At 34.2% G+C, this 144,179-nt stretch overlaps 1 protein-coding gene across 11 annotated transcripts; it reads right to left on the bottom strand.

Annotated features, from left to right (window-relative positions):
- Positions 1-26,361: 26,361 nt before the first annotated feature.
- Positions 26,362-140,376, bottom strand: LOC131943563 (uncharacterized). Of its 11 annotated transcripts, XM_059303745.1 has the most exons (10): positions 140,327-140,370; positions 132,117-132,172; positions 129,938-130,044; positions 129,564-129,678; positions 92,595-92,629; positions 28,899-28,926; positions 28,469-28,534; positions 28,132-28,308; positions 27,789-27,854; positions 26,362-27,625 (listed from the first exon to the last, which is right to left on the bottom strand). In XM_059303745.1, the coding sequence occupies exons 7-10, from the start codon at positions 28,497-28,499 to the stop codon at positions 26,715-26,717; spliced, it is 1,185 nt and encodes a 394-aa protein (XP_059159728.1). In that variant the 5' UTR covers positions 28,500-28,534; positions 28,899-28,926; positions 92,595-92,629; positions 129,564-129,678; positions 129,938-130,044; positions 132,117-132,172; positions 140,327-140,370; the 3' UTR covers positions 26,362-26,714. The 11 variants fall into 11 exon arrangements, with proteins under 11 accessions (XP_059159728.1, XP_059159730.1, XP_059159729.1 ...); XM_059303747.1 differs by lacking the exons at positions 92,595-92,629; positions 129,564-129,678; positions 129,938-130,044; positions 132,117-132,172; positions 140,327-140,370 and adding exons at positions 29,145-29,233; positions 93,505-93,597; positions 97,689-97,749 and having other exon boundaries at positions 28,899-28,957; XM_059303746.1 differs by lacking the exons at positions 92,595-92,629; positions 129,564-129,678; positions 129,938-130,044; positions 132,117-132,172; positions 140,327-140,370 and adding exons at positions 29,145-29,233; positions 93,505-93,619; positions 97,689-97,747 and having other exon boundaries at positions 28,899-28,957.
- Positions 140,377-144,179: the final 3,803 nt, after the last annotated feature.

Here is a 144,179-nt window from a genome sequence, read left to right as displayed (position 1 = left end):
CGACCCAGGGCCTATGTGCGTAGCTTAAGATTCATACGCGGCTTCTATACCGCTAATTTTGCAAAATTATAAACGTAAATTCTAGATACAGCTCGGTCGTAGATCTAAAATATAGATAATTCTATCTAGATATAGATAATAATGAGTTTCTATATACTAAACTGTTTTAGACCTTTATTATTTTAAATAAATCTTTGTTTGGAATATGCTAATTTTAAAATGCTCGAACCAGGGCCTATTAGCGTAGCTAATGATTAGATCTAGATTCTAGATCTAGCAAGAGTTACCCAAAAACTACACTTAAGACTTAAGTAAACGAGTCGTAGAATCTAGATGTAGATAATTCTATCTAGATCTAGATAATTTCAAACCTTCATTTTATATAATTACTAGACTTAGATCTAGATCTATTCGCTTAAATCAAGTTACATAAGGAGACTCAAAGTATTAAAGTATAGTATAAAAATGCATCTGTGACGAATGAGTTAAATAACTAAGTTGTTAGTGTTATCGGCTTGCATGCAGATGGCACGGGTTCTAGACCAATACGCTAATGATAATTGTTTTTTTTTTCAATTTTTATTTTATTTTTTAGATGTGAATGATAAAGTTGCCTATCTGAACTTGGCGGGATACATGGCAGGTGAAGTAGAGTTCATCTGTTTCTTTGTCCTAAGCATATGAAGGGATAGTGATGTCAGAGACATGCTCGGCTGGAATCGTTTTTTTTTAAACGATAAAAACATGTTGTCTCAGACTTGGCGGGACACTGTGCAGTATATGAAGGGATAGTCCGAAATCGGCGTTTTCGGTGCTTTTAAAAGATAAAAAACATCTTTTTGAATGTGGGGTCTGTTTTTTTTTTACGATAAGTGACACTGCAGTAGCTTAGCGAGGGGGGGACATATGTCCCTGGGCGCCGACCTTAGGGGGCGCCAAAATGGGTTGGAAAAATAAATTGAAAGGTTGAGGGGGTGCAAATCGAAATTTTGAGTGGGGGCGGGGGTGCAAATCGAAATCTTGGGGAGGGGGGGTGGTGCACATCGAAAGTTTGAGGGGGGTGCATATCGAAATCTTGCCGGGGAGGGGCGGGGGGGGGGGGGGGGGAGGGGTTGAAATCGAAAAGTGTCCCCGGGCGCCGAAAAGGGTCGCTACGCCTCTGAGTGACAGACGTGATGTCATTTATGGATGACCCAACCCCCATCAAACCCACAGTTATCTAACTAGATAACGGGTAATCTAGTTTTTACTACAATTAAAACAAATATTTTAGTTGATTTCAGCTTTGTACAGCGTTTAATCCAATAAAGTACTTGTTCTAAAGTTGTGTGGATTTAATCCATGTAATCAGCATTTTAGTATCAATGTTTTCATTTTAAAATCTATTCATGTAATGTTGTTTTAATTCGCAAAAGTCGTACTATAAATTGTGAAATTGATTACAATGTTTATTTTATTTTTAAAAGAAATAAAGTTTCTAAATTATTTTAGAATTATTTTTAATACATGTAGTTTATTTTAGCAAACTATCTATTTCTAAAAACATTTAAAGTACAATTAATGCATACTTAATTTCATTTACGTGTTTAACGTTTTAAACGTGTTACTAGAGCCTTGAAAATTCAAGTCGAAAAATAAAAATAAAATATATTAAATTAGGTAAACAGCACACACATACAATTTAGATAAAGTTGTATCTACCTAATAACTTGAAGGCTAATGAAGAAGTAAGATACTAAATAGGAATAAATATATACTTGTAGAAAAGTGGAATATTTTGGGAATGCAAAAAATATTTGTATCCGGGAATTTGAATACGTTTTTCGATATCTTACGGATTTTTTTTAAACTTTAAAAAATGTTTAAGTACAATAAAAATAGCTATGGGCTTTTGTTTGTCTAGTTAAGACCTAAAGTGTTTACATTATAATATTATATAGCATTTTTCTCCCAATTCACTTGTTTAATACCTATTTTGTTTTTAAAAATCCGGACAAGATACCTATCTGTGTTAGAATTAAGTGAGGATTTTATTTTAAGAATGAGGATATCGATTACGTAAAATAGTATGGTATAATCACTGTTATAACTGCTGTGTTCTCTATGTGTACCACAGCTATGCAGTGAGAGGGTACAACTACCTGATCCAATACCATCTTTCCAAATCACTACCATTTGATTATGTTTAGCTATGCTACAGTATATCTTGAGACACGACGACATCAACGCTTACGAAGGATTTGACAGAATGACATCGGATACTAACTCTATTTATTGCACAATAAGAAATGGACATCGAACAGCTTGGACAAACGATACTACAACTAGACAACCTAACTCTAACATCACACAGACAAGACTAACTTCAATCTTCTTCCCCGGCAACAACGGAACTCCCACTAAAACGTCACTTTCTTGCGTACAGCGTCACACACTCACTCGTTCAATATACGGCCGCACCATCAATCATGCGCACCGATCTCCCAAGTCAAACATGCATCATAACAATCACAATTGCTGCAATAAAATGATGTTAATTAAAAAAAACGCGGTATGGATCATGTTGAAACATTACTGTATTATTATATCGGCTGCAAAAAAAAATATTTCAAGAATAAGAATATCGATCACGTTACAGCATTCGTTATAATCACATAGGCTGAAATAAACGAAGTGTCGCTACTGCCTAGGTTTAGGTAAATAACGCAATAAAACGTGTGTGTGATATAAGTGTCGCTGTGGTATTAATGTGGCTGCAATATCAGTGAAATGGTAACTTGAACATCACTGAAATGACGGATAAATGGTTGTTTTAATATGGACAAACTGTTATTACGGGTAAACAGCGCCTTTAAAATAAAACTAAAAGCTTTTAGAAACTGTTTCCAACATCACCTCTCCGATGGCTCAACGTGTTTAAAAGATCAAATTTGTGTTAAATAACTGTCATATCTGTGGTGATATAATCACAATCATTGACGATGTCAACATTGAAGTCATAGGTAAGGTAAGGGTTAAGTATAGTTTAGATCTAGGGAAATAATATTCTTTTTTCGGAACAAATATTGAGAATTTTCACAGAATTAGTGAAATGAGTAAGTCAAGAAGTATATATCCACATTACCTGGACGTAATAGTGAGGAAGATCATTTCGACGACCTATATTATTAAATAGTGAGATCAATCATCTTGACGACATGTAATATTAAATTAGAAAATAGGGACGACCGCCCAGGTATAAGGGTCGTCGCAGGGCGCTCTTAGTAGCTATCAATTACACTAGTTTAGGGGCGCTGGGTTCGTCACCTGGTTCGGTTAAGTGTAGCTGCCCACATTTTCCCTTTCATAGGTTTCTCTATTTAAACTAATGTATACACCTTAGTGCTCATCATAGAGACAGAATCAACGAGGTCATATAACCGCCAGTTTACCGACTGACTCGCCTGATTTGGTTAAGTTATACAATGTCGTGTCCCACCGTGTTTGTAAGGCAGCACATTCTCCGACATAGTGCTCTAGTGAAATTCTGATTAATATTTTGTTACTACTTTCAATTTCGGCAAGAATATTTCACACCATCACACGCAAAATGTTATTGTCATGCGAATGTAGGCTACTTGTTCTTTACTTTCGTGAAGTTAATCCACGTAATCAGCATTTAAGTATAAATAATTTTCATTAAAAACAATTTTTCCCCAAAATACGGTGTTAATATTAAACCGACGCAATGTTAATTGTAAATAGTGTTACGATATTTATTACAAATGAAAATCAAAACTTTTACATTATTTTACAATTATTTTAATACATTATGTATTATTTTTGTAAACTATACATTTCTTAAAACATTTTCACTACATTAAAGAAACAATTTATGTTATTTATTCAATTCTGACGTTATTCAATTATCGAGAGACTTGAAAATTCAAGTCGAATAAAATATTTAAAAATATCTCTGGGATTGTATAAAATGTGTGGATCTTTATATACTCTATCCCTGTTTCCACTCACAATGTGAGATTGTAAATATGAGAATAACGCTGATGTAAAACAGCAGAGTATTATTATATGTACAGAAAGTACAAGTAGAGATAAGGTACTTATCAGAATGTCACCACTTATTTAAACCAGAATACGTAAATCAAATAAATATGACCATTTTCTACTAGTTATTTATTCATTTATTCAATTACTGTAACAATAGTAGGCACGAAGGCCTATTTCACATTGGCCGTTTTAATATAAACAAATGTCAACCAATCCAGCTCTATATGTCTTGAATTCTAGTTTTAGGGGCGAGGGTTGACCATACTGCCGCTTGAATTTAATAATGATGTAGATCATATTTGTACCAACATCACGAAATCAATGTGATTTAATTGTCACTGTTTTATTAACGTTGCTGCTAATTTTTTTAACCTTTTATAGCCTATGTAATTATACCGTGATATTTTTCACTTAATTTTAAGATTATTATATATGCAGATGTCAAAAATACTCATCTTAGATTCAATTTCAATATTAACTTAAATAATAAGAAAACAATAGGTAAATGAAGTAAATATGACCCTAGTCTACTAGATCATTGGATGATAGCTAAATGTAAATAAAAGCACTCAAATGACAAGAAGTTAACCAACGCTTGGTATCTGAAGTGTCGCGGAAGTAGCCTAAAGTAAATCAAAGTTGGTAATCATATCGGCTAAGCGGCTCCACTCTCTGTTTTGTTAGGAGTTTTCTCACCTAGTTAGGTTGCTATTCCAAGTTTACAAGCCTCATCTACCCTTGGGAGTTGGGGGGGGGGGGGTATCGTACTCATATGTGTAAATGTAAATAAATCCGGCGCTATATCTTAGATCCCAGTTTAAATATCGAGGGTAGACCGAACCACCGCATGAACGAAAGAGAAAGGTAGATCATTTTGATAACCTAAGCGCAATGGTGAGGTATAGCATCTCGACGACATGAACGTAATAGTGAGGTAGATAATGTCGACGCCCAGAGTGTAATAGTAAGGTAGATCATCTGAACGAAAAAAATGTAATAGAGAGGTAGACCATTTTGACTACCAGAATATAATAATGAGGTAGCTCATCTCTACGACAGCTAAGGTATAAGTTCGTCAATGGGTGCACTAATGAGCCTTCGCTTACTGCCGCATGGTTGCCGGGTCCGTCCCCTGCTTCGGATAAGTCATCACATGTAGTGTCCCGCCGTGTCCATGATGTAGTGTGCTCTTAAAACAAATGTATAAGCCTTAGTGCTCGTTAGAGAGCACGGGATGCTCCAGGTCATATAACCGCTATAGTTACAACTGAGGCGCCTGATTTGGTTATCGAATGTAGTGTCCCACCGTGTCTCTAATGCATGACAGTCTCTGACACGAACGTAGCTACTTACCATAGAGCTCATGTGAAATTCCGAGTGAATATTTTGTTACTACTTTACATTTCAGCAAGAATAGTTCACACCATCAGACGCAAAATTTTCATTCTAGTGCGAATGTGCTTGTTCTTAACTTTTGTGAAGTTAATCCACGTAACCATCATTTAAGTAACAATGTTTAAATTAAAAATATTTTTCATCCCAAACTATTGTGCGATTATGAAAACGACGTACTGTAAATGGAAAATTTAATAATAATATTTATTATATATTAAAAATAAATATATTATACTATTATATAATTATTTGAATACATTATTAAAAAATGTTCTATTAAGGAAAACAATAAATTGCTAAAAACATTTTTACTACATTAATAGAAAATTGTATTTGGTTTCCGTTACATTCCTATATTCAATTATCTAGAGACTTGAAAATTCAAGTCGAATAAAATATATCAAAATATCATCAAGTAAACAGCTTAAAAATACAATTTAGAAAATGTTATATTTATCTAGCGTAAAACTTAATGTAGAAGTAAGATTCATAACAAATGCCAAATTACACGTGTACATAAGTGAAATCTCGGGTATTCTTTAAAATGTATGTGTATCTTTATATACTCTATCCCCGCTTTCCCCTCACAATGTGAAATCTATATATAATTCTCTTCTGGGAGACGATAAAAAACAAGCTGTAAGCGCGCTCCCTACCACCCCACCCCTACATGGTTTGGTGAGCTGTGGTTCACGCTAAATGTTTACAAGCAGAGCCGGGTTTAGTGATGACTATTAGAGGCAGATAATTTAGTTTGAAACGATTTTAAACGTAGGAGGGGGGGGGGGGGTAACAAAATGGAGTTTACTTTAACGGAGTGGGGGGGGGGGAAGGGGGGGGGGTTATTGTCCTTAACGAGCTACCTATAGTGTTTTAAAGAAATATTTTCAGTTGCAGCGTTGGTACTGTCGAATTCACAAATTATGAATTACTGAAAAGTAGAAAAAACAGCAACTAAATAGCGGCGTATGATATGCCGCGGGTCGGCTCGTTGTAAATAAGAGAACTACGTTGGTGTAGAACAGAGCACAATATTTTAAAATATAGTGATATCACAAATATAGATGAGATAGTCATCCGATATTCACCACTTATTTAAAACTGAATAGGTAAATGAAATAAAAATATGATCATTTTCTACTAGATCATTGGATGATAACTCAATGGAAATCCTAAAGCCTAAACACAGGATATAATCTGTACAACTTGGAATCAGAAGTGTCGCAGGGTATGCCAAAAAGATACCTGTGTTGTTAATTATGTCATCATATCGATAATTTGTTGCAGTCCCCAGCTCACAAGCATCATCTACCCGGTGCAGGGGGGGGGGGGGTTGAATTGAGATGTGTAAATGTCAACAAATCCAGCTCTATACGTCTTGGATTCGAGTTTTTGGTGCGAGGGTTGACCATACTGCCGCTTGAATATAATAGTGAGGTAGATCACAGTGACAACAAAGTGTAGTAGTGTGGTACATCATCCCAATTACCCTAATGTAGTAGTGAGGTAGACTATCTCGACGACATGAAAAAATAATGAGGTAGAACATCTCGACGTCTTGAAACCTAATGAAAAAGTAAGTCACAGGTGCCAAATTATACGAATATATTAAATCTCGGGAATTGTTTAAAATATGTGCATCTTTAGATGCTATACCCTGCTTTTCCCATCAAAATGTGAGATTGTAAATAAAAGAAGAACGTTGTTGTAGAATAAAAGACTAATATTATAATATATACTGATATCACAAATATAGAAGAAATACTCATTCGAGATGCACTTTTTTTTTTAAATGAAATAAATATGACCATTTTGTATTAGATCATGGAGTTATAGTTCAATGAAAAAAAAAACAAGCACCCAAGAGTTGGGATATTAACTACAAATTAAAAACATTTCCCTTCATTTTGTATTAATACGAAAAAGACTTGCTATAAATTGTAAAATTTATTACGATGTTTATTATGTTTTAGAAAAATGAAGCTTCTAAATTATTTATGAATTTTTTATACCTGTGATTTATTTGAGCAAACTTGCAGAGGAGTAGCGACCCTTCCCGGCACCCGGGGACAAACTTTCAATTTGGCGCCCCCTTGGGAGCAAATTTTCAATTTGCACCTCCACCCCCCTCAAACTTTCGATGTGCCCCTCCCCTCAACTATTTTTAATGCAAAAATGCAGCTAAAATAACATTTTAATTTGTTTGTACAACAATTTTGGCGCCCCCTAAGGTCGGCGCCCGGGGACATATGTACCCCTGTCCCCCACTCGCTACGCCTCTGGCAAACTATATGTTTCTTAAAATATTTACAGTACAATTAATGCATACTTCACGCCATTTACGTAACGAATGTTTTAAACATGGCAATTATCTAGATACTTGAAAATTCAAGTCAAGAAAAAAAAACTTATATATATATATATACTAGCCGTCCCGGCCAGGCCCTGCTCTGGCTTCTGTGAAAAACCTTTCTGTTAAAGACCATTACCTGTGTGTTTAGTAATCATCATAAACCCGGCATTGCCCACCCAAACCACAACCAACCAAAACCAAAACAACAAAACGCAAACATAACGCTAACACAATTACAAATACAAACGAAAACAAAAACCTAACAACAAACCCAACCACAACCACAAACACCAATACAAACACAAAGAAAAAACAAACAAAAAAGCAAACGAAAACAAAAACCTAACAACAAACCCAACCACAAACACCAATACCAACAAAAAAAAAAACAACGAAAAAGCAAACGAAAACAAACCAAATTCAAACGCAAAACCAACCAAAAACACAAATACAAACCCACAAAAAAATACACAAACAAAAACGAAAAAAGAAAGAACAAAAACGAACCAAATCAAAACGCAACCACTAACGCAAACCCACCTAAACACAAAGAAAACACTAACGCGAACATAAACGCCCGGGGCGGAATCACCTGTTTTAGCTTAATGAACGACTATAGTACCCCAACTTATTCATAGTCTTTTGCACTCACTTAAACGAACGCGCATGTTTCAATTTGATGAACAATTTTAATACTCCAAGCTTATCCGTAAAATACCTACAACATTTGCACTTGATCAATCCCCGCTAATTATGTAATTATTTTTTTTTCCCAACACCAAAACAAAGTAATTAAAAAGTAAATTATTTTCGACTAATGCAATGGTTTTATAAAGGGAAGTAATTTTGTTTTCCTAATTTATCAAAGGGAAGTAAGTGCTATAGGACTAAATAAAGACATAATTAGAATTTTTGTAAAAGATGATATTTTTTTTAAACTTGTGTTTAATGAACATGCCGACAATTATTACTGTAATTTGAAAAATGAAAATGATTTCCCAACACTTTCAATGGTAATTTTTTAGCTCATAAATTTAGACAAATGCGCACGATAATTTTCTAACACTTAAATTCGTACAATTCCAACGACATACAAATGCATTACATACAGAACTGAGCTTTATATATTAGATATATATAAATATATATATATATATATATATATATATATATATATATATATATATATATATATATATATATATATATAAATATATAAATGCAGCTAATATACAGTTTAATATACAGGCCTACTAGTAGAAAGGTGGAATATTTTTGGATCGAATAAAATGTATATATCTTAAACAATTTAACCAGGCAATTTTCATACGTTGCGTCAATATTTTAAGTATTTTACTTAAACTTTATAAAATGTTTAAATACAATCAAAAGAAATATAGGTTAATGCCTGTCTATTTAAGACCTAGGGTTTTTACATTATAATATTATGAAGAATTTTTCTCCCAATTATCTTGTATGGTACATAATTTTTTTTTAAAAAAAAAAGGTCCAAAATAGCAATAAGTGTTAAAATTTGGTGATGATTTTACTTCAAGAATTAGGGTTGCGATCACGTTGATACATTACTGTAATATATTGGGATTTGTGAGGTCAGGGGAACTCACTCTTCTTGTATTAGTTATATTTATAATGTTGTTATTGAGTGATGTCCCTTGTATTTATCTATTGTTACTTCCTGTTCCGGTCTCCATCATGTTAGCGAAGGCCCAATAAAATCTATATACAAACAGCATGGCTTCTCGTCAGTGTGTTATAATAGAACCACTCCAATCTACCTCAATTGGCGACGAGGATAAATGATCCACTAGAAAGAGCACCTAATTACTCAAAAAGAGGTTTGCTAGAGCATATTGGCTAAGTATTTCTAGAATAATGGCGCGGTATGGCCAAATAAAAGAATTTGATTCGAATGATGAAATCATTCATGATTATCTAGATAGGTTAAGCTTTTACATTGAAGCTAACGACGTGACGATAGAAGCCAAAAAGAGAGCTGTTTTGTTAACAGTCATAGGGCCTCAACAATTTAGGCTACTAAAGGACTTATGCGCACCAGCTAGTCTAACTACCAAGAGCTTTAACGAGCTGAGCAAATTGCTAACAGACCACCATGCGCCCGCACCACCCAAGTTCCTGTGTAGAGCTAGATTTGACGGTAGGACTCGTCAACCAAACGAGTCAATATCAGAATATGTTGCTGCTTTACGTCATTTAAGTAGATTCTGTGAATTTGGAGAAACGCTGTCTGACAGACTATGTGAAAAGTTTGTGACAGGTGTAAACAGCCCTGATGTTCAAAGAAAGTTGCTGCTCGAGTCAGATCTAACATTAGAAAAAGCAATACAACTTGCAACTTCATTCCAGCAGTCATCAGATGCGGCGAAATCTCTTACGCCTTCAGAGATCCATGCAGTAAACAGCAGGTTAGTCAATAAACATCAACCCCATCAGAGCATTCCAACTTATGCTAAACAGCCTGCTCGTTCAAATCCTAGATCTAAATCTAGTAATAATTATCAAAAATGTCATCGATGCAAAGGTCCCCATGCATCTCATCAATGCAAGTTCAAGTCTGCAACTTGTTATAAGTGCAGTAAGCAAGGTCACATTGCCAAGGCCTGCTTTGCAAAGTCTTCGTCTGTTGCTAAATCTAGGCAGTCAAGACAGTACCGCAACCAAAGGCAGCACTATGTTAACTCTCACCAAGACTACCTAACCCAACCAATGAACCACTCTACCTGTGAAAATGCTCAAACTGATTCGCAGCCGGATTTCAACCTGTTCTCTGTGAAATCAATAAGTCATGCTCCCATCAATGTACTAGTTTATATCAACGGTAAGAGCATCAGCTTCCAACTTGACACTGGAGCATCTCTAACAGTCATCACAAAGAAGGACTTTGACGCTGTCACAGGAGGATCAGTGCCTCTACAACCATGTCACAAGTGTCTAACAACATACACTGGTGACAATGTTCCGGTAATAGGAGAGTGTATGGTTCATGTAAGTTATAATGGTCAAAGTGTTAAACTTCCTCTTCTTGTGGTTGAAGGAAATGGACCACCATTACTAGGTAGGAACTGGTTAGTTGATCTTAAGTTAAATTGGGAGAGTATATGTTCATTGAACAATGCAAGAGAATCTAGTCTTACTTCAATAGATAAAGTTATATCTGAAAATAAATGTGTTTTTGGTAATCCTGGATTACTAAATGATAGAACAGTGAAGATAAGCATTAAAGACACAAATCCAAGATACTGCAAAGCTAGAGTTCCACCTTATGCAGTGAGGAATAAAATTGAAAATGAGCTAAGTAGATTGGAATCTAATGGCATCATAAAGAAGGTAGACTATTCCGATTGGGCAACGCCCATTGTGCCAGTGTTAAAGAAGGATGGTTCTGTAAGAATTTGTGGAGACTATAAAGCTACACTGAATAAGCAAATAGAGCTAAATAGGTACCCTATTCCTAATATTGAGGAAATTTCTTTGAATTTGGCAGGAGGAGACAAATTTACTGAATTAGACTTTAGTCATGCTTACACTCAACTAGAACTGCATCCAGATTCAAAAGTCTATACGACAATAAACACACATAAAGGACTCTACCAATATGAAAGACTATGTTTTGGTATATCATCCAGCCCTGGAATTTTCCAAGCTGTCATGGACAGTATTTTTAAGGATATTCCAAATGTTTGTGTTTACTTTGACAATGTGTACATAACTGGTAAGAATGACACTGAACATCTTAAAACACTTGATAAAGTATTGAAAATAGTTGGTGAAAAAGGTTTAAAGATAAACAAAGATAAATGTCAATTCATGCTGACAGAAATTAGTTTTCTTGGTTATATATTAAGCAAGCAAGGTATCAGACCTCAACCTGAGAAAACAAAAACCATTAAAGAAGCACCCAAACCTGAAAATACCCAACAACTAAGAGCTTTTTTGGGCTTGATAAATTACTATGCAAAGTTCATAGGGAATCTGTCTGGTAAACTATCACCACTGTACAAGCTGCTACAGAAAAATGCAACTTGGCACTGGGGTAAACAACAAGACGCTGCTTTTAATACAGCAAAAGAAGCTTTGTCTTCTGACACCTTACTAACTCACTATGACCCAGGGAAAAGACTTATATTAACATGTGATGCTTCACCAGATGGTGTAGGAGCAGTCTTGTCCCACGTGGATGAAAAGGGTGACAGACCCATTGCTTTTGCCAGTAGATCTTTGAACCAGGCTGAGAAAAATTATTCTCAGTTAGATAGGGAAGGCTTAGGCATCATTTTTGGTGTTAAGAAATTTCATAAGTTTCTGTTTGGTAAAGAATTCACCATCTTTACAGATCATAAACCATTGCTAGGTTTATTTGGGGAAAACAAACCACTGCCAGAGCATGCCTCACCAAGAATTCAAAGATGGGCTATCACACTAGCCGCATACAATTATGAATTGAGATACAAACTTGGATCTGAGAATAGTGCAGATAGTCTTAGTAGATTACCTTTAAAAAACCAAAGCCTTAGTTATGTACCAGAAGATGTATTTGTTCTGTTCACTATCATGGATAACTCCAATATAAATGTGAATGATATTAAAAGAGAAAGACAAAAAGATGAGTGCTTAATAAAAGTTTATGAGTACTGTAAGAATGGTTGGCCTGAAGAGTCTGTGAATGATGACTTAAGGCCATGTAAAATAAGAAAAATGGAGTTAAGTCTAAAAGATGGAGAAGATGCAATCCATTATTAGTCAGAGTTGCCTAAACAAAGTATTTGTAACTTAATACATGATTATGGTGATATGGCAATTTCAAATGCTTTTAAAGAGAATACATTAGTAAGAAGGAATGTGATCATCAAACAACTTTACTAACATCATTAGCACTTACAGAAACTAAAAGGGTAACATCAAAAGAAGAAAAAAGATTTTTGCCATTTAATACACCCACTTCAAATACTGGATCACAGTTGCAAATTGATATGGTCCAGGATATTACCTTTAAACAGTATTTTTTGGTTACCAGGAAAGCACTATCAGATTACCTGAGAAAATTGATCAATCAAAAAAATCTATGTCAGTCAAGGATCTGAATAACAGCATAATACTTCCAGATGCCAATTCAAAAATAGTTCCATTAAATCATGACAAAACATGCATTGAAAGAGAATTTGGTGTTAATGAGAATGTGTATCTGAGAAATTATGGGAGAAAGGAAAAATGGATACCAGGTCAAATTGTTCAATGTACAGGACCTGTGTCTTATAAAGTAAAAACAAATGATGGACTTATTGTCCGTAGACATGCAGACCAGTTAAAAATAACTTGTGCAGATAATAAGTGTGAATCTGTCAATCCCACCAAATCTGAACAGTTCACACCAACTCAGTTTGTTCCACAACCAAGTTCTGTTGATATGAGTGAACCAAGTTGTCTAGAGTCAGAAAATGTAAATTCTGGAGTTAATGATTTAAATCCTAGACCTCCTGAGATAGAGAATCCATATGGTCAGAATCTTGAGTCACCAAATCAAAAGCCACTGAGAAGGTCAAGCAGGACAATCAAAGTCCCAAATAAGTTAGACCTATGATTTTAAAGGTCAAAAGGACTTTGACATCATTGTTTTGTATCTTAATTATGTTGTAACATATTGTGCATTGTTTGTAAGGGTGTAATCTACCATAATGTTCATGTTGCAATATATTGGTGATTTTAAGATACTGTCAATTGTTCTATTGAGAGATGTGTTGTGTTTACTAAGGGTAAAGGGATGTAATATATTGGGATTTGTGAGGTCAGGGGAACTCACTCTTCTTGTATTAGTTATATTTATAATGTTGTTATTGAGTGATGTCCCTTGTATTTATCTATTGTTACTTCCTGTTCCGGTCTCCATCATGTTAGCGAAGGCCCAATAAAATCTATATACAAACAGCATGGCTTCTCGTCAGTGTGTTATAATAGAACCACTCCAATCTACCTTAATTACAATATAATCCCATAGAACGCCGTAAAAGAAGTTCCGATGCTGTCTATGTCTAGCTAGTAAACGGCATCAATCGTGTGTTAAATACAATTATTGTCACTGTGGTATTAACGTAGCTGCTATAGTGGTTTAATGGTAGCTTGAACATCGATAAAAAAACAGACACGTATTGGTTTTAATATAGGCTGTTATTGCGGGTAAACAGTGGTTAAAAAACGTGTTTCCATTATCACCGCTGTAACGGCTTACCGTGTTTAAAAGATCAAATTTGTGTTTAATAGCTGTCATATCGGTTCTGATATAAAACCAATCTTAGAGAAAGGCAAGTCCAATGTCCTAGCTAAGGTAAGGGTTAATGATAGTCTAAGATAATAATAATGACCTTTTTTAAGAATAAATATTGAAAATTTGAACTTTATTAGTGATAATCTCAACGTACCTAATGTAATAGTGAGGTAGTTCATCTGGACGTAATAGTGAGGAAGGTTATCTCAACGACCTGTATTAATGTTGAGATTAAACCTCTCGACGACACGAATGTAAATGTGCGGTAGAACATTTGGATTTGGACGACCATCCAGGTAGCAGGGTCGTCGCTCTCACTAGTCATCAGTTACACTACCGCCGGGTTCGTCCCCTGGTTCGGTTTAGTGTAGTGGTCCACCGTTTCCCTTATATAGGTTTCTCTTTAAAACTAATGGGATGGAGTGGTCTAGCGGTAGAGAGCTGGACTGCTAACCCGTAAATCTCGAGTACGAATCAAGGTTAAAGTCAGTAAACCGTCCCTGAGTCCCCCCAACTCTGATGGGTATCTAACTCACGTTAGGGAAAGTAAAGGCGGCTGGGTATAGTGCTGACCATACTATCTATTTATATGCCGAGGTCACAGAAACAAGTGAACTCTACTTCACTTGGACCATAGACCATAAGGTTTGAAAGGTAAACTTTACTTTACTTTACTTAAAACTAATGTATACACCTTTGTGCTTAAAAGGGAGGCGGTACGCTCCAGGTCATATAACCGTCCGGGTACCGATTGACGCGCCTGATTCCGTAATCGAATGTATTGTCCCACCGTGTCCTTAAAGCATGGATGTTTCTGACACGAACGTAGCTACCATAGTGCTCACGAGAAATACCGAGTGTATATTTTTTACTACTTTACATTTCATTAAAAATATTTCACACCATCACACGCAAAATTTTATTGTCGTGCGAATGTACTTATTCTTAACTTTCGTTAAGTTAAACCCAGTAATCAGCATTTAAGTAACAATGTTTTAAATTAAAGACATTTTTTTCGAAATACTGTGTTAATATTACAATGATGTACTTTTAATTGTAAATAGTTTTACGATATTTATAATATATATGAAAATTAAAACTTATAAATTATTTTACAATTTATTTTAATAAATTTTTTATAGAAGAAAACTATACTTTTCTTAAAATATTCTCTCTACATTAATTGTAAACATTTCTAAAACAGTGATCATCGTTTTGGTTTGATTGAATCATCTAGAGCAGGGGTCTCCAAACTACGGCCCGCAACTACGGCCCGCGGGCCGGCCGGCCCCGCGATGTCCTCTCATCCGGCCCGCGGAGATCCTTTTGTGCACGTTTGTTGCTGATGGCTGAGGAACCTTGCCCAGAAAAATCAAAGACATGCCTGGAAGAAACTGGCCCCGAACTGAAATTTGATAGTTAATGCGGCCCTCGGACTGAAAAGTTTGGAGACCCCTGATCTAGAGACTTCAAAATTCAAGTCGAATAAGATGTTTAAAAAAAAAAAAAAAAAAAAGAATAAAATGTAAAAAAATACATTAGGTAAACAGCTTACAAATACAATTTAGATACAGTTTTATTTAACTTCTATCTTAAAACCTAATGAAGAAGAAAAATATAGAACAAGGGCTAAAAGATACGTGTGGGTAAGTGAAATCTCGTGTATGTGTATCTTTAGATACTCTATCCCAGCTTCCCCCTTACAATGTCCAGACTTGGAGGGATGAAACAGAAAAAAAACCTCTCACTATGCCCAGCCGCCTTTACTTTCCCTAACGTGCAGAGGCGTAGCTAGGGGGGGGGGGGCGGGGGGGGGGGGGGGCGGCCGCCCCGGGCGCCGACCCTAGGGGGGCGCCAAAAGGGGTGGAAAAAATTTTTAAAGCTGGTTTTATGCTGCAGTTTTGAATTATAAACAGTTTAAGTTAAGCAATGTAATGGCTAAGAGCCTTTACATACTGATTTAACTGTTTTCTACCTTGATTATTAACTGTAAAACATAATCTTAAGAAGCAGTGAGCGGCAAAACCGCTTTCCAGCTTTTCCTAGATTGTGTGTTGGCGGGGGGGGGGGGGGGGGGGCGCTTTTTTCGAGACTAAAATCGGAAGAATTTACACTAGATTGGTGGATCAATCAGCGTTACCACTTATCAAAACAATCAATTGTATTAAAATGTATTGTACGATTGTTTAACCGCAAAATACGTTAGTGACTTATCAAGATGTTGCAGGGGGGGGGCGCTTTTAGGCTTACTAAAATTGCAAAACTACACTGGATTTTGAGTAAACAACCTTTAGCACTTCTTTAAGAAACTAACTGTGCTAAAGTGCATTGTACGATTGTGTAACATTTTTAAAAAAGTTAGAAAGTTGGTTACATTAAAACCCGCTCTACAAACTGTGTCCAATATGGTTGGGAGATGTGCATGGGGGAGGGGGGGGGGCTCTTTTTTCGCGAACAAAAATCGCAAAGTATTTGTACTGAATTGGTAAGTAGATAAATCTTTTCACACTTAGAAAAGAAACCATTGTATTAAGGCGCCATGTACAATTTCACTAGCCAGTGTTATTAAGTAATGACGCGACGATCAGAAAAATAGCATACGTTCAGAGCGGGTGGGCAGAAGACGATATTCTTGCCGAAATTTTAAGAGCTAAAAACATAAGTATATTGTACAGAGTAGATCATTTTTATTGCTTGTTTCATTACAAGTCCTAATACTGCAATTTTCATATAGTTAAGGCCACTAGACCTACTAAACGATGTAAGCAACACGACAACAGGTGATGCTTTGTCACTTTGTTCAACCTGATAATTTAAAACTATAATACACTATTATTGAAATTGTTCTAAAGACACATCCAAACGTAGACCAAATAAGCTTGCATCTTATACAAACTACACTCTAAAGCTGTGGTTCTTAACCTTTTGGAGGTACCGAACCCTACCAGTTTCATATGCGCCTTCACTGAATTCTTCTTAATCAGTATTTCTTCCAGACTTTTTTCTCCGGGGGGGCACTTGAAATTTTCGGGGGGGGGGGGGGGGGGGGTAGACTTTCTTCGGCGGGGGGGGGGGGGGGGCGGACACTGTTAAAAGTATATATTTTCTATATAGATTATATAAATTTCATTTCGTTCGGGGGGGGGGGGCGGTAAAAAATTTTCGTCTGGAAGAAACTCTGTGCTTAATAGTTTTAACGTCCACATTTACAAAATCTTATCGTGAATCATATGAGTCGGGTGTGTGTCTTGACATCCGCCGAAGCTCTGAGACTTACATATATATATATATATATATATATATATATATATATATATATATATATATATATATATATATATATATATATATATATATATATATATATATATATATATATATATATATATATATATATATATATATAAAGGGGGGGGGGCGCCAAATTGGAAGTTCGCCCCGGCGCCGGGAAGGGTCGCTACGCCTCTGCTAACGTGAGTTAGGTACCCATCAGGGTTGGGTGTACTCATGGACGGTCTACAGACTTGAACCTGGATTCGAACTCGAGACTTACGGGTTAGCTGTCCAGCTCTCTACCGCTAGACCACTCGAATGATGAAATTTCATATGTAAGTTTTATATCAAAATCGTAGATTCGTATTAACTTTTGAGCGATTTCCGATTACTAAATATAAATTATTGTCAGCTTGTTTTCTTGTAACTATAGAAATACAAACTGCATTGTATTTAATTGTTAAATTCGTGGTTTATGTACATCAAATAATTTAAATAGTAAACCAGCATAGTGTTACATACAGAAAAAATCATACTTTATCCGCCACAATAAAGTTCCCTTTTCGAACCTGACGGTCCATGGGGCAAGTGAAGTAGAGTTGAACTAAGAACCGACAAAAGGGGTAGTGTGGTCAGCACTATACCTAGCCGCCTTTACTTTCCCTAAAGTGAGTTGTGTGCCCATCAAAACTGTGTAGATGTCTGAAGATTTGAACCCAGTGTGTTCTAACGTCCAACCAAGCCATGCAGCAGATCTGACAGAAAATGCCGAGGTTACCAAATTATTACCAAATTATTCGTGAAATTATTCGTGAAATGTATTTATAAAGTTGCTATCAATTTATGCAAGTCGCTTTATAATTAGTACCTTTGCTAAAGTTAAGTAACTATCAAGGGTTTGTAGTAACACTAACTTGTAACATAAGCAAGTAACAGAGGTAACTAACATAGGCAAGTAACATAAGCAAGTAATATAGGCAACTAACATGGGCTAGTAACATAAACAAGTGACATAGGAAAATAACACGGGCAAGTAAAATAGGAAAGAAACATAGGAAAGTATCATAGGCATGTAACATAGGCAAGTAACATAGGCAAGTATCATAGGCAAATAATATAGAAAAGTAACATAGGCAGGTTATATAGGCATGTATCATGGGCAAGTAATATATGCAAGTAACATAGGCAAGTAGCATGCGCAAGTAACATATTGGAAATTAACATACGCAAGTAACATAGGCACATGAGCAAGTAATTCCTATATTACTTGCAAAAACTTTTGTGCAATGTTACCTGCCTATATTACTTGCAAAATGTTACTTGCCTATGCTACTTGCCTATAGTACTTGCAAAACGTTACATGCCTATATTACTTGCAAAATGTTACTTGCAAAATGTTACTGGCCTATATTACTTGCAAAATGTTACTTGCCTTTATTACTTGCAAAATGTTACTGGCCTATATTACTTGCAAAATGTTACTTGCCTTTATTACTTGCAAAATGTTACTTGCATATATTACTTGAAAAATGTTAAAAAAAATGTTATTTGCCTATACTACTTGCCTATGTTACTTGCCTATGTTACCTGTTACTTTCTACTGTTACTTGCCAATGTTACCTGTTACTTTCTACTGTTACTTTTACTACTATAACAGTTAAATGTCCATAAGCCACCACTCTGAATGCTACTAAATTGAGCAGGTTAATGATTACGTAGCCAGTTGAATACACTGATAGACACTTGATACATTAGTCGAATAAGTTGGTAGCCTCAACATAGATAGACACTTGATACATTTGTTGAATAAGTTGGTAGCCTCAACATTGATAGACACTTGATACATTTGTCGAATAAGTTGGTAGCCTCAACATTGACAGACAATACATTTGTCGAACAAGTTGGTAGACTCAACATTGATAGACACTTTTTGTCGGATAATTTGGTAGCCTCAACATTGATAGACACTTGATACATTTGTTCAATAAGTTGGTAGCCTCAACATTGATAGACACTTGATACATTTGTCGAATAAGTTGGTAGCCTCAACATTGATAGACACTTGATACATTTGTCGGATAAGTTGGTAGCCTCAACTTTTTCTTTCAGATCGGGTCCACAGCGTGGTTGTACTGTAGACCACACAGGGTTCAAATCTGTAGACGTCGAACAGTTTACTGACCATTGATAGGTTAGGCTACCTGACTCATGTTACGTAAGGAGCCTTGATATATTGTTTACACGGTATCCTTTCAAATGCCGAGATCAGAGAAACAGCCAAACTCTACGTTGTCTGCACTGTGCACCACTGGAGTCTAACGTGAAACAACATAAGTACAAATGGCGTATGCGGATTTTTGCTTTCTGTCAACAGTACCGAATCTACCATTATCTTGTGAATAGTTTTTCATTTTACAAATTAATATAGGAAAATCAAATATAGAATCTTACCAAACTTTTTTTCTTAATTTTCTTACTAATGATGTTGAAAATCTGTGCTAATTATACTTAATACTACAACTGTAAAAATAGTATTCGTTATTGATGTATTGTTATCCTTAATCCTGCAAATTAATGCACCCATGAAATAAAGACTAATATAACAAGGCATCCACAGGCAAGTCTGTGGTGATGTCGTTGAGCAAATATGTAATAATAAACAACACGCGATGATCTGGGTTAGCAAATATGTAATAATAAACAACACGTGATTAAGACTCAAATCTCCACTCTGTATCAGTGTTAAACTTTAGTGTTTACATAATTGGTATGGTTGCTAAACCGGTGTATAAACCTCATTGGTATAACGGTTAAACAGTAATGTTGACATAGTCGAAATGAGGCTAAACCGGTGTCTTCACCTCACAAGTATAATTGTAAAACTGTAAAATTTACATAGTCGGTATGACGGCTAAACCGGTGTTTGCATCACGGTTAAACTGTAGTGTTTACATCACGGTTAAACTGTAGTGTAGACATAATCGACGGCTAAACCAGTGTCTTCACCTCACTGGTATGATGGTTAAGCTGTAGTGTTTACATCACGGTTAAACTGTAGTGTAGACATAATTGACGGCTAAACCTGTGTCTTCACCTCACTGGTATGATGGTTAAGCTGTAGTGTTTACATCACGGTTAAACTGTAGTGTAGACATAATCGACAGCTAAACCTGTGTCTTCACCTCACTGGTATAACGGTTATACTGTAATGTTTACATTACGGTAAACTGTAGTGTTGAGATGATCAGTGGTACGACGGCTAAACCTGTGTCTTCACATCACTAGTATAACGGTTATACTGTAGTGTTTACATCACGGTTAAACGATTGATTAAACACTTGCGAATAATAGGATGACGTGTACTGTCAATAAAGCGCTAGACTCCAAATACATGTTTCGTGTTTAAATCCAGGTTGAATACAATAGAACACTCTTGGGCCCACACACCTCTGATGTGTACATAACACACTTAACGGAAGGTATAGGCGGCTGGACATCGAGCTGACCACTCATCTGCCCAGGTCACAGAATTAGGTGAAGTCTACTCGGAACGTTAGGTTCGAAAAGGGAACTTCACTATGGCGGATAAAGTATGATTCTCAATGTAATACACTATCCTAGTTTACTTTTTACACGATTCGATATAAGTAAACACATTGCAGTTCGTGTTTCTATAGTAACGAAATAACAAGCTGACAGTAATTTATATTTAGTAGTAAGATGTCTTCTAATTGTGAACTAAATAATTTTGTTATTTCAATTCTCTAGATGCTTGAATTTTCAAGTCCAAAACAAATATAAGTAAAGTTATTTGTAGATAGAAGCATCTTGAAATTTAGTTTTTTTTTCCTCAGACACAACATTGCAGAAAAAAGAAAACAATGAAAATATACATTTTGAACAGTCGCATCTAAGTGTTGAAAAAAAAGAAGTTTTTTTTCAAATACTGCTTGCTGTTTATTATTTGTTTAAGTATTTAGCATAGACTGTCAAAACAGAATTTCAATTTGCTTTAAGATCAAGCATGCAGTAGAAGTGTGGTTTTATTAAAACAACTTCAGAAAATACATGGACCTAATAAATTATTTGTCTAAAAAAGATGGTTGTTTTCTAGGGACCTTTTGGTTAGCGGCTGTGTCCATGATCGTATTAAATTATGTGTTTACTATAGATGATTGTTTTCTAGTTACCTTTAGGTTAGCGGCTGTGTACTAAGTTCTGAAAATCCGTAAGTACCACTCGAGTTTTAAGACTGGGCTTATGGCTTATCAACAGGTGGTGTTAATGAGTGAGTGGTGAGGAGTGGGGTGAATGTAGTTTGTACTTGGTACCCTGTTTCTTTCGTCCCTGTTTCATTCGTCCCAGTTTCTTTCGTCCCTGTTTCTTTCGTCCCTGTTTCTTTCGTCCCTGTTTCTTTCGTCCCTGTTTCTTTCGTCCCTGTTTCTTTCGTCCCTGTTTCTTTCGTCCCTGTTTCTTTCGTCCCTGTTTCTTTCGTCCCTGTTTCTTTCGTCCCTGTTTCTTTCGTCCCTGTTTCTTTCGTCCCTGTTTCTTTCGTCCCTGTTTCTTTCGTCCCTGTTTCTTTCGTCCCTGTTTCTTTCGTCCCTGTTTCTTTCGTCCCTGTTTCTTTCGTCCCTGTTTCTTTCGTCCCTGTTTCTTTCGTCCCTGTTTCTTTCGTCCCTGTTCCCTCCTCGTGCTGTGAGTTGTGACAGTCAGGTTTATTTATGCCTGGTTTCTGTAAGGGTGTATACGGTGTGGGAAAACGTGTGTGATTAGGTCTGTACTTGTAGTTAGTCAATGTATTGTAGTTTTTTCATAGATTGTGTATTTTGTGTTTAGAATAGACAGTGTTAGGGTAGATACTGTAGATATTAATAAACCATTTTTAGTTTTCTCTACACTTTATTTTATTCAGTCTTGTTTTGTAACCCGCTTATGGTTGTTTGTCTTACATGTTGCGTTACGCATCAGATCACCACTAAGGCGTGTCCGTGAGTTAACAATAACAGAACCAACAAACGTGTTTAAAGGAGTTAACTCTTAAAGCTCTCTTCTCGATAAGAGCGTATCTAGATTTTTCAAACAAACTATAGACTAGTGGTTTACTGAAGCTTTAGAGAGCTTTAGAAAATACATGGTCCTATTAAGTTTATCTTATTCTTTTATTACTGTGTAAGTTTGAATTAAATTAACGAATCAGATAATTGTAAGATTTACTTGTTGGTTAGTGGTTGTGTCTTTAATCACGATAACAATCAGAAAACTACGTTGCTATGACAGTTTTACTGGGGTTTTAACATATCTTCCTTCATACACATATACCATTCATTTGGACACATGAAATATTAAAAATGTATTTAAATAAACCGGGAGTGAACTCCCCTAAACTTTCTCGAATATTCTTATATAAAAAAACAGTGGATGGGAACTCGGGATATGGACATGAATTTTAATCCATTTTAAATATTTAAACTTTTTAAAATAGAATAAAATTTCGTAGAAAAAATAATTGCACACCAGTGAACGCCAAATAAAATGTGCATAATAGTGCAGAATATTATTAGTTATTATAAATTTACATTCGTTTTTGAGAAATCGGAAATAGTGTAAATTAGTACTTTCGGTCAACGGAAATTACTAAAAATTTAAAAGAAGGTAGAGAATTAGATCTTATACTTACATGTGAAATTTCATTTATCTATCTAAAATAGTACTCAAGTTAAAGGTTTTTAAAAATTCAGAGTAGAAAAAGTACCATTTCCGTTTATCGGAAATCACTCAAAAAATGATACGAATCTACGATTTTGATAAAATACTTTTATATGAAATTTCATTAACCTTATTATTTTATTGTATAAAAATTGAAAATATTGAAAATATTGAAAAACTAACGTATTATTTTTTTTAAGTTTTCAGAATTCCACTAACTGAAGTATTTAATACCATTGAATATACACTAATTTAGTATTGTTGTAAATTGACCACACGTGATATTAAAATAATAACAAACCAGAATAATAATAATGATCATAATTTAGGTTAAACGATTAAGTCTTTGGTGTTGGCTAATTCTCTTCATTTAATGGAGCTCAACCTATATATAGCAGAAATGTACTGTTGTAATCACCCAATAATATACCCCTCCAAAGTTTCCCGATACCAGTTTTACTTTGTTAACATTTAAGAGGCTTTGTAAGTCGATTGCTGGTACTAGATTGGGAGCTGTTCGAATAGTGAGGTGCATAGGGGTTGGGCCTCTGCCCCCAGAAGTTCTAGGACGGAACAAAATGGAATTTGTATAGAAAACATACTTTTATCGGTGCCCATCCCTCCCCATGAAATTTAAGTCCCCTACCTGAAAATTTCAAGTACGCCCACAGAAAAAAAAACATTTATTTATATTTAATTATATTACAATATTTCGATGAATAATAACAATATTTGTGATTATGTGTGTATAATTAGATGTAACAGTAACAGCTTTACTTATTTCCAAGTGTTATTCACTTTGATAGTTGCTAGATTGAAAGAAAACTAGACGTTTGAACATAATGTCTGCATTTTAAACCATGGTATGCCTAACCCAATTGAACATTATCAGTATTTTTAGCTGTCCTAAACAATGTAGTTATTGGTCTAAAAATACAATCTCAGTATACACCTTCATTTTTGCGAGATTAGCCATATTTCATGATAATTGATTTTGTTGCTAGTGTCCCATTTATGGGACGTTTTAAAAAAAAAAGTCAATATTTCAAAAGTATTGATTTTAAAAAAAAACAAATCTATAGTCATTCCTGCATTCAGTGACCAAAAGCTAAACCATATCAAAAAATTATAAAAATGTGAGACCTTGGGATAATTTTGTTTAAAGTTAATCATATTAAGCATTGTATTGATTTCGATCTAATATTTTAACAGTAGCGAGAAAAAACGTGTTTTAAGTGTATCAAAAAACGGTGAACATAGGACTAGTTTACAAAAAATAATATCCCCTCTAAACCCTAAAGATCCATTGGACAGATCAAGTAGAAATCGTGTTTCTTGAACTCGTCATATGAAGGAATGGTATAGTCAGCACTAAGTCCAGTCAGCTGTCCATTCCCCAACTTAAGTCAGGTTAGGATCAGAGCTGGGTGGATTCAACAACTGGCAGTAAAGAACTTAAAAGATTCTGCAGCTTATTCAAACAGGCGCATTTTGGTACCTACCAATTTGGAATTTGATGTAGATAGTTGCAGCATTTGACAGCTGTGATAAACAAGTAGAATAAAGACGATCTACCAATGTTGCGATCGTATCCCTTCGTCCATGGAAATCTACTTCATCTGCCCCATCTACAACGGTAAACCATTTTTGTACTTATCTAATTATCAATTGATTTCGCTCAATTTTTTTTTGTTGAACAAATATAAAGTAATCGCCAACCTCACAGAAACTTGGAAGTGATGGAGGGAGTAATACAGGAATATTATTTAAACTCAATAGAGGATTCACGCAGATATTGGCGCAAAAAATGCATATATTTTATACGAAAATATAGATTTTACTACTCAAATGTGTTAATGGCATTTTCTTAAAATTTCAATCTCTCTTAAGTTAAAGGAAGGAGGCTAGTCGATAAATATCTCTTTATGAATGTGAAGTAAAGTAATATATAAATAAATAAGATAGACGCATGAAGTACAGAAATTGTGATGAAAAGGTTAAAATCAATGAAAGTGGCAAGCTACTATGTAAACATTCGCTTATTTTTCATTGTTACTTCCCTTTGACCATAAAATAATTTCATCGATATTAAAGATTGCAAAATCAGCCTTGTTTATTAAACGTTTTCATTTTAGACTACACTACAGATAATGATTGAGCTATTATTTTCTAAAGTTAATACAACAATCCAACAGAAGAAAAAAAAAACAACTAAAGAAACCTCTTGATTTATTTAAATGCGTAAATTGTAAGGATGGGTAGATGAAGTATAGTTCATATTTCTTGACGCCTAAAGCTCTACACATAGTGCAGATCAGCCGCCTTCAGATGAATTCTATTGACTTGCACCTAGATTCTAACTCGATACTTTCGGGTTAGCAGCGTAGCGCTCCACCGCTTAGGCCACGCCGTCCCATGATTTAGTTGCGTGTTATTTCGAAAATGTATCGATATTCGAGCGCAAGTTGGTTTAATGTAGTAGTTCTGTTAAACGTAGTGTTACATATTTTGTTTTAATGGAACAACAACTTCAATGTAAAGCTTACTTTCATATTAAACGGTCATTTGGGCCGTTAAAGTAGAGTACGCCTATTATTGTGTTTACCCGACACAACAAACAGAATTTTTTATTTCACCAAACATATCCTGGTACACACCTAGGATCTGTGGACAGTTGCGTCACCCGGTGCGATCCGCACCCCCTTCCCCGCCCTCGCTACGCCTCTGTCTGTGGAATAAGGAAGTGACTCTACCTGGGATCTTAACACATTCTTTTGGAAGTAAATATGCGTGCTCTATCACTTGACCAATTAATCCCGTTCAGTTTTCAAAAGCCCTGCTTTACTATTTTCAGATTTTCTTTAAAAATTGATTTAAAACGTTTCACTGACCCACTTGTAGTTTAATGTATCGACCGTTACTAAAGTAGCTTACAACAATTTTCACAATCTGTTTAAAAACGTCTAGTAAATTAGAATAAAGGCGATGTTTACACAAGTCTCAGTCTCAGCAACAATTCTGATCTGTTTAAAATACTATTGAAGGCGCTTAACGAAATATCTAACGATGCTATGTGATGTTTCAGATAGACTTGTTTGAAGTTATTTAAGTTAGTCTTTAGGAATATAGTTTACAAGCTATTCTTATATGCGTATTTTACCTAAACAAGTCGACTTTGTTGTAAAGTTTAAATACAACCCATGACTGTCTGCCACAAATATCTACCTCACAAAATGCGACGTTTGACAACAACTCAATCATTACAACATCAACAGACAGCAAAGAAAAATTTAAAAAATTTAAATTATCGTTTAATGTCGTTTAGTGTGAACATTTTATAAACAAAGACAAACAATATGAGCATGACATTTAATAAGTAGGTAATAGCCTAACAATTTGCCGACAAAAAAAGCATAAAATTAACACCATTTGAAACACACAAAAATTAACATTTATTATGTTACATGCAAATTAATTAGATTAAACGGTTTAAAACAATCAAAACATTTGCATTAAACATATACATGTGTCAAAATGTTCATTATACATGCAAGTCTTAACACAAGAGTTTAGAGACGGCAAAGATTCCGCCATTTTGTTTGTTTACATTGTGTAGACAAGGGGAGAGAACTAAGAGTTACATCAGTCAAACCACTCCCCACCATAATTTCCTTCAGAGTTTGATCCACTGTGGGGATGGTGATAAAACAACCCGACATGTCCCAGCATGTAGACATGTGCTCCACTGGAGCCAGGACATGTACATGTTGTGTACCAGTACCTGGTCCAGCCATCCCTCTCATGTCGGTGTGTCCATTGTCCTACAGAGACCTGTTTAGGACAGCCATGAGGATGTGACACTATAACGGTCAGCTTGTCCACATCATCAAATCTCCAGTATTTGTCATCTACTTCCCCACATAGAACATCAAAGCGCCGCCTCATCGTGTCCAGTTCATCAACCAAATTTAAGTCACATGTCACATAAATCAACTCACGCCAGTCTCTCTCAATGTTTGGCACACCCACCACCTCCCAGCCATCAAGATTGACCCCAGGACTTTTATTGTCATCAAAACCTACAACACACCTGGTCTGTCTCGCCTCACTGTCATCAAACACCACGTGTGTGGCTGTCACCACACGAACCATCCCCCACACTTTGCTAGGTGTAGCAGAGACTTGACACTTGGCACAACGACAAGTTTTTCTATCACTCTCTGTGTACTTGTCCAAACGCCACACCCTCCCCGTCCCTAACCTCATCACGTGACTTCCTCTGTCATTATAACATGGATATGGAACTTGAGTGCCTGGGTAAAACTCTGGTCTCTCTAGACTGGTGAATTTAGTCTTTACCTGGACAGTTAGGGCTGCCAATGTTTTGATTGTCTCAGACATGAGGTCGTCGTCATGGTAACGTGAGGGGAGACAAATTGCGTTGAAATCTTTGAGAGGTATAAAACCTTTGTGTCCTGGATTCTTCTTACAGTCAGCAACATGTTTGTGTAGATCAGCTTCTCCTCCATAGCACATCTCAGCTTCATGATTTCCTGAAGAAACAAACAACAAATTATTACTCTAGCAAAGAGAATGTTAGATGTAATGTAAAAAAAAATGTTTTAATAATTCATACAATAGTCATCTAGATGTTTAAACTAGGGCATATATATATTATCTTACATTGTATGTACCCTTTGTTTTAGTGTATCTTACCTGGACAAAGCACACCTGGTTGGTCATTCATTTTATTCTTATTTTGGCTTTCACAGCAAGCCAGATCTGAAAACAGTGTATGAGAATGATAAGTTTCCATAAATAATAATACGTAATGATCTGGTTATAGATGCATTTAAAAAAGAGGGTTATTTAAAATGAAGATACATACAATTGCTGACTAAAAAACAGTATGTAATACAGAATAAACTTCTATACATACATTACTCAATAAATCAACGTGTTAACTGTATTGCTATATAAGCATGAACATATAAATCTACATTTTAAAATTATATTACCTGCCCATTTTATAGTGATTTAACAGGACATATTTTCTTACCTGTAGGCCTACCAGGTGATTTAATCAGGTCGTCGTCATGGTAACGTAAGGGGAGACACATTTTGTTGAAATCCTTAAGAGGTATAAAAGGTTCATGACTTGGATTCTTCTTACATTCTGCAACATCTTTGTGTAGATCAGCTTCTCCTCCATAGCACATCTGACCTTCATGGTTTCCTAAAGGAATAAATACTTTATGTCTCTAGAAAAGAAAATGCTACATATAATACTAAACTTCCCTTTATTTAAATAAACTTTACTAGTCATCTAGATGTTATACTAGCGCTGATATTATATTGTTTACATTATAATTGCCTTTTGCCTTAGTAAATCTTACCTGGATAAAATACACCTGATTCGTCAGTCATTATATGCTTACTCTGAATTTCACAGCTTGCCAGAACTGAAATAATGTAGACATTAAATGTCTAACACATAATGACATACATGCCAATTATATAATAGAAAATAATGTAAATTTTACAGATAGCCTATATTTCCACATTTTGATTTTCTACTGTCTTTAAGATTTAATTGCGCTTTGGTTAATATGTTGTTAATATTTCTTTAAAGCAGTCAATGTTAAAAGTGGCCTATGTACCTACTGTTAATGTTTTTAAATAAAGATGATTATTATTATTACTTTTATGTTAACAGTAGACAAATGTTTTAACTGTATAGTTAGATAAGCAATAACAGATGTTTTCAGAATATTAAAATAAATTACCTGATCATTTTTAAGTGAATTTTAAGTAAATTTTTCTTACCTGAACTGGGTGACTCCTGTTTTCTTTTGGCTTTCTGTAGGAATTGTCCCTGGCCAATGCTGTTATAATATTAAATAAGTAACATTGTATACCAGTAATAATCTTAAAAATTATATAAACATCTTAAGATTCTCATTAATTCTAAAAAAAAAAGTTATAGGCTACTATAGCTTTTTGAAAACAAATAAAAGTGTACGTTTCTAAATTGTTTAACACTTACAATGTGAAGACTCTTAAATGATTTACCTTGAACCTTGAATACACTACACACCTTACTGTTCTCAAATAAATGTTGTTAGAATAAACTGATAGCTATCAGACCTTGTAATCATGCTCTGTAAAATACAATAAAGTTTAACATAATATTTTTTATAATACATTTATATAACATGATGATAATACAAACAACTTTTTACATTATTATTAAGTGTGAGGTGATTAAAAAAATCACAAGAGTTGCTAATTTTTGTTATAACATTTTTATTATCAAACTCGCTCTGTAGGCCTACTTGCGGTTGTTTAATTTAAAATTTAAAATATAACACGAAAAATAAGCTTAAATTAAAATAAATTGAATTATGTTTAATATTTATCAACATTTTTATCAAAATTCAAAGAATTAAATATTGCTTACAATATTTACACCGTTTAACCACTATCATGTTGTCCTTAAATACAACCTATTTTCTTGCTTGGAAGGAATGGCATTTGAACACACAGCAGCCGTCAAAACTTCAACACCTGAAAGCATACAATTAAGGTTACATAAATACAGGAACCATTTCAACTTTAAATGTAATATAAAGTAAATAAAGTTATGTAATTATCTTAAGATTGTGTTAAGAAATGTAACACCTTTTACTTATGCAAGTAGTTATTCATTATTTATCAATGAATGAAAGATATTTAGAAACAAACTGAGCACTAGGCTGCTAACCAAAAAGTTTCGATTTGAAATACGTGTCGAAGTCAAAAGAAGTAAAACTAGGAATAGTCACTCTCTTATAGAAGACATATTTTGATTAATCTAGATTGGAAATTAGATTAGTTATACTGTTTAAAGTTTAGTCTTTCAATGTGTTAATTTTAGATATTAGTAAGCCAAGCTAACAAGAGTAGAGCACTATGAATAGATGTAGATCTAAATCTAGTCTAGAGAATTTATTAACGTAGACGTAGTTGTCTCTAATATCTAGACTTAAGCCATAGACTCAAGTTTTGATTAAGTGGTAGATCTAGTATAAAAAGAAATTTGTGTAAAATCACACTATAGCGTCCTTTATTATTCTGGAATTGTACAGCAGTAAAAAAAACAGTATAACCATGGTGTAGTTTGCCAAGCCGTCCCGGAAACCACAGAAAATACTGTAAACCATCATTTATTTGCTGCCATATTATTTTTAATACATAAAGTATAAAAATGTGCACGGATTGATTTTAGTTGCATTTTAAATACTATTTTGCTAATTATTTTGTATTTCTAGTTATTTTAAGTGTATATGCTAATTTTTGCTGCTACTGAACATTGTTCTAGTTCTTCTTACTACTTTTAACTTTAGTAAATCTAATCGTCTTAATTTACTAGATCTAGATCTAGTATGTTGCAAATCTTCTGCAAATTCTTTTTTCTGTTTCTTAAAAAAAGGCATTAATTACTACACTCGACTTTATTAATAACGAGAAAAATGGCCCGTTGAGGAAGGGTACAACGGGCGCTAGGCTGATAGTGCTGTCTCTTTTCTCTAAACTAAAACCAACTCACCCCCCCACACACACACCACACCCACCCCCCACACACCCCCCCACCCCCCACACACACCACCCCCCCCACACACCGCCCCCCCACCCCCACACACCTGATAGTGCTGTCTCTTTTCTCTAAACTAAAACCAACCCACCCACCCCCACACACCCCCGCCCCCGAAAATTTCAAGTACCCCACCCCTCTCCGTGGAGGAAAAAGTCTAAACTAAAACCACCCCACCCCACCCCACACACAAACCACCCCACCCCACCCCACACACACACCACCCCCCCCCACACACACCACACCCCCCCCCCACACACACACACCCCCCCTCCCCCCCACCCCCCCCCCCCCCCAAAAAAAAATTTCTACCGTCCCATTCAACGAAATATAATTATATACCAGTGTCCGCTCCCCTCCCCGAAAATTCTACCCCCGCCACCGAAAATTTCAAGTACCCCCACCCCTCTCAAGGGAGGAAAAAGTCTGAAAGAAACACTGGTGTCGCGCTTAGCCACTACCCGAAGAATTGCATTAAAGAAATTGCAAGAAAACCACTTTTTAGATTAGACACATTAATTAGGCGGTAATTTTATTATAGAGTATCGATGAAGAAATTTCTTTTGAGTTGGGGAGGGGGGGGGGGCTCAGACGTTCTTACGCGGGGGGTGGAGCTTCGCCCCTACACGAAGAACTGTATGCAAGAAACTCTTCACGCAAACCATTTAGATTAGACAACATTTCCTTTTTATTCAATGTTAGCGCGAAAATCAATGACGTCATATAACTGTGAGCACTCTCTGGGTTTAAGATTATTTTCTACTCTATGCTAAATGTGTCGACGTCATACTTCGTTTTTCGAATTACTATGCATGTTTTTAAATTGCTTGTCTTTTCTCTAGAGCGTTCTTGTCAGACAGATAGATAGATAGATAGATAGATAGATAGATAGATAGATAGATAGATAGACAGACAGCGAAACTATTATTATAGATATTTAGATTTACTAATTGTTACTAATTTTCTGTCAATTAAACTTTAAATTTAGTTAGGCCTAAAACATTAATTTAATGCACATGACTATCTTTATTTCAACGGTCAAATAAACTATGGTTTACGGAAACGAATGTTTACGAAACTCAACAAAAATCATCGGATAATTTACGACGCTAGATCTATATTGTGATTTTACCAAAGTTTTGTTTGTAGAGTAGAGAGAGATAACAATAATTATAATAGCATCATTACTCTATGTTAGTTAGTTGCACGAACCAAGAAAATATGACGTCACAGTCTCAAAACCTTTCGTTTACAAAGAAAATAATTCCGCATAGCGCATCAAACGGCTTTAAAATAGATATCACGTGATTCCTTAACCCGTTTTAACTTTAGTCTTAACGAACTGATGCGGCCGCTTACGGCAGATTAATTTTTTGTTCAAGACCCCTTTTCTATATGTCAAAACAAAAGCAACTTAAAAAGGTTAGTTTTCAAAAAGTGTATTAAAATATTTTAACACTCGGACTAACTCTGTATTTATTCGGATTATTTTAATAATCCATTTTTCTGCTTAAGTCTATTTTTTGTAATATTTTACGCTTTAGCCGACTACGAACTTCGTCTCACAAAGCAATCCTCCGAGTGACACTATTTAAACGGTATCGATACTTTTTAAACCCCTTTCCGCGCCGATTGATTCATTGTAAAATATAACAAGGTAATTAAAAAGTCTAGTGACAATTTTAGCGCAATTTCCTTATGTTATCTAAAAATAGCTCTGTCGTAGCGTAAATCAAGAGCAGGGTTAGTAAAACCATTGGTTAGCTATTAAAACGTTTTTTATTAAAAATTTTTCAGTATTTTACATGTTTTATTTACAATAGAGTTACATGACTAAAAACCATTGCGCGCCTAGCTACCGAACGTGATGGCGCAGCCATTGAACGTGATGGCGCAGCTATTGAACGTGATGACGCGTGTGGTGTGGTTGGATAAACATGCCTACTAATTCGGTCCAAATTTTAATTAATTCAAAAACAAATGTGTGACCGAACGAAAGGATATTTTTGAAAACTTTCTTCGGCAATATTGTTCAAAAATATGGCAGGAATAGATTGGTAAATGTTTTAAGTCGCTAAGTGGTCTGGTTGCCGAGATATGGGCAAAAAAAAATGCATTTTTTCGAGGTTTTTTGGCTTTTCCGGGAAATCCATGAAAGAAACCCGTAATTTTTATGGCCTATGTTCATCCTCGTAACTTGCTTAACATAATTGCTTTTGGAACTAGTCATCGATATTGCTTCGTTGAGGAGGAGATACGACTTAAAGCTGCGGACACACATCCACCAATCCATTCATACATCCAGAAATGACGGGTTAATAAACGCAATTCTCGAGAATGGAAATTGCGCTAATAAATTTTATGACATTGACGCTTTAAATAAAAAGAATACTTACACAAATTGGAGTTTAAATGTTACTAACGTAATTATCTTGTGTTAAATGTTAATACAAGATACATTTATACAAATATGTAATGTTTTGAAGACCCGCTCTAGTTTTAACTCTTTCTTCTTCTTCTTCGTTCTTAATTATTAGTGTTGAAGGGGATCGAGATTTATCTGCCAGTGGGTTTGAACTCGAGACTTTGTTCGAATTTATCAACCATGAGCTTTTTGCCGACTCGACCACGCCTCCAACACAATTAAGCGTTACGTGTCAACTGGTTATGCGCCATTGAGGCCATTGACTCCGATTTCAGCCTGCTTTTATTTTTGGATTTGCTTCCATAGCCTTTGTCCAACCAAGAACAAACTACAAGGCAGCAGTTGTTTGATTTTGGAGTTGTCTCTCCTAGAAGAGTGGCTGTCCCCAGCTAACGAGCCTCATCTGCCCGAGTAGTTTTAACTAATTCGCTGTAATCATGATCGAACTGGGAATCGAGCTATTAATATAAAATAGCCTACTGTAAAAAGATACACACTTGAACTAAACATGGATTTAGTGTAATATATTTATCTATTTCATTAAATGCACAAGTAGACTTCTTTTTGTTAATTATTAACAATGTAGAAAATATTGAAAATGGTCTCACAAACTAGACCAATACTAGTAATATCGATACCGCTTAAACTAAGGTTTTCTGGTAAAACCTTAGTTTAGCGTCGGTTATTATTCCGGAATCGTATAGCAGTAAAAAACAGTAAAACAATGCCAAAGTCTGTCACACACTTCCGGAATTCACCGGAAGTACTGTAAACCATACTTTATTTGGCGTCATCTTTTATATTTATACAGAATGTTTAAAATTTGGATAGATTTATTTTTGTAATCATTTTTACATTTTGTAATCATTTTTACTATTTTCGTAATCTAGATTTTTTTTTACTTGGCCTAGCAGCTAGATATCTAGCTAGATCTAGATCTAATTAATTAATGGTCGCAAATCCGCGGCAATAAGCCAAAAATATTAAATTATTACATTTGACGTCATTATTTATATTTATATTAATATATGTTTTTTTTTTAATTTTTAGATCTACTAATTTAAATCTACTATTATATTTATTCTTGTTTCCTTTTGTCGATTAAACTTAACAAATTAAAACATTAATTTACTACAATCGACTTTCAATTTATTTATATTTTAATGGTCAAATAAACCATGGTTTACCGTAACTCTAGTTACCGAAACTCAACAAACATTACCCGATAATTTCCGACACTAAACTAAGGTTTTACCGAAAATCTATTTAATAATTAATTTGTTAGTGCTAAGAACTCCGAGACGGCCTAACCGGTTTGCTAATGAAATGACGTGAAATGATCGTCTTCTGTAAAACCAGTTTTACTTTTTGAAGTATCGATACCATAATTTAGCAGTTAACTTGCCATTTAGGCCTTAAGTTACCTACACATAAGCTATTTTACGGGGATTTAAAAAAAAAAAAAGCTTTAAAATCTGCATATTAAAAAAACAGCATCTTTCTTTAAATTTCAACATTCTGTAGAGCTATAATGAGTATCTCGATATTAGTAGAACGTTTAATTATTTTGATTATGTCTGTATATGGTTCACATTGACCTACATAAATGCTAGATCTAAATAGTCCCATTTTCTGCGACTTTCAACCAAATTATATTTTACATACTGAAGAAAAACTTATCAATAGAATCAATGAGTTTATGTAGGGCTCACTCGTTGTAGATCAGTTGGCAACATTACGTCATAATTAATAAGTGATTATATTTTAATGCGTTCGAAAACGTTTAATATGTAGACCTTATTCATTTTTTCTTGGTAAATTCAATTTGATTATTTCCGTTAGTTTTTAAAAATTTATGTCTAGGGAGAAATAGTGTATTTTAACCAATGTTAGAATTATTTAACAATAACTTCATATCGACTTTACTTTGATTTACAGTTTTTTACTACTTGTATATATATATATATATATATATATATATATATATATATATATATATATATATATATATATATATATATATATATATATATATATATATATATATATATATATATATATATATATATATATATATATATATATATATATATATATATATATATATATATATATATATATATATAATTTCAATTTATCAATTTGAATATGACCTATTTATTTTGAAATTAAGAGGTACTTTTTTTAATCGAATCAATTAAATTAATAAATCTAGATAGAGATATAACAATTACATACATTCAGCATCACTTTGTGAGGGTCTATGTTGATATAAAATGGCGATCCGCCACACAATGCTATTATTAGTACCACGTAAGTTCGGTAGTCTGCGGTTTTTCCCGAACTTACATATTAAGTCTAAATTCTAAATCGTTTGATTAATAACATCTCATATTGACTGTGCCCGAATACGTCACATATGTATTTATTTTTTCTTTCCATATTCAAAATTTTAGTTTATTTTTTTTCTTCATTTTAAAATGTGAGTGTCTAGGGAACAACATAAACACAAGTGGTATTTTTAGAACAAGTAAAAGTCCCGTAATGTGATATTTTCCCGATTGACCAGCCTATACTGTTTCCTTTTAACGAGGCGCTTGGGGATGGGGGTGGGGCGAGAGAGGGGAGGGAAAGACACATAAAGAAAACTTAATTTCGATATAGATTAATTAAAAAAAAAACATTTTTGGCCACGTATTTTGAGCCATTTTTAGGAAGTAATATATAAAATCTGATGTTTTTTTACAGAGATTAAAAAAAAACTTTAAAAAAAAAATAAAATTATCAATGTTATAATTATCAATGTAGGTTTTCAGATAGGTCGAAGCTTATTGATATGGATATGAGTTTAACTTGCTTTTTCTTAGTCAATTTTAAGTGTGTAAGTTTGACTCATTATTTCTATTGGAAAAATCATACCTCTTTTTATTTTTTATATCTTTTACATTTTTAAAATATTTTGCATGCATCTAACACGTAAAAACCATATTATGATAAAATATATCTCGATGTTATTGTTTCTAATGAATAACAAAACGGTGCTTTAAAAAATTGAGTTAGAAATTTCTTCTTTCCTGCAATAACTACACAAAATGTTAATCCACCCCATATTAACTACGTTACATTCATTTCCTAGAAAAATTCACAAACGAGTTACATTGTTCCAGAGTCACAGAAAACAGTAAAAATAACTACCCACTCCCCACCCACCTCTTTAACACAGCTGTTTAGTTTACTATGGGCAAATGTTCAACTAATAAATCAAATTACTATTTACAACCCATTTATTTAGTGATGGACAAGTTATGTATGATTTAAATAATTAAAAACAAATTAAACTTCAGTCTATTTAATTGAATACGGCTTATTTATTTTCAAGTCAGCAGTAATTTACAATCGCATCCACTACATTAATAAAACTAGGTAGAGAAATAATAAGTACATACCTTCAGCCACAGTTTGAATAGGGCTGTGTTGAACGAGAATGGCGTTTCCACATAAAGAGTTGTTTTTAGTAACACGTAAAGTCCGGGTTTTTGGGTTTTTCCCGATCTTATTTAATATGTCTTGGACATTGCCGTTTGGCTAGTACCTTATGAACATTCGCACATTTAGGAAACAACAAACAATATAACTAAAATCAGTTATTAAAAAATATATACAGTTTTAAAGTAATTTTTAAGATTATATTTATGATTTAGGTTAAATCTCCATTCTTAATTTGTATTATTATTAAAACATAATAATAAAAATCCGTGGCTTGAAAACAAAATTGACTTTTCTTTACAAACCAACACTTTTATATTATGTAATGTCAATAAAATCGATAAATTAGCTTTAACTGCAATTATTATTGAAATTATATTGTCATTTTATGTTATTGTACACATGTATTTATTGATTATAAATATCCACCTACACATCTCTCCCTCAAAATATTTGTCGGTGTGTTTATTTGTGTGTCTTATATGCATTACTTAGTTTATTGCGGTAGCGTGTATATTTATCATGGGGGTTGCTGAATGAGGTTAATTACTGAGATGACTCTCTGAGAGCCATATTACATTCAGGGATATTACAATTCATAAAATCTATCAATCGTTTATCAACGTCAATAATAACAGTGTTTCTTTCAGACATTTTGCTGTGAGAGCGAGAGATTCATGGGTGGGGAGCTTAAGTTTAAGAAAAGGGGAGGGAGGCGGAGACTATAAAAATTAGACATTTTTTCATACTTTATGTGAGGAGAGGATGGTAAACTTGCTTAGTGTAGATGTCCGAATAGATGCCTGATTGATAGACTTGCTTAGTGTAGATGTCCGAATAGATGCCTGATCGATAGACGTGATTAGTGTAGATGTCCGAATAGATGCCTGATTGATAGACTTGCTTAGTGTAGATGTCCGAATAGATGCCTGATTGATAGACTTGCTTAGTGTAGATGTCCGAATAGATGCCTGATTGATAGACTTGCTTAGTGTAGAAGTCCGAATAGATGCCTGATTGATAGACTTGCTTAGTGTAGATGTCCGAATAGATGCCTGATTGATAGACTTGCTTAGTGTAGATGTCCAAACAGATGCCTGATTGATAGACTTGCTTAGTGTAGATGTCCGAATAGATGCCTGATTGATAGACTTGCTTAGTGTAGATGTCCGAATAGATGCCTGATTGATAGACTTGCTTAGTGTAGATGTCCGAATAGATGCCTGATTGATAGACTTGCTTAGTGTAGATGTCCGAATAGATGCCTTATTGATAGACTTGCTTAGTGTAGATGTCCGAATAGATGCCTGATTATAGACTTGCTTAGTGTAGATGTCCGAATAGATGCCTTATTGATAGACTTGCTTAGTGTAGATGTCCGAATAGATGCCTGATTATAGACTTGCTTAGTGTAGATGTCCGAATAGATGCCTGATTGATAGACTTGCTTAGTGTAGATGTCCGAATAGATGCCTGATTATAGACTTGCTTAGTGTAGATGTCCGAATAGATGCCTGATTGATAGACTTGCTTAGTGTAGATGTCCGAATAGATGCCTGATTGATAGGCGCCCCCACCCCCGCTCCCATGTATTGTTTTATGTTTATAATTCCAAACTGCAGCTAAAATGAGCATTTAATTTTTTTTCAATCCTATTTTGGCGCCCCTTATGTCCGTGGACATATTTACCCCCCCCCACCCTTCGCTACGCCTCTGCTACACACGTTTTCCAACAATCAAACTAACGGTCTGGAAGTTTTCAAATTCAACAAGTGATGTCCCAGCCCTGAGGTATTTAAGAAAAATCACTTGTTTTTTTCTACGTTAAATTCTCTCTCACCCCCTTTACTTTTAAACTAGCTGTGAAATTTGTCGCTTGTATCTTACATAAGATTGACGACGTATTGGCAAAAAATTATTTAAAGCGGAACCTTAGTGGTAAAAGCGTCAAGACCTGCATAATATTTGATTTCAATTTACCATCCTTGTAAATTAGCTGCAAGAGAAAGGTACCAAAGTAATAAAATTGCATACAACTGTTGAAAAATACTAGATATTTTTATATCGTTTGAAAAAATTTGAACTCGTTTATCTCGTGAGATAGATATTGTGGCTTATATTGAGGTAGATGTGGATGAAAAAAATTAATTTACAATATGCATTATTTATCCCTTTGCTGCAACTTATTAAATGCCAGGATTAAAATACTAATCTTTATCGAGGTGAGTTGTTCTTTTTTTACCCACATTGGTTTATATACGCTGTCAAGTAGGACTTATTGGTGCACAATGTTATATGTGCAGTGATATGATCAGTGTTTCTTCCAGACTTTTTTCTCCGGGGGGGCACTTGAAATTTTCGGGGGGGGGGGGGCGGTAGACTTTCTTCGGGGGGGCGGACACTGTTAAAAGTATATATTTTCTATATAAATTATATAAATTTCATTTCGTTCGGGGGGGGGGGCTGTAAAAATTTTTCGGGGGGTTAGCCCCCCCGAAGTGATGCCTGGAAGAAACTCTGGATATGATGCACATAGTAGCCAACTCAAGTTACACGCACATACAGTGTTGGCGATCTCATAGTTAGGTGTCGATTTGGGTTTGGTGTATACAGTAGGCGTTAGCAATGGTGGTAAAAATAAGATTCATGTGTTGCAATAAAATGAGAAGCGAGTGACAGTGCCGTAACTATAGTAACTATAGTATATATATATATATATATATATATATATATATATATATATATATATATATATATATATATATATATATATATATATATATTATATAATTACGCCTATTGATAATGGTAATACGGTTTTCTTAAGCATCAAATATAACAATGGGAATACGCCAATGTTATATTTCTATTGTGTGCATAAGGTATTTACATGTAGAAACAACATATTGGTGTTCAACTTGTGGGTAGCTGCGATTAATGTCAACACGTAGATATTGTCGTGTTTCGTGTGTATAGATTTCATGAGATTAGAAGTAGATTGATTAAACAGGTTTTTGTTCCATGTATGGTCAGGTTCATTTAGGGACATGAGTGGTTTACAACCCCGTAAGCAAGATATTTCGGACCCTAGAATTTATGTTGATTTCGTTGCGCTTTTAAGAAAAAACTCAAGCCCCCCCCCCCCCCCCCTCAAACACCCACACCAACATTGTAAACATCAAAACTGAAAGGTAGTCAACCAATGCAATGTTAAAATTACGTCACATTTCAACATATTGGTCATATCATTGTTCTTTGTTTTGAGTAAAAGCAATTTCCTTCAAAACAATATCTCTCAACATGAGTATATTGTTCATATTTTATTACAATTAATTTTTGTTTTTAGAATAAGTCTAAAATCAAGTTTCTGACAATACTATTTAGAAAATAATATTGTGACCCCGCCCCTTCGTTACACATCGTCAAAAATGCACAAATGTCCGAAGCCATCCCTCACCCCACCCCACCCAACGTGGTAGATGAAAAACCCTTTAGTATCTACATACAGTAAGGTCAAGGTTAATGTTGTCGGATCGTTGACTATCTGTGTTTTACTAGGATCATGTGATTGTGTCATGTGACCGTGTCATGTGACCGTGTCATGTGACCGTGTCATGTGACCCTGTCATGTGAGCGTGTCATGTGTCATGTGACTGTGTCGTGTGTAATGTGCCATGTGACAGTGTCATGTTACCGTGTCAAACTACTGTGTCATGTGACTGTAATGTGACCGTGTCATGTGACTGTGCCATGTGTCATGTGACTGTGTCATGTGACTGTGTCCTGTGTCAAGTGACTGTGTTATGTGTCTACCCAGGACTCTGCACCCTATGATAAGATAATCGATGAGATGACGGGTCAAGCTATCGATGAGCTGATTGATAGATCCCATATGGACAAGAGAACGGCAGAACACAACAATCAAAACAATTCACAGAAAATCTTGGCAAGAATGCTACACACGTGAATTCTTCTGGGGTAAAAAATAAAATTTCTGTAAAAATCTCTTATATTTTTTAATGTCGGTTTATTGGAAAGAGTCTGAAAGAAACGAAAAAGTACAAAAAGAAAGTTAAGCATGAAAGAATAGTGTAAATGGCTTATGCTCCATAAGGAGATTGAAAAGACGACGAAGAAGCGTGAATGTGAATACTGTAATAACAACATGTACGTTACATAGCATCGATGGCGTCGCTATCTCTGGTGTCACCCGGTACGGCACATCAAGGTGTCGCCCCCCCCCCCTTCCCCTCTCCAGTAAAACCTTTAAAGTGTTTACATTTTATCTAATTATATTTATCTATAGTCGGTTGTTAATAAAGCTGGTGTAACATTTTTTTCCTTACAAGTTTGCATGTTTACCTTAAAGTGTCACCACCTCCCCTCTTGTCGGGATCATACATTTGTACTTAAAAACTTTCTAACTCTAATTAACCATTCATTGAACTGGAAAAAAAAAAACAAGACATGAAGACAATGGATCGTGACATTCAATTTGACTTCATTGGTCGCCTAATTAATTTTTTATGAATTATTAAAATTTAAACTGAATTAGTATTCAGTTCTATCCACACGCGTCATCACGGCCGTGTTGGACGTGGAACGAGGGGGGGGGGGGCGCTCTACGTCAAAAGCGCATCATTACGTTTAATAGGCGCGCGATGATTTTTAGTCGGGTCTGCAGTCTAGTTTTTTACCACTAGACTGCGCTATCCCATAACACTTTACTGAAACTTTGGCTATAAACTTGACAATGGTTTTTAGTCATGTAACTATTGTAAATAAAACATTAAATAGTGGGGTATAATTTATTTTCTACTTTTTAGTGTATTATTACATAAAAGCTTATTATTACAACTTTAAAAAAAAATTCTTATAGAGAACGTTTACTTTGTCAAAAGACGCCGAGACAGATGCACGGAGACGGGCAAGATACGGTGTTAAAACCACCGTACAGCTCTGGCCCAATAAAATAATTCCGTACAAAATCTCGCGGCATCAGTTTAGTACCGAGACTCGTCGTAAACTCAACAGGGCCATTCGAGAATGGAAAACTAACACCTGCATTAGGATAAGGCGAGCGAACAAAAGGGATATCAGCTTTGTTTACTTCAAGCAAAAGAAAAATGTCTGTGTCTCACACATAGGTGTGCAAGGCGGTTTTCAAAGTTTATGTTTATCCAAAAGTTGCAGTTATAAAACTATCCTTCATGAAATTGGACATTTAATAGGATTTTTTCACGAAACAAGCCGTTCCGATAGAGATAAATATGTCGAGATTGTTCATAAAAATTAAAAAAACTCGACTCAAAATAATTTTCAAAAACAAACCACAAGGCTTATTCCTCTTTTAGAACCTTACGACTATCTAAGTGTAATGCACTACAGGGGCAAGGCGTTTTCCATCAATGATGAAATCACCATACGAACAACTAACCCAGCGTATCAAGATATCATTGGACGAGTAGAACAGTTGAGCTTTTACGACATCAAAAAGGCGAATGTAATGTACAAGTGTGATGAAGGTTGTCGTATGAAGCCTGTATGTCCAGAGGCGGCGTTTGTTGGGAAGGATTGCACATGCTGGTGTAAGGGCTCACAAAATGATCCTGTTAGGAAATGTTTGATGGAGCCTGTTGCTCCATCGTCGAGAAATGTTTTTGAAAAATATGGAGTGGAAACAAATGTTTCGTTTAGTAATTGGCAGACTTTACCTTAAGGGGAGGTTAACTTTTTAAATAATAAAATAAAATTTATATCAGTAATTTAAATAATTCGAACTTGAGATTAAAGAAATTTTGAAATTAAATGTTATAACTCGCTAATTAGAATAATTTTCTCTTTTATTTTTTTAAAAATTATTTTGATTAAGCTTGCAAACCAATGTTAAAAATCAAATGATTATCAGTTGACTGTCAATGTTATAATATTCTTTTAAATATGCTTACAATAAAGGTTGGATATTACCATTATTATAGAAGATATATTTTGTCGACTTTTGAACACCTCCCGTGTGCTACATAAAATTACCTTAATAAAAAGTGCCTTTTGGTGAGATATTGCTAATGAATTCAAGATTAAATATCAACAGACTTTCGAATTAAAGTCGAAATAAAAGATTATAAAGAAATATGTGAAAAGTTTTAATCGGCAACAGACTAAAAAGAGAAGATGAAAAAAATTACGTGATTCCAATAAAGGAAAAAAAATGATTATCAATTCTTAAAATAATGTTATTTCACTAATTCAAGTAGGCCTACATTTTAAATAATCTTTATAGTCAATGTTGTGCATAGATCTTTGAAAAATATTTCAACAGGCTCAACGTTAGGAAATACACAGTAGTAGAAATATGACTCTGTATTTTCTGCTAAAATCGTTTTTGGAATCCAATCAAAGAACATAATTAGTCGTAATGTTAGCTTTACGATAAATATTCTATACATGGTCAAGGTAAAAAGCAGTTCGGACACATCAATACTAGACTCCCAACAGGCTATGTGCCATGCTTTAAAAGCATTGGGTCATGCTTTAAAAGCCGTGTGTCATGCTTTAAAAGCCTTGGGTCATGCTTTATAAGCCTTGTGTCATGCTTTATAGGCTATGTTTTATGCTTTATAGACCATGTGCCATGCTTCATAGTCCTTGTGTCTTGCTTTATAAGCCTTGTTTCATGCTTTAAATACCTTTTATCATGCTTTATAGACTCTGTTTCTTGCTTTATTGTCCATGTGCCATGCTTTATAGTCCATGTGTCATTCAACATAGGTCTTAAGTCATGCTTTTAATACACCATTTATTATGCTTTATAGGCCTTGTTTCATGCTTTTAATACCATTTATCATGCTTTATTGACGTTGTGTCAGCTGATAGAGAACCTTGTCATTGTTAAAATGTTTTTAATATCCTTAACGGTTAAACATTGCTTTCAACAGTAGGCCTACTGCTACAATAATTAAAAAAAATATTTTTTAAACATCCTTCCTATCATGATTAGACGTTGCTTCTAAAATCTCGGATTAAACTTCTAACGGAATCGTGTAATCAGGTGGTAAAGCTTATGAACGCTATTTTAGAAGTCACGAGTTCGAATCCCTGGTTCAAGAACCCGGTACGCCCCGGATCACATAACCGTCGGGGTACCGACTGACCCGCCTGATTTGGTTAAGTTATAGAAAGTAGAGTCCTACCGTGTCCCTACTGCAGGACAATGTCCGACATAGTACTCACGTGTAATCCCAAGTGAATATTTTGTTACAACTTTAAATTTCAGCCAGAATATTTCACACCATCACGCGCACAATTTTATTTTCGTACGAATGTACTTGTACTAATATTGTGTGGAGTTAATCTATGTAATAAGCATTTAAGTATCAATATTTTAAATTCAAAACATATATTCCCCAAAATAATGTGTTATTATAAAAAAACATACTATAAATTGTAAATATAATTACGGTATTTATTTTATATGAAAAATAAAAAAATTAAATTATTTGACAATTATTTTAATACATTATGTTTTATTAAAGAAAACTATATATTTCTTAAGACATTTATACTAGATTCATAGCAAATTATGTTTTCACAACAGTGGTTTTAAATTCAATTATCTAGAGACTTGAAAATTCAAGTCGAATAAAATATTAAAAAATATCATTTAGTACACAGCATAAAAATACAAATTAGATAAAGTTGTATTTCATTAGCTTGAAACCTAATAAAGAAGTTAGATACAGAACAAGTGCCAAATTATACGTGTAGATAAGTAAATAGCGGGCATTGTATAAAATATGTGTATCTTTAGATACTCTTCCCAGCTTACCTCTCTTAATGTCCAGGCTTGGAGAATAAAAAACAGAAACAAAAACTCTCAGGTTTGTTTACAGCCAGGAGAAACGCAACGGTCTCAGAATGTTGTTCTTAAAAAATAAACGATAATCTTTAAGTAGTGAGTATTCGACTTGACATTTAACACTAATATATAAAACGAGAAAAATGGCCCGTTGAGGAAGGGTACAACGGGCGCTAGGCTGATAGTGCTGTCTCTTTTCTCTAAACTAAAACCAACCCCCCCCCCCACACCACACACCACCCCCACCCCCCACCCCCCACACGTAATCAGCATTTAAGTATCAATAATTTTCATTAAAAAATTGTTCCTTAAAATACGGTGTTAATATTAAACCGACGCACTGTTAATTGTAAATAGTGTTACGATATTTATTATAAAATGAAAATCAAAACTTTTACATTATTTTACAATTATTTTAATACATTATGTATTATTATTGTAAACTATATATTTCTTAAAACATTTTCACTACATTTAAGGAATTTTTTTTATTATTTATTCAATTCTGGCCTTATTGAATACTCAATTATCTAGAGCAGGGGTCGGCAACCTGCGGCTCGCGAGCCGCATGCGGCTCTTTTGATATCAAGATGCGGCTCTCCAGCTCCTTGAACAAATACTAATAATCTTAATAAAAAAATAAAAATTTGAAATAAAAAAAATGTTAGTGGCTCTTTAAAACCAGGGAAATTTTGAAATTTGTAACTTTTGGCTCTTCCGCTTCAAAAGGTTGCCGACCCCTGATCTAGAGACTTGAAAATTCAAGTCGAATAAAATATTTAAAAATATCTCTTGGATTGTATAAAATGTGTGGATCTTTATATACTCTATCCCTGTTTCCCCTCACAATATGAGATTTTAAATATGAGAATAACGTTGATGTTATATATACAGAGCGGGGGTGAACGGGGGTACTTGGACTGTGAATGTGTAGTAGGATGTCACCACGTTACTTTGATTCCTGATTGTACTTGTACCAGTTGTTTTTCTTCTACTATGGATTTACTATGGATTTATCATTTCACTGTATAAAGTGTAAATAAAGTTTAAAGTTGCTACTATTGCTCGTGTCCTTGTATCAAACGAACCAATAACAACTATGGATATTACTGTTGTTACAATGTGAATAACTTTGATGTAAAACAGCACAATATTATTATGTATACAGAAATTACAAATATAGATGAGGTACTCATCCGAGTTTCACCACTTATTTAAAACAGAATACGTAAATCTAATAAATATGACCATTTTCTACTAGTTAATTTATTCATTTATTCAATTACGGAAATAATAGTGGGCACGGAGGCCTTTTTTCACATTGACAGTTTTAATATAAACAAATAAAACAACAATTTAATAACAGCTTTTTAAAAAAGCAATTGCATGGTAACGACATAGCAGTAATATACCACTAAAATTTGAAATAAAGAAATAATATTACAAAGTTATAATACAAAATGAGATAAAAAAAAGAATATAATAGATGAATGATAATTTTTTTGATGAGTCAATTAGAGAGGTCATCAAATAATTGTTGTTTTAGTTTAATTTTGAATATATTTTCAGATCTAGATAATTTTATTTTATTACGAAAATAGCTCAATGAAATTCCTAAACCCAATACACATGATATTATTTGTACACACTTGGAATCAGAAGTGTCGCAGGAGCTGAATAAAGAATACCTGCGTTGGTAATTATATCGTCATCTCGAAAATGAGTTGCAGTCCCCAGCCTTCAAGCCTCATCTTCCCGCGGCAGGTGAGGGAGGTTGAATGGAGTTGTGTAAATGTCAACAAATCCAGCTCTATATGTCTTGGATTTCAAGTTTTGGTGCGAAGGTTGACCATACTACCGCTTGAATATAATAGTGATGTAGATCATAGTTGTACCAACATCAGGAAATCAATGTGATTTAATATTAGCGTTGCTGATTTAGTGGTTTAATGGTAACTTGACCATCTCTGAAACAAAATGATACACATTGATTTTATTATAAGCTATCTGTTATTGCGGGTAAACGGCAGCTTTAACATAACACTAACAGCTGTTTAAAACTGTATTTCCAACATCAAGGGGTCAAACGACTGCTTGTGTTTAAAAGACCAAAGTTGTGTTAAATAGCTGTCATATGCAGCCTATGTGATTATACCGTAATGTTTTAACCTGTTCCAGACACTAATTCTTTTATCCTTTTATTGGCTATGTTATTACACTGTGATATTTTTCACTTAATTTTAAGAGCACAAGATTATTATATTTGCAGATGGCAAAAATATATTTTAGGTACTCATCTTAGATTCAATATTAACTTAAATAATCCGAAAGCAATAGGTAAATAAAGTAAATATGACCATAGTCTACTAGATCATTGAATGACAGCTAAATGTAAATCCAAGCACCCAAATGACAGGAAGTTAACCAAAGCTTGGAATCAGAAGCGTCGCGGAAGTAACCTAAAGTAAATCAAAGTTGGTAATCCTATCGGCTAAGCGGCCCCACTCCCTGTTTTTTTAGGAGTTTTCTCACCTAGATAGGTTGCTTTTCCAAGTTTACAAGCCTCATCTGCCCTCGGAAGTTTGGGGGGGGGGGTATTGTACTCATATGTGTAAATGTAAATAAATCCGCGCTATATATCTTAGATCCTAGTATAATAGGCAAGGGTAGACCAAACTACCGCATTAACGAAAGAGAAAGGTAGATCATTTTGATAACCTAAGCGTAATGGTGAGGTATAGCATCTCGACGACATGAACGTAAAAGTGAGGTAGGTAATGTCGACGCCGTGAGTGTAATAGTGTGGTAGATCATCTCAACGAAAAAATGTAATGGAGAGGTAGATCATTTTGACTAACAGAATATAATAATGGGGTAGATCATCTCTATGACCACTCAGGTATCTCGTTCGTCAATGGGCACTCTTATGAACCTTCGCTTTTACTGCCGCATGGGTTCCGGGTCCGTCCCCTGGTTCAGATAAGTCAGCACATGTAGTTTCCCGCCGTGTCCATGATAAAGTGTGCTCTTTAAAACAAATGTATAAACCTTAGTGCTCATTATAGAGCACGGAACGTTCCAGGTTATTTAACCATTGGGGCTACAATTGACGCGTCTGATTCGGTTATCGAATGCGCTGTCTTATGCAATAAATATGACCAGTTTCTACTAAATCAATGGATAATACCTTAATGAAAATCCAAGCGCATTAGACACAGGATATTACCTGTATCTCTTGGAACCAGAAGTGTCGCAAGAGCTGCCTAAAGGATACCTGAGTTGGTAATTCTATCAGCATATCGATAATTGGTTGCAGTCCCCAGCTTACAAGGATCATTTACCCGGTGCAGGGGGGGGGGTTGAATTGAGTTGTGTAAATGTCAACAAATCCAGCTCTATATGTCTTGGATTTCAAGTTTTGGTGCGAAGGTTGACCTTGCTGTCGCTTGAATATAATAGTGAGGTAGATCAACTCAACGACGGAGTGTAGTAGTGAAGTACATCATCCCAATGGCCCTAATGTAATAATGAGGTAGACTTATCTCGACGACTTGAATGTAATAGCGAGGTAGACGACCACTCAGCTATCAGGGCGCCAGTGGTTACACTACCGCAGAGCGCAGAGATCTTCCCCCTATTCGGTTTTGTCAAGTCATCACCGTGTCAATAATATAGGGAGCTCTTTAAAACGTATGTAGGCACCTTAGTGCTGATAGGGAAGGCTGGGACGCTCCAGCTCATATTACGTCGGTGTACCTATGAAGCGCCTGATTCGGTTTAGTTATAGAAGTTAGTGTCCTACCGTGTCCCTACTGTATGAAAATCTCCGACAAAGTGCTCATGTTAAATCCCGGGTGAATATTTAGTTACTACGTTACCTTTCAGCTAGAATAATTCACACCATCACACGCACAATTTTACTTTCGTGCAAGTGGACTAGTTCTAAACTTTCGTGAAGTTAATCCCAGTAATCATCATTTAAGTAACAGTGTTTTAAATTTAAATATTTAAAATCGTAGATTGTAAATAGTCTTACGATATTTATTACATATGAAAAATGAAATTTTTAAATTATAATTAAATGAAAACTAAATGAAAATCCAAGCACCCAAACCTTGGAATCAGAAAAGTCACAGGAGCTGCCTAAATGATACCTGAGTTGATAATTCTATCATTATATTGATAATTTTGGTTGCAGTCGCCAACTTATGAGCATCATTGTTTTGTCAGTTAACAGGTTTTTAACATCAATGTTTTGTCAGTTAACAAGTTTTCAACATCAATGTTTTGACAGTTAACAGGTTTTTAACGAAACAACTGGGTTGGTCAACAGTTTGCATTTAGGTGTGTGTTTCGTGGACCTCTACATCTTTTATAATCATATAGGATACCTGGTTTAGTGAAACCATTTCTGCAATTTCTAATTATAACCATTTGCATCAACGTTTAATAAAATACATTTTTAAAATAATCTGCTTGATGACTTCTTAGTGGGATTATTTCATTTATTTAAGTAAAGTCTGTTAATATGCACAGCTAATCGCTACTGTTAGCTTTTAGTGTTACCTATTTTCTTGCTTTTATTACTTGCCTATATTTAATTGCCACTGTTAAATGGTACAACTATTTGCCTAATGCTACTTGCCTATGTTTCTTGCCTAAGATACGTTACCATGTTACTTGCTTATGTTATTTGTCGATATTACTTTCCTAATGTTAATTGCCTATGATATTTGCTTATGTTACGAACATATGTTACTTACTACTGCTATTTTCTACTGTTACTAGTTACTATTACTATTTTGACGATTAAAAAAAAACCCCGTCAGTTAAATGTCCCTGAGCCATCTCTCTCTTATTGCTACTAACTTGAGCAGGTAAGTGATTACGTAGACAGTTGAATACATTGAGAGCCACTTGATACATTTGTCAAATAAGTTGGTAGCCTCAACATTGATAGACACTTGATACATTTGTCGAAAAAGTTGGTAGCCTCAACATTGATAGACACTTGATACATTTGTCAAATAAGTTGGTAGCCTCAACATTGATAGACACTTGATGTATTTGTCAAATAAGTTGGTAGCCTCAACATTGAGAGCCATTTGATACATTTGTCGAATAAGTTGGTAGCCTCAACATTGATAGACACTTGATACATTTGTCGAAAAAGTTGGTAGCCTCAACATTGATAGACACTTGATACATTTGTCGAATAAGTTGGTAGCCTCAACATTGATAGACACTTGATACATTTGTCGAATACGTTAGTACCTCAACATTGATAGACACTTGATATATTTGTCGAATAAGTTGGTAGCCTCAACATTGATAGACACTTGATACATTTGTCGAATAAGTTGGTAGCCTCAACATTGATAGATACTTGATACATTTGTCGAATAAGTTGGTAGCCTCAACATTGATAGACACTTGATACATTTGTCGAATACGTTAGTACCTCAACATTGATAGACACTTGATATATTTGTCGAATAAGTTGGTAGCCTCAACATTGATAGACACTTGATACATTTGTCGAATAAGTTGGTAGCCTCAACATTGATAGATACTTGATACATTTGTCGAATAAGTTGGTAGCCTCAACATTGATAGACACTTGATACATTTGTCGAATACGTTAGTACCTCAACATTGATAGACACTTGTTGTATTTGTCGAATAAGTTAGTAGCCTCAACATTGATAGACACTTGATACATTTGTCGAATAAGTTGGTAGTCTCAACTTTTTCTTTCAGATCGGGTCCACAGCGTGGTTGTACTGTAGACCACACAGGGTTCAAATCTGTAGTCGTCGAACAGTTTACTGACCATTGATAGGTTGGGCTACCTGACTCATGTACGTAAGGAGCCTCGGTATATTGTTTACACAGTATCCTTTCAAATGCCGAGGTCAGAGAAACAGCTAAACTCTACTTTGTCTGCACGGAGTACCATTGTGGTAGAACGGGAAACTAACATCATTACAAATGATGTATGCGGATTTTTGCTTTCTGTCAACAGTACCGAATCTACCGTTATCTGATACTCTAAGTAATGTACTGGGCGTTATGAATTTTTTAAAATTTTACAATACAATATAGGAACATAAAATATAGAAACTGACCATATTTTTTTTCTTTATTTTCTTACTAACAATGCTGGAAATCTTTGTTAAGTTAATGGTACCATATACTACAACTGTGAAAATATAATTCGTTATTGATGTAATGTTTTCATTAATTTTACAATTTAACGGCACCCATTAAATAAAGACACTACAACAAGATTAACAGGCCAGGGTGTGATGATGTCGGTGAGCAAAAATGTAACAGCAAACATCACTTGATTAAGACAATAGTCTCCACTCTGTATCAAGGTTAAACTTTAATGTTTTCATAGTCGGTATGACGGCTAAACCGGTGCCTTCACATCATGGATAAACTGTGGTGTTTACATCACTGTTAAACTGTGGTGTTTACATCACGGTTAAACGATGGAGTAAACACTTTGGTGGATAAATGGACTGTAAGTACACGTTTCGAATTTAAATCAAGGTGAAACTCAATAGAACATCTTTGAGTCCACCCAGCTCTGATGTGTACATAACACACGTTAAGGAAAGTAAAGGCGGCTGGGCGTAGTGCTGACCACACTATCCCTTCATCGTTCCAGATCACAGAGATAGGTGAAATCTTCGTGGACCGTTGGGTTCGAAACGTGGAACTTCGCTACGGCGGATAAAGTATGATTTTCAATGTAGACAACACTATGCTAGTTCACTATTTTAATTATTCGTCATAAGTAAACCACGAAGTGAAGATTAAACGCATTGCAGTTTGTGTTTCTACAGTACAGATAAAACATACTGACAGGAATTTATATTTAATTTTTATCAATATCGCTTTTAGCCGTACAAAAAAACCCATGAATATAACTTGTAGGAGAAAACTAGACTACCCGTAATTCTTGATTTCGGCCGAGCAAGGGTCTGACCACACTATCACTTCATTGTCCATGGTCGCACTAAGTTCTGGAAATCTGTGGGGACCACTCGAGCTTTAAGACTGGGCTGATGGCTTATAAACAGGTGGTCAGACCAATGATTGGTCTAATTCAGAGTTTTAAAACGATATAAACATGTTGCCTGAGACTTGGCGGGACACTTAGCAGGTGAAGTTCTAAAGTTGTAGAGTTCACCTGTGACGCCAGCATATGAAAGAATAGTGTGGTCAGACCCATGCTCAGCTATGCTCGTACGGTACGATACATGATTTTAAAATTCTCAAACAGGTACACACAAACATTTTATTTTTTATGTTGTAAATTTATTTTTCGAACTGTAGATGTATATTATTACGTTAACATAGGCCATTATCTATTATCATGCTATTGTTACTTTCTCATATACAGAGTAAAGTATTATAATAGTGCTCAAAAATTAGATTAATTTTCGACATTTTTCGCCGTTTTACACCTCCCAACTTTATCGTGTATGGAATATAATCAATTGTAATCGTACGATAAATATAAACCATGATTTTGAAAAAGTTTGACGGTTGCATCCTTACCGAACTGAAAACCTTGGTTTTGCAATTTGTTCGTGGCTGTCTGTCTATGAACTTGATAACTGGAGTTGACCTAATCAGATAGGTTAGCAAAATTTCATATTTAGAAGTTGCTTCAAATGTGTAGTTTTGTAGAACGTTTTCAGTGGTAGGCCTATCTTGTAAGCGGAACTTGTACAAACTCTACTTTATGTTTCGCAAAAACCAATAGAAAGTGCACTGTTTTAGTTATGTGGACTAAATTTCACATTATACCAACAAGTTTCTTATAACATTTGATCGATTTCTTATAAGTGTAAGTGGTACTTTACTTTATTTCATTGTTAATACTATATCTTTACTACGTTTTCATTTATGTAGATTTTTTACTTGAATTACTTACACTTTTTTTAAATAAGCGAATGGGCTACTTTACACAATTTAAGATTTCTATAATACCGATAACGTAAGTACCGTTTTATTTGGGTAAATGAAATTTTACACATATTTGATACTCCGCATTGATGGCCCAATCTACTGATTGGGACACACCGCATGAGCAATGTTTGGAGCTCACAGTCACCACCTAGGTAGAGGATGACACGGCTAACAGTTGAGCGCTCTATCTACTGCTGGGAATGCTGACTTTTGACGCGTTTTGCTGAACAGATGACGCCAACTTGTATTAGACAGGAACATTTTGATAGTCAAATACTGTTTCATCCAGAAAGTTTAAATGTTTGGCAGCTTTGCCGTAAAAAGTTCAATAAAACAAATCTACAACTGTTGCTGCTGAGGAACTCTACTTTATCTGTTCCATGTGCTGTATACTCTGTGACGGTAACAATATGTTGTACTTATCTTGTTGTCAATTTAATTCGCTTTCTTATAAACCTTTTTTTCCTCCTAACAACAAAGGAACTGCTTACATTTCAGGAACTGATGTAGGTTAAAATATAGGAAAACGATTTTAAATAAATGACTACAACCAACCGCTCTTGGTGCTAAAATTGACTTAATCTTACCCTAGAATGTGGATTATCATTTAAATATTTTAAACTTGTATTTCGCAGCCTGGCTGGTGAATAATAATTTTTTAATTGTGTAATACAAAAATGTAAAATATTGAATGGTATTAAACAGGGAAGCAACTATGTAAATACTTGTAATTCAATCTTTATTTCATTGTTACTTCCCTTTGACCACAAAATAGTTTTTTTGTTCCAATTTAAGGATCGCCGTAGGCCTGTTTATATTTTATAGCTTAGCTTTTTCAAGAATGTTTATTTCATGCATTTGTTTTATCGTTTTAACCAAAATAATTAAACCGATATTGTCCCTAGTTTATCTTCATGCTATAACTAAAAATGTATCAATATTCGAACATAAGTAGGATTGGTGTAACAGTTGTGTATAACATTGTGTTACATATTATATTTAAATTGAGAAGCCACTTTAAAGTAAAGCTAACTTGCATATCATGCGGTCTATTCGGCAGAGAAAGTAGAGTTCATGTGTTGGTGTTATACCCATGACTTATTACGTCATTCAGCCCACACGGAAAACCCAGCCGAATTATGTTTCTTCAAACATGTCCAGGTACAGATCAGATCTGTGCATCAAGAAAGGTAATCGAACATGGGGATCAAACTCGTATCCTTAGGGACAAAATGCACGTACTTTTTTACTCGACCATGTCCCATTTCTCCAGTTGCTTATTAACGCCCTGCTTTACAGTTTTCGTGTTTGAAAACTTTGATTCAATGTTTTAAAGTCACACTAGTTGTTCTATCACTGCCGATATATTAACCTCTACAAAAGTTGTTTTATAATATCACAGTCAATGATTGTTAAAGGATTTCTAGTCAATTAGAATGACAACAATGTTTACACAAATGTCAGTCATTGACAGCATCAAACTACTTTTTCATTTCTATTGGAGCACATCTATTAGCGACGAAGTATCTAAATATAGCATGCGAAGTGTCAAAATTTTTTTAAATTATTAGAATTACACATTTTTTCTAATTATCTCATTTAAATTAGTCTAACAAGTGTATTGGGCATAAACAAATGGACTTTGTTGTAAAGTTTAAACTTACAACCCATGACAGCCTGGCGCGAACATCGACATCACAACATGCGCTGTTTGACAACAACTTAAACATCAACAGACAACAACGATTAAAATAACAACAGTAGAAACATATTTCATTTTAGCATTTAATGGCGTTTAGTGTAAACATTTTGTAAACAAAAACAAACAGTATGAATATGACATTTTAAAAGGTAGGTTACATTTAATTTACAGGTAATAGCCAGCCTATAGGTATATGTCGTATATGACAACAATTTGCCGACAAAAATTATAAGCAAATTATTTACAACAATTGAAACAAATAAACTCTAAAATCCATCAATTTACATGCAAATTAATTTGGTTAAACGGTTTACATCAATCAAAACATTTGTTTTAATCATTTAAATGTAATAAAATGTTGATAAGACATGCAGGTCTTAACACAAACAGTTTAATGACGGGGAAGGTTCCGCCATTTTGTTTGTTTACATTGTGTAGACAAGGGGAGAGAACTAACAGTTACATCAGCCATACCACTCCCCACTATAATTTCCTTCAGAGTTTGATCCACTGTGGGGATGGTCACACAACAACAACCTGTTATATACTGGCCTGTAGACATACGCTCCACTGGAGCCTGGACATGTACATGTTGTGTACCAGTACCTGGTCCTGCCATCCCTCTCATGTTTGTGTGTCCATTGTCCTACAGAGACCTGTTTAGGACAGCCATGAGGATGTGACACTATAACGGTCAACTTGTCCAAACCAAAAAATCTCCTGTATTTGTATTTCTTCCTTACTTCCCTACATAGATCATCAAAGTGCCGCCACATCTTGTCCAGTACATCAACCAACTTTAAGTCACATGTCACATAACTCAACCTACACAAGTCTCCCTCAATGTCTGCCCAACCCTCCTTCTCCCAGCCATCAAGACTGACCACTGGACTTTTATTGTCATCAAAACCTAAAACACACGTGGTCTGTCTCGCCTCACTGTCATCAAACACCACGTGTGTGGCTGTCACCACATCAACCATCCCCCACACTTTGCTGGGTGTGGCAGAGACTTGACACTTGGCACAACGACAAGTTTTTCTGTCACTCTCTGTGTACTTGTACACATACCACACCCTCCCCGTCCCTAACCTCATCACGTGACTTCCTCTGTCTTTATAACATGTATATGGAACTTGAGTGTCTGGGTAAAACTCTGGTCTCTCTAGACTGGTGAATTTAGTCTTTACCTGGACAGTTAGGGCTGCCAATGTTTTGATTGTCTCAGACACGAGCTCGTCGTCATGGTAACGTGAGGGGAGACAACCTGCGTTGAAATCTTTAAGAGGTATAAAACCTTTGTGACCTGGATTCTTCTTACAGTCAGTAACATGCGTGTGTAGATCAGCTTCTCCTCCATAACACATCTCAGCTTCATGATTTCCTACAGGAATATGGGGAAACAAATTATTCAAATTGACTAAAAAAAGCTTTAAAAATGATATAAAATTCTTTTAATTCAATTAATTAGCTATGTTTTGTTTAAACTAGCACAACTAGCACAAATGTGCTAAATCTTAAAAAGAAATTAAGAATGTATATGTGGTTTTCTTTCAGAACAAGGGAAACATATTTTCTAAAAGTTTTAAAACAGACAAATACCACTATACTATAAAAATCACATATTATTTTAATACATATTATGTTCATGCTAGATTGCTAGCACAGATTTATATGCACTAAATCTGAAAACAAAACTATTAGTATGTCAGTTTTCCTTACTTACAGGAAGATATAATAACACAAACCCATTAATATGAACAAATAACATTCTAATTTTTTCTGATAATTTAACATTAAAGGATACATGTACCTGTTGACATAAAACTATAACATAACATAATTGTATTGCTAGATTAGCAAACATATATAGAGGATTTATTAATTCTATTTTAAATTACTGCGGAGATACATTATGTATGTATAATAAAGTTGTTCATTACCTGTAAGTGTAGAGAATTCAGGCTTTTTGTTAACATTTCCCATGACATGTGTCTGTAGATATTTAAAATGTTTTATTGAAAACCTGCCATTGGTTTGTAAGATACATACAAGTTAAATACAATTAATCAATGAAACAAAATAAAGAATTAAAAGATATGCAATATTTTTTAAATGAATAATTATTTAGATAAGTTTGTAATGGTCTTTCAGTTATTAATAAATTATGTATATGATATTTATAATGATATTCTGTATTATATCCAGAACTTCAGATGTAACCTTTTAAAACTAAACCTGAGCAATGTAAGCTTATAGTTTTGTAATTGTTCAAACACTTACCTAAAATGTACTAAGCTTTCTGTTTAAAAATACGTTTTCAGAACAAATAAACACAGCTGTCACAACTTATCTTCGAGATCTGAAATCATACACAGGAGTATAAAATGAAATTGTTTTATTTTTTGAAAAAAAATATGAGATATAGAAAACTACATACAATTTAAAAACAAACTAACAAGGAATAACCAATATTTTAAGAATGTATTTAATTTAAATACTTACTGTGTAAGCAAGTCAGCATGGTGTGGCTATATTTTGACTTGAATATAAAAGTTCTCATCAGGAGGGAAAAACACTTGAATGAACACAAACAGCTGCCAAATCTGGATGACCTGAAATTAAACAGTTAAGAATAATTCTAATTAAATAATTCACAAAGAAGGTAAAGCACCAAGATAATACTTCAACTGGATGAAATAAGGAGACTTATCATTATAGGATCATAACTGCATATCTATGTGACTTACATTACTGCAATAAATTATAATGAAGCAGCCTAAATCCTAATTCTAGTGTTTCAATTTTATAGTTGATGATATATAGTAGACAATATTTTATGCACCATTAGACAGTGCAAAATATGCTGAAGGTGACATGCATACATCAAAAATATGGTCTATATGTCTATACTTTTTAAAAGTAGCCCTACTTATTGACAAAATCATCATATAGCAATTTAGTTTTAAAGGTACTTAAACAATTGTAGGGCTTTTGTTTAAATTCATCTTGTATATTTACAATTTATTGTATTAAATAATTTAGAATGCTTTTTTCCATTGTATAGATCTAGTTTAAATTATTTTCAAATGTTTTTATGGTTTATTTTTTAGAGCACTCTTTTATGTCTCTCATTAGTAAGTTGAAAGATGTGTATTTATATTTTATACTGAGGCTATTCATAATTTATAGGGCATTGCAGGTATTGTAATCCTATTATTCACATAAAATCTAGATCTAGTAAAATACATAAGTTCAAAGTTAAAAGTAAAATACTCAGTCATTTAAACTACTAGAACTAGACTCGCTATTAATACAATACATATAGAAATCTAGATCTAGATCTAGATAATAATAATTTTATAATATTATCTAGATCTAGACTATTTTCTAAATATTATCTAAACTAGATCTAGATCCTAGATTCTAGATCTAGATATCTAGATCTACACTGAGATTATTTATATTATACTCAACACATGACTTGGTAATCTAAAATCTAGATCTAAATCTTATTAGAATCTTCAATCTAGAGAGATCTAGATCTAACTAGAATCTAGACTCTAGATCTAGATGATAGATCTAAATATCTAGTTAAAGTAGTTAGATTCTAGATCTAGAATCTAGATCTAGCTAGACTCTAGATTCTAGATTTAGGTCTGGATCTGGATCTAGATCTAGGAAGAATAATCTATCTATATACTACTAAAACTCAACTTTGTTTACATGTTTGAATATTTATTTGTTTTTTTGTTTGTTTTTTTGTTTGCCTGATCGAATATCTCGCATGGTTGCACTCATCGTGGAAAGCTGTAAAATAGTATGTAGGTAGAGAATAATTTTTTAATGCAGACAGACTGTTAATCACAAATTTATTTAAAGACGTTAATTAATTTATTGATTTATTCATACGCAGAGTAACCCATTTTTTTTTAAATGTTAAAACAGTGACTAAACTTTGTGGGAATAGTGACGTCACAGGTTTTTGTTTACTCTTTAGTACAATAAAATGGCGGCGTCTATCGAAGAAAATTGTGTTCCCATTCAAAAGTTTAACGCGTTCTAAATCTAATTTTCTGTCGGTCATAACTTTAACAATACGTCCGTTTGCTGTATTTATTACGTTCCATCACTTATATCAATTTTCAACTGTCTTTTTCATTTAGTTTTACGATAAATTTCTCTAGATCTACAATCTGTCCAAGAAAGTTATTTATTTATTTATAGATCTAGATCTAGAATCTAGGTCAAATCAAATATTTATTGATTATAAATACAATCCAAAAAAAAAAAAAAAGAGACTTAAGCAAACCAGTCGTAGATCTAGAATATAGATAATTCTATCTAGATTAAGATAATAATGAGTTTCTATATACTAAAATATTTTCGACCTTTATTATTTTGTATAAATCTTTGTTTTGACTAGGCCCCTATGCTGGTTCCAGGGCCTAGACTAGATCTATTTGCGTAGCTTAAGATTCATACGCGGCTTCTATACCGCTAAGTGTGGAAAATTATAGACGTAAACTCTAGATATAGCTCAGTCGTAGATCTAAAATATAGATAATTCTATCTAGATTTAGATAATAATGATTTTCTATATACTAAACTCTTTTAGACCTTTATTATTTTATATAAATGTTTGTTTGGAATATGGTAATTTTGAAATGCTCACTCCGGGCCTATTTGCGTAGCTAATGATTATGATCTAGATCTAGATCTAAATCTACATTCTAGATCTAGCAAGAAAAACTAAACTTAAGACTTAAGAAAACGAGTCGTAGAATCTAGATAATTCTATCTAGATCTAGATAATTTCAAACCTTCTTTATTTTATATAAATCTTTGTTTGGCTAATTTAAGATAAAATTTAATTTGAAAGTTACTACTACTAGACTTAGATCTAGATCTATGAGCGTAAATCAAACTCAAAGTATAGTATAAAAGTTCACTTGCGATGTCACGAGTAAATAGCTAAGGTGGTAGTGTAGACCGCTCTCATGCAGGTGGTACGGGTTCTAGACCAATATGTCAATGATATTTTTTTTTCAATTTTTTTTTTTAGATGTGAATGATAAAGTTGCCTATCTGAACTTGGCAGGATACAGGGCAGGTGAAGTAGAGTTCATCTGTTTCTTTGTCCTAAACATGTGAAAGGATAGTGTGGTCAGAGACATGCTCGGCTGGAATCGTTTTTTAAACGATAAAAACATGTTGTCTGAGACTTGGCGGGACACTGGGCAGGTGAAGTAGAGTTGAGTAGGTCACATGTGACGTCAGTATATGAAGGGATAGTCCGAAATCGGTGTTTTCGGTGTTTTTAAAACATAAGAAACATATTTTTGAATGTGGGGTCTGTTTTTTGTAACGATACGTGACACTGCAGTAGCGTAGCGAGGAGGGGGGGGGGGGGGCGGGAGGGGCGCCAAAATGGTTTGGAAAAATAAATTGAAAGGTTGAGGGGGGTTCAAATCGAAAGTTTGAGTGGGGGGGGGGGTGCACATCAAAAGTTTGAGGGGGGGGGGGGTTGAAAATCGAAATCTTGGGGGGGGGGGGTTAAAATCGAAAAGTTTGTCCCCGGGCGCCGGGAAGGCTCGCTATGGCTCTGAGTGACAGACGTGATGTTTTTTGATGGATGACCCCCGAAACCCACAGTTATCCAACGGATGACGGGTATTCTAGTATAATATAAAATAAAAAGTACTATAAAGTATTAGTATTATAAAGTCTAGACTAGTGACTAGAATCTTATCCAGATCTAGAGATCTATTAATTACTAATCTAGATTTAGAATCTAGATCTAGATTGTTGATCTAGATCTAGATCTATCTAGATTTTTAGGATCTAGATTCTATACTCTAGATCTAGTAAAATTTAGATTACCAAGTCATTCTGAAGTAGATTAGATCTAGATTCTAGAGTCTAGAATCTAGATCTATCTAGAATCTAGAAGATCTAGTTAGATACTAGATCTACTAGATCGTAGATAATAGATCTAGATCTAATCTAGATTAGATCTTAGATCTTAGGCCTACCGTACGCGAAATGATCGTCTGCTGTAAAACTGGTTTAACTTTTTAAAGTATCGATACCATAATTTATCAGATAACTTGCCATTTAGGCCTTAAGCTACAGAAATAAGGCTTTTTTTTACGGGAATTATTTTAAAAAAATGCTTAAAATTCTGCATATTTTAAGCACAGCATCTTTCTTTTAAATTTCAACATTTTGTAGAGCTATGATGTGTATCTCGGTAATAGTAGAACGTGTAATTATTGTGAATATTGATATGGTCCACATTGGCATACATAAATACTAGATCTAAAAAGTCACATTTTCTGCGACTTTCTACCAAATTATTTTTTTCATACTGCAGCAAAACTGATCAATAGAACCAATGAGTTTATGTAGGGGTCACTCGTTGTAGATCAGTTGGCAACATTGAAGTAGAGTCAGTGTTTCTTTCAGACTTTTTATCCGGGGGGGGGGGGAGGGGAGACTGATATTTTCGATGGGGTGGTCAACATTTTCCGAGGGAGGGGGGGGGGGGGAATTGATAAAAGTATGTTTTCTATATAAATTCCATTTCGTTCGGGGGGGGGGGGGGGGTCCGCCCCTTCTGAAGAGATGCCTGGAAGTAACTCTGAGTAGAGTTCACTTGTTTCTGTGACCTTGGCAACATTACGACATAATTAATAAGTGATTATATATTTTAATGTGTTCAAAAACGTTTCATATGTATACCTTTTTACGTTTTTCTTGGTAAATTCAATTTGATTATATGCGTTACATTGACAATTATTGTGTCTACGGAGAAATAAAAACCAAAGTGTGTATTTTAACCAATGTTAGAATTATTTAACAATAACTTACTTCAGATTGATTTTAAAACCCCAATTTGCCAATAAAATCTATTTGCATTTCTTCGTTTTTAACCATGCCACCTGATATATTATCTTTCATATTTAATAACGTCACAACACCACTACCCCTCCACACCCCCACACACACCCTGCCTCCTTCCCCAAACAATGCTTGACATTAAGCTCGACTCCTCCAAAAAAAAAAAAAATCACATAACATATGTATTGAACATATTAAAAAGGTTCAGTTCAGTTAATGGCAAACCATGAACAAAACTTAAACACAAACTGTTTTTAAAAAAGCAGATCCACAGCTTCATCAAATAAAGTAATACAATTTGGTAGCAACATATCTATAGTAGCACTGACCTAGACAGTATTTTGTAAAGTTATACAGAATTTCACTCTAAAACAAGTCCCTCAATCCCAGCTTCACCCTTATTGTATAACAAGCATACACTGTTACCGTTTAACAAAACACACGGGTAATGTGGGGGGAGGGGGTAAACATAGAGAAAAAGTTAAGTTTCTGTGGTGGGGGTGGGGTGGGGGGTTGGTGTGCAATATTTTTAACTTAATATTGATATACATTTAAAATCTTTAATTTTTGTGTATGCACATTTAATCAGGCTTAAAAAGTTAAATTTACAAAGTCAAATTCTTGTGTGCATATAGGTCGAAGCCTAATAATAGGTATTCAATTTTCTTTACTTAGTCAATATGATGTGTATAAGTTATTTCTACAGGTAAAATAATACACAAATGTCCTTAAATATGTTACGTTATTTAATCATCTGCATACGAATACTATATACATCTTTACTATGATTTACTAAGTTACCGATGACATAGGACGAAGGAGTGAAGACAGTTGGGGGTTTTAGCTATTGTAGAGAAAAGGTGTGTTGTATATTTTATTGTATTTTTAGTGTGTTTAGTGGTAGTAGTTGTTAAGAAAGTTAATTATACATATTACAATTTGCTGAAGCAATAATTTGTTGTATGTTTCTGTAGAAAATCGTGAAAATCCATACGCTATAAAGGAGTAGATGATCAACACAAACATGTTGATATTATTAGTGGGGTCGGAAGTAAGCGTGTTCCCGTCCTTATCACATGTTTATAGTTGGAGTGTTAGAAATAGAAGTAATCATCATATATAACGCATACATTCCTCCCGACACTATATATATATATATATATATATATATATATATATATATATATATATATATATATATATATATATTTATTTATATATAATATATATATATATATATATATATATATATATATATATATATATATATATATATATATATATATATATATATATATATATATATATATATATACATATATATATATATATATATATATATATATATATATATATATATATATATATATACATATATATATATATATATATATATATATATATATATATATATATATATATATATATATATATATATATATATATATATATATATATATATATATATATATATATATATATATATAATGTATATACTGATGTTATTGTTTCTGGTGATTAAAAAGCTGTCATTTATTATATGGAGTCAGAATGTTCTTATCTCCCTTATTAAATACGTACACTCCTAATTCACCCCCCATAGAAACTACATTTCCTTTCGCGAAAAAAGATTCATCATCGACGAATTACATTTTTTAGTGTCTCAAAAATCATTAGCCACTCACCCGATACCTAGTCACTTCAAACAGCCGTTTAGATGACTACGGGAAGCTGCTAGCTAAATATAAAGACAACGTTAAAGTATTAATTATTAACCTTTAACTACGCACTTCATATTTAGTGAAGAATAAATTTTGTTTGATTTAATTTATTAAGAATAAATCAAAGAATAATATTTCAATTTCGTGCGGCGTCAATTCGGCCAATGACGAAACGGCCCCGTCAAAACGACCCCGACAAAACGACCCCGTCAAAACGACCCCGTCAAATCGGCCCCGTCAAAAAGGCCAGCGACATATGGACCCCGTCATATAGGCTCCCGACAAATAGGCTCCCGTCATTTAGGCTACCGACAAATAGGCTCCCGTTATATAGGCTCCCGACAAAAGGGCTCCAGTCAATAAGGCTTCTGACAAATAGGCTCCCGTCATTTTGGCTCCCGACATATAGTCTCCCGTCATTTAGTTTTTTCCACAAAACGGCCCCCGTCATTACGACTCCCGACAAATAGGCTCCCGCCATTTAGTTTCTCCACAAAACGGCCCCCGTCATTACGACTCCCGACAAATAGGCTAGCGTCATTTTGGCTCCCGACAAAAAGGCTCCTGTCAATTTGGCTCCAGACAAAAGGACCACTGACACAGTGGCGTAGCTACCGTAAAGCTAGCGTAAGCAAGGCATGGGGGCCCAAGGCACATAGGGGCCCTTTTCCCTCATAAAAAATTAAAACTTTTACAATGGAATTTTAATATTTGTTACATATAAATAATTTTAAAAAAGAAAAAGGTTAAAAGTTCCAAAAAGCCCCCCCCCCCCCCCCCCACCGTTTCGGCAGTGGCATTCAGTGTTTGTGGGTCAAACAGAGCCCAATCGTTATAATAACACTACAGGCGATATCACTTTGTCGTGAAAGACATTGAGAGAATCAACCTATAAATAAACTTTTTAGCAGTAGTAGGCAAGCATAATAATATAGTATAAATACAAAATCAGGACATATAAAATACAAAATGTTGCCTTCAGAATATTTATATATTAAAAATTATCCATCGTAAGTAGAAGTTGATCTCTTCGTTTAACTCCTCTGTAGCCTAACGCAGAGGCGTACTGAAGGCGAGGCGGGGGTTGCGGACCGCAACGGGTGACACCATTTAGGGGGGGGGGGGGGGTGACACCAAAGGCAAAAAATTGTAAAAATTATAGAATGAAATGCCATTTTCCAGATCCATTAGTTAAAGTTAAATAGTCTTCTAAGTACAAATCGAAAATTATATCAAGGGGGGGGGGGTGACATCACGACGTAAACGTAAACTATAAAGAAAACAATGCTACATCCAACTGTATTATAAACAGACTGTAGATAAACATCGTTACTATTAAGTCAGCAGTGATTAAAGCTTAAACACGTACGTGTACCAGTATGTGGCATATATATAAATTTTAGGCCTATGTAGGCCGACACACACACACACACACACACATATGTATATACATATATATGTATATATATATATATATATATATATATATATATATATATATATATATATATGCTTTGTTTCCTGGGAGGGGGTGACAATACGAAGTGCCGCACCGGGTGAGACCCGACCTAGCGACGCCACTGGCCTAACGGCTGACGAAGGGGCCCACTGATAATTTTTGCATAGGGGCCCAAAAATCCTAGCTACGCCACTGCACTGACAATACCGTTTCTGTAGAGACTAAGTCTCCCGGCAAAGCGGTCTCATTGAATATGACATCTGCCAGTGGGACCTGTTCATCAATATTCTTTAGAGTTAGCTTATCCAACACTCTTATGTAATACAACGTATGCATCTCTTGTTCGGCAGGCCTTATTTTTATATTAGTTTATCTATTATAAAATATAGTATGTTTTAATTTAAGGGTCATCTATCTATGACATCCATAATTGAGTCGGTTATAGGCTGTTCCAACTCATTGTGTGGGGAGAAGGGTCCACGCTGTACCTTCCTAACTGCAATATGCTTGTACAGGGGCGTAGCGAAGGGGGGGGGCGGGGGTGCGGACCGCACCGGGTGACACCATTTAGGAGGGTGAGACCAAGGCAATAAATAGCAAAATATATAGAGAAAAAGTTTGGGGGGGGTGCAAATCGAAAACTTGAAAGTTTGTCCCTGGGAAGGGTCGCAACGCCCCGGGGGGGGGGGGGGTGATACCATTAAGTGCCGCACCGGGTGACACCCGACCTCGCTACGCCACTGTGCTTGTAGGTTATCAAAACAAAATGCTGTTATCATGTTAACATCATGTATATAATACATTTACACTTCTGTGCTCGCTTTTAAGCAACAGATCTTTTCTGTTGTAAATTAAACGTTATCAAAACTTTACAATTGGTGGAAAAAAAGCTGTTAAGGGCTCGATTTGTTTGTGAATTAATGTTGGTTCATGAAAAAATAATTTCATTCGGGCATTAAAAAGAGGTTATGGTGGTATTGGAGGTAGGACACAATGGTTACTTTTATGCCAATAGTGGTCATATCATTCATTTTTCTGGAGCCAATATGTCGGGAGTCATTTTGTCAAAAGCCAATATGTCGGGAGCCCATTTGTCGGTAGCCAAAATGCCGTGAGCCCATTTGCCGGGAGCCCATTTGTCTTGAGCCCTTATGTCGGGAGCCAATATGTCGGGAGCCGCTTTGTCGGGAGCCAATATGTCCTGAGCCTATTTGTCAGGGGTTAATATGTCGGGAGTCCATTTGTCGGGAGCCTAAATATCGGGAGCCCATTTGTCGGGAGCCTATATGTCGCAAGTCAATATGACGGGAGCCCATTTGACGGGAGCCAATAAGTCGGGGCCCTTTTGACGGGGCTATTTTGACGGGGTCGGTTTGTCGGGAGTCGATTTGACGGGGTCGTATTAACGGGGCCGTTTTGACGGGGCCGATTTGTCCCGGGCCGTTTTGACAGGGCACCACCTGCGCATTACATCTGAACCTTATTAGGCAATGTAAAATGTTCATTTTTACTTTCTCGTATATACGAAGTATAGAGAAAGTCTTGTAATCGTGCAAGAAAAATAAATCGAGACTTTTACAAATCTCGACGTTTTACACCTCACTGATACGGAAAAACATAATTTTGCAATCTTGTCCGTATGTCTGTGTGTCTGTCTGTGTGTCTGTGTGTCTGTGTGTCTGTCTGTCCGTGTGTAAACACGATAACTTGAGTACCGTTACAGCTACGTTGATGAAATTTCATATATAAGTATTTTATCGAAATCGTAGATCCGTATCAACTTTTGAGCGATTTCCGATAACCGGAAGTGGTACTTTTCCTACTTTGAATTTTTCAAAAGCCTATAACTTGAGTACTATTTCAGATAGATAAATGAAATTTCACATGTAAGTAAAAGATCTAATTCTCTACCTTCTGTTAAATTTTGAGTAATTTCCGTTGACTGGAAGTAGTAATTTACGCTACTTCCAATTTCTCAAAAAACTAATGTAAATTTTAAAAGTACTAATAATATTGCGCACCATTATGCGCTTTTTTATTTGGCGTTCACTTGGTGTGCAATTAATTTGTCTACGAGATTTTATTCTATTTTTAAAACTTAAAGTATTTAAAATGGATTAAAAATCATGTCTATAGCCCGAGTTCCCATCCCCTGTTATTTTATATAAGAATATTCGAGAAAGTTTAGGGGAGATCACTCCCGGTTTATTTAAATAAAATATTGTAATTTTCAGTGGTATTTTCTTTTGTAAAGCATCAGTTTAAATTTGTAGATAAAAATGATTTTAATAATAACTACTTGAATTAATATTTAATATAAATATAGTGTTAACGTTATTTAATTAAACACTGTAACCAACCTAAAAAATGAACGATTAAAGAAAACTATCTTGAAAAATTCTGTGTTTATTTGACTTTTTGTATTTTACCTCGGCGTTACTTAATAGCTGCATTACTACAAATACATCAATGTAAAAAAGGATAATTTTAAAATGTCTCCTTTTATTATTGAATGCGAAATTATTTGCAAAATAAAAAGTCTCAACTTGTTAATAAACTGTTACTTATATGTATTATCAAAGCATTGAAATGCATATACGTATTTACTATTTTGAGAATGCATCCAATGTTTCAATTGTTTCAATAATATTGTATTATATTGTATTTATATGTGTCTATGTATATAGATAAGCCTATACATTTTTATACTTTTAGGTTAAAATCAATATAGGCCTACATATGAGCTCAAATATATTATCACTTTATTAATTTTATATGCATTAAAATACATGTGTATTTCTGTTAATTGCGTTGACATTTTGTTGTTATTAAATGAGTGTAAAAGATTCACGTAAAATGTTGTCAATTCATAGCACTATTTAGTTAATGGGTTATTATACTGTATATGTATACATTAAATTATATGATTTAATTATATCCGTCATATAGCTAGAAATCAAAATTGTAACAAAACCGGCTATTATGTCACTAAATTCTCTCAATATCGAAAACCTACGTATTTATAATATTCCACGTGACCTAATGAATACATACTATCACGCCGAAGAAGGCTGGTACATATTTAACTTAACATTGTTTCACTTTCAAGAAGTCTATTGCTTTTATAAACTTCAAAGACAGTACGTTACACGTATCTATATATTTATTTGATGTACAAATGTGTAGTGTGATTTAACACAAGAGTGTCAGAATAAGCTAGCGAGTGTATTAAAACAAACTTCAACAGGGAGCGAACTATGGCAGTCGTGTGCTCTAGCATAATTAGAGTAGACCCCTTTATTTTATAAGCCGTTCGCCGAAATATGTGAAAAAAGTTTATATGAATACGCGTTAACTGAATATACATCTAGATAGCTCAAAAAATATTACTCCGACTTCTAAGCTGTGTTTAATTATTTGCATCATTTCTCGTCTAAAAAAATTCCCAACAACATAAATAATGTTAAATTAAATACAGTTTAATAATTTAAAACGCGATCAATCTAAATGTCGGAAAAATTCGATAACCAACTCAACAGTTAATTTCGTTTATCTTGCTTGCGAAGAAAAAACCGACCTCACCTAGAACCACCCAGTTTTCTAGCACGTTAACTAGGCCAAACATAATCTGACACAAACATCATTTGTCTGACCTAAACTAATCTATGCGTTGGGTTGAACTGAGATACTGTTCGAATGTTTCGAAAGTAAGCAAATCAATCCACTACCAGACCTGCTATGAATGTTAAAGTTTGTAACGGGGTCGGCGTGGTCGAGTTGGTAAAGCTCATGGCTGCAAAACCGATTAAATCAAGTTCGAAACCCCGGTTACGATGAGGCTCGAGAGCGGGGTACAGCAATTCTTCTAAGAGGGACGACTCCAAATTAAAACAACTCCTGCCTAAACATTGTTAAAATGTTATTAACGAAACAGAAAACATTAACCTCAAAACATTATTAATGAGTATCTTATTATTTTGTTACAAACTGGATCCAGAAACGATAGAACGATAGCCGGACGATCAAATCAAGCCCACACACGCTTAAAATCCTAAATTGTGATCGATGCATTAAAATTACGACAGCGGATTTATTAAAAGCTAATTAAGCATCATCTTATTTAAAAATATACATTTCTCCAACATACACACGAGATATCCAATAGATATTTGATCGATATTTTTAACCCAACATTATTGGATTCAATCCCCGGGCTAGAGTCAGTCGTGTGGTCTCTGTCTTAGTGAAGAGGCTGGTCTTAGTGCTGACCACACAGTCTTTACATAGATCTATATCGAGGTCAAAGAAATATATCTACTCTAGATATTTGGCTTAAATTGGCACTGGTTTCAATTAATTAGTAATTACATAAAAACAGAAGATAGCATAGCAGTACTACTTCTGGCTATTTTCGACGTGGCATTACAACTTTATTAACTAACACCCATCTCACATTTTAAATAAAGAAATTTTAAAATGTCGGTAGGAGTATAAGTGTAGAAAAGTGCACAATTTGTGTGCGAAAGAGGCGCTGTTTGAAATGAGGGGCGCAGAGTAAGGGAGATGTAAAGAGGCATTATACGGTAGATTTTGAAGCTTATAGTTAGCGAGTTGTAGATGAAAATCAATAAATTTACAATATGATTATTTTTCCATTCGTTGCAAATTATTATATGTCAGGATTACAATGTGATTCCAATCTAGATGCGTTGTTTGTTTATTACCCACATTGGCTTATAGACGCGCTCGTGTTGGACTAATTTGTCCACGATGTTACATGTGTAGCGATAGGATGCATACTCTAGTCTTCAAGCAACGCACACCAAGCGTTGGCGTTGTTATTGCTGGTTTCAGATAGGGTTTTCAGTTTGTCTTAGTGATGAGAGCTAAAATAAGATTAAAGAGTTGAAAAAAAATGAGAGACCAGTGACATTGCCATTACTGAAGCACACACACATATATATATATATAAATATATATATATATATATATATATATATATATATATATATATATATATATATATATGCCTATTGATAATGGTAATATGGTTTCTTAATCATCAAATATAACAATGGGAATACGCCAATGTTATATTTCTATAGTGTACATAAGGTATTTACATTTTGAAGCAACAGATTGATGTTTAGCTTGTAGGTAGCTGCGACTAATGTCAGCACATAGATATTGTAAAGCTATGACGAGTAGTACATTTATTCTGTTGTATATCTTATTTGTTTCTGCCGCAGTAAGTATCGGTAATTACCATCAACGTCTCGTGTTTCGTGTGAATAGATTTCATGTGATTAGAAGTAGATTAAGTAAACATGTTTTTAATCCATGTATGGTCATGTTTATTTATGGACATGAAATTGTTACAACGTCTGAAGCAAGATAATTGGGAACATAGAGTTTATGTTATTTAGTTGCGCTTTTAAGAACAACTCAATCGACCCCCCACTCCACACCCACCCCCAACCCCGCCACAAACATTGTAAACATCAAAACTTAAATGTAGTCAACCACTACAATGTTAAAATTACGTCTCATTTCAACATATTGATATTATCATAGTTTCTTGTTTTGAAAAAAAGCAATTCCCCTCTGAACAATATCTCTCAACATGAATATGTTGTTAACATTTTGCAACAATTTTTTTTTTAAACGAAAACACGTATGAAATCAGTTTTCTGACAATAATATTTAGAAAACAATATTGTGACGTCAAATTGTCTGATTCCCCCACACCCCGCTCCTGCACATCGTCAGAAATGCACAAATGTCCAAAGCCATCTCTCACCCCACCCAACTCAACCCCCTTCCGTCTAGAAGTAGTGTAGCGTGGTTGATAAAAAACCCTTTAGTATATATATATATATATATATATATATATATATATATATATATATATATATATATATATATATATATATATATATATACAGTAAGATAAATGTTTATGTCAGATCGTTGATTGTTGTACTAGGATCATGTGACTGTGTCATGTGACTGTGTCATGTGACTGTGTCATGTGATTGTGTTTCTACACAGGTCTCTGCACCCTACGATAAGATGATCGATGTGATGACGTGTCAAGCTATCGATAAGCTGATTAATAGATCCCATATGGACAAGAGAACGGTAGAACACAGCAATCAAAACAATACACAGTTAGAAGATCTTGACAAGACTTCTACACACGTGAATTCTTTAGAGGTAAAAACATCAAATTTCTGTAAAAAAAATCTCTCATATTTTTTAAATGTCAGTTAAGTGAAAAGAGTTGAAAAGAAATGGAAAAAGAACAAAAAGAAAGTTAAGCATGAAAGGATAGTGTGAATGGCTTATGCTCCATAAGGAGATTGAAAAGACGATGAAGAAGCGTAAATTTGAATACTCTAAAAACAACATGTACGTTATATAGCAATGCCCTTCCCAACCCACCCTTTTTGTGTGATGTTTATATTACTGTGTCCTGATGTCATGATATCATCCGCTATAGAAAAAGAGAGTCCCAATAAAATAAACAATTTGATTTTCATTATATATATATATATATATATATATATATATATATATATATATATATATATATATATATATATATATATATATATATATATATGTTATAACTAGCTAATTAGAATTATTTTCTGTTTAATTTTTTTTTAATTATTTTGATTAAGCTTGCAAAGCAATGTTGAAAAACAAACGATAATCAGTTAATTTTAAATGATATAGTATACATGATTTCAGTTACGGAAAAAAATATATCAATTCTTAAAATGACGTTATTTTATTAATGCAAGTACATTTTAAATAATCTTTAAAGTCAATGTTGTGCATAGATCTTTGAAAAATAAATCAAGAGGTTAAACTTTAGGAAATACACAGTAGTAGTAATATGACTCTGTATTTTCTGATAAAATCGCTTTTGGAATCCAATCAACGTACATAATTAGTCGTAATGTTAGCTTTACGATAAGTATTCAATACATGTTCAAGGTAAAGAACAGTTCGGACACATCAATAGTAGACTCCCAACAGGCTTTGAGTTATGCTTCACTGGTCTTGTGTCATGCTTTAAAAGCCTTGGGTCATGCTTTAAAAGCATTGGGTCATGCTTTATAGGTCTAGTGTCATGTTTTATAGGCCTTGTGTCATGCTTTATAGGCCTTATGTCATGCTTTATAGACCCTGTGTCTTACTTCACAGGCCTTATGTCATACTTTATAGGCCTTGTGTCATGATTTATGGGCCTAGTGTCATGCTTTATAGGCCTTGTGTCATGCTTTATAGGCCTTGTGTTATGCTTTAAATAACTTTGTACATGCATTATAGACGTTGTGTCAGAGGAGGGTGAACTTACCATTGTTCAAATGCTTTTCATTTCCTTACCGGTTAAACGTAGCTTTCTACAGCACTGCAATACACGATTTTTTAACATCCTTCCTATCATGGTTTAACGTTGCTTCTAATATCTCAAATTAAACTTTTAACAGAATGTCGTACTCTAGTAGTAAATCTCTAGAAGTCACGAGTGTGAAAACCCGAACCCGGTACGCTCCGGATCACATAACCGTCCCTACTGCAGGACAATGTCCGACATAGTGCTCACGTGTAATCCCGACTGAATATTTTATGGCTACTTTAAATTTTACCAAGACTATTTCACACTATCACACGCAAAATTGTATTGTCGTGCGAATGTACTTCCCCTATACTTATGTGAAGTTAATCCAAGTAATAAGCATTTAAGTATCAATGTTTTTAATTAAAAACATTTTCCCCCAAAATAATGTGTTATTATCAAAGAGACATAATTCAAATTGTAAATATAATTACGATATTTATTATATATGTAAATTAAAAATTGTAAATTATTTTACAATTATTTTAATACATTATGTTTTATTTAAGTAAACTATATATTTCTTAAAACATTTTTATTACATGTTGAGCTAATTATTTTTTGACAACTGTGGTTTAAACTCAAATATCTAGAGACTTGAAAATTCAAGTCAAATACAATATAAAATAAATTTGAATGCAGAAGAAATAAAACACATCTAACTCTTAAAAAAAAAAAAAAAAAAGAAAAAAAAAAGAATAGAATATAAAAATACATCATTAAGTACGCTGCATAAAAATACAATATAGATAAAGTTGTATTTCCCTACCTTGAAACCTAATAAAGAAGTAAGATACAGAACTAGGGCTAAAATATACGTATAGAAAGTGAATCAGTGAGATCGTATAAATATGTGTATTTTGTTAGATACTCTATCCAAGGAGGATGAAATAGAAACAGTTTCAGAATGTTGTTCTTAAAAATAAAACGATAATCTTTAAGGAGAGAGTAAAAAACTTGACATTTTACTCTAATATACAAAATATGAAATTAAACACAGAATTTGGAAAAATGAACAAAAACAATTGATACAAAGAAGAATTTAAATAAAACTTTTACGTTGGTGTAGAAATGAGCCTATCATTATATATATATATATATATATATATATATATATATATATATATATATATATATATATATGTATATATATATACATACACACACACACACATATATATATATATATATATATATATATATATATATATATATATATATATATATATATATATATATATATATATATATATATATATTTAGTTTAGGTATTCATCTAATATTTAACATTTACCTAAAGAAACAGATGGCAATAGATCAATAAAATAAATATGACCATCGTCTTCTAGATCATTGGTTGATAGCTCAAAAAAAATCCAAGCATCTAAACGACACGGTGTTATCACTGGCTTGGAATCAGAAAAGTTGCAGGAGTAGCCTAAAAGAAACCTAAGTTGGTAATCCTATCGCCTAAGGGACTACACCCCTGTTTCATTTAGGAGTTTGCTCACCTAGATAGGTTACTGTTCCTAGTTTATAAGCCATATCTACCCGAGGGGTTAGAACTGATTTGTGTAAATGTAAACAAAAGCGATGTTATATGTCTGGGATCCTAGTTTTAGGGGGCGGGGGGGGGGGGGGGGGTAGATTATACTATCGCCAGCACATTATAGTGAGGTAGATGATCTTGCCGAGACACATGTAATAGTGAGGTAGATCCTCCTTACGATGTACATGTAATAGTGAGGTATATCATCTAGAAGAACGAGTGCAATATTGAAGCAGATCATCTCGATGACCCGAATGTAATAGTGAGGTAGATAATCTCTACGATATGAACGTAATATTGAGATGGATAATCTCGACGCCCATAGTGTAATATTGAGTTAACTCATCTCAACGACATACATGTAATAGAGAGGTCAATAATTTCGACTAGCAGATTATAATAATGAGGTAGATCATCTCTACGGCCACTAAGGTAACTAGTTCGTCAATGGGCGCTCTCATGAGCCTTCGTTGATATTGTCGCATGGGTGCCGGGTCCGTCCCCTGGTTCGGATAAGTCATCACATATAGTGTCCCGCCGTGTCTATTATATAGTGTGCTCTTTAAAACAAATGTATAAACCTAAGTGCTCGTTAGAGCATGGGACGCTCCAGGTCATACAACCGTTAGTTTTACAATTGACGCGCCTGATTCAGTTATCGAATGTAGTGTCCCATCGTGTCTCTAATGCATGACCGTCTCTGACACGAATGTAGCTACCTACCATAGAGCTCATATGAAATCCCGAGTGAATATTTTGTTACTACTTTACATTTCAGCAAGAATAGTTCACACCATCAGACGCAAAAATTTCATTCTAGTGCGAATGTGCTTGTTCTTAACTTTTGTGAAGTTAATTCACGTAACCATCATTTAAGTAACAATGTTTAAATTAAAAACATTTTTTTATCCCAAACTATTGTGCGATTATGAAAACGACGTACTGTAAATAGGAAAATTTAATAATAATATTTATTATATATTAAAAATAAATATTTTATACTATTATATAATTATTTGAATACATTATTACAAAATGTTCTATTAAGGAAAACTATAAATTGCTAAAAACATTTTTACTACATTAATAGAAAATTGTATTCGGTTTCCGTTACATTCCTATATTCAATTATCTAGAGACTTGAAAATTCAAGTCGAATAAAATATTTCAAAATATCATCAGGTAAACATCTTCAAAATACAATTTAGAAAATGTTATATTTATCTAGCGTAAAACTTAATGTAGAAGTAAGATACATAACAAGTGCCAAATTACACGAGTACATAAGTGAAATCTCGGGTATTCTTTAAAATATATGTGTATCTTTATATACTCTATCCCTGCTTTCCCCTCACAATGTGATATCTATATATATAATTCTCTTCTGGGAGACGATAAAAAACAAGCTGTAAGCGCGCTCCCTATCACCCCACCCCTACATGGTTTGGTGAGCTGTGGTTCACGCTAAATGTTTACAAGCAGAGCCGGGTTTAGTGATGACTATTAGAGGCAGATAATTTAGTTTGAAACGATTTTAAACGTAGGAGGGTTGGGGGTAACAAAATGGAGTTTACTTTAACGGAGTGAGGGGGGGGGGAGGAAGGCGGGGGGGGGGTTATTGTCCTTAACGAGCTACCTATAGTGTTTTAAAGAAATATTTTCAGTTGCAGCGTTGGTACTGTCGAATTCACAAATTATGAATTACTGAAAAGTAGAAAAAACAGCAACTAAATAGCGGCGTATGATATGCCGCGGGTCGGCTCGTTGTAAATAAGAGAACTACGTTGGTGTAGAACAGAGCACACTATTTTAAAATATAGTGATATCACAAATATAGATGAGATACACATCCGATATTCACCACTTATTTAAAACTGAATAGGTAAATGAAATAATTATGATCATTTTCTACTAGATCATTGGATGATAACTCAATGGAAATCCTAAAGCCTATACACACGATATAATCTGTAAAACTTGGAATCAGAAGTGTCGCAGGGTATGCCAAAAAGATACCTTTTGTTAATTATGTGATCATATCGATAATTTGTTGCAGTCCCCAGCTCACGAGCATCATCTACCCGGCGCAGGGGGGGGGGAGTTGTCTGTTGATATGGTTTGTGTAAATGTAAAAAAATCCAGTTCTATATGTTTTGGATTCCAGTTTTAGGGTTGAGGGTTGATCATACTGCCGCTTGAATATAATAGTGTTGTAGATCACAGTGACAACAAAGTGTAGTAGTGAGGTAGATCATCCCAATGATCCTAATGTAATAGGTAGACACTATCTGGACGACCTGAATATAATAGTGAGGTAGACTATCTCGACGACTTGAAACCTAATGAAAAAGTAAGACACAGGTGCCAAATTATACGAATATATTAATTCTCGGGAATTGCTTAAAATATGTGCATCTTTAGGTGCTATACCCTGCTTTTCCCCTCAAAATGTGAGATTGTAAAAAAAAAAAAAAGTTCTTGTAGAATAAAAGACCAATATTATAATATATACTGATATCACAAATATAGAAGAAATATATCGACGAGATTCACTTCTTTTTTAAAACGGAATTGGTAAATGAAATAAATATGACCATTTTGTATTAGATCGTGGAATGATAGTTCAATGAAAATACAGCCACTCAAAAGATAGGATATTACCTATAATTTAAGAATTATTTTTTATACCTGTAATTTATTTAAGCAAACTATATATTTCTTAAAATATATTTAGTACAATTAATGCATACTTCAAGCCATTTACGTGACGAACTTTTTACACATGTCTATTATCTAGATACTTGAAAATTCAAGTCAAGAAAAAAAAACTAAGATATATATATATATATATATATATATATATATATATATATATATATATATATATATATATATATATATATATATGTATATATATATATATATATATATATATATATATATATATATATATATATATATATATATATATATATATATATATAATTTCAACAGTACACAAATACAATTTAGATAAAGTGATATCTACCTAATAGCTTAGAGGCTAATGAAGAGGTAAAATACAGAATAAACGTTTAATATATACTAGTAGAAAAGGGGTCATCCATAAATGACGTCACGCTTTTTTTGACGATTTTTACCTCCCCCCCTCCCCTCCGTCACACTTCGTCACAAAAAGCCAGACCCCCCCTAAAATGACGTCACACCTCAACCTAAAACCCCCCCTCAAAATTGCAGTTGATTTTTTTTTAAACATTGATATTTTCCAAAATCTTGTCTAAACTATTACAATTTATTAAAACAGTTATCTAAAACGCGAAATAACGTCTAAAATTCGTTTTCTAACATTGCTTTTTTATGTGACGTCGCAACATCTGACCCCCCCCCTCCCCCTCATCACACATCGTCACAAAATTACGGACCCCCCTCCCCCCTACGAGTGTGACGTCATTTATGGATGACCCCAAAGTGGAATATTTTGGGTTCGAATAAAATGTATATATCTTTAAAAATATAACCAGGCAATTTTCACACGTTGCGTCAATATTTTAAGTATTTTACTAAAACTTTATAAAATGTTTAAATACAATCAAATAGCTATAGGTTAATGCTTGTCTAGTTGAAACCTAGGGTTTTTACATTATAATATTATGTAGCTTATTTCTTCCAATCCTCTTGTTCTTTGCCATTTTTACTTTCTCGTATATACGAAGTGTACAGAAAGTATTGTAATCGTGCAAAAAAAAAATCGAAATTTTTACAAATCTCGACGTCTTACACCTCACTGATACGGAAAAACATAATTTTGCAATCTTGTCCGTATGTCTGTGTGTGTGTGTGTGTGTGTGTGTGTGTGTGTGTGTGTGTGTGTGTGTGTGTGTGTGTGTGTGTGTGTGTGTGTGTGTAAACACGATAACTTGAGTACCGTTACAGCTAGGTTGATGAAATTTCATATATAAGTATTTTATCAAAATCGTAGATCCGTGTCAACTTTTGAGCGATTTCCGATAACCGGAAGTGGCACTTTTTCTACTTTGAATTTTTCAAAAGCCTATAACTTGAGTACTATTTCAGATAGATAAATGAAATTTCACATGTAAGTAAAAGATCTAATTCTCTACCTTCTGTTAAATTTTGAGTAATTTCCGTTGACGCGAAGTACTAATTTACGCTATTTCCGATTTCTCAAAAACGCATCTAAATTTATCAAGTACTAATAATATTGCGCACCATTATGAACATCTTTATTCGGCGTTCACTTGGTGTGCAATACTTTTTTCTATGAGATTCTATTTTATTTTAAAAAGTTTATGTATTTAAAATGGATTTAAAATCATAACTATATCACGAGTTCCCATCCCCTGTTGTTTTATATAAGAATATTCGAGAAAGTTTAGGGGAGATCACTCCCGGTTTATTTTATTTATTTACAAGATACCTATCAAATTTGTGTTTAATAGCTGTCATATCGGTTCTAATATAAAACCTATCTTAGAAAAAGGGAAGTCCAATGTCATAGCTAAGGTAAGGATTAAGGATAGTCTAAGATAATAATAATGACTTTTTTAAGAATAAATATTGAAAATTTTAACTTCATTAGTGAAATAAGTTATGAAGTATATATCCACATTTTATTTATTCGTGTTTTTTTTTTAATTTCAGACAATTTCGTCATAGCAAAGAGGAAATACGCAATTTGTTTATATAATCTAACATCCAGTCTAGGAAATAAAAAATGTAGATAATCTCGACAACCTGGACGTAATAGTGAGGAAGGTTATCTCGACGACACGAATGTAATAGTGAGGTAGATCATCTCGACGACACGAATGTAATAGTGAGGTATATAATTTGGATTTGGACGACCACCCAGGTATCAGGGTCGTCGCTCTCAGTAGCCATCAGTTACACTACCGCCGGGTTCGTCCCCTGGTTCGGTTTAGTCTAGTGGTACACCGTTTCCCTTGTATAGGTTTCTCTTTAAAACTAATGTATACACCTTTGTGTTTAAAAGGTAGGCGGTACGCTCCAGGTCATATAACCGTCCGGGTACCGATTGACGCGCCTGATTCCGTTATCGAACAGGGGCGGAACTACAGTGCCGCCAGACCCCGCAATGCGGGGGGGGGGGGCACGCCATTTAGGGGCCCAGAGCCCATTAATACATTTTTTATAGTTAAAAAAAAAAGTAAATTTTCTTTCATTTTTGACTTGATGATTGTTTTGTAAAAAGTTACCGTAGCTGCGGTTGGATTATCTTTATTCTATAGACACCACCCCACGCTCTTGTATATTCTTTTTCCCTTTGTTTTTAAACCATCGTGAAAGCCGAGTCTTTCTCCTACAATTAAACTTATCAAAGATAAGCACATGTTCAAACCACTTCCATGACTTATTTCCCTTATTTTAAAAATAGTCAAATTATTATTTTTTTTTATAAAGTAATTACTAAAGAATGACATTGTATAAAAAGGAGATGTATTAAATCAATAATATTTTAAAAATTAATAATATAATTTAAAAAAAAACATAAAAAAACATAATACGAGAACCCATTACTTAGACAAAGCTTTCATGTTTTATATTATTTTTGACCGACGAAATGTTAAAGGCGACTCTATCAGACATTAATTAAAACTGATTTTCACAAAACACACTAATGCACTTACTTACACACATGACATGATGTTAACATTTTTTTAAAATTGATGTTTTTCAAATCCCGCACAGGCCAGCAATGAGAATCCAATGTTCGTATTTTGTGATTGCATATATATATATATATATATATATATATATATATATATATATATATATATTTATATATATCATATATAGGCCAATATATATATATATATATGAGGGGGGGGGGGCTAAAAAAATTTTTTTTGCGGGTGGCCCTTTTTTTCTAGTTCCGCCACTGTTATCGAATGTAGTGTTTCTAACGCAGGACAGTCTCTGACACGAACGTAGCTACCATAGTGGTGAAGTAAAATCCCGGCTGAATATTTTGTTACCACTTTAAATTTCAGTAAGAATGTTCACACCATCACACGCAACATTTTATTGTCGTGCAAATGTACTTATTCTTAACTTTCGTGAAGTTAAACCCAGTAATCAACATTTAAGTAACAATGTTTTAAATTAATGACATTTTTTTTCGAAATAATGTGTTAATATTACAATGATGTACTTTTAATTGTAAATAGTTTTACGATATTTATAATATATATGGAAAATAAAACTTTTCTTTGAATATTCTCTCTACATTAATTGTAAACATTTCTATAACAGTAGTAATCGTTTTTCTTTGATTGAATTATCTAGAGACTTCAAAATTCAAGTCGAATAAAATGTAAAACAAGTAATTAAAAAAAGTCTAGTGACAATTTTAGCGCAATTTCCTTAAGTTATCTAAAAATAGCTCTGTCGTAGCGTAAATCAAGAGCAGGGTTAGTAAAACCATCGGTTAGTTATTAAAACGTTTTTTATTAATTTTTTTTCAGTATTTTATATGTTTTATTTACAATAGAGTAACATGACTAAAAACCATTGCGCGCCTAGCTACTGAACGTGATGTCGCAGCCATTGAACGTGATGGCGCAGCTATTGAACGTGATGACGCGTGTGGTGTGGTTGGATAAAATGCCTACTAATTCGGTCCAAATTTTAATTAATTAAAAAAAATGTTGTGACTGAACGAAAGGATATTTTTGAAAACTTTCTTCGGAAATATTGTTCTAAATTATGACAGGAATCGATTGGTACATGTTTTAAGTCGCTAAGTGGTCTGGTTGCCGAGATATGGGCCAAAAAATGCATTTTTTTCGAGGTTTTTTTTTACTTTTCTGGGAAATCCAGGAAGGAATTCCGGGAATTTTTTTGGTCCACTATCATCGTCGGAACTTCGTTAACATATTTGCTTTGGAACTAGTCCTCGATATTGCTTCGTTGAGGAGGAGATACGACTTAAAGCTGCGGACACACATCCATTCCCAGAAAAGACGAGTTAATAAACGCAATTCTCCAGAATGGAAGTTGCGCTAAAAAAAAAAAAAAAGAATAAAATGTAAAAAAAAATACATTAGGTAAATAGCTTACAAATACAATTTAGATAAAGTTCTTTTTAACTTCTATTTTAAAACCTAATGAAGAAGTAAAATATAGAACAAAGGGTAAAAGATACGTTTGGATAATTGAAAGCTCGGGGATCGTATAAAATATGTGTATCTTTAGATACTCTATCCCAGCTTCCCCCTTACAATGTCCAGACTTGGAGGGATGAAACACAAATAAAAACTCTCACGATGCCCAGCCGCCTTTACTTTCCCTAACGTGAGTTAGGTACCCGTCAGGGTTGGGTGTATTCATGGACGGTCTACTGACTTGAACCCGAATTCGAACTCGAGACTTGCAGGTTTGCAGTCCAGCTCTCTACCGCTAGACCACTCCGTTGATGAAACTTCATATATAAGTATTATATCAAAATCTTAGATCCGTAATAACTTTTCAGCGACTTCCGATTACTAAATATAAATTACTGTCAGCTTGTTTTCTCGTAACTATAGAAACACAAACTGCATTGTATTTAATTGTTAAATTCGTGGTTTTCTTATATCAAATAATTTAAATAGTAAACTAGCATAGTGTTGCATATAGAGAAAAAAAAGTTCCCTTTTCGAACCTTACGGTCCATGGGGCAAGTTAAGTAGACTTCACCTAAGAACCCGACAAATGGGGTAGTGTGGTCAGCACTATGCCTAGCCAAGTTTACTTTCCCTAAAGTGAGTTGTGTGCCCATCAAAACTGTGTGGAGGTCTGAAGATTTGAACCCAGTGTGTTCTAACGCTCAACCAAGCCATGCAGCAGAAACTTATTCCCAAATTATTCCCAAATTATTCGTGAAATGTATTTATAAAGTGGCTATCAATTTATGCAAATCAATTTATAATTAGTAACTTTGCTAAAGTTAAGTAATTATCACAGGTGTGTCGGTTCAAGAACGTCGAAAGGAAAGGGTAGGTAGTAACACTAACTTGTAACATAGGCAAGTAACATAGGCAAGTAATATATGAAAGTAACATAAGCAAGTAACATAAGCAAGTAACATAGGCAAAAACATAGGCAAGTAATATATGAAAGTAACATATGTAAGTAACATAAGCAAGTAACATTGGCAAGTAACATAACCAAAGTCTAATAAGCGCGTCATTTTACATGTTTTCAGACCTCAATTAAAATAAATTAAAATAATTACACTAGTAATTAATCACGCATGTCGTCTTAAAATGTATCACATTTAATTATTGTAAAGATGGTACAATAGTTATAATTATAAATATTAGAAATGCTATCTCTAAACCATGTAGAATACATGAATATAAAAACACACAGAGGTCCACACAACACACGTCTAATTATTGCGAGCTCTTTTTTTTTTACCGACCCATATGTGATGTTAAAAACCTGCTAACCCTCACATTTGTTGTTAAAAAACAATTAACTACCAAAACAGTGATGATAAAACCTCCATTGAAATGTCACACCAATGATCAAAAGCCACCTTTAAACAGAGAGTCTATATAGGTAGTTTTCTGAATGTTATTTAAATCCTACACACAACCACTGCCCTAAAGGTAAATAAAATTTCAAACATATATTGAAATAATTGGATATTGGATACGACCCTATATTTTTTAAGTTGTTACAAAAAAAAAATACACGTCCACATTCAGCATATAGACATCAAAGCAGATAGAAATACTGTTCAGCACACAGTCTATACACAATACTCAAAGAAGGTAAATAAAAACTAGAATATGGTTTCGAAGACATTACAGTTTCATTCAATTCTCAGGGTTGCGACTGTTGAAAAATTTATTTTACCGTTTAACTTTTTTTTTCTTTCTGGTGTGTTCAGTTTGGTAAAAAAATAATTATATTATCTTTATTCTTTTTTTTTTCTTTCTTCTTTGTACGGTCCAGTTAAATAAATGTACATTAAATTTAAATAAGAAGTTACTTACTGTTTAGAGTAAACTAATTTTTTTAATTAATTTATTTGCACTTGAAAATTCAAGCCCCTAGATAATTTCAGATACTTGTTGTGCACATTTCTAATAATTTAAAGAAAAGACATCTTAAATATTGTAAAATGGATGTAAGAATAGTATGGCTTTTCAGAGTAAAATTTGAGCTAACACAAATATATATTGTTGTACATCTTAAAGATCGTAAATGAAAATACATACACAATTAAAATAAATTGACTGTCTTTATCTATTTTAATATTACTTTTAATTTTATAGAAGGATAAAACTTGATCACTCTATCTACTGCTTGAGATCCTGACTTTTGACGGAAAAAAGAATATACTAACTTGTATCTGAGCTAGACAGGCACATTTTGATACTCGAAAACTCTTTCATGCAGAACGTTTTAATATTTGACAGCTTTGCCGTAAACGTTCAATAAAATAAATCTACAACTGTCGCTGTTGAGGTACTCTACTTCACCTGTTTCATGTACAGTATAGCCTGTGGCGGTAGCAATGTGTTGTAGTTATCTTGTTGTCAATTTAATTCGATCTGTTATAAACCTTTTTCTCTTAACAGCAAAGGAACTGCATACATTTTAGAAACTGATGTAGGCTAAAACATAGAAAAGGGATTTTGAAGAAAAGACTGCAAGCAACCGTTAGTGATGCAAACATTTACTTAATCTTACCCAAGAACGTGGACTAGCATTCACATATTTTAAACATGTAGGCCTATTTTGCAAGCTGGCTGGTGAATTAAAAACATTTTTATTGAGTAATTAAAAATTAATGAAAAATTAAATTTAATTAAACAGGGAAACAACTATGTAAATATTTTTCATTCAATCTTTATTTCATTGTTACTTCCCTTTGACCATAAAATAGTTTTTCCCAAGAGATCGCATTTTTTATAGGTTAGTTTTGTCCAAGAATGGTTATTTCATACATTTGTTTTATCGTTTAAATCAAATTATTTAACAGAGAGTAAACTCATGAAGCAGAAAGAGACCTTAATTCATCTTCATGCTATACCGAAAATGTATCGATATTCGAACCTAAGTAGATTTGGTGTAACAGTTGTGTATAACATTGTGTTACATATTTTATTTATAATGACCAGCAAGTAACGCTAACTTGCATATAATGCGGTAAATTCGGCAGAGAAAGTCGAGTTCATGTGTTGGTGTTATACCGATGACTTAGTACATCACTGAGTCCACACGGAACAACCAGCCGAATTATGTTTCTACAAACATGTCCAGGTACACATAAGATTTGTCCATCAAGAAAGGTAATCGAACCTGGGAATCAAACTCGTGTTCTTGGGGATGAAATGCGTCTTCTCTTTTACACGACCATGTCGTCCCATTTCTCCAGTTGCTTATTAACGCCCTGCTTTACAGTTTTCATGTTTGAAAAATTTGATTCAATGTTTTAAAATCAAACTTGTTGTCCTATCACTGCCAATCAATTAACCTCTACAAAGGTTGTTTTATAATATCACAGTCAATGATTGTTAAAAGATTTCTAGTCAATTAGAATGACAGCAATGTTTACACAAATGTCAGTCATTGACAGCATCAAACTACTTTTTCATTTCTATAGGAGCAGGTCTAGAAGCGACGAAGTTATTTAACTATAGCATGCGATGTGTTAAATATTTTTAGATGATTAGAATTCGACATTTTTTCTAATTATCTCATTTAAATTAGTCTTACCTGTGTATTAAACATAGACAAACGGACTTTGTTGTAAAGTTTAAACTTACAACCCATGACAGCCAGGTGCGAACTTCGACGACATCACAACATGCTCTGTTTGACAACAACTTAAACACCAACAGACAACAAATATTAAAATAACAACAGTAGAAAGATATTTTATTTTACCATTTAATGTCGTTTAGTGTGAACATTTTGTAAACAAAAACAAACAGTCTGAATATGACATTTTGTAGGTAGGTTACATTTTATTTACAGGTAATAGCCAGCCTATAGGTAGATCTATATGACAACAATTTGCCGACAAAAGTTATAAGAAAAATATTTACAACATTTGAAACAAATAAACTCTAAAATCTATCAATGTACATGCAAATTAATAAGGTTAAACGGTTTACATCAATTAAAACATTTGTTTTAATCATTTAAAAGTGATAAAATGTTTACAAGACATGCAGGTCTTAACACAGTTTAATGACGGGGAAGGTTCCGCCATTTTGTTTGTTTACATTGTGTAGACAAGGGGAGAGAACTAACAGTTACATCAGTCTCACCACTCCCCACTATATATATATATATATATATATATATATATATATATATATATATATATATATATATATATATATATATATATATATATATATATATATATATATATATATATATATATGGGGGGGCTAAAAAAATTTTTTTGCGGGGTGGCCCTTTTTTTCTAGTTCCGCCACTGTTATCGAACGTAGTGTCCCACCTTGTTTCTAACGCAGGACAGTCTCTGACACGAACGTAGCTACCATAATGCTGAAGTAAAATCCCGACTGAATATTTTGTTACTACTTTAAATTTCAGCAAGAATGATTCACACTATCACACGCAACATTTTATTGTCGTGCGAATGTACTTATTCTTAACTTTCGTGAAGTTAAACCCAGTAATCAACATTTAAGTAACAATGTTTTAAATTAAAGACATTTTTTTTTTCGAAATAAAGTGTTAATATTACAATGATGTACTTTTAATTGTAAATAGTTTTACGATATTTATAATATATATGGAAAATAAAACTTATACATTATTTTACAATTTATTATAATACAATTTTTATAGTAGAAAACTATACTTTTCTTTAAATTTTCTCTCTACATTAATTGTAAACATTTCTATAACAGTAGTAATCTTTTTGCTTTGATTGAATTATCTAACGACTTCAAAATTCAAGTCGAATAAAATGTAAAGCAAGTAATTAAAAAAAGTCTAGTGACAATTTTAGCGCAATTTCCTTAAGTTATCTAAAAATAGCTCTGTCGTAGCGTAAATCAAGAGCAGGGTTGGTAAAGCCATTGGTTAGTTATTAAAACGTTTTTTATTAAATTTTTTTCAGTATTTTACATGTTTTATTTACAATAGAGTAACATGACTAAAAACCATTGCGCGCCTAGCTAACGAACGTGATGTCGTAGCCATTGAACGTGATGGCGCAGCTATTGAACGTGATGACGCGTGTGGTGTGGTTGGATAAAATGTCTACTAATTCGGTCCAAATTTTAATTAATTAAAAAAAAATGTTGTGATTTTTGAAAACTTTCTTCGGCAATATTGTTCTAAATTATGACAGGAATCGATTGGTACATGTTTCAAGTCGCTAAGTGGTCTGGTTGCCGAGATATGGGCCAAAAACTGCATTTTTCGAGGTTTTTTTTACTTTTCTGGGAAATCCAGGAAGGAATTCCGGGAATTTTTTTGGCCCACTATCATCGTCGGAACGTCGTTAACATATTTGCTTTGGAACTAGTCCTCGATATTGCTTCGTTGAGGAGGAGATACGACTTAAAGCTGCGGACACACATCCATTCTCAGAAAAGACGAGTTAATAAACGCAATTCTCCAGAATGGAAGTTGCGCTAAAAAAAAGAAAAAAAAAAGAATAAAATGTAAAAAAAAATACATTAGGTAAATAGCTTACAAATACAATTTAGATAAAGTTCTTTTTAACTTCTATTTTAAAACCTAATGAAGAAGTAAAATATAGAACAAAGGGTAAAAGATACGTTTAGATAAGTGAAAGCTCGGGGATCGTATAAAATATGTGTATCCCAGCTTCCCTCTTACAATGTCCAGACTTGGAGGGATGAAACACAAATAAAAACTCTCACGATGCCCAGCCGCCTTTACTTTCCCTAACGTGAGTTAGGTACCCGTCAGGGTTGGGTGTATTCATGGACGGTCTACTGACTTGAACCCGGATTCGAACTCGAGACTTGCGGGTTAGCAGTCCAGCTCTCTACCGCTAGACCACTCCGTTGATGAAACTTCATATATAAGTATTATATCAAAATCTTAGATCCGTAATATCTTTTGAGCGACTTCCGATTACTAATATAAATTACTGTCAGCTTGTTTTCTCGTAACTGTAGAAACACAAACTGCATTGTATTTAATTGTTAAATTCATGGTTTTCTTATATCAAATAATTTAAATAGTAAACTAGCATAGTGTTGCATATAGAGAAAAAAAAGTTCCCTTTTCGAACCTGACGGTCCATGGGGCAAGTAAAGTAGACTTAACCTAAGAAACCGACAAATGGGGTAGTGTGGTCAGCACTATGCCTAGCCGCCTTTACTTTCTCTAAAGTGAGTTGTGTGGTCAGCACTATGCCTAGCCGCCTTTACTTTCCCTAAAGTGTGTTGTGTGCCCATCAAAACTGTGTGGAGGTCTGAAGATTTGAACCCAGTGTGTTCTAACGCTCAACCAAGCCATGCAGCAGAAACTTATTCCCAAATTATTCCCAAATTATTCGTGAAATGTATTCATAAAGTGGCTATCAATTTATGCAAATCAATTTATAATTAGTAACTTTGCTAAAGTTAAGTAATTATCACAGGTGTGTCGGTTCAAGAACGTCGAAAGGAAAGGGTATGTAGTAACACTAACTTGTAACATAGGCAAGTAACATAGGCAAGTAATATATGAAAGTAATATAAGCAAGTAACATAAGCAAGTAACATAGGCAAAAACATAGGCAAGTAAAATATGAAAGTAACATAAGCAAGTAACATAAGCAAGTAACATAGGCAAAAACATAGGCAAGTAATATATAAAAGTAACATATGTAAGTAACATAAGCAAGTAACATAGGCAAAAACATAGGCAAGTAATATATGAAAGTAACATAAGCAAGTAACATAAGCAAGTAACATAGGCAAAAACATAGGCAAGTAATATATGAAAGTAACATATGTAAGTAACATAAGCAAGTAACATTGGCAAGTAACATAACCAAAGTCTAATAAGCGCGTCATTTTACATGTTTTCAGACCTCAATTAAAATAAATTAAAATAATTACACTAGTAATTAATCACGCATGTCGTCTTAAAATGTATCACATTTAATTATTGTAAAGATGGTACAATAGTTATAATTATAAATATTAGAAATGCTATCTCTAAACCATGTAGAATACATGAATATAAAAACACACAGAGGTCCACACAACACACGTCTAATTATTGCGAGCTCTTTTTTTTTTACCGACCCATATGTGATGTTAAAAACCTGCTAACCCTCACATTTGTTGTTAAAAAACAATTAACTACCAAAACAGTGATGATAAAACCTCCATTGAAATGTCACACCAATGATCAAAAGCCACCTTTAAACAGAGAGTCTATATAGGTAGTTTTCTGAATGTTATTTAAATCCTACACACAACCACTGCCCTAAAGGTAAATAAAATTTCAAACATATATTGAAATAATTGGATATTGGATACGACCCTATATTTTTTAAGTTGTTACAAAAAAAAAATACACGTCCACATTCAGCATATAGACATCAAAGCAGATAGAAATACTGTTCAGCACACAGTCTATACACAATACTCAAAGAAGGTAAATAAAAACTAGAATATGGTTTCGAAGACATTACAGTTTCATTCAATTCTCAGGGTTGCGACTGTTGAAAAATTTATTTTACCGTTTAACTTTTTTTTTCTTTCTGGTGTGTTCAGTTTGGTAAAAAAATAATTATATTATCTTTATTCTTTTTTTTTTCTTTCTTCTTTGTACGGTCCAGTTAAATAAATGTACATTAAATTTAAATAAGAAGTTACTTACTGTTTAGAGTAAACTAATTTTTTTAATTAATTTATTTGCACTTGAAAATTCAAGCCCCTAGATAATTTCAGATACTTGTTGTGCACATTTCTAATAATTTAAAGAAAAGACATCTTAAATATTGTAAAATGGATGTAAGAATAGTATGGCTTTTCAGAGTAAAATTTGAGCTGACACAAATATATATTGTTGTACATCTTAAAGATCGTAAATGAAAATACATACACAATTAAAATAAATTGACTGTCTTTATCTATTTTAATATTACTTTTAATTTTATAGAAGGATAAAACTTGATCACTCTATCTACTGCTTGAGATCCTGACTTTTGACGGAAAAAAGAATATACTAACTTGTATCTGAGCTAGACAGGCACATTTTGATACTCGAAAACTCTTTCATGCAGAACGTTTTAATATTTGACAGCTTTGCCGTAAACGTTCAATAAAATAAATCTACAACTGTCGCTGTTGAGGTACTCTACTTCACCTGTTTCATGTACAGTATAGCCTGTGGCGGTAGCAATGTGTTGTAGTTATCTTGTTGTCAATTTAATTCGATCTGTTATAAACCTTTTTCTCTTAACAGCAAAGGAACTGCATACATTTTAGAAACTGATGTAGGCTAAAACATAGAAAAGGGATTTTGAAGAAAAGACTGCAAGCAACCGTTAGTGATGCAAACATTTACTTAATCTTACCCAAGAACGTGGACTAGCATTCACATATTTTAAACATGTAGGCCTATTTTGCAAGCTGGCTGATGAATTAAAAACATTTTTATTGAGTAATTAAAAATTAATGAAAAATTAAATTTAATTAAACAGGGAAACAACTATGTAAATATTTTTCATTCAATCTTTATTTCATTGTTACTTCCCTTTGACCATAAAATAGTTTTTCCCAAGAGATCGCATTTTTTATAGGTTAGTTTTGTCCAAGAATGGTTATTTCATACATTTGTTTTATCGTTTAAATCAAATTATTTAACAGAGAGTAAACTCATGAAGCAGAAAGAGACCTTAATTCATCTTCATGCTATACCGAAAATGTATCGATATTCGAACCTAAGTAGATTTGGTGTAACAGTTGTGTATAACATTGTGTTACATATTTTATTTATAATGACCAGCAAGTAACGCTAACTTGCATATAATGCGGTAAATTCGGCAGAGAAAGTCGAGTTCATGTGTTGGTGTTATACCGATGACTTAGTACATCACTGAGTCCACACGGAACAACCAGCCGAATTATGTTTCTACAAACATGTCCAGGTACACATAAGATTTGTCCATCAAGAAAGGTAATCGAACCTGGGAATCAAACTCGTGTTCTTGGGGATGAAATGCGTCTTCTCTTTTACACGACCATGTCGTCCCATTTCTCCAGTTGCTTATTAACGCCCTGCTTTACAGTTTTCATGTTTGAAAAATTTGATTCAATGTTTTAAAATCAAACTTGTTGTCCTATCACTGCCAATCAATTAACCTCTACAAAGGTTGTTTTATAATATCACAGTCAATGATTGTTAAAAGATTTCTAGTCAATTAGAATGACAGCAATGTTTACACAAATGTCAGTCATTGACAGCATCAAACTACTTTTTCATTTCTATAGGAGCAGGTCTAGAAGCGACGAAGTTATTTAACTATAGCATGCGATGTGTTAAATATTTTTAGATGATTAGAATTCGACATTTTTTCTAATTATCTCATTTAAATTAGTCTTACCTGTGTATTAAACATAGACAAACGGACTTTGTTGTAAAGTTTAAACTTACAACCCATGACAGCCAGGTGCGAACTTCGACGACATCACAACATGCTCTGTTTGACAACAACTTAAACACCAACAGACAACAAATATTAAAATAACAACAGTAGAAAGATATTTTATTTTACCATTTAATGTCGTTTAGTGTGAACATTTTGTAAACAAAAACAAACAGTCTGAATATGACATTTTGTAGGTAGGTTACATTTTATTTACAGGTAATAGCCAGCCTATAGGTAGATCTATATGACAACAATTTGCCGACAAAAGTTATAAGAAAAATATTTACAACATTTGAAACAAATAAACTCTAAAATCTATCAATGTACATGCAAATTAATAAGGTTAAACGGTTTACATCAATTAAAACATTTGTTTTAATCATTTAAATGTGATAAAATGTTTACAAGACATGCAGGTCTTAACACAGTTTAATGACGGGGAAGGTTCCGCCATTTTGTTTGTTTACATTGTGTAGACAAGGGGAGAGAACTAACAGTTACATCAGTCTCACCACTCCCCACTATAATTTCCTTCAGAGTTTGATCCACTGTGGGGATGGGGAGACGTACGCCACCCGTCATACCCCAGCATGTAGACAGACGCTCCACTGGAGCCAGGACATGTACATGTTGTGTACCAGTACCTGGTCTCGTCATCCCTCTCACGTTTGTGTGTCCATCGTCCTACAGAAACCTGTTTAGGACAGCCATGAGGATGTGACACTATAACGGTCAACTTGTCCAAATCAACACATCTCCTGTATTTGTCCGTTACTTCCTTACATAGATCATAAAAGCGCCAAAACATCTTGTCCAGTTCATCAACCAACTCTAAGTCACATGTCACATAACTCAACTCACAACAGTCTCCCTCAATGTCTGTCCTACCCCTCACCTCCCAGCCATCAAGACTGACCACTGGACTTTTATTGTCATCAAAACCTACAACACACCTGGTCTGTCTCGCCTCACTGTCATCAAACACCACATGTGTGGCTGTCAACACACGAACATCCCCCCACACTTTGCTGGGTGTGGCAGAGACTTGACACTTGGCACAACGACAAGTTTTTCTGTCACTCTCTGTGTACTTGTTCACATTCCACACCCTCCCCGTCCCTAACCTCATCACGTGACTTCCCCTGTTATTATAACATGGATATGGAACTTGAGTGCCTGGGTAAAACTCTGGTCTCTCTAGACTGGTGAATTTAGTCTTTACCTGGACAGTTAGGGCTGCCAATGTTTTGATTGTGTCAGACATGAGGTCGTGGTCATGGTAACGTAAGGGGAGACAATTTGAATTGAAATCTTTAAGAGGTATAAAACCTTTGTGACCTGGATTCTTCATACAGCCAGTAACATGTTTGTGTAGATCAGCTTCTCCTCCATAGCACATCTCAGCTTCATGATTTCCTACAGGAACAAACAACAATATATTTCTCTAGCAAAGAGAATGTTAGTGATGAAATGTTAAAAAAAATGTTTTAATAAGTCGTACTAAAGTCATCTAGATGTTTAAACTAGGGCATATATATATTCTCTTACATTGTATTTGACTTATACTTTAGTGTATCTTACCTGGACAAAACACACCAGGTTGGTCATTCATTTTATTCTTATTTTGACTTTCATAGCATGCAAGATCTGAAAGCAGTGAAAGAGAATGATACGTTTTCATAAACAGTATTAGGTAATAATATAATTGCATTGAAAACAGAGGAACATTTAAAATGCAGATACATACAATTGCTGACTTCAAAACAGTATGTAATACAGAAAAAACTTCTATACATACATTACACCTTAATTTAATTGGTTAACTGTATTGCTAGATACGAATGAACATATAGCTCTACATTTTAAAATTAAATTACCTGCCCATTTTAGAGCGATTAAACGGGACATTATTTCTTACATGTAGGCCTACCAGGTGATTTGATGAGGTTGTCGTCAAGGCAACGTGAAGTGAGACAAATTTTGTTGAAATCTTTAAGAGGTATAAAACCTTCGTGACCTGGATTCTTCATACAGCCAGTAACATGTTTGTGTAGATCAGCTTCTCCTCCATAGCACATCTCAGGTTCATGATTTCCTGCAAGAACAAATAATTTATGTCTCTAGAAAAGTAAATGCTATATATAATATTAAACTTCTTTTTATTTAAATAAACATTACTAAAGCTATCTAGATGTTATACTAGCACAGATATTTAATTGTTTACATTTTAATTGCCTTTTGCCTTAGTATATCATACATGGAAGGAATACACCTGATTCGACAGACATTATTTGTCTATTCTGAATTTCACAGCTTGCCACAACTGAAATAATGTAGACATTAAATGTCTATCTTGCAGTAACACATAATTCCACACATGCCATGTATATAATAGAAAATCAAGTATATTTTACATATTATTATTTTGACATATTTCCACATTTTGATTTTTCTACTATGTCTTTAAATTTAATATTTAATTGCCCTTTGGTTAATATTATGTTGTTAATATTTCTTTAAAACAGCCAATGTGAAAAGAGGCCTCTGTACCTACTGTTAATGTTTTTAAATAAAGCTATGCTTAATATTATTACATTTATTTAAACAGCAGACAAATGTTTTAACTGTACAGCTTGATAAGCAATAACAGATGATTTAAGAATTGTAAAATAAATTACCTGACCCTTTTAAAGTGAATTTTAAGTCAACATTTTTCTTACCTGAACTGGATGACTCCTGTTTTCTTTTGGCTTTATGTAGGAATTGTCACTGGCTAATGCTGCTGTAATATAAAAAAGTAACATTATATACCAGTGATAATCTTTAAAGTATATATACATATCTTAAGAGTTGTATTAATTCTAAAAAGGTTATATTATAAGAAATTGAAAACAAATGTAAGCTTCTAAATAAATTGAATTATCTAACATTTATTAACATTTTTACTTTCTCGTATATACGAAGTATAGAGAAAGTCTTGTAATCGTGCAAAAAAAAATCGAGTTTTTTGCAAATCTCGAAGTTTTACATCTCACTGATACGGAAAAACATAATTTTGCAATCTTGTCCGTATGTCTGTGTGTCTGTCTGTGTGTGTGTGTGTGTCCGTGTATAAACACGATAACTTGAGTACCGTTACAGATAGGTTGATGAAATTTCATATGTAAGTATTTTATCAAAATCGTAGATCCGTATCAACTTTTGAGCGATTTCCGATAAACGGAAGCGGAACTTTTTCTACTTTGAATTTTTCAAAAGCCTATAACATCTGTACTATTGCAGATAGATAAATGAAATTTGATATGTAAGTAAAAGAACTAATTCTCTACCTTCTGTCAAATTTTGAGTAATTTCCGTTGACCGGAAGTACTTATTTACGCTATTTCTGATTTCTCAAAAAACGCATGTAAATTTATAAAGTACTAAATATATTGCGCACTATTATGCACATCTTTATTTAGCGATCACTTGGTGTGCATTTCTTTTTTCTACGAGATTATATTCTATTTTTTAAAATTTGAGTATTTAAAATGGATTAAAAATCATGTCTAGAAGTCTATATCCCGAGTTGCCATCCCCCGTAGTGTTATATTAGAATATTCGAGAAAGTTTAGAGGAGATCACTCCCGGTTTATTACAAAATTAAATATAGCTTACAATATTTACACAGCTTGACCACTTTAATGTTGTCCTTAAAGAAAACCTCTTTTCTTGCTAGGAATATAGGCCTAAGCTTTGATCACACAGCAGCTGCAAAAAAAAACTTCAACACCTGAAAGCATACAATTAAGTACTAAGGTTACATAAACACTACACAGCACCCTTTAAACTATAAAAGTATTATAAAGTAATGAAATCATGTGATTAACTCAAGATTGTGTTAAGAAACATAACAAACTTTACATATACAAGTAGTTATTTCATTATAGATCAATAGCTACTGACTCAAAAGTCTCCAGTTCAAATCTGCATCGAAGTCAAAAGAAGTAAAACTACTAGTCACTCTCTTTATAGATTACAGATTTCGATTAATCTAGATTAGAAATTAGGGCGAATTTTTATACTTGTGTCTGATAATCATGGAATCTCCTTTAAAAAAGGTGTGTAGGTTACTGGTAGTTAACTTAAATAAACACATTGTTGGCTAATGTCAATGCTAACCCTGTCCCTAACCCTGGTCCTACCATTAGCCTAACTAAATTCTAGCCATAAAATTAGTCGAGATTTTAATACTGTCAATACTACTAACAACCCAACACACCTATTTTATGGAAGAGTCTATTATTCTACATCAATATCTAAAATAAAATTATCCAAAATTAGATTAGCTACACTTTAAAGTTTAGACTTTCAAAGTGTAAATTCTAGATCTAAATTTAAATCTAGTCTAGATCTAGGCAGTTTTTTCATGTAGTCCCAAAGATCTAGACTTAGATCTAGAGCGTAGACCCAGACTCAAGTGTTGATTTAGATCTAGATATTAGATCTAGAAGTCTAGATAGAATCTATCTGTTCTAGATCTATCTAGTTTTAAAAGAAGCTTTGTTTTAACTAGATCTAGAGATAGTAGAGACAGACATCCTAAAATTACTCTAGAATCTAGATCTAGACTCTAGATGCTAGGGCCCATGAAGGGTGTGGGGAAATTGCGAGACGCGAAAAGCGAAATGGCGAGGCGGGAAAATGCGAGAAGGTAATGCGAGACATACCTGCGGAATTAAGGGTAAATAGCGAGACAATTTTTGCGAAAAAAGTTTTTTCCTTTTTTTTCCAACTTTATTTATTTCAATTATTTTTTTTAATATTTTAAAAATAAACAAGCATTTAACCATACCATTTAACACGAGTATTGTATGTTGTTATTTTTTATCTAGATACTAAGAAGATAGATAGATCTATATCTAGATCTATCTATTTAAAAATCCTAACATGTTTATACAACCGTGACCTGTGTCATTGTGAATTGGTATGTCAGCAGGAGATATATTTTGCAACATCTATTTATGGATTTTTGTACTTGCAAAAAGTGTAAAAATATAAACAATTCTAAAAAGTGCAATTTATTTTTTTATTAAGTAATTTTAATTACAAACAAAATTTACAAACAAAATCTTCTGAAACAGTCCTCAAACACACCTCGTGACACCATCTTTCACACATAGTACACCCAACCCAGTTCATTAGACTCCCATTTATACATTTTTCTTTTGCTACTTCTTCCAATCCACATTCACAACATTTCACATTCTCATCACAGTTGACCTCCTCGTTCATCCCACAAACAACACTGGCACCCATGTTCTCATCATCATCATCCGCACGCTCAACATCTGTTTTCCGTTTTTTATAATTTGTATTTTTTATCATTTCTGTAATTTTGGCAATGTCTTGCTCATTGTTGTCACCAGCAGTTGAGTTTTTTTTAAACATCGATATTTTCCCAAAATCTTGTCTAATTTCGGTCAAAATAGAGTATTTTAATCAATTCCTATTACAATGTATTAAAACAGTTTTCTAAAACGCGAAAAAACGTCTAAAATTCTTTTTCTAACATTGCTTTTTTATAGTGTGACTTCACATCTACCCCCCCCCCCCTCCTCCCCCTCATCACACATCGTCATAAAATTACAGACCCCCCCCCCCCCCCTACGAGTTTGACGTCATTTATGGAAGACCCCAAATAACACCACCACCAAAACCAAAAAATTCAGATAAGTTCAACTTGGTTTTAAAAATATTTGAAGTAGGCCCATAGCTTACGATATAGCACGAGCAACTGATAATATCGGTGACGTCACTTTATTTTGTTGTATCCAAATGATGTAGGCATTTCCTTGTGCTTAGATTTATATGGTAAAAAAGCTAGAAAAAAATCGTAGGCGGCGGCTATAATACAAAATTTCTATGCAACAATAGAAAATATGTTTGCGGCGGCAGCGGATCCGGGCACGGCGATCTTCAAAGACGGTAAATCAGGCGGCCTCGGCGTTCCACACAAAAGACAGAAGTTGATCTATCGTCGGCGGTATTTCCGTCGGTTTCGAACAAGGTGGTATTCTAAGTCGACACAAAAGATGGGGGGAGTTGACAAATCATCAGTATGTCTAGCGACGGAAAAATCGGAAGTTTTAACAATGTAAACGAAACGTCTTTGAAGTCTGGACCAAATACCACTGAAAATCGGATGCGGTAAATTTTTCGCAGAAATCTTCGCATTTCAACACCACCCAGCGTAAGTATCGGCTTGTGGTAAAATGCGAGACAAAATAGTCACGTGACCGACCGTTTTCGCGCCCTTCTCGCATTTTCCCGCCTGGCCATTTCGCTTTTCGCGTCTCGCAATTTCCCCACACCCGCCCATGAATGAGATAATAATGTTTAGGCTCTAAATTCTAAATTGAACAAGTTATTCTAGTATCTAGATCTACTACTATCTACTAATCTAGACTAGTAGTTAGTTCTAGATCTAGAATCTATAGTCTAGAACAGGGGTCTCCAAACTTTTCCGCCCGAGGGCCGCATTAACTATCAAATATAAGTTCGGGGGCCAGAGTTTCTTCCGGGCATCTCTTTGGGGTGGCATTTGTCTTCAGCCACCTACAACAAACACTTTTTTTTTCGGTGGTCAAAAAGATCTCCGAGGGCCGGATAGGAGGACGTCGTGGGCCGCATCCGGCCCGCGGGCCGTAGTTTGGAGATCCCTGGTCTAGAATCTAGACTAGAGATTCTAGATTTTATAGACTACTCTTAGACTCTAGATTTCTAATCAATTTCAGTACTACCGTAGTGTTGAGTATTGAGTCTCAGTATTCTGAGTGAGTATAGTTACTAGTAATCCTAGATCTAGATCTAGATCTAGATCTAGATTTCCATACTAGATTCTAGACTCTAGATCTAGATCTATAAGTATTATAATCTATTATAGATTTTAGTTATTAGTTATTAGGTAGTTATTAGATCTAAGGATTCTAAGAGTAAGAGATAGCTAGTTAAGTATAATTTGCACAACGCCGGTCTGCCTGATGGAAGGAGTAGAACTATCGTCTGCTGTAAAAATGGTTTTTCTTAGACGGTCTCGATAATAATATTAATTAAGCATCGATCACTATTTTTATACTGGTGTGATTACTCTGAACAATGGGAATGGGCCTAGACTTTAAATAAAATAAAGGAAACAAAAAGCTTTACAATTGAATTCTCGTATATTGTAATTATATTTCAAAGTATGAATATATATGTGTGGATAAAGTCCGATTATGTTTCTAAGTACAGAGACCAACATTTATTTTAGTATCGAAATGGTCCAGATTAACATTGGCTAGATTGCATCATTTTCGGCAAGTGTCGACCAAATATATTTTTCCCAAATTTCGACTAAAGAAATAGTAGACTTAATATATTTACATCTCAGAATAATAGTTTTTTATTGACACATTTTGTAGTAATTGTTTAATGCATATCAAACATGTTATTTATAAAACTTAAATAAATAAGATCTATCATCTTCTTTAAACCTTACTTAACCAAGTTCTAGTGCCGATTGATTAAAATTTTATTATCATTAAAAAGGCAACCATCCAAAAACATATTAGATTTTATCGCCACAATCGAACTATTTATTTTCACAATATTAATACATTTATAAGATTTTTTATAGAATCCATATTTTAATGTTACTATTTAGCTTATTTAAAACCAGGTTATTTTTCTGCAACCTGTGAAAAATTAAGGGTCCCGTAAAATTAAAAATACTGATGCGCTAAAACGTGATAATTAATTACATTTCAATCAATGGATGTGGAATAACGTGATTTAATAAAAAAAATTACAATAACAATTACCCCGTGACGTTCTCTAGGTCAGTTATGTTGTGAGCTCTCATTGTTTTCAGACATCTTTAATTCTATCACAGATTATCTATAGTGATGTCAACAGTTGTATATTAGTAGAAAAGCTGTACCAAGTACTACCCGCGTGACTAGTAGAGGGACTCTCAAACTTCAGCTTGTTGAGTTGATTGTTTTATAGCTGCTATTGTCAGTGTTGTACGGCGGGTTAGTTAGAAGACGCGTTTAAAGACTGACAACACACGAGTTATTTCCCTGGACTAGATCACACAGAACAAACGGTTGAGTAACTTGTATAGATCCTGACACAGAAGCGATGTTTGGTGTTAGGCAAATGGGGTAGGGGGGGGGGGGATAATCCCAAGCCAAGCTACTGAAGGGGGTATGCGGATTTTAAAAAAAGACGTGGAAAAAATAGCTTTCAGGTAACAATTACTAATGCGGGTATATTTTCTTCGTAATATATATTATATAGTTAAAACCAACATTCGACAGTATAATTTTGGTTCAATAGCAATCAACATAATATTATAACGCTTTATAGAAATACACACAACGGAAGTCGAATTTACTAAATAGTTCTCAGTATTGCGAAGCTGATCAAGTTTAACTGTATGTTCGATAGGATCATCAATATGACCAACAGCAACCGAAATATTTCCCCACCCCCCGCACAGATAGTATTTGTCGTATTTTAACAAGATAGTCATTTCTAAAGAGACATCAAGAAATAGTTACGTTGTTGATTGAATTAAAATTATGTTTTATAATAATTTATTTTACATGTTATGACGGTATGTATACAGTGGGTTCACAAAACAATAAAACAAAAACCGCATGCAAAAAAAAAGTCGCCTACTACTTGTTTAGAATGGTATTCTATAAGTCATTAGTTATTAAATGAGTACTTGTTATCTCTTTAAGTTAAATAGTAATTACATTTTTTTTTTACAACGATTGTTACCAAAATTTAGAACCACTGAAACTGTTAAAGTTAAAACTTATTTTAGCATCAAAGTCGCCACTTAATTAACCCGCCCCCTTAGAAGTATCTAAACATAGAGAGAGATAACAACTATAACATCAGCAAACTTTTTCAGCGGAAATTCTCTAATTGCATAAGCAATAAGATTACGCTTTTTATAACAAGAACGAAACAGCTTTGATAAAGCCGGAAGATTTATACCTGCCGGTCAATATCACACTTAGACTTGACTACATACAGACTGAATCTAAAAATAAACTAAACCAACAACAATGGATAGTGGGAAAATGTGTATGACTAATGTATCAAATAGATCAATCACACTCAAGTCACGAGATTTATTATGAAGTGGTTCTAATAATAAAAATTTTGGTTTAGATCAAAGACAACTGCAATGTTCTGTCTATAAAATAACCAGCTCTGTACATTTGTCATGTTATTGCGAGAAACTTGCAACTTCTGACCAAAATGCTAAACGATACTTTGTATGATCATCTGCACTATATAACTCAATGGTCACATATTTAATATTATCAAAGTTTGTTATTGTCAAGTGATTTAAGTTTGAAAAAAAATATATATCTCATACCTATGTAAATAAAAAAAAACCTTTCAGTTGTCAATAAAAGTCACTTAGCATCGAATACAATTAGATTAAAAGGAAACGTGGGATGACATAATGATATAAATGAATACAACATTGAGACAATAGTGGTCAGCTAGATCAGTTAAAAAAAAAATTTCCATGGCTAACCAGTGATCCGGGGAGCATATTGATAAGAGCCAGATTTTGTATCAGGCTCCCTCTCTCCATCCAACTGATGGCCACAAGGAAGACGTAATTGGTTACTAATACTATATGTCCTCTAATTAATTTTTTTAATGTTTTAGGGCTAGGATTTATTTGAATGTCATTAGGCATGCTAGAGAACAGTCTTGCTAATTCACATGACACGAGTTACGTCCCTCGGTTCCAGTACGTATTTTGACCGTTGGTTCGTGTATCTGGTTACGTTTTGACCACACAACCATTTGAATACCGAGACCAGAAACTAAAGAAAACTAATTTTATTTCCTATTGACTTAAAGGTGTTTATAGGAACTTAACTACGTTAGTTTGTAAGGCATATTATATATTTGACAGTATAAAAAAACAAATCAAGCACACACTTTTCAACAGCACCAACAGGAAATACCATTATTTTTTTTCTTTAATCCAACTAAATGCAACAAAAATAAAAGACATCGGTGGTTAAGTATAAGATTTAAAAAATATTTAAGAATATAGTTGGGAGGGATGTCACCCGATTTGTGGGGTAGTTGACGCTCGTTAGCCCGACAGTAAAACATCTACAGAAAGAAACTTCTGGAAACAGAGAGGTGTGGGGTCTGTAAGGAAAATTAAGAGAACCTCTAAAACTGATAATGAAATTTATAACAATCTGCTACTTAATTATCTCTCTCTTTTTTCTCTATCATCAAATTAATAAAGATAACAACACGCGCTTACTACCTGATCGGAAAATTCCGATTTTTAATCCAGTCCAAACATAACCTTGTTGGTTAAAACAACAACAAAACCACTAATAAGATAAAAAGACACTTCATAAAAGTGACACTAACGTTTGGACTTTACTCTTTACATAACTTCACGTATACCTGTAGAATAAACAGAGTAAACGACAGGAATAAATAAGAAAATATACGTCTTTAATGTATCAACTAGTATTATATCAATCGACTTTTTGAGAATTTTTAAAATATTATTTCTATATTAAAATGTCGTGTTTTTTGTTACTAAAACTATTCTTCTTAAACTGTTTCACTAACATGTTTTGCCAGTTTGTCTTGCCATCAGAAGAAACTGGCATCTTCTTAAAGTACTAGGTGACCTCAAGGCGCCATCATTAAATTACCTATACGTGTTAGATTAGATTTTTTTTAAAAATCTAATTTAAAATGTTTACAGAATAGAATTTGTTGTCGATAAATATTTAATAAAAGCTAACACATTGTTATCCAAATGATAAACAAATATTGACGCGCAAAGATAAAATATCTGAATACAACATTTTATATCGAATTAAACCGCTAGGGCAATCTGGCCATTACAATAATAAACATTATACAGATTGTGTGCGCACGATACAAAAAATAATTTATTTTATCAAAAGACACTGTATCTAGCCCATAACAAAGATCTGCCGTTACACTATATGCCAAAGGTTAGTTCATGAACTTCTGATGGGCGTAATTAAAGTACTTTTTTAACAAAAAAATACATTTTTGTATGTTTTTAATATACAATAAAAGGAGATTTTAAAATCAGATATTGAATGTAACATTAACTTTTTTAAAAGAGAGATACACATCAAATAGAAAACTGACAATGCACACACTGTGTTATGACCAGATGAAATCTGCTTAGGTTCGAACTTCACTTATCATAGTATAATAGACAGTCTTTAGTAAGCTTTACGTGGGTTTCTGTTGGTTGATTGTACTATCTAATCCTCTGTGGTAAAATGAGCTCAAAACAACAAATATGTATGTGTCTGTAAATGTTGAACTTGGTAGTTGTAGCAGGCTGCCGTCGGCTTGTTTTTGTAGTGGTTGATATTGGTTTACAGGTGGTTTAGGTAGTGTAGGTGAGACTAGCAGACAGAGAGTGTAGGTGAGACTAGCAGACAGAGAGTGTAGGGATACTAGCAGACAGAGAGTGTAGGTGATATTAGCAGACAGAGAGTGTAGGTGATACTAGCAGACAGAGAGTGTAGGTGAGACTAGCAGACAGAGAGTGTAGGTGATACTAGCAGACAGAGAGTGTAGGTGATACTACCAGACAGAGAGTGTAGGTGATACTAGCAGACATAGAGTGTAGGTGATACTAGCAGACAGAGAGTGTAGGTGATACTAGCAGACAGTGAAGGTGATACTACCAGACAGAGAGTGTAGGTGATACTACCAGACAGAGAGTGTAGGTGATACTACCAGACAGAGAGTGTAGGTGATACTCGCAGACAGAGAGTGTAGGTGAGACTAGCAGACAGAGAGTGTAGGTGATACTACCAGACAGAGAGTAAAGGCGATACTCGCAGACAGAGAGTGTAGGTGATACTACCAGACAGAGAGTGTAGGTGAAACTACCAGACAGAGAGTAAAGGCGATACTCGCAGACAGAGAGTGTAGGTGATACTACCAGACAGAGAGTGTAGGTGATACTACCAGACAGAGAGTGTAGGTGATACTAGCAGACAGAGAGTGTAGGTGAGACTAGCAGACAGAGAGTGTAGGTGATACTACCAGACAGAGAGTAAAGGCGATACTCGCAGACGGAGAGTGTAGGTGAGACTAGCAGACAGAGAGTGTAGGTGAGACTAGCAGACAGAGAGTGTAGGTGAGACTAGCAGACAGAGAGTAAAGGCGATACTACCAGACAGAGAGTGTAGGTGAGACTAGCAGACAGAGAGTGTAGGTGAGACTAGCAGACAGAGAGTGTAGGTGAGACTAGCAGACAGAGAGTGTAGGAGAGACTAGCAGACAGAGAGTGTAGGTGATACTACCAGACAGAGAGTGTAGGTGAGACTAGCAGACAGAGAGTGTAGGTGAGACTAGCAGACAGAGAGTGTAGGTGAGACTAGCAGACAGAGAGTGTAGGTGATACTACCAGACAGAGAGTGTAGTTGATACTACCAGACAGAGAGTGTAGGTAAGACTACCAGACAGAGAGTGTAGGTGATACTACCAGACAGAGAGTAAAGGCGATACTCGCAGACAGAGAGTGTAGGTGAGACTAGCAGACAGAGAGTGTAGGTGATACTACCAGACAGTGAGTGTAGGTGAGACTAGCAGACAGAGAGTGTAGGTGAGACTAGCAGACAGAGAGTGTAGGTGATACTAGCAGACAGAGAGTGTAGGTGATACTACCAGACAGTGAGTGTAGGTGAGACTAGCAGACAGAGAGTGTAGGTGAGACTAGCAGACAGAGAGTGTAGGTGAGACTAGCAGACAAAGAGTGTAGGTGATACTAGCAGACAGAGAGTAAAGGCGATATTCGCAGACAGAGAGTGTAGGTGAGACTAGCAGACAGAGAGTGTAGGTGATACTACCAGACAGAGAGTGTATGTGAGACTAGCAGACATGGAGTGTAGGTGATAAAAGCAGACAGTGAGTGTACGTGATACTAGCATAGTGTGGGGGATAATATCAGCTTAAGATGAACCAACAAAAGTTGTATTCGACTGTAAATATTGTATTTGGTAGATGAAGCAAGCGGACATTGGTTTACAGTTAGTTTAATCTTAGATAGGTTGTATAGATGACAGTAGCAGACAGAGGGTGTAAGTGACACTATCAGTCAGAAAGTTTATCTGAAACTAGCAGACCGACAGTGAAGGTATCACTAGCACAGACAGTAGATTCTATTTTGTTTTAAGTAGAAGATATTATGAATATATGATCGTGTCAAATCGGGTCTTATTTTTCTCTTTCTGATATAGCTGTGTCTAGTGTCTGCGTCTAGATAAATATTGTCTTATATCCCCTAGCAGGCCTGTAAAATCGTATTAGGGTGGCCTAAACATAAAGCTTATAACGTGAGTGGTAGAGAAACACGTGTTAAAGTTTTGTTTTAAATTTTAGTTTTAAACTTCAAAATGCATTGTTTTGTCTCATAGAAACCAAACGGTATAGGCACTTGATACCCTGTACAATAACTTGTCTCCTTGTAGGTACTCAGCTTAACTCAGGTTAATAGCTGCCTTTGTTGAGTATAGAGAGATGTAACACGTTTTGAAAATGCACTCTGTTATATTGTGCTGTCAGTATAGTATTTTCAAACTGATAGGACAATTTTTCTCAACAACCTGCATTTACTGTATTAAAATCTTAATACATCTTTTACTTAATGTAAAACAATGTCAAGACACGTAGGCCTACCTGTCTTCAGTATTTAGCCACTGTTCCGTAGTTTTTGTATAACTTGTGTATTTTGTTTTTAGAATAGACAGTGTGAGTGTAGATAATGTCGCTATTATTACACCATTTTTAGTTTTCTCTAGACTTTTATTTTATTCAGTCTTGTTTTGTTACCCGTTTGTAGTTGTGTGTCTTATATGTTACACTACGCATCAGACCACCCGTAAGGCGTGTCCGTGAGTTCACAATAACAGAACCAACTAAGAGTTTAAATGACAAAACTCTTAAATCTGTCATCTCGATGTGGGCTTATCTAGATTACTCAAACAAACTATAGACTAGAGACAGAGGCAACGCGAGACGTTGGCTAGGGTTGCCGACCGCACCGGGTGACACCATTAGAAAAGGAAGTGACACCAATTTCAATTTTCAAAGCACTATATTTAAAAAAAAAATATTTCAATAAACAAAATGCAATTTTCAAATCTTACATTTTGTATCTACAAAGTTGAGGCTACAACTACACCGATACTTATATCCCACACTCACAAGTAATAAAATAATCTTTCAACTGCTTATCCAGCATTGACACAACGTTTATTCCAGTTGCTTAACTGATCCTTAATCCTATCCTAAAGGAATTATCCACCCTAATGAAAACGTCAACACGAACCCGTTGCGTTATATTTAAATTTTTGCTTCAATAAAAAGTTTGGGAGAAAAAAAATACTAACGTCATTGTTTTACCGGAGAGTCATAAATCTAAAACCTGTTTGATCATATCAAACCTATTGGCATATTATTTTTAAAAGTATAGAAAATAAAAATAATGTGGAGAGTAAATCTTAAACCGCCAATACAATCTCATTGCATCCTTTTAAATACTTAATATTTGTCTGAAATTACTGTTACTATTCTCTGAGACTACCAAAGCCCTAATCTTTCAACCTAGCAACATTAACTAATAAACCTTACACAACCCTAAACCTGTCAATGGTCATGTCCGTAACCCTAGCCCCTGACCTTCAACCGGTGTAAAATATAATTTAAGATATCGGAAAACCGTTAACATTTTTGAAATCTACGTGTCATTTTCTACAAAATGTGTGCACATATATTTGGAATTATGCCTGTAATCCTTGTGGTCCTGAAAGGGTTAAAAAATTTGCTACGAATGCAATTTTCACTTATAACAACAACAACAAAAAACTTAATTTTGAGAGGGTTGGAGCCAAACACCTATATTTAATATCCGTCATATTATCGATTCTCTTGCAACGATCAGTAAAAAATATCAGCATATAAAATGAAACAAACCTAAAGTAAAAAAAATATCAGCATATAAAATGAAACAAACCTAAAGTAAAAAAATATCAGCATATTAAATGAAACAAACCTAAAGTAAAAAAATAAAATAACTACCGATCCGATCAAAAATTATAAAAAAAAATATGTAGACTTTATGTGTATGAATCTAGGCAAAAAATAGTAACAATATATGAGAGGACATGTTGACGAATATAAGCACTTCACTTTATTGTATATTAATGATATTTTGACTTATAATTCAAGTCTCTTGATTATTTGTAACTACCTTTACGGTGACTAATTTAAAAATAAAAGATATTTTTTATTTAGTAAGTAAATTAGAGGTAAGAAGAATATTATATTATGTTTTAAAGTAGAATATAACCAAATAATTAACGAATTTTAATCATGAACTTAATCTTTTATTTCACTTGTTATATACAAAATAAATAATACAAACAATATGTAATAAATTACTGTTGCTTGTTTTTATTTTACAATAATTACATTATCTTTAAAAAGTAATTATTTCTACGATAATAACTGGTAATTTCACAAACAGAAAACTAAAGGAAACAAAAAATCGCGCGACAAGAAAAGATTGCGTGTGAAGGCGTGAAAACTTTAAGCGGAAATGAAACGTACAAATAAAATATTCAAGTACATAGTTGTGTCTTTTGTTTTAATCTAGCGTTGATTCCATTTATTCAGTATTATCAGCACATAGTGTTTCATTTAATTATTTATGATTACCACATACAACAGAACACCCTGTTCAATTGCATATCGTTTCATAGAGTTGTCTTAATAAATAATAAATAATTTTCTACATAAAATTAAAAAAAAAAACGTAATTGGTTAGGACAGGCTATAAATAATTGTAATAACGAGAAATAGTACCTAATGCATAATACCATTTTATTCAACACAATATGTAGGCTATATATTACCATTTTCTCTTTTTCTCCTCAATGCGATAGAGAATAACAACGTATCTAATTGTGATCATCTCTACTGTTTAATTTTTATTTATTTATCTGGACTTACAAATGTAAGAATCTGGATAATTGAGTGAATGTTAAACATGTGAATCTTAGCTTAATAATAAGACAATGTGTAGTGGCCTACCGTTTCTCTTATGCATGGCCCTCTGTGACACGAACGTAGCTGCCATAGTGCTCACGTGTGAGGGTGCCATAGTGCTCACGTGTGAGGGTGCCAAAGTGCTCACGTGTGGGTGTGCCATAGTGCTCACGTGTGAGGATGCCATAGTGCTCACGTGTGAGGGTGCCATAGTGCTCACGTGTGAGGGTGCCATAGTGCTCACGTGTGAGGGTGCCATAGTGCTCACGTGTGAGGGTGCCATAGTGCTCACGTGTGAGGGTGCCATAGTGCTCACGTGTGAGGGTGCCATAGTGCTCACGTGTGAGGTTGCCATAGTGCTCACGTGTGAGGATGCCATAGTGCTCACGTGTGAGGTTGCCATAGTGCTCACGTGTGAGGGTGCCATAGTGCTCACGTGTGAGAGTGCTCCTGGTAACCCGACCACTTTGATGACAACTTATGCACCTGGTACTGTAGGACCATTGAGTCAAGTAGTACCACTGTCTCCCCGTGCAGGACGCCCAATCAACAGATCTAAAGTTCTGAGATAGCCGCTGGGTAACTCTGGCAACTACTGGGGTCCTGCTACATGGGCGTGGCCATCCAAACGTTTTACTTTATTGAAGAAATCTTCACGGAGAATTATCAAAAAGTTTCATGGCGATTGGATGAAAGGTGTAATTGTGAAGAAAAAGATAAAAGATAAAAGATAATAGATAAAAGAAAAAAGATAAAAGACTGACACAAAGAAATATGTATTAACAGGCAAGCTGGTAAAAGGTTTATAACCACGTAATGGTTTCTCGCGCTATATTTCATTTTATGATTTTTTTGTGTTTATATTATTAATTTAAAAAAAAAACCATGTTCATAGATATATAATTATTTAGTATGTCTTATTTAAATACATTATAAAGAGAATCAATTAATAGCTAGCTGGATGTGATCGGCTAACAAAAAGGTATCGACTAGATGGAGAACCAAAGATAGACAACAGCTCAGGCGACAGTGATTGTCTGAGCTCATTGAGCTGGCACATGGATTTTGTGTTCTATTCTCAAGACATACACACACACACAAACACACACACATACATATATATATATATATATATATATATATATATATATATATATATATATATATATATATATATTAGCTATTAGTCACAGATATTTTAAATATTACAGAACAACAATCGTGTATAAACTGATGTGTTAAAAATAGACTTATTAAGTAAACAAGTACAACCTTTCAGACGACAGTTTTACAACTAATCATGTCATAGAAAAGACCACACGGCTGACTAATCAAAAAACTAAGCAGCAGCTGAAATCATTTTTAAAGTAGTATAATGTCAAAATTAACATTTTTTTAGCAGCGGTGATTATATTTATAATTCTTGAATATTCGGGTATTGGTTACATTAAAACACTCAAAGTTTTGATACAAATGTTTATTGTTTAAACGTTGATTTAATTAATACCTTTTTTTTCAGAGTTTCTTTCAGGCATCTCTGTTGTCCGACACCCCCCCACCGCCGAAATTTCAAGCCCCCCCCCCCTGGAGAAAAAAGTCTGTAAGAAACACTGCCTTTGTTGTGCTGTGCTGTAAAATGTGTTTGCGTTGGTAGCAAGCGCTCTGATGGTGTTTATCTATATACTACTAACACTCAAGTTTGTTTACATGTTTGTATATTTATTTATTTTTTGTTTGGATACATTAAAGAACTTGCACTATGTGTAGAGCTATAAAATAGGTAGGCCTATTTAGGTAGAGAATGTGTTCTTTTTTTACCAAACTGTATATTTATTTATTTTTTGTTTGGATACATTAAAGAACCTGCACTATGTGTAGAGCTATAAAATAGGTATTTAGGTAGAGAATGTGTTCTTTTTTACCAATCTGTAAATAAGAAATTTATTTAAAGACGTTAATTAATTTATTGCTATATTCATTGGCGGAAACACCAGAGTGCTTATAAAAATTCAGAACAATAATTTTAGTTTAAGTGACGTCACATGATTAAATTACTTTTTATAATAATAATTTGCGGCTTCCATGGAATGTTAATGACGATTTGTATCTCACATAAGCGGTCTACTTAATTGTGTCTAACGACCACATGTGTAATAGATACATATAAATCAGATTTTACTCTTGTCAACAATGTTCATTGAGTTTAATTTTGGTATTAATTCGTAGCAATATTAAGTTTTTCATTGCAAAGTATACTGTACATGTATACATTTAATTATATGATTTAATTATATCCGTCATATAGCTAGAAATCAAAATTGTAACAAGACCGGCTATTATGTCACTAAATTCTCTCAATGTAGAAAACATACGTGTATATTCCACTGAATGAAGTACCTACTAAAACATACGTGTACATTCCACTGAATGAAGTACCTACTAAAACATACGTGTAAATTCCACTGAATGAAGTACCTACTAAAACATACGTGTACATTCCACTGAATGAAGTACCTACTAAAACATACGTGTACATTCCACTGAATGAAGTATCTACTAAAACATACGTGTACATTCCACTGAATGAAGTACCTACTAAAACATACGTGTATATTCCACTGAATGAAGTACCTACTAAAACATACGTGTACATTCCACTGAATGAAGTACCTACTAAAACATACGTGTACATTCCACTGAATGAAGTACCTACTAAAACATACGTGTACATTCCACTGAATGAAGTACCTACTAAAACATACGTGTAAATTCCACTGAATGAAGTACCTACTAAAACATACGTGTACATTCCACTGAATGAAGTACCTACTAAAACATACGTGTACATTCCACTGAATGAAGTACCTACTAAAACATACGTGTACATTCCACTGAATGAAGTACCTACTAAAACATAGGTGTATATTCCACTGAATGAAGTACCTACTAAAACTTACGTGTACATTCCACTGAATGAAGTACCTACTAAAACATACGTGTTTATTCCACTGAATGAAGTACCTACTAAAACATACGTGTACATTCCACTGAATGAAGTACCTACTAAAACATACGTGTACATTCCACTGAATGAAGTACCTACTAAAACATACGTGTACATTCCACTGAATGAAGTACCTACTAAAACATACGTGTACATTACAAGTATCTATGTATTTATAACAAGACATATATTTGTTGAGTGATTTAACATTAGATTGTCAGATTAAAGTTAAAGAGTGTACCTTTACAAACATCAAAGGAAGCGAACTATGTCACTCTTGTAGTATAGCATGATTAAAGTAGCGCCCCTTTAATTTGTAAGCCGTTCACATATCTATGTAAACAATTTAAATTGAACACGCGTTAACTAAATAGCAACTAGATAGCTCAAATAAAATACTTAAAAAAAACTTTTTTTAAAAAACCACGTTTTTCTTGTGGACTAAAAAGTAGAAAATAACTATTTACATACATTTGATGACAAAAAACGTGGGTCGGGCAGATGGGTCGGGAAATTTGATGGTGAACGTACCCACGTTTTTTGTCATCAAATGTATGTAAATAGTTATTTTCTACTTTTTAGTCCACAAGAAAAACGTGGTTTTTTAAAAAGTTTTTTTAAAGTATTTTATTTTCTCCTTTTTAGTCCGTTGCTACACATGAAAAACGTGGTTTTTTAAAAAGTTTTTTATATAGTTTATTTTCTACTTTATCTAATGACTTGATTAAGTATGAATTGACTAAGTGTTTATAAATACACGGACTAAAAAAATCTTGAGCGACCAGGATTCGAACCTGGGTTGTCGCGGCCACAACGCGAAGTACTAACCACTATACGATCACGGCCAGCGCGCTCACATCGATTGGGGCCGAAGTAACTGTGTCAATAAGCCTACAGTCTTGTCGGTATCTTTAGAAATCATGTCCTCAATTTTATGGTCCTTGGGGCGTAATTAAATTAAGCTTATTACGGTCTCTAATTGCTAGTTTTTATGATTGCATCTGAAATTGGTAGGCGAAAGTAACCTGCATGCCAAATTTCAGATCTATAGAGCAATCAGAAGTGGGCTAATTTTCGATGTCAATTTTAACAACAAACACACAAACGCGAAGCTGAGTTAATAAAAACGTGTTAAAATAGTATTCAGTCTTCAAAGCTGTATTTAATATTTGCGCAATTTCTATTCTAAAAAAACTTTCCCTACAACATTAATAATGGTAGGTTAAATACGGTTTAATAATTTAAAACGCGATCTTTTCAATGTCTGAAAAAGTGGATAACCAACGTAACCGTTTATTTCGTTTTCTTGCTGGAGAAAGAAAAGCCGACCCTACCTAGAACCGTCCCGTTTTCTAGCACGTTAACTAGCCCCCCCCCCCCAACACACACACATACACACATACTCTGACACGAACTTAATTTGTCTTACCTAAACTAATCCATGCACTGGATTGAACTGAGATAATGTTTTGAATTACCATAGAGTTAAAGTATGTAAAGTGGTCGGATTTGTCGAGTCGGTTAAGCACATGGCGGCTACACCTATAATTCACAAGTCCAACGCCCCCAGTTTAGATAGGGACAGCAACTCTGCTAGGAGAGACAACTCCAAATTGAAACAAATAATCTTGACTTGTGGTTTGTTCTAGGTTGGACAAAGAATAACAGGCTGAAATCAGAATCAATGCCCTACATTGCGCATAACTATTTCATTGAGTTATCATCAAATGATCTAATAGAAAATAGTCATTCTTTTTACATACATCTATTCTGTTTTAAAAAAGTGCTTAATCTCGCATGAGTACTTCATCTATATTTGTGACATCTGTATATATTATACTATTCTGGTCTGTTCTACAACAACTTTTTTTCTCTTTTTTACAATCCCACATTGTGAGGGAAAGCATGGATAGAGTATATAAAGATGCACATATTTTATACAATCCCCGAGATTCACGTGTCTACTCGTATAATTTAGCCCGTGTTCTGTATCTTACTTCTTCATTAGGTTTCAGGCTAAATCAGGGGTCGGCAACCTTTTGAGACGGAAGAGCCAAAAGTGACAATTTACAAAATGTTCCAGTTTTTAAAGAGCCACTAACATTTTTATTTCAATATTGGGTATTTGATTTGGATTAGGTAAATAAGTTTAATTTCTTTATTTAAAATAAATAGCTTTAAATATGAAATAATATTTAATCATATAAAATGATACAGATGTTTCGCACAAAGCATATTAGGCCTGAACACGGCAAACTCCGACTAACTGGTTTGGACGTCGGTTTGATTACCGTGTCTCGGTCCCTTCTGTCCTTCGGTTCACACCAGACTTATCTTCCACCCACAGAGCCTTGGGTAAACTCGTAACCCACAGTCCAGTACCTGGCTCAACAGTAGAAGGCTAATAATTCAAAAACTACGTCACTCAGGTCTAATTACTAATTACTGACAGATAGGGAAATGCATTCTGGATAAAATAACATTCTCCATTTAACTGCTGTGGGCTGGGCTTGGCGCCCAATCGACTGTCAGCTGTCCGAAAACTGTCTACTCCCACCTATTCTCATTGTTCGCCGATTAGTGTTTTTATTATGTTTAAAGTTGAGTTTCATTACAGTATAATATTTGTTATGGGTTTTGAAAATAAAATAATACAATAATTTCTAATATATATTTATATCGCATTTGTATCATGTTTACCTAATTATATTTTAAAATATTTTATTCGACTTGAATTTTCAAGTCTCTAGATAATTAGTAAAAATAGTGTAGACATCAATTACAATTTTCTATTAATGTAGTAACAAAGTTTTAAGTAATGCATAGGTTCCCACAATAGAACATATTGTAATAATGTATTCAAATAACGGTATAATAATTTAATAAATTTATTTTTAATACATAATAAATGATAAAATTAAAATTTACAATTTACGGTACGTCGTTTTAACAATAACACAATATTTAGTGGAAAAAATGCTTTTAATTTAAAATATTGTTACTTAAATGCTGATTACGTGGATTAACTTCACAAAAGTTAAGAAAAAGAATATTCGCACTAGAATAAAAATTTTGCTTGTAATGGTGTGAAATTCTTGCTGAATTTTAAAGTGCTAACAAAATATTCAGTCGGGATTTTACTTGAGCACTATGGTAGCTACGTTCGTGTCAGAGACGGTCATGCATTAGGGACACGGTGGGACACTACATTCGATAACCGAATCAGGCGCGTCGATTATAACTCTAACGGTGGTTTGACCTGGAGTGTCCGTACTCTCTTATGAGCACTAAGGCTTATACATTTGTTTTAAAGAACACACTACATCATGGACACGGCGGGACACTACATGAGATGACTTATCCGAACCAGGGGACGGACCCGGCACCCATGCGGCAGTATATGCGAAGGCTCATAAGTGCGCCAATTGACGAACTTATACCTTAGTTGTCGTAGAGATGACCTACCTCATTATTATATTCTGGTAGTCGAAATAATGTACCTCTCTATTTCATTTATGTCGTTGAGATGATTTAACTCACTATTACACTATGGGCGTCGAGATTATCTACCTCACTATTACGTTCCTGTCTTAGAGATGATCTACCTCACTATTACATGTGTCTCGTTGAGATGATCTACCTCACTATTTTGTGCTGACGTTATTATGGTCCACCCCCGCCCCTAAAACTGGGATCTAAGTTATATGGCATTCCATTTGTTTACATTTACACAAATCAGTTCTTACCGCTCGGGCAGATGAAGTTTGTAATCTAGGAACTGCAACCTATCTAGGTGAGAAAGCTCCAAAACGAAACAGGGATGTAGCCTTTTAGGCGATAGGATTAACAACTTAGGTTTCCTTTAGGCTACTCCTGCAACTTTTCTGACTCCAAGCCGTAGATAACACCCTGTCCTTTAGGTGCTTGGATTTTCATTGAGCTATCAACCAATGATCTAGAAGACGATGGTCATATTTCTTTTATTGACTTATTGCCGCCTGTTGAATATAAGATGAGTATCTAAACTAGATTTGCGAGAGTTGTATATATATATAATATATATATATATATATATATATATATATATATATATATATATATATATATATATATATATATATATATATATATATATATATATATACATATATATATATATATATATATACGTTGGTGTAGAAATGAGTACATCATTATATATAAATAAATAAATATATATATATATATATATACATATATATATATATATATATATATATATATATATATATATATATATATATATATATATATATATATATATATGTATGTATATACTAGCCGTCCCGGCCAGGCCCTGCTCTGGCTTCTGTGAAAAACCTTTCTGTTAAAGACCATTACCTGTGTGTTTAGTGATCATCATAAACCCGGCATTGCCCCGCAAACCACAACCAACTAAAACCTAAACAACAAAACGATAACATAACGCTAACACAATTACAAATACAAACGAAAACAAAAACCTAACAACAAACCCAACTACAATCACAAACACCAATACAAACACAAAGAAAAAACAAACAAAAAAGCAAACGAAAACAAAAACCTAACAACGAACCCAACCACAACCACAAACACTAAAACGAACACAAAGAAAAAAAAACGAAAAAGCAATCGAAAACAAACCAAATCCAAACGCAAAATAAACCACAAACACAAATACAAACACAAACCCAAAGAAAAAAACACAAACGAAAACGAAAAAAGAAAGAACAAAAACGAACCAAATCAAAACGCAACCACTAACGCAAACCCAACCTAAACACAAAGAAAACACTAACGCGAACATAAACGCAAAGTGCTCACAGTCTAGCCCGGGACAGAATCGCCTGTGTCAGCTTAATAATCGACTATAGTACCCCAACTTATTCATAGTCTTTTGCACTCACTTAAACGAACGTAGGTGCCAAACCAAACCAAATGAACAATTATAATACTCGAAGCTTATTTGTAAAATACCTACAACATTTGCACTTGATCAATCCCCGCTAATTATGTAATTATTTTTTCCCAACACCAAAAAAAAGTAATAAAAAGTAAATTCTTTTCCACTAATGCAATGTTTTATAAAGGGAAGTAATTATGTTTTTCTAATTTATCAAAGGGAAGTAAGTGCTAAAGGACTAAATATAAATAATTTTCAGACATAATTAGAATTTTTGTTATTTTTTAAAATTGTGTTTAATGAACATGCCGACAATTAATACTATCAGTTTGAAAAATGAAAATTATCTCCCAACACTTTCAATAGTAATTTTTTAACTCATAAATTTAGACTATGAGCACGATAATAGTCTAACACTTAAATCCATCAAAGTATGTCAACGACAAACAAACTTATTTTGACATACAGAATTGAGCTTTATATATTAGATATATATATATATATATATATATATATATATATATATATATGTATACATATATATATATATATATATATATATATATATATATATATATATATATATATATATATATATATATATATATATATATATATATATATATAAATATATATATATATATATAATGATATGCTAATTTCTACACCAACGTAAATATTTTATTTCAATTCTGCTTTGTATCAAACTTTTGGTTCATCGTACCGAATTCTGTGTTTAATTTCATATTTTGTATATTAGAGTAAAATGCCAAGTTGAATACTCACTACTTAAAGATTATCGTTTATTTCTAAGAACAACATTCCGAGACCGTTGAGTTTATGCTGCCTGTAAACAAACCTGAGAGTTTTTATTTCTATTTCATCCTCCATGTCTGGACATTAAGAGGGGTAGCTGGGATAGAGTATCTAAAGATACACATATTTTATACGATCTCCCAGATTCACTTTCTACACGTATAATTTAGCCCTTGTTCTGTATCTAACTTATTTATTGGGTTTCACGCTAGGTAAATACAACTTTAACTAAATAGTATATTTATGCTGAGTACTTATTGATAGTATTTTATTTTAATCGACTTGAATTTTCAAGTCTCTAGATATATAAATTTGGATTCTGTTAAACAAACATTGAAAATTATTTGCTGTAAATGAAGTAAAAATGTTTTAAGAAATGTATAATTTATCTTAATTAAATTTAATGTATTAAAATAATTGTAAAATAACTTAATTTTTTTTTATTTTTCACATGTAATAAATACCATAATTATTTTACAATTAATAGTACGATTTTTTATAATAACACATTATATTGGGCATAATATGTTTTGAATTTCAAATATTGATACTGATGTGCTTATTACATGGATTAGCTCCTTACAAGTTTAGTACAAGTAGCCTACATTCGCACGACAATAAAATTGTGCGTGTAATCGTGTGAAATATTCTGGCTGATATTTAAAGTAGTAACAAAATATTCACTTGGGATTACACGTGAGCACTATGTCGGACATTGTCGTGCAGTAGGGACACGGTAGGAAACTACGTTCTATAACTTAACCAAATCAGGCGGGTCAGTCGGTACCCCGACGGTTATGTGATACGGAGCGTACCGGGTTCTTGAACCCGGGTTTTCAAACTCAAGACTTGTAAAGATTTACTACCTGACTACGACATTCCGTTAGAAGTTCAATCCGAGATGTTAGAAGCAACGTTTAACCATGAGAGGAGGGATGGTGAAAAACAAAAACTATTATAGCAGTTCTATTAAAAGCTACGTTTTACCGGTAAGGAAATGAAAAGCTTTTGAACAATTACAAGTTTCCCCTCCCTTGACACAACTTCTATAAAGCACGGAAAAAGTTAATTAAAGCATGACATTAGGCCTATTAAGCATGACGCACGGCCTTTAAAGCATGACACAAGCACCATGAATCATGACACAAGGATCATGAATCATGACACAAGGACTATGAATCATGACACAAGGCCTGTGAAGCATGACACAAGGACTATTGTTACAGGTCAGTTGTAGGTTAGATTAGAATAGGATAGAATAATCTAGAATTAGGGGAGAGTGAGTGTGCGAGTTGAGTTTACTCTAGAATATTGTTAACCCCGGTGTGTTTGTGTATTGTTATCATAGCGAAGATATAAAGAATTAGACGACTAGTAGAGGTTACAAAGGACGGTGCGAACTTGACTGTAGAAGATTTGGTGCGAGAGTATTGTGCGCATGTTGAATACAATATTTGTGGCGCGAATGTGACGTGAGCAGGACGCGACAATGTACCAATGACGTAGACCGCGGCAGTAACGAGAGTTGGGGGTTAGTAATTGTAGGAAACGGATGTATTCTTTGATATTGTGCAAATAAGTGTGTATTAATAAAGTTAGTGTTCTTTTCATAAACGAAGTGGTTGACTTTTGCTAATTAGTGTCTGCGGAACATAAGAGTGATTCCCGTCCTACTCACAAGTATAATAGTTGTCGTATGAATAGTAGCAGATCAGAATATAGAAAAGATTTAGAGAAGATATAATTATATAATATATATGAAACCCCCCATCACATATTGGTGGAGCACAAGTGGTCCTTAATTCCGCAAGTGGTGTTTTAAAAAGGATTCGAAGTTGTGAAGTTTGAAGCGGATTCGTGTTAACCAGAGGTGCTACTTGATCATCGCAGGGAAGCAAGATAAGTACCTTCCTCTGATTTTTTTTAAGTAACCGGGATTGTTTGGATCCTGTGCTGGTTATTCAGCAGTTTTTCTTCTTCGTGTTTGTTTTATGTCTTTATAGATCTAGTCTTGTTATTCTTAAATTGGCTGAGGCTTCCTAACGATAGGACACACTGAGTGTAGGCCTGCTATTTAAGAGGTACACATTTATAGTTAGCTGTATCACGTAATGTTCGCATTATCGTGTCTATAGTGCTGCTCCCAGCATTTTTTTTTCTCTTTATAACCTGTCACGTGTTACGTACTGTGGTAGGCTTGGAGTAAGCTACATCTATCTTACTCTCGCCCATTTATGTGTTTCGTCCTTTTCAGTTAATGTTATTTGTTACTCTTTTTTTCCCCACACATCACCTTTATTACACCACACTAAGACATGCCTCCATTTAACGAACTTCTAACTAGAACTAAGCCCGAGTTAGGCTTAGAGTATACCATTGGTGAACCATCGCTGAAGAAGAACAAATATGGAAAGCAAGACAAAGTTGTCGATGAAGATAAATTATTTGAGTTAGTCCAATTAAGACTTTTAGAGGATGCAGAACAGGAAAGACAATATCAAGTGGCGTTAGCTCACTATAGAGTTCAGCTAGAGGCCAAACGAGAAGAAGAATCCGTTGAAGCTAAAGCTAAATTAGATGAGAAATCAGAAGACTACAAAAAACGTGAAGCAGAAGTTGAATTTATTTTTGCCAAGGCTCGGCAAGAAAAAGAAAGAGAATCCGAACTTCGTAGAGCCGAGATGGAAAAACAATTTGAACTTTATAAAGCCGAGATTGAAAAACAAACTGAACTTGAACTAAGCGAAATGAGACTACAAGCAGAAATAGAGCAAAAAGAAATGGACGCTGAGTTACGTCAATACTCAGCAGACATAGAAGAAAAATTACGTCAAAATAAAAAAATGTTAGAGAATCGATCACAAAAACAACATGAGTCGAAGCTACAACAAAAAGCAGAGCTATCTAGATCTACTTATGATTATGACTACGATTCAGATGACTCATACAGTGAAATAGAGAGCAAGCCTACTACAAAAATTAATACGCCACACTCAGTTCAAGAAGATACCACAACAGCCCACAACATACAGATGAACTATTGTCGACAAAAGAACTATCACAATATCAGATGTTATTACTGCAATAGATCAGGTCACAAAAAGGTTAATTGTAAGAAACTATATGATGATAGACTCCAGCGGAATATACAGCAGAATGGACGTCAATACAAGAGACCAATTTATAGATCAGCATACATGACATCTTTTAGTGAAGCCAGCAACAGGAAAGAAACATTTACAGCCAAGATTAACAACAGATTCGCGCGGGCCATAAGGGACACACGATGCTCAACAATAGCTGTTAGAAGCTACTTTGTTAGACGACATCAATACACAGGCAGAATACAACATGTCCAGAGTTCACGAGGCATAACATATGTTTGGCCAACAGCTATAATCCAGATTAGCACGCCATCAGCAACAAGAACAGTAGAAGCAGTTGTTTTTAGATATGGTCCACACGATCTGATCCTAGGCAACATCAGAGGTGTCAAACGATTTCAAGTTGAGAATGACATGAACCATACAACACAAGTAAGAAGCGAGCAGACCAACACACAAAGTTCTATCGAACCGGTAAACAGAACGATGTACGATCTACAGAAAAGAAGTAATAATTTGGTGGTAGACATGAACACAGTTACTGAAGAGTTGTCTAAAAAAATCACAGAAATCGGCTCAGTTGTTCTCAGTTTGAGGAAACAGAATGATCAACTTAATGACAGATTGCTCAGATTGGAGAAAAAAGTCAACAATGAAAATGAAGAATATGTCCTAAACAACTCAATTGGTGAGACAGCTTACTACTATTCCTGGTCAGCACTTAATCAGATAATGTCAGGAGCACAAGAAACTACAGAGCCTAAAGAAATGACCTGCACACGAGTACAAGACAGACGACGGACCTGTTCAACCCTAACCTTAACCTAGCGCCCCATGTGCTTTACCCCATGACGGATAGAACTTGGACCACGCACACCCCCTTACGAACGGTTTTGAACAACGACTACACAAGGATTAATAAGTAAAGTAAATTCAAGTTATCGAACAGCTAAATGTACGGTATGAATCTAAGTCGTCGTAAATATCGACGTGAGGCAATTTTTCAATTCTGATGGTGCAGAAGGAAGTCGTTGTCATAACATGGTATAATGAGAGCTGCTCCATTATAGCCATAAAGTGAAGAATATATTAGTTGCTATTGGAGGATGAATAATTATGGCTATGTATAGTCTACAGTCACAGGCAGAGAGCTGCTCCTGCACTACAGATATGTGACGCGCAATACAACATACATGTCTTTTCTTTGTGTGTAGTAGATCTCTTTCTATTTAATGCTAGTCGTGTGTAGTTAATGATTTAGTAATGTAGTTGGTATTTTGTTGATAATTATAATAATGTAGTTACTATTATTATTTGTAGTGTGTCGTGGACAAATAACCAGCATATCAAAATTTGGTGGGTTTTTCTTTAAAAGAGGAAGGTTATTTGTCCGACGGGCACAAAAACGCTTAGCTGGCATATGTTTAAGACGACATGTCCGCTCATATTTTCTCAGAATCTGACGTCATCTTCGTGAATGCTACGCACTGATGCCCAGCTTAAATGCAGCAGTCAAACGACCAGTACATCATGAACGTGAACATATGAAACACATCGTCAAGGACACGTCCGCAGGATCACGTCAAGTAACACATCTAGAGGAACCAAATCAATGTGAGATGGGTAATCCTAACCAGATTACTGAAGCCTTACGCATGGTCGCGGTCAATTTCCGACCAAGTCGTAACGGCAAGAAGGGTCACCATAACCAGCTAACAAAAGCCTTACGCACGGTCGCGGTCAATTTTCGATCAAGTCGTAACGGCAACTTCAGCTTATAAATATTTGTTTTTCGGTCACAGTGTTGCCAAGTTTTGTGTTTATAAAGCTCAAGGGAACATTTAGACGTCAAGTATAACAGGGAAAACTGTCTACACAGATGATAAACGTTTATGGAACTGTCTCTACCGAAGATAAAGATTCATTGAGTGACGTACATTTTGTTAATTTGTCTACACAGATGATAAACGTTCGTGGAACTGTCTCTACCGAAGATATAGATTCATTGAGTGACGTATATTTTGTAAATTTGTCAATACAGATGATAAAGTTCCCTACTGGCAGTTCAAGATGCGGCATGACATTGTTGTCGTTTGTTTTTTGAAAATGTGAATGCTGGAATTGTTGTTATTGAAATGTTAATGTAATTCAGTCATTGATGACGCTATGACTATGTATTTATACGATGATTGACTAATAAGACAAAAAAAAACTAATAGTATTAGTTTTTTTTAATTGTAGGGGGGGAGGAGATGTCATAGCGAAGATATAAAGAATTAGACGACTAGTAGAGGTTACAAAGGACGGTGCGAACTTGACTGTAGAAGATTTGGTGCGAGAGTATTGTGCGCATGTTGAATACAATATTTGTGGCGCGAATGTGACGTGAGCAGGACGCGACAATGTACCAATGACGTAGACCGCGGCAGTAACGAGAGTTGGGGGTTAGTAATTGTAGGAGACGGATGTATTCTTTGATATTGTGCAAATAAGTGTGTATTAATAAAGTTAGTGTTCTTTTCATAAACGAAGTGGTTGACTTTTGCTAATTAGTGTCTGCGGAACATAAGAGTGATTCCCGTCCTACTCACAAGTATAATAGTTGTCGTATGAATAGTAGCAGATCAGAATATAGAAAAGATTTAGAGAAGATATAATTATATAATATATATGAAACCCCCCATCACACCAAGGTCGAATGCGGTATAAAAGCTGGAGTTAATGAATATCAGGTGTCTGTTGTGTGTAATGAATTGAGACGGAATAAAGGTTGGAAGTTAGACACGAAGCGTTGTTGTTGATTTGAACCAACCGGAACGTAACAACTATGATTCATGACACAAGGACTATGATTCATGACACAAAGACTATGAATCATGACACAAGGCCTATAAAGCAAGACCCAAGGCTTTTAAAGCATGACACAAGACCAGTGAAGCATAAGGCAAAGCCTGTTGGGAGTCTACTATTGATGTGACCGAACTGTTCTTTACCTTGATCAAGTATAGAATACTTATCGTAAAGCTAACATTACCACTAATTATGTACGTTGAGTGGATTCCAAAAGCGATTTTAGCAGAAAATACAGAGTCATATTACTGCTACTGTAGTTAAGCCTCTTGATATATTATTCAAAGATCTATGCACAACATTGACTTTAATGATTATTTAAAATGTACTTTAATAAGTGAAATAAGGTCATTTTAAGAATTGATAATCAGTTTTTTTCCTGTACTGGCATCATTTAATTCTTTCTTTCTATCTTCTTTTCTCAGTCTATTGCCAATTAAAACTATTTCTAAAATTGACATTCCTTTATGTTTTCACATATTTCTGTATAATAATTTATTTCGAATTTAATTGGAAAGTATGCTGATAATTCATTTTGAATACAGTAGCAATATTTCACCGAAAGGCACTTTTTATTAAGGTAATTGTATGTAACAAACGGGTGGTATTCAAAAGTCGATAAATGTATCTTTTATAATAAGGGTAACATCCATCATTTATTATAAGCACAGTGAAAAGAATATTATAACAAAAAAATATAAAATCAACGGACTATCATTTGATTTTGAACATTAAAAACAAGAATTCTTTTTTTTTAAATAGTTTATCTTCTATTATGATAATTTCTGGGATTATACAACTCAAAATCAGCGCAATAGTTATATTCCTGCAACAATAATAAATTGCGTGTGATGCCGAATTATTTTTTAGCTAAAATATAAAAAACTAATAAAATATGTGGATACATAATTGCGTTCTTACTTGATGAGATCCAACCACACCTATATCTCCACACCCTATGTGCCACAGTGTATTTATTATTAATTATTTGGTGCAGGTAAGACTGCAAGCTTACTTAAAAAATAAAACAATAAAACAGAAAATTATTTTAATTAGCGAGTTATAACATTTAATTTCAAGATTTCTTTAATCTTAACTTCGAATGATTTTAATTACTGATGTAAATGTTATTTTATTATTTTAAGTTGTCATGTATATTTTGTTTAAAAATATGACGACCTCCCCGTAAGGCAAAGTTTGCCAATTACTAAACGAAACATTGATTTCCACTCCATATTTTTCAAAAACATTTCTTGACGACGGAGCAACAGGCTCCATCAAACATTTCCTAACAGGATCATTTTGTGAGCCCTTACACCAGCATGTGCAATCCTTCCCAACAAACGCCCCCTCTGGACATATAGGCTTCATACGACAACCTTCATCACAATTGTACATTACAATTACATTCGCCTTTTTGATGTCGTAAAAGCTCAACTAATCTACTCGTCCAATGATATTATGATACGCTGGGTCAGTTGTGCGTATGGTGATTTCATCATTAATGGAAAATGCCTTGCTTCTGTAGTGCATTACACTTAGATAGTCGTAAGGTTCTAAAAGAGGAATAAGCCTTGTAGTTTTTTTCTTGAAAATTATTTTGAGTCGAGTTTTTTAAAGCTTTGTAAACAATCTCTACATATTTATCTCTATAAGAACGGCTTGTTTCGTGAAAAAATCCTATAAAATGTCCAATTTCATGAAGAATAGTTTTACAACTGCAACTTTTGGACAGCCATAAACTTTGAAAACCGCCTTGCATACCCACGTGTGAGACACAGACATTTTTCTTTTGCTTGAAGTAAACAAAGTCGACATCCCTTCTGTTCGCTCTCTCTCTCTACCCTAATGCAAGTGTTGGTTTTCCATTCTCGAATGGGCCTGTTGAGTTTACGACGAGTCTCGGTACTAAACTGATGCTGCGAGATTTTGTACGGAATTCTTTTATTGGGCCAGAGCTGTACGGTGGTTTTAACCCAGGAAGCAAGATATTTGGGAACCGGGCATTTACGTTAATTTAGTTGCGCTTTCAAGAACAACTCACGAATAGTGATCATATTTTACTACAATTACAGTTTTTTTAAACAAACAAGTCAAAAATCAAGTTTCTGACAATACTTAATACTATTTAGAAAACAGTATTGTGACGTCACATTGTCTAATCTCCCACACCCCGCCCCTTCGTTACACATCGTCACGAATGTACAAATGTTCGATCCATCCCCACCCCACCCACCTAACCCTTCCGTAAAGAAGTAGTGTAATGTGGTTGATGAAAAACCCTTTAGTATCTACATATAATAAGGTCAAGTTTAATGTTGTCAGATCGTTGAATATCTGTGTTGTACTAGGGTCAGGTGACTGTGTCATGTAGCTGTGTCATGTGACTGTGTCATATGACAGTGTCATGTGTCATGTGACTGTGTCATGTGACTGTGTCATGATTCATATGACTCTGTCATGCGACTGTGTCATGTGATTGTGTCATGTGACTGTGTCATGTGACTGTTTCATGTGACTGTGTCATGTGACTGTGTCATGTGACTGTGTCATGTGACTGTGCCATGTGACTGTGTCATGTGACTGTGCCATGTGACTGTGTCATGTGACTGTGCCATGTGACTGTGTCATGTGGCTGTGTCATGTGACTGTGCCATGTGACTGTGCCATGTGACTGTGTCATGTGACTGTGCCATGTGACTGTGGCATGTGACTGTGTCATGTGTCATGTGACTGTGGCATGTCGATGTGTCATGTTACCGTGTCATGTGTCATGTGACTGTGTCATGTCACTGTGTCATGTCACTATGTCATGTGACCGAGTCATGTGACTTAGTCATGTGTCTGTGTCATGTGACTGTGTCATGTGACCGTGTCATGTGTCATGTGACTGTGTCATGTGACTGTGTCCATACCCAGGTCTCTGCACCCTACGATAAGATGATCGATAAGAGGACGGGTCAAACTATCGATCAGCTGATTGATAGATCCCATATGGACAAGAGAACGGTAGAATACAGCAATCAAAACAATTCACAGTTAGAAGATCTTGGCAAGAATGCTACACACGTAAATTCTTCTGAGGTAAAAACATCAAATTTCTGTAATTTCTATATTTTTTAAATGTCAGTTTATTGAAAAGAGTTGGATAGAAATGGAAAAAGTACAAAAAGAAAAGTTAAGCATGAAAGAATTGTGTAAATGGCGTATGCTGCATAAAGAGATTGAAAAGACGACGAAGAAACTTAAATTTGAATACTCTATAACAGGGGTCTCCAAACTTTTCAGCCCGAGGGCCGCATTAACTATCAAATTTAAGTTCGGGGGCCAGTTTCTTCCAGGCATGTCTTTGATTTTTCTGGGCATAGTTCCTCAGCCATCCCCAACAAACGTTTTTTCCGTGGATAAAAAGATCTCCGCGGGCCGGATGAGAGGACCTCGCGGGCCGCATCCGGCCCGCGGGCCGTAGTTTGGAGACCCCTGCTCTATAACAACATGTAAGTTATATAGCAATGCCCTTCCCAACCCACCCTTTTTGTGTGATGTGTATATTACTGTGTCCAAATGTCATGATATCGTCCTCGATAGAAAAAGAGAGTCCCAATAAAAGAAACAATTGGATTTTCATTATATATATATATATATATATATATATATATATATATATATATATATATATATATATATATATATATATATATATACATATATATATATATATTTATATATTTATTTATATATATATATATATATATATATATATATATATATATATATATATAGTTATCAGTCACAGATAGTTTAAACATTATGGAACAACAATCGTGTTAAACTGATGTGTTAAAAATAGACGTATTAAGTAAACAAGTATAACCTTTTAGATGACAGTTTTACAAAGAATCATGTCATAGAAAAGACCACACGACTGACCAATCAAACCTAAACTAAGCAGCAGCTGAAATCCTTTAAAGTTTTATAATGTCAAAATTAACTTTAATTTTGTTTAGCTGCGGTGATTATATTTATAATTTTTAAATATTCGGCTCTCGTTTACTTTAAAAAATTCAAAGTTTCGATACAAATGTTTAATGTTTAAACGTTGATTTTATCAATAACCCTCTTTTTCTTCCATGCATATGACTTTTGATCAATGTCTTATACATTTAAGTGGAACTTTATATTATTTCTTTGGTAATTCTTTACCTTGACTGCGTTTTTATTTATGTAGACGACATTTCATATTTACAATGAAGATCTTATACTTGAAATTTTACAATTTTTAAAATAATCAAATGGGGTAATTTACACAATTTAAGATTTCTAAAATATCGATAACGTAAGTACCGTTTCATTTAGGCAAACGGAATTTTACACATATGTGACACACCGCATTGATGGCCCAATCTACTGTTGGTGACACACCACAAGGGTAATGTTTGGGGGTCACAGTCACCACCTAGGTAGAGGATGACACGGCTAACAGTTGAGCGCTCTGTCTACTGCTGGAGATACTGACTTATGAAGCATTCTGCTGAAAAGTTGATGTCAACTTGATTCTGAGTTAGACAGGCACATTTTGATACTAAAAAAAAACTGTTTCTTCCAAACGTTTTAATATTTGACCGTTTTGCCGCAAACGTTAAATGAAACAAATCTACAACTGTCGTTGTTGAAGAACTCTACTTTATCTGTTCCATGTACATTATACTATGTGCGGTAACAATGTGTTGTACGTATCTTGTTGTCAATTTAATTCGCTCTGCTATAAACCTTTTTTCTCCTAACAACAAAAGAACTGCTTACATTTTAGGAGCTGATGTAGGTTAAAACACAGGAAAATGATTTTAAACTTTCTCGAATATTCTTATTTGAAATAATCGGCGATGGCAACTCGGGATATAGGCACGACTTTTAATCCATTTTAAATACTTGACCTTTATAAATAGAATAAAATCTTGTAGAAAAAAGAATTGCACACCAAGTGAACGCCAAATAAAGATGTTCATAATAGTGCGCAATATTATTAGTTCTTTATAAATTTACATGCGTTTTTTGAGAAATCGGAAATAGCGTAAATTAGTACTTCCGTTCAAAGGAAGTTACTCAAAATTTGACAGAAGTTAGAAAATTAGATCTTTTACTTACGTGTGAAATTTAATTTATCTATCTGAAATAGTACTCAAGTTATAGGCTTTTGAAAAATTCAAAGAAGAAAAAGTACCACTTCCGGTTATCGGAAAACGCTCTAACGTTGATACGGATCTACTATTTTGATAAAATATTTATATAAGAAATTTCACCAACCTAGCTGTAACGGTATTCAAGTTATCATGTTTACAGAGACACACAGACGTACGGACAGAATTGCAAAATCCAGTTTGTCCGACTTGATAACGCATACAACGCCAAAATGTTTATATATTTGTATTTATAATTTTTGCCTGATTAAAATAAGTCCTCTATACTCCGGATGTAATGAAGCACTGAGTTGTAAAACGGTGAAAACTGTCAAAATTTCATGCTATTTTTGTGCACGATTACAAGACTTTCTCTATACTTCGTATATACGAGAAAGTAAAAATGACTTAATCTTACCCTAAAATGGGGACTATCATTCAAAAATTTTAAACTTGTATTTTGCAAGCTGGCTGGGGGATAAAATATTTTTGTACTGTGTAATAAAAAATTTAAAAAATTAAATTTGATTAAACAGGGAAACAACTATGTAAATACTTGTCATTCAATCTTTATTTCATTATTATTTCCCTTTGACCACAAAGTAGTTTTTTTTCCAATTTTGAGATCGCAGTATTTATAACTTAGCTTTGTCCAAGGATGTTTATTTCATACATAATTTGTTTTATCGTTTTAATCAAATCATTTAACAGAGATTAAATTCAAGAAACCGTTATAGTCCCCGATTCATCTTCATGCTATAACTATAAATGTATCAATATTCGAACCTAAGTAGAATTGGTGTAACAGTTGTGTATAACATTGTGTAACATATTATATTTAAATTGAGAAGCCACTTTCAAGTAAAGATAACTTGCATATCATGCGGTCAATTCGGCAGAGAAAGTAGAGTTCATGTGTGTTGTTATACCCATGACTTATTACATCATTGAGTCCACACGGAACACCCAGCCGAATTATGTTTCTCCAAACATGTCCAGGTACACATCAGATCTGTGCATCAAGAAAGGTAATCGAACATGGGAATCAAACTCGTTTCCTTGGGGACAAATGCGCTTTCTCTTTTAGTCGACCATGTCGTCCCATTTCTTCAGTTGCTTATTAATGCTCTGCTTAACATTTTTCGTGTTTGAAAACTTCGATTCAATGTTTTAAGCCACACTAGTTGTTCTATCACTGCCGATCTATCAACTTTTACAAAAGTTGTGTTTTAATTTCCCAATCAGGTTGTTAAACGATTTCTAGACAATTAGAATGACAACAATGTTAACACAAATGTCAGTCATTGACAGCATCAAACTATTTTTTCATTTCTATTGGAGCAGGTCTAGAATCGACGAAGTCATTTAACTATAGCATGCGATGTGTCAAATATTTTTAAATGATTAGAATTCCACATTTTTCTAATTATCTCAATTAAAATAGTCTTACAGATTTTTTTGGTATAAACAAATAGACTTTGTTGTAAAGTTTAAACTTACAATTCGTGACAGGCTGGCGCGAACATCGACATCACAACACGCGCTGTTTGACAACTTAAACATAAACAGACAACAACGATTAAAATAACAACAGTAGAAAGATATTTTATTTTACCATTTAATGTCTCTAGTGTAAACATTTTGTAAACAAATACAAATAGTCTAAATATGACATTTATAAAGGTAGGTTACATTTAATTGACAGGTAATACCCAGCCTTTAGGTATATGACAACAATATGAATGTGCCGACAAAACTTTTAAGCAAACTATTTACAACATTTGAAACAAAAAAAAACTCTAAAATCGATCAATTTACATGCAAATTAATTTGGTTAAACGGTTTAAATCAATCAAAACATTTGTTTTAATCATTTAAATGTAATAAAATGTTGATAAGACATGCAGGTCTTAACACAAACAGTTTAATGACGGGAAAAGTTCTGCCATTTTGTTTGTTTACATTGTGAAGACAAGGGGAAAGAACCAACAGTTACATCAGACACAATCCCCACTATAATTTCCTTCAGAGTTTGATCCACTGTGGGGATGGTTATACATCCACCTGTCATGTCTCAGCCTGTAGACAGTCGCTCCACTGGAGCCTGGACATGTACATGTTGTGTACCAGTACCTGGTGTACCCGCCATCCTTCTCACGTTTGTGTGTCAATTGTCCTACAGAGACCTGTTTAGGACAGCCATGAGGATGTGACAATATAACGGTCAACTTGTCCACACCAAAAAATCCCCTGTATTTGTATTTGTCCCTTACTTCCTTACATAGATATATAAAGCGCTCACACATATTGTACAGTTCATCAACCAACTCTATGTCACATGTCACATAACTCAACATACAACTGTCTTTCTCAATGTCTGCCACACCCCACACCTCCCAGCCATCAAGACTGACCACTGGACTTTTATTGTCATCAAAACCTAAAACACACCTGGTCTGTCTCGCCTCACTGTCATCAAACACCACAAGTGTGGCTGTCAACACAGAAACCTTCCCCCACACTTTGCTGGGTGTGGCAGAGACTTGACACTTGGCACAACGACAAGTTCCCCATCTGTCACTCTCTGTGTACTTATCCACACTCCACACCCTACCCGTCCCTAACCTCATCACGTGACTTCCTCTGTCATTATAACATGGATATGGAACTTGAGTGCCTGGGTAAAACTCTGGTCTCTCTAGACTGGTGAATTTAGTCTTTACCTGGACAGTTAGGGCTGCCAATGTTTTGATTGTCTCAGACATGAGATCGTCGTCATGGTAACGTGAGGGGAGACAATTTGCGTTGAAATCTTTAAGAGGTATAAAACCTTTGTGACCTGGATTCTTCTTACAGCCAGTAACATGTTTGTGTAGATCAGCTTCTCCTCCATAGCACATCTCAGCTTCATGATTTCCTACAGGAACAAACAACAAATTATTTCTGTAGCAAATGAAATGTTAGATTTAATTCTAATATAACTTTTATGGGAAAAAATTTCCTAAAGTCTCCTAGATGTTATACTAGCACAAATATTTAAATGTTTACATTATATTTTCCTTTTGCTTTAATATATCTTACCTGGAAGGAATACACCTGATTCGTCAGTCATTATTTGCTTTTTCTGTATTTCACAGCTTGCCACAACTGAAAAAATGTAGACATTAAATATCTAACAAATAATGACACACATGCCAATTATATAATAAAAAATCATGTAAATTTTACAGACATATTTACAGACATATTTCCACATTTTGATTTTCTTTTGTCTTTAATATGTTATTTTTTTTTAACGGACAATGTGAAAAAAAGGCCTCTGTGCCTACTGTTACTGTTATAAAAAATTATTCTTATTACTTTTATTTTAGCAGTAGACAAATGTTTTAACTTTATAGCTTGATAAGCAATAACATGGATGCTTTCAGAATTGTAAAATAAAATACCTAACCATTTTTAAGTGAATTTAAATAAACTTTTTTCTTACCTGACCTGGGTGACTCCTCTTTTCTTTTTGGCTTTCTGTAGAAATTGTCCCTGGCCAATGCTTCTGTAATATAAAATAAGTAACATTATATAACAGTGATAATCTTAAAAAATATATAAACACCTTAAGATTTTTAGTAATTCTAAAAAAAAGTTATACTATAGGAATAATAAATAAATTTAAAAAAGTAAGTTTCTAAATTTTCTATACTTACAATGTGGAGACTCTTAAATGATTCAGCTTGAACCTTGAATACACTACACACCTTTCTGTTCTCAAATAAATGTTGTTAGAATAAACTGAAAGCTATGAAACCTTGTAATCTTGCTCTGTAAAATACACCAAAGTTTAATATCATAATTTTTATAACACATTTATATTACATGATGATAATACAATAAACATTTTACATTATTATTAATAAGAGTGTGGTGATAAAAGAAAAATACAAGAGTTGCTTATTTTTGTTATAAAATTTATGTTAACAAAAAAGCTATATACTTGTGTTTGTTTAAAATATATCACCAATAATTGAATATGTAGCAGTTATCAACATTTTTATCATAATTCAAAGAATTAATGGCTTACAATTTTTACACAGCTCAATCACTTTAATGTTGTCCTTAAATACAACCTCTTTTCTTGCTAGGACGGAATGGCATTTGAACACACCGCAGCCGATAAAACTTTAACATCTGAAAACATGCAATTAAGGAACCCTTTAAACTTTAAAAGTATTATAAAGTAAATAAACTCATTTAATTAACTTAAGATTGTGTTAAGAAATATAACACCCTTTGGCGTTTACTTATACAAGTAGTTATTCCATTATCTATCAATGGCTTCTGACTGAAAAGTCTCGAGTTCAAATCCACTTCGAAGTCAAAACAAGTAAAACTACGAATAAGCACCTTCATAGAATGCTGATCTCGATTAATCTAGATTAGAAATTAGATTTGTTAAAATGTTTAAAGTTTCAAGTTTGGTCGTTCAAAATGTAAATTCTATATTCTAGTAGGCCTAGTTCGTAGAGTTGAGCACTATGACGAGATCTAGATCTAGATATAAATCTAGTCTAGCTAAATCTAGTCTATTTAGTCTTGATCTATAGGCCTACAGTTTATTAAATTAGTTGTCTCTAGACTTTAAACCTAGACTCAAGTGTTAATTTAGATCTAGATCTAGATCTAGTTTTAAAAGAAGTTTTAAAAGAACTTTAAACTGGAAATCGCAGAGAGACATAACATCATTACTCTAGGCTAGGAGTCTAGAGTTCTAGAGTAGTCTAATCTAGTTCTAGGATTTCTGTCTCTAGATTCTAGATTATCTCTAGACTAGTTAGATCTATCGAGATAGTATCTAGATTCTAGATCTAGATCTACTATCTAATAGTCTAGAATCTAGATCTAGTAGATCTAGATCTAGATTTCTAGTATGCCTAAGATTTTGATTTAGATTAGGGCCTAGGTCTAGAACTACCAAGATTTAGATTTTTAGCTTAGATCTAAATCTAGATTAGATCTAGTGAGAACTAAGAACATTATTGAAATCTAGATCTACAGGTCTAGATCTAGATCTAGATCTACACCTAGCTTAGTAAGTTCTCTGAGTATAGAGTATAATGAGTATACAGTAAGATCTAGATCTAGATCTAGTATAGAATTATTGTCAACTTGATACTACTAGATCATCTAGAATCTAGTAGACCGTAGACCTAGATTCTAGATCTATTCTAGATTCTAGTACTAGAATCTAGATCTGATCTAGATCTAAGTAGTAAGTAGATCTGATAGATCTTGACTATTCTAGACGTAGATCTAGATATTAGTTTTTCTTACTAGATCTAGATCTAATACTAAATCTAGAATTTGGTAAAACTCCATTTTAGCGTATTTTATTCCCCGCTTGACGTTCACCTCCAGTTGAGCGTATTTTATTATAAACACAACCAAAACACACAAAAACGTTAGGAAAACACCGATCTACTTATTTTTTTTATAAATGCGATTTTTTACTAGATCTAGAAAAGGTAAAAAAACATAAAAAAGCATTCCATTAGAACTGTTCCAATTAAATATCGTGTGATCGTCAGCGGGAGAGAAATCCTTACACGGTCGTGGGTTCACCGTGAGTTCACATTGACTTTAATTATCAGCATACGTCATAGCTCGGGCAACCTAGCTTTTTGAAATTGTGTTGATCTCAGTTTTGGGTTCATTGTAAGTTTATAAATGTGTATTTATAGTATCATGCCTGGGAGATACTTGTAACAATACAAACTTAACCGCCTTGCAATTGTGAGTTGCGTTTACGACTTACGTACTTCACCCATTGCCATGAAAATTCTGACACACGAACATTGCACATTCAATATTCTAAATTTGGATTTTTCTCAAGTTTTAACAAAACTAAATTATCAAAATCTAAAACAAAGTCAGTCTCTTTGTTTTTTTTATTCATTTTTATTAATTTGTTAAAACAAAAATACAATACAAATAAAATTAATAAATGAATCATGTTTTCCTAATGTTTTGGTGTGTTTCGGTTGTTATAATAAAATACGCTCAACTGGAGGTAAACAAGCAGCGGAGAAATAAAATACGCTGAAATAATGGAGTTTTACCCAAGAATTTACCCAAATTTCAAATTAAACATGACTACTGAATGATAGGCATCCATATTCAATCCATTAGGCACTAGATCTAATTTTGAAGTTTTCAGTTAGCTTTTAACTAAATTACTTAATTTAATATTTATTGACACTCACTCAGTCACTGCCATGGCCAACACATCTCTCCATGACAACTCTTCTAACCCTTGAAGCTAAAGAAAACCACAAATGCGATTAGACTTTGTAAGTGGCCATGTACCCAGAGTTCCTCACTAGTGATCATCAAATAGAGGTCACGTGGTTTTTAAAAAATAAAAAATTTGGTTGTCATTCAAAAGTCGTGTCTTATTTTAACCCTTTCCCCGGCAACATATTTGGTACCATGTCCCCGGCAACTGGGTGGATCACACCCAAAGACTTTCTCATAGTAAATTCTTTTCTTTGTTCATTGTGGGGTGGGTAACAATACTGACACAGTTGAGGTATTCAGGGCACAGAGGCCATGGGGAACACAAGACATGTTGTTGTCAATAGGAGAGCTGTAATATGATACTACAGGTTGATGGGATTCTCAAGCAAGAGTTAACCTGTGGGTGGACACATGTAGTGATTTATACTCTTTGCTGGAGCTCTGACTTGCAGTTACAGACAGAACTGCAGTTTAGAGTTACAATAGTTTAATGAAATGCAAGGGTAAGATTGCATGTGGGAGGACATATATAGTGATTTGTATTCTTTTAGGGAGCTCTGGAATGTAGATACAGACATTCGAGCCTTTTAGAGTAACTTGACATTTACCTCATTAGGAGTACTAATGGGGACAAAAAGGCAAAACAACTTTGTAATGATGCTTGAAAGTTGATACTGGGCAATTAATTGATCAAACTGGGAGTAGGGTGGGTGTTCTACAGGTTGTGACCCTGAGAGTAAGGTTTATAGTCACAAACGTTATTTCTCAACAGAAACAAGTCTTGAACGTTTTTGTCTAAACTCAAGTGCTAATGATAAAGGAATATATTTGCCAGTTTTAGTATAGCAGGTGAAAATGACCAACAAGTTTTGAGTCTGAACTATTAGTATCAGAGGTAGAAGATGAAGAATGGCAGCCATAAGTATCAAGCAGCTCTGATGACGAGGTCTACCCAATATACTGCATTTCAACTATCAATAATGTGTCAACAGTTGGCACTCATAATGAAATGAAACTGCTGGTGCAAAGTGAAGAAAAAGAAATATTTTCAGGAAAGACAAAGTAACAGTACACTAGACCACTGCCTGAAGTGCTAATCCCAGGAAATTTATAAACAGTCTGACCCTAAATATTTCTTCTGTGCATGAATACAAAAAATAATACAACCAATATTTGACTGCATTAGCAGAGATGGAGAGAAAGCAAGAGGAGACACTGGCACTCTGCAGAATAACAATTTAGTTGTATGTCAATTCAGTTCTGCTTATGGAAGTTTTTGAAGGCAGAATTTTCTATGAAGAAATTCAGCAACCTTCTGGGTCATATTCACTTCACAACAGTAACACTAACAGTCCATCAGGCTCATTGTATATTTGCTTCCATTATGGTAGATATTCCATTCAAATTTAGAAAGGTGTTATGTTTCTGGAGAGATCATTACTAATTAGCAAGTGGTTGATTTTAGAGGTGGGAGTAGATTTATCCAATACATACCAAGCAATTCCGATAAGTATGGAATTAAAATAAATATTTTGGACATGTGACTCATGTAAAACCACTAAAAGGGTGCCCATATTTTATAAAAAAAAACAACTAAAGTTCCCTGTAGGCAAAAGGAAATGTCCAGTTATTTTAATTTTATCTAACAACTATGCTCTCTGAGGTGCACATTATTAAAACGTGTTAATGTTCTATTATTTTAATACCAAAGTTTATTACTTCAATTCAGTTTGATATTTTTATAACTCAAATACCTTCAGATTGTTAATTTATAGTTAAACTTTGAAAATGTAACACAATCACTTAACCCACAATGAGTAAAAACAAATTGTTAGAAGCCAGTTTATAAGTTATAAATATTTTTTCCATTCAAAATTGTGCACGGGTGTGTAGCACCCAGTTGCCAGGGACCGTATAAAAAAATTCAAACCCTCATAAAAATTTTTTTAAGCACATTTTTAAAATTTACAACCTAAAATGTGTTTATCCCAACCACCTTATAGATGGGAATGAGGCCCAGAAAAATTTCTAAAACGAAACTCGAGATATGAGCAAAAATATAGCGACTTCGGGTCGATTACACCCAGTCGCCGGGGAAAGGGTTAAAAAGCGCATGCAATATTTGATTTATTTCTTCATATAATGATAAACCTAATAGTTCTACAACCTCCAATTCATTTTTGTGACCTCCAGGCTGATATTTTAGAAGTTCTATTAATTTTAATGAGACCGACTTTTAAATTTAGCCTTCATTCTCCAAAGCAAATTTTAAAATGCTTTTCTGGCATATTTAGCCTTGCCACCTATAGCATGTTTTTATAACGTGAAAACCCGCCATTTTACTCGTGATAAACATTTTTAAAAGTAATTCTAAGAAAGTCTCTGGAACTAAGACGAAAAATCGTCTAAACAACGCCATATTGTTGTTAGCAACCGGCCACGCCTCCGGGTTAGCGAGAAATACTACTAGATATCTATGTCTAGATCTAGATTTAGAATCTCTAGATCTAGTCTAGATTCTAGATCTATATAGATATAGATCTAGACCTAGAATTTATAACTAGAATCTATAAATGTAGATTCTTAATCGTTTTACATTTTACATCTTTTCTAGATCTAACTGTGTAGGCACTAATTAATTAATATGTTAGTGCTAACTCTAAGTAGTGTCGAACAACCCTACCAGTTTGCTAATGAAATGAAGTGAAATGACCGTCTGCTGTAAAACTGCTTTTTGAAGAATCGATACCATAATTTAGCGGTTAACTTGCCACTTAGGCCTTAACCTAGAGAAATTAGGCTATTTTACGGGAATTATAAAAAAAAAAAAAGCTTAAATATATGCATATTTTAAAAACATCACATTTTGTTTAAATTTCAACATTTCAGCTTTATTGTGTATCTCAATATTAGTATAACGTTTAAATATTATTTAAATATGGATATGGTTCACATTGACATACATAAACAAGCTACATGCCGGTGCTCCGCCATGGTAAATCTTTTTTAAATGTACCAACTTGGGAAGAGAACAAAACTAAACACAACACAAACTAACACAAAAAAAACACAAACGAAAAAACAAACACAACACTCATAACATAAACACAATTTAAACGCAATCATAAAGGCATATTGCTCACAGTCTAGCCCGTAGCACCAAATCGCACACTTTCCGAGCGCCGGCGGACGCGTCGGACTCAGTGAATGACTATAAAACAGAGACGTAGCGACCCTTCCCGGCGCCCGGGGACAACTCGATTTGCATCCCCCTCAAACTTTCGATTTGCAGCCCCCCCCCCCCCCCCCCGCCAGCTCAAACTTTTGATTTGCACCCCCCCCCTCCACCGCAAGTTTTCAATTTGTTTTTCCAACCCATTCTGGCGCGCCCAAAGGTCGGCGCCCGAAAACAATTGTCCGCCCCCTTACCCCCCCCCCCCTCGCTACGCCTCTGCTATAAAACCCCTACCTTGTCCGCAAACTGAAAGATAGAGTAATAATTACTAAACTGTACGTTCAGTGTATAAAATAAATAAAAGGCAGCATTTAGAATATTCGTGTTTTACCCACCACATTGCACTTTATAAGTTCATGTATTTTTTCAGTACTTTTTAAAATTTACAATAAACTTTTCATGACTAAAATCATTGCGCACCTAATGAACGTGATGACTTTATATATTAACTAGCGTACCCGACCCCCGCACGTTGCCGCGGGGATAGAAGAAAGTTTGACGAAATATATTAGAAGGATTTAACCAACGCGTTACCAATTATATGTTCTTAGACCCATGACCTTCTTTTCTAAAAATCAGTTATTTAATTGTAAACAATGCCTGCGTTTGGATCATAAATATCAGGACACGGGTTTACCTACGCTACCGCATGAAAACCTGAGTGTACATTAATCACTCACCGAAATAATATGGTAGAACACACTTCGGTGACCGCCCATGTGTCAGAGACGTAGAGGCCCGCTCTCAGGAGCCCCCCCGCCCCCCCCCCCCCCGATTACACTACCGCATAGGCGCGGTGTATGACCCCTGGCTCCTTAAAATAGCATCCTGTTAACAATGATGCAGATTGCGTCATTCACTGCAGTGACACAAATAAACAGGATTTGTTATTTAACACGTAAAAAAAATATTTGACGCGTTTAAACATCAGTGGGACTGATGCAATATGTTAGCGTAAGTAATGGCCTATTCTTAGATGCTCGATCTCAATTTCTGTTTTGATTTTCTAAAAATAGATGCTAATTGCATCATTCGCAAAGTGAAGAAACTGGATTTTTACGGACAAAAAGAATTTTTTTCTGATTATTGAAATAAAACGTATAATATGGCCCTCGGCGGCCCATATGAGCTCTGGGCCGAAACAGACATTTTTATTTGCAGCCTAATTGCACTCTTCCAGGGCGCCCGATGACACGCCTGATTCAATTTAGTGAGCGTTTGTAACGTCCCATCCTATCCATTGTCTATCACGCTGTTTAGACCGAACGTATTCACCATAGCGCTCACGGGAAAGACCAGGGTGCCAAACCGCATCCTGCCCGGGGGGGTGGGGGTGGGGGGGGGGGCGGAGGGCATTCAAAATTAAATCCCCCGCCCCCACCACCCACATACCCCTATTCCCCCTCCAACCCCAGAAACCTTCTCGGGAGTATTCATCAACTCCCTAAAGTTTTATGGCACCGGGATAAATTGCGTCAAACCGCAATAGCCTTTTATTTTTATATACCGTATACTGAGAAAAATCCCACCATAAAGTGGCGCCACCCTTGCGAATTTTAAAAATAATTTTTCACAGAACCCTTCCCTGGAGTGTTCTAATCAAGTCCCTAAAGTTTGATGGCTATCGGATGAACGTTATGAGACCGCAATCGACTTTTATTTTTATATATCGTATATAGAGAAAAAACAAATCGCGGCCTGCCGGGCCGCCACCCCTGCGAATTTGAAAATGTTTTTAGCGCAGAAACCTCCCCAAGAAATAAATTCAACTTCTTCCCAAACTTTCATGGCGATCGTGTGAACGGTGTCACGGCAATTCACTTTTATTATTTTATATTGGGTATATAGAGAAAAATCGTACCCTTCCGTGGCGCCGCCCTTGTGAAATTAAAAATGATGTTTTACAGAACCCTTCCCCAAAGTGTTCTAATGAACTCACCAAAGTTTGATGGCGATCGGATGAATGGTGTCAAACCAAAATCGACTTTATTTTTATATATCGTATAAAGAGAAAAAACAATTAGCGCCCTGTCGGGGCGCCACCCCTGCAAATTTGAAAATGTTTTTATCGCAGAAACCTCTCCATAAATAAATTCAACTTCTTCCCAAAGTTTCATGCCTATCGGATGAACGGTTTCACTGCAATTCACTTTTATTATTTTTAAAAATCATATATTGAAGAAAATCGCACCCTCCCGTGGCGCCGCCCTTGCGAAATTAAAAATTATTTGTTTACAGAACCCTTCCCTAGAGTGTTATAATGAACTCCCCAAAGTGTCATGGCTATCGGATGATCGATGTCAAACCAAAATCGACTTCATATTTTTATATACCGCATATAGAGAAAAACAAATCGCGCCCTGCCGGGGTGCCACCCCTGCGATTTTAAAATTCGTTTTTTTCGCAGAAAGCTCCCCAGGAATATTCTCAACAACTTCCCAAAGTTTCACGGCGATGTGATGAGAGGTGTAGTAATGCATAAAGGACAAACAAACAGACAGACAGTCAGACAGACACACACACATACATTGCTTTAAATATATATATATATATATATATATATATATATATATATATATATATATATATATATATATATATATATATATATATATATATATATATATAATATATTGATGGGGAATAGTTGATTAAAAATTATAATTAGTAATCAGTACGTTCAGTGAATAAGATAAATAAAAGATAGCATTTTATCAATCAATGCTAATTATAATATTCCAACAATAATGTACTCTTACACGCCTGCATAATTTGCATTCAGATTTTGCTAATTATATTATTCCAATAATTATTCCGTCTTGGAGATTTTGCATTAAAATTTATTTTTTACATCCCATGGCAAAATTACTAAACAGTTTAATTAGATTTTTATACCCTACTGTTATTATGTTATTAAAATGTATCCACAAGGAAAGAAGGAAGGAAGGAAGGAAGGACTGAAACACTAACAGCCCGTTTATATTATAAATACTAGCCTAAATCTAAATAATCCAATTTTCTGCAGCTTTCTACCAAATTATGTTTTACATACTGCAGCAAAACTGATCAATAGAATCAATCAATATTAACAGAAAGTGATATTTCAACGCCAAGGGTAGACAAAGGTACAGAAAATAGTCCAAGTAAAGACAAGCAGTCAGACACCAACGGGTTTCGAACCTACCATTCCACACGGCACCTATCGCCTTCGCCTTCCATACATAAAGTCAGACGTGTAACCGCTTCTACCACTCAGCCCTACAAAAATAAGGCTTTCGTGGCAGACCACTATCATAGCTTGTGCAGGTAGATGCGGGGTGGCTTTGACCCTTGACCCTGAGTTTATGTAAGGGTCATTACGAGATAATTCATAAGTGATTGTATTTTAATTTAAGTGTCAGAAAACGTTTTATATGTAGACCTTATTCATTTTTTCTTGGTAAATCCAATTTGATTATTTCCGTTAATTTAAAAAATATTGTGTTTACGGAGAAACAAAAACCAAAGTGTGTATTTTAACCAATGTTAGAATTATTTAACAATAACTTACTTCAGATCGTTTATAAAACCCCACTTGGCCAATAAAATCTATATGCATTTCTTCGTTTTTAACCATGCCACCTGTCACATTATCTTTCATATTTCAAAACGTCACAACACCACTACCCCTCCACTCACTCTCTCTCACACACACGCACCCTGACTCCTTCCCCACGCAATGCTTGACATTAGTTTCGACTGCTCCCAAAATAACAACAATTCACATAATATATCTGTATTGAACTTATTAAAAAGTTTCAGTTCAGTTAATGGCAAACCATGAACAAAATGTATATAGGCCTACAAACTATTTTTATAAAAGCAGATCCACAGTTTCATCAAATAAAGTAATACAATTTGGTAGCAACATATCTAGAGTAGCACTGACCTTTGACAACATTTTGTAAAGTTATACAGAATTTTACTCTAGAAAAAGTCATGTAATCCCATAGAACCCCCTCACACTGTTACCGTTTAACGAAACGCACGAGGAATGGGTGGGAGGGCGGGTGAGGGGGGGGGGGGAAGTTTCTGTGGTGGGGGTTTGGGTGCTATATTTAGTATTGACATAAATTCAAAATCTGTAATTTTTGTGTATGCAGATTTAATACAGTTTAAAAAGTTAAATTCACAAAGTTGGATTCCGTGTGCAGATAGGTCGAACCTTAATGATAAGTGTTCAATTTTCTTTACTTAGTCAATATGATGTGTATAAGTAATTTCTACAGGTAATATAATACACACATTTCTTTATATCTAATAGTTTATTTTAATCATCTGCATTCGAATAATACATGATATGATTTTATACTGCATATATATATATATATATATATATATATATATATATATATATATATATATATATATATATATATATATATATATATATATATATATATATATATATTAAAGTTAAGGTTGTACTGAACAATCTATTACAGGCCATTATAATTGTTTGTGGTCTCTTACTAAATCTGTTTCTTTTTGTAACGATCTGTAACGACATGTTATTGGTAGGTTATCGTTGTTTTAAAAAAGAGTGCCGCAATTGATGGATGACCCCAAGCACTTTTTTTGTATAACGCGGTTATCGTGCAAGCGATACAATAATGTTGTTTGTAAAATATGTAAAGGGCTTGTTACTTTATGTTTTTCAATTTAAATAGCTTTAAAAATAATAAATAAATATAAAAATAAAATACACAATATTTATTAAATACAGAAAGTATTGAAATATTAATGTTTTAAATTTTCAAAATAAAATCATTAGCATTTCTTAAAGATATGAACATACTAGTTTTGGCTAAGATAAAAAGACATACTATTTATTTCTACTATAGTGGCATTAGACAGTACAACTAAAAAACATACTAAACTAGTAATCGTATGTTTACTTACAAGAGAAGGTTAGGTTAACACTGCTTCGATTGCTGCTCTGTCTGTGTACTGGTAGCTCTTGGTTTCCAGGCTTATGAATACATAGACGATTCTAAAAATAGACTTAACCTGCATTGATCTGGGGAAATCCCTGCTTGTCTTTCATGTTAGTGTTGTTCACGTCGACATAAATCGTTAGAAATAGAAGGTCACGTGTGTAACGACTTAAACGACAATGTGTGGTGGAAGGTGATTGGTGATAATAAGGCTAAGAACTGGGACATGTTGTACATAGAGAGGAGCTATAAAATGTTCTTTTGTTGGGGTGAAGTGAGGGAGCAATTGTCTTTCTGTAGTGTCAATACTGACTGGTTACATTGGGTGACGCGTTGTTTAACAAGTCAGACAAAAACATTTATTGACCCGCCATTATTGAGTTCTGGGTCCGGGACATACGAGGCTCTTTGTTCTTATGTGTGTCGACTGCAATACGATTTTACAAATGCGTTTTGACTAGAGGCGTAGCGACCCCTTCCGGCGACCGGGGACATACTTTCAATTTGGCGCCCCCCATATATATATATATATATATATATATATATATATATATATATATATATATATATATATATATATATATATAAATATAAATAAATAAATATATATATATAATATATATATATATATATATATATATATATATATATATATATATATATATATATATATATATATATATATATATATATATATATATATATGAATATGTGTATGTATATTATCCCGCGGTTGGTGGATCGGCCGAAATTTTTTCGTTTGTTCGCAGTAACGGAAGTCTTTATGGAATCGCGATTTTTGAAGATACCGGTGAAAGCGGGAAAAAGTTTTATTTACGCTGTTTTCTTGTCTCTGTACAAAATTTGGGTTTCTACTGGATGTTAAGACACTTTTATCCGACATAGATGTCGATAAAATTCGTCGAAATTGCACAGATTTTGAAAACTTCTACGACACGGACATCTATGGTCACGAACGTTACACAGAAATTAGAGATTGCAGAATGCTGCTCAGAAACCGGATGAAGTTCTACCAGAAACTCCTTTGGATCTTCTTGGTTTTATTGTGTTTTATGGTAACGATGTATTTCCGAATCTACGAATTTCACTGCAGCTTTTATTAACAATAGCAGTTTTAATTGCCAGCTGCGAGAGGTCCTTCAGCAAATTGAAACTTATTTAGTTACATTTACGTCCGTCAATGGTTCAAGATCGTCTCAGTGATCTTGCTCTTCTTAGCGTTGAAAGAGAAACATTGGAAAAAACCTATGTTGATTGCGTAATTGACCAGTTTGCGACTGTGAAATCAAGAAAAATAAATCTTTCGAAGACTATGCCAACCTGTATACGACATTGACTGATTGGGTCATGTATTATAATTTGTATAAATTTGCCTCTTTAAATAACAATTTTAATTAAAATGTATATTGTTTGCCTTATTTAATGTAATAGAAAAATTTGATTAAACGGGGACAGGGCTGGGGCGCCAATTTTATAGTTTGTCCCCTGACGCAAAAAATCGTATCTACACCTCCGCCTTTCGATTATAATCGGCGTAAAAGCGCGCTCTTTCCTCCTCCTCCCCCCCCCCAACAATAAAAGAAAAGCTGGAAAGTGGGTTTTCCGGTCACTGATTCTTAAGGGCATTTATTTTGCAGTTACACTGTCAATGTAGAAAACAGTTAAATCAGAATGTAAAGGATCGTAGCCGTTAAATGTCTTGACTTTGACAGTTTATAATTCAAAACTGCAGCTAAAATGAGCTTATAATTTTTTTCCAACCCATTTTGGCGCCCCCATAGGGTCGGCGCCCGGGGACATATGTGCCCCCCGCCCCCCCCCCCCCCCCCTCTCGCTACGCTACTGGTTTTGACTCCTAACAACTACTTAATGTTTAAACTTTTTCGTGTCATAATAATACGGTTTATGTATCGCTTTTTTTTTCCATCAGGTCCAAATCTTGTACCACAATCCACTACAGAGAGAGAGATCCGCCAATAATTAAATTCCTTCAGTCACAGTTTATTCTGTTCTTAAAATCTTTACTTAAGTCAACGACTTGAAGTTCAACCTGATCGATACTTATTGATTCATTGCTAAAAATAGATCTTACCTTTTTCTTTCTGTTGAATGTATTAAGATCGTGGTTGTTTCAGAGTTATGAATAAAAGCTGTGCCGTCACTTAAAGAGGACATAACTCGTCGGTTGGCAAACAGCCAGGATAATTTGTAAAAGAATATATACGTGTTATACGTGTTTGCCAGATTATTTTTTCCCATTTTATTGATTTCAACTATTAAATAGTGTATTACTTTTAAATTTTAAATATTTATACTCTTAAAAAATGCGTATGTTGTTTTGAAATGTCAGTATAATATTTAGGTCTTTATCTTAATTAAGTATAGAAACATTTAGATTTAGATATATATTCAATTGAAATGATCGCTTGTTTTTTATCTCGTCTTTCTCAAAATTTGATGTTCTGGAATGTTTGTGAATGTGATATTTAATTACAAATTATTAATGTTACCTTCATTATTATCATGGTGTTATGACATAACAATGCAGTCGCAACTCATGTTAGCAAAAGCAAATTGTTTATTGATAGAATGCGAGCCTTTCTAGACATTATTTTGAAAATCAGTTACTCCAGAATTATTGAGAGAAAACTACAGAGCATATATATATATATATATATATATATATATATATATATATATATATATATATATATATATATATATATATATATATCCTACATAATGGTTTTAAAAACTAAATTTTAAAAATAAAAGACGTTTAAAACTTGTAAAGAGTAAACTTAGAGCGACAGGCACACCGTTGTCAATAGCTGTAACTTGAAGCACCTCTTGCTCTCGTGGTCGTTAATTGAGGGCACGTATTGGGGTGGGGGAGTAGGCAGTGGGTGGGGGTTACTGTTTACCTGCAGCTCTAGGCTACACACGCTGCCAGCACCGAGCTAAAAATAAATCTTTACACAATAAATAAACTAGTTTGGAAATCCGAAAAATAACACCATTTTAAGAAAAGTGTCTTGCACAATACATAGACCACTAACATGACGTAACAAGAGTTTTGTAGGATTAAACGTGGCACTTCTATGTCAAGTCGTTAATGTAGTTATTTGCGAATAAAGCAAACAGTTTGTTATCCTATGCAGTAGGAATTGTGTATTTCACATACTTTCGCACATTGAAAAAATACATTCAAATAATTAAAGATTTTTACGCACTGAAATTCGTAGTTAAAAAACCAATGTGGATTCTATGCAAACGACGCTTAAAATACTTTTAGACGAAATTATTTGATACAATCTAACCAGTTTTCTCTTTTTAAAACATTGTCTAAATTTTATGTCCATTTTTAATTTTAACTATTCTAAAAAAAATAAAATAAACCGTGTAGTGTTCCTGTAGATTGCCTCTTAAGAAACGTCCTTTCATTAATAACATTTTGTACAAACGATTTTTACTTCACCTCATTGTCGTAAGACTTCACTAATGTAAACATAACCCTCTCCCATAAAATGATTTCCAGCCCTGCTGGGTGTGGGTGGCCATGCTGGGTGAAGAATATAAATAATGATCAATTTAACGATTCACGTATATCGCATAAATAATTTTTCCACAAATTTTCCAAACGCACATTTTATCTATATGGTCACAAGGCTCTACCTATGCTTCTCCTTTCACTAAATATAACGACAAAATTAAACATTGCGGCGATATCTGACGTTTAGGAGTTATTTATTTTTATATTTATGACTTAATTTTGTTTAATTTTTAGGACATAATTT

The sequence above is a fragment of the Physella acuta genome, unplaced genomic scaffold (genome assembly GCF_028476545.2).
Source record: "Physella acuta isolate Inbredline_101_S28 unplaced genomic scaffold, ASM2847654v3 ptg000462l, whole genome shotgun sequence".
Lineage (NCBI taxonomy): Eukaryota > Metazoa > Mollusca > Gastropoda > Physidae > Physella > Physella acuta.
This window is presented reverse-complemented; position numbering and strand designations above follow the sequence as displayed.

Bases quoted from the DNA above. Each gene is read 5' to 3' on its own strand.
- LOC131943563 (XM_059303745.1), bottom strand. From the start codon at position 28,499: ATGACTGACGAATCAGGTGTATTTTATCCAG. The intron at 27,855-28,131 runs GTAAGAAAATAT...CACTGTTTTCAG, and splicing joins ATCACCTGGTAGGCCTACAG to ATCTGGCTTGCTGTGAAAGC. The intron at 27,626-27,788 runs GTAAGATACACT...TTGTTTCTTCAG, and splicing joins ACCAGGTGTGCTTTGTCCAG to GAAATCATGAAGCTGAGATG.